The 144,179-nt window shown below is 41.9% G+C and overlaps 3 protein-coding genes across 5 annotated transcripts; 1 reads left to right on the top strand and 2 right to left on the bottom strand.

Moving 5' to 3' along the window:
• The first annotated feature begins 23,711 nt into the window (after positions 1–23,711).
• On the top strand, positions 23,712–94,673 carry LOC140064442 (vasoactive intestinal polypeptide receptor 1-like). Of its 3 annotated transcripts, none has more exons than XM_072111362.1 (13): positions 23,712–23,822; positions 36,400–36,514; positions 38,975–39,082; positions 47,106–47,206; positions 54,993–55,090; positions 64,033–64,165; positions 67,345–67,498; positions 69,158–69,218; positions 74,426–74,492; positions 76,929–77,020; positions 80,917–81,046; positions 86,736–86,878; positions 90,157–94,673. In XM_072111362.1, the coding sequence occupies exons 2-13, from the start codon at positions 36,472–36,474 to the stop codon at positions 90,227–90,229; spliced, it is 1,203 nt and encodes a 400-aa protein (XP_071967463.1). In that variant the 5' UTR covers positions 23,712–23,822; positions 36,400–36,471; the 3' UTR covers positions 90,230–94,673. The 3 variants fall into 3 exon arrangements, with proteins under 3 accessions (XP_071967463.1, XP_071967462.1, XP_071967461.1); XM_072111361.1 differs by lacking the exon at positions 23,712–23,822 and adding an exon at positions 32,348–32,487 and having other exon boundaries at positions 86,736–86,777; XM_072111360.1 differs by lacking the exon at positions 23,712–23,822 and adding an exon at positions 32,348–32,487.
• A 15,748-nt stretch (positions 94,674–110,421) lies between these two features.
• Positions 110,422–124,909, bottom strand: LOC140066092 (NXPE family member 2-like). Its single transcript, XM_072113640.1, has 4 exons — positions 124,228–124,909; positions 122,893–122,954; positions 120,233–120,451; positions 110,422–111,074 (listed from the first exon to the last, which is right to left on the bottom strand). The coding sequence occupies exons 1-4, from the start codon at positions 124,821–124,823 to the stop codon at positions 110,539–110,541; spliced, it is 1,413 nt and encodes a 470-aa protein (XP_071969741.1). The 5' UTR covers positions 124,824–124,909; the 3' UTR covers positions 110,422–110,538.
• Positions 124,910–129,584: 4,675 nt separating this feature from the next.
• Positions 129,585–142,688, bottom strand: LOC140065961 (NXPE family member 2-like). The gene is made up of 4 exons (XM_072113521.1): positions 141,961–142,688; positions 135,433–135,494; positions 134,565–134,783; positions 129,585–130,120 (listed from the first exon to the last, which is right to left on the bottom strand). The coding sequence occupies exons 1-4, from the start codon at positions 142,686–142,688 to the stop codon at positions 129,585–129,587; spliced, it is 1,545 nt and encodes a 514-aa protein (XP_071969622.1).
• Positions 142,689–144,179: the final 1,491 nt, after the last annotated feature.

Below are 144,179 nucleotides of genomic sequence, written 5' to 3'. Positions count from 1 at the left end.
CATTAGTGGAGATCTCACTCATTAATGGCACACGAGCTGGAAACAACAGATCATGGGTCCATTGTTTGTGGCCTTGTGACGCATATGTCTGTGTGTAGATAGCCTAAGGCTACTAACATGCATAAACTGAACTGAAACAGACAGTTATCGTGTCTTACCACTAGATTCCTTGGGCTGTTTGGTCAAATATGTCTCCTGCACCTGCAGTTGTCTGATATGAAGTAAGTTGATATAGTAGTTCACTGCCTTATGGCCACTACATTGTGTTAATAAGAGGTTTATATTCAAGATTCCCTGGAAGCTTCTTCATGTCTTCAGTGTCACCTTCTAGCGTTATACAGAGTATAGTTCTCATGGAATAGTAAAAACTGATAATGCTCTTTCAGGGGAATGTATTTGGCTTTTCTGAATCCAAAATGAATGTAATGGATGTGGTTCAGTTACACTGTCCTATATCTCTGTAGGTCGGAAATAACCTTATAATACCGGTCGTTATAAAGGCTGCCAGTGTATGTAGCTCCAATCTGCGTTCTATTATACAGTAAGAAGCGATTCACCCAGTTAAATTTCTTGGCACAGCACCTTAAGTTTCCTGGCACAGACTTTAATTTTTTAATATTTATGTATTCATTTCCTCATCGTGTAAGTCTCCTGTGTAATGCAGTCATAATGTCTTCAGTGAATTGATATAGTTGGTTTGGTCGTTGTGCATGCACGACAGTAGCTGAAAATCTGCTGCTTGTTACATTATGTCCCTAGGGAGGATGAAGCGGTGGAGATTATTTAAATGAAAGTTCTCATAGTCAACCTGAAATAGAAACAGAGACTTTATCAGGTGCACCGGCCGCAGCTTTTTAATAAGCAGTGAATGACATATTAGCTAAAACCTCATTATAGACTGTCAGGAACAAATGACATATGAAGATTTGAAAGTTGTCTCTTGCCTTAGAGGGCTTGTAAACATGAAACTGTGTGTGCTTGGAAGCTTTCAATCTATCCATTCAAACAGAATTTTCCCTCCCAACCATTATAGTGTTTAAAGGGAACCTGTCAGCAGAAAGGGACTTAATAAACCACTACCAGTATGTTGCCAAGCAGCTGAATGCCTTCCACATTGTATTTCCTTCATGACCCAGTATGGTGGAATCATCCAGATCAACTTTGAAGTGAGATGTAAATTGGTCATATAAAGTCAAGGAGGTGGAGATTTTAACACTGAAGTCAAGCTCTCTCTTCCTCAGAAAACCACTTCACTGTAATTGACAGTCCTGCATCCAGAGAAATGACTAACCAGATCTCCTGATGTTCAATGCATTGCAGCACATTTACAAAGGGTCCGTGGGACACAATGGGGCTCATTTACTAAGGGTCTAAAAGCCACACTTTCGTCGGGTTTCCCGAATATTTCTGATTTGCGCCGATTTGCCCGGGATTTTGCAGCACGTGATCGGATTGTGGCGCATCAGCGCCGGCTTTCACGTGTCAGAAATCGGGGGCGTGGCCGTCAGACAACCCGACGGATTCGGAAAAACCACAGTATTTAAAAAAGATTTTGTGTCGCAAGATCAGCACTTACATGCACCGGGACGAAGAAGGTGAACTCCGGCGGACCTCGGCACAGCAGCGACACCTGCTGGATATCGGGCGCACGACCATAGTGAATCCTGGCAGACCCGAATCAGCGTCGGACAACGAGCCGCGGGATTGCGACTGGACCGGGTAAGTAAATGTGCCCCATTTCCATCGGGTTTCCCAAATATTTCCGATTTGCCCTGAATTGCACAGGGGATTTTGACACACCGGCGCTGGCTTTCATGCAACACAAATCGGGGGCGTGGCCGCCGGACAACCCGACTGATTCGGACAAACCGCGGAATTTAAAATTCAAATTGTGTCGCAAGATCAGCACTCACATACACCGAGAAGAAGATGGTGAACTCCGGTGGACCTCAGCAGGGAAGCGACACATTCAAGAAATCAGGTGCATGCTGTAAGTGAATCGCGGCAGCTCTGAATCCTCGTCAGACATTCCAGATCGGCGGACGCAACAGGACGGATAAGTAAATGTGCCCCTATATGTCAGTCACAGAGGAGGAGGCGTTCAGAGCTCCTGAACTTGATTTCAATGTTAAACTCACAGCCACCTTGACTTTATACAATCAGTTTACATCTCACTTCAGAGTTGATTTTCTGGATGATGCCACCGCACAGGACAATGAAAGAAACAAAAACTAGAAGGTGTAGCGCTGTTCGACAATATGCTGGTAGTGCTTTATTAGGCCAATTGCTGTTCTCTTTAAATACTACTAGAATAGGTTGTACTTGCTGGGATTTGCTTCTAAAAGAGGGAAAAACAAGCCGCTCATTTACAGTCTTTACATAAAACTGTCTAGACTACTGTAGATATCATATATTGTAAATACTTCTAAATGAACACTGAGATTGGAAGAAATAGTTCCTATTCAAATTGTATCCAATCAGAGGGTTAAGATGAGACAAGCTATCTTGTCCTTATTCTGCTATCAGTTCAGTGCTTCTTTGATCTTCAGAATTAGACCTGATAGAGGGAGATTAGTTGTGGGGAACATGTTCTTGACAACTCCATTACAAGGATTGTTAGATAGTTTATTCTTAACAGCCAGATGTCATTTGATAAGTTGCATTGGTTGTCCTGGTAAATTTCTAGTGAAGTAAAAATCAGAATCTATTCTTTGTGGGTGCTGGGTGTGAAGCAGGCTACCACCGGTATCAGCTGTCATTGGGGATAACATCAATGGCAGCTGTTAACCACTTGGATGTATAGTGATTAGAGATGAGCGAACATGCTCGTCCGAGCTTGATGCTCGTTCGAGCATTAGCGTACTCGAAACTGCTCGTTGCTCGGACGAATACTTCGCCCGCTCGAGAAAATGGCAGCTCCCGCCGTTTTGCTTTTTGGCGGCCAGAAACAGAGCCAATCACAAGCCAGGAGACTCTGCACTCCACCCAGCATGACGTGGTACCCTTACACGTCGATAGCAGTGGTTGGCTGGCCAGATCAGGTGACCCTGGGATAGACTAGCCGCTGCCCGCGCTGCTCGGATCATTCTGTGTCTGGATGCCGCTAGGGAGAGAGCTGCTGCTGGTCAGGGAAAGCGTTAGGGTGTTCTATTAGCTTACTGTTAGGCAGGAGTGATTCTCCAAGAACCCAACAGCCCTTCTTAGGGCTACAATAACGTTCTACTTTTTTTTTTTTTTATTTGCATCTAGTACCATTTTGTGAGGAATTAGCAGGGGGACTTGCTACCGTTGTGTTTAGCTCTTAGTGGCACACATATCCACCTCAAACACCAAAGTGGGAAAATTTAGTAGGGGTTGGATTTCAATTAGGCACAGTCTGCCATTTTTCCTTTTTTATTTTACGTTTATTTTGTTTAATAACTCAGTGTCATCTCATCTGGCATAGTAGTGTGCTTTCATACTTGGCTAGAAAATAGCCATAGGAGAATCCAAACGGCTTACGCCTACAGTAGCGTTATATATTTGATTTCTGGTTGATCTGCTGGTGGCTGTACTTGCTGCAGTGCAACTACTAGCCAATTGTGAGCAATTTGTAGTGAGACTTGCGACCGCTGTGTTTTGCGCTTAGTGACGCACATATCCATTGCAAAGACCGAAGTGGGAAAATTTAGTAGGGGTTGGATTTCAATTAGGCACAGTCTGCCATTTGTCCTTTTTTATTTTACGTTTATTTTGTTTAATAACTCAGCGTCATCTCATCTGGCATAGTAGTGTGCTTTCATACTTGGCTAGAAAATAGCCATAGGAGAATCCAAACGGCTTACGCCTACAGTAGCGTTATATATTTGATTTCTGGTTGATCTGCTGGTGGCTGTACTTGCTGCAGTGCATCTACTAGCCAATTGTGAGCAATTTGTAGTGAGACTTGCGACCGCTGTGTTTTGCGCTTAGTGACGCACATATCCATTGCAAAGACCGAAGTGGGAAAATTTAGTAGGGGTTGGATTTCAATTAGGCACAGTCTGCCATTTGTCCTTTTTTATTTTACGTTTATTTTGTTTAATAACTCAGCGTCATCTCATCTGGCATAGTAGTGTGCTTTCATACTTGGCTAGAAAATAGCCATAGGAGAATCCAAACGGCTTACGCCTACAGTAGCGTTATATATTTGATTTCTGGTTGATCTGCTGGTGGCTGTACTTGCTGCAGTGCATCTACTAGCCAATTGTGAGCAATTTGTAGTGAGACTTGCGACCGCTGTGTTTTGCGCTTAGTGACGCACATATCCATTGCAAAGACCGAAGTGGGAAAATTTAGTAGGGGTTGGATTTCAATTAGGCACAGTCTGCCATTTGTCCTTTTTTATTTTACGTTTATTTTGTTTAATAACTCGGTGTCATCTCATCTGGCATAGTAGTGTGCTTTCATACTTGGCTAGAAAATAGCCATAGCAATAGGATAGCATTGTTTGGTTTTAAAAACTCAAAAACACAAAAAAAAAAAAAAACACAAAAAAAGTTAAAAAAAAATTAAAGCTATAACTCTCATTTTAAAAATGTTTAACCCGAGGGCTAGGGGTAGAGGACGAGGGCGGGGACGTGGGCGTCCAACTACTGCAGGGGTCAGAGGCCGTGGTCCTGGCCGGGGTGAGACACCACCTGCTTATGAGGGAGCAGGGGAACGCCGCAGAGCTACACTCCCTAGGTTCATGTCTGAAGTTACTGGGACTCGTGGTAGAGCACTGTTGAGGCCAGAACAGTGCGAACAGGTGATGTCGTGGATTGCTGACAATGCTTCGAGCAATTTGTCCACCAGTCAGTCTTCCACGCAGTCCACCCATGTCACCGAAATCGCCACTCCTCCAGCTCCTGCACCTCAGATCAGGATCTTCAGAAGTCTGGAGGTTCTTTAAGGAAACACCGGATGACCGACGGACTGTGGTGTGCAACATTTGCCAAACCAGGCTCAGCAGGGGTTCCACCACTACTAGCTTAACTACCACCAGTATGCGCAGGCATATGAATGCTAAACACCCCACTCAGTGGCAACAAGCCCGTTCACCTCCGGCCGTGCACACCACTGCTCCTTCCCCTGTGTCAGCTGATAGTCAGCCCCCTGCCCAGGACCCTGCCACAAAAACCCCATCGTCGCCTCCACGATCCTCCACAGCATCCACCAGCGTTCAGCTCTCCATACCCCAGACGCTGGAGCGGAAACGCAAATATAGTGCAACCCACCCGCACGCCCAAGCCCTTAATGTGCACATCTCCAGATTGCTTAGCCTGGAGATGCTGCCCTATAGGCTAGTAGAGACCGAGGCCTTTCGCAACCTCATGGCGGCGGCCGCCCCTCGGTATTCGGTCCCCAGCCGCCACTACTTTTCCCGATGTGCCGTCCCAGCCCTGCACCAGCACGTGTCAGACAACATAATCCGTGCCCTGACCAACGCCGTTTCTGACAAGGTCCACCTGACCACGGACACGTGGACGAGTGCTGCCGGGCAGGGCCACTATATATCGCTGACGGCACATTGGGTTAACTTGGTGGAGGCTGGGACCGAGTCTGACCCTGGGGCTGGTCATATACTGCCGACGCCGAGGATTGCGGGGCCTACCTCGGTCCAGGTGTTTCAGGCCTACTATGCCTCCTCCTCCTCCCACCCCTCCTCCACCTCCTCCTCCGAACTACCATCCGTGGGCACGGCGCCATCAGTCGGTAGCTCTAGGCACAGCAGCAGTGCCGTTGCTAAGCGACAGCAGGCGGTGCTCAAACTGCTGAGCCTAGGCGATAAAAGGCACACCGCCCAAGAGCTATTACAGGGCATCACGGCGCAGACTGATCTGTGGCTGGCACCGCTGAACCTGAAGCCAGGCATGGTTGTGTGTGACAACGGCCGTAACCTGGTGGCGGCTCTGCAACTCGGCAGACTGACACATGTGCCATGCCTGGCCCATGTGTTAAATCTGATAGTTCAGCGTTTCCTCAAGACATACCCCAATCTGTCAGATTTGCTCACGAAGGTGCGCCGCATCTGTGCGCATTTCAGGAAGTCCAGCACAGATGCTGCCACTCTCAGGGCAGCGCAGCGCCGCCTCCAACTGCCCGCTCACCGACTGTTGTGCGACGTGCCCACGAGGTGGAATTCAACACTGACCATGTTATCCAGAGTTTACCAGCAGCGCCGAGCCATTGTAGACTGCCAGATGTCAACTTCCACCAGAACTGGTAGTCAGGTCAGTCAGCTTCCTCAAGTCTACAATGAGGAGTGGACGTGGATGTCTGATATCTGTCAGGTGCTGAGTAACTTTGAGGAGTCAACACAGATGGTCAGTGGCGATGCCGCCATCATCAGCCTCACCATCCCGCTGCTTGGCCTGTTGAAAAACTCTCTGATCAGCATGAAGTCGGAAGCTTTGCGCTCGTCACAAGAGACGGGGGAAGAAGATTCCCTTGTTGATAGCCAAAGCACCCTTAGGTCTGTTTCTCAGCACATATCGGAGGAGGTGGAGGTGGAGGAGGATGAGGAGGAAGAGGAGGAGAATGTTGGCGAGACACAAGAGGGGACCATTGTTGAGTCCTTTACTGTTCAGCGTGTATGGGCAGAAGAAGAGGAGTTGGAGGAGTTGGAGGAGGAGGAAATGGACAGTCAGGCCAGTGAGGGGAGTGAATTCTTACGCGTTGGTACTCTGGCGCATATGGCAGATTTCATGCTAGGCTGCCTATCCCGTGACCCTCGCGTTCAAAGAATTTATTCCAGCACCGATTACTGGGTGTTCACTCTCCTGGACCCACGGTACAAGCAAAATCTTTCCACTCTCATCCCTGCAGAGGAAAGGAGTGTGAGAATGCATGAATACCAGCAGGCCCTGGTGCACAAGCTGAAACAGTATTTCCCTTCTGACAGCGCTAGCGGCAGAGTGCGTAGTTCTGCGGGACAAGTAGCGAGGGAGAGTAGGCGAGCAGGCAGCTTGTCCAGCACTGGCAAGGGTACGCTTTACAAGGCTTTTGCCAGCTTTATGTCACCCCAGCAAGACACTGTCACCTGTCCCCAGTCTCGGCAGAGTAGGGCTGATCTTTACAGAAAGATGGTGAGGGAGTACGTAGCTGACCATACCATCGTCCTAAATGATCACACAGCTCCCTACAACTACTGGGTTTCAAAGCTGGACATGTGGCACGAACTGGCGCTGTACGCCTTGGAGGTTCTTGCCTGCCCTGCCGCTAGCGTCTTGTCCGAGCGGGTTTTCAGTGCAGCTGGTGGCATCATCACCGATAAGCGTACACGCCTGTCGACTGACAGCGCTGACAGGCTGACGCTTATTAAGATGAATAAAGCCTGGATTTCTCATAATTTCCAATCTCCACCAGGTGAAGGAAGCTCAACCTGAATAATTGATCCACTCCTCCTCCTCCTCATTTTCCTCCTTCTCCTCCTCTTTGTACAGTAAAGCAGAGGAAACTGGCTATTTTTTGACAGGGCCCACTGGCTCTTGCTATAGTACTTTATGCATTTAATTTTTCTGGAGGGCCACCGACCCGGTCCTCTGTTTTAAACAATTTTTGGGAGTGCCACATACAGGCACTCAATCTATTCAATTTTTCTGGAGGGCCACCGACCCGTTCCTCTGTTTTAAACAATTTTTGGGAGTGCCACATACAGGCACTCAATCTATTCTATTTTTCTGGAGGGCCACCTACCTGCTCCTCTGGTTTGAAAACTTTTTGGGACTGCCACATACAGGCACTCAATCGATTCCATTTTTCTGGAGGGCCACCTACCTGCTCCTCTGGTTTGAAAACTTTTTGGGACTGCCACATACAGGCACTCAATCTATTCTATTTTTCTGGAGGGCCACCTACCTGCTCCTCTGGTTTGAAAACTTTTTGGGACTGCCACATACAGGCACTCAATCTATTCAATTTTTCTGGAGGGCCACCTACCTGCTCCTCTGGTTTGAAAACTTTTTGGGACTGCCACATACAGGCACTCAATCTATTCAATTTTTCTGGAGGGCCACCTACCTGCTCCTCTGGTTTGAAAACTTTTTGGGACTGCCACATACAGGCACTCAATCTATTAAATTTTTCTGAAGGGCCACCTACCTGCTCCTCTGGTTTGAAAACTTTTTGGGACTGCCACATACAGGCACTCAATCTATTCAATTTTTCTGGAGGGCCACCTACCTGCTCCTCTGGTTTGAAAACTTTTTGGGACTGCCACATACAGGCACTCAATCTATTCTATTTTTCTGGAGGGCCACCTACCTGCTCCTCTGGTTTGAAAAATTTTTGGGACTGCCACATACAGGCACTATCCAAATTAAATTGTCTCCATAGCAGCCTCCACACGTTTTCTCCATTGCTACCTCCAAAAGTCGTCCATATAGCTGCCTCCATACATCGTCCCTTTATCAAACGAGGTGTGTCAGGCAGAAATTTGGGTTGTTTTCATGGATTCCACATCAAAGTTGTTAACTTTGTCGCCACCCAGCTGTGTTATCCACAAAATATACTAATAAACTTTTATCATTTACCAATATTATTTCAGCGCTTCTTGCGCATCTGTTTACATTCCCCTCACCCGCCATATCCTAAACTTATAAGAACGCTACTACACTTGATCTTATACAAAAGGTTCTTAGAAGTGCTGTTTGGGGAGTAGCCTAGAGACAGGGGCTTGGATTGGCGAAAGCTCGCCTGGCAGCGGAGCGCCAACTCCATGCCAAGATCCAACTAACATAGTTTTAACTGCTGAACCTTTAATCTACTACTAGTTCACTGCCTCCATACATGGTCCCCTTATCAAACGAGCTGTGTCAGGCAGAATTTTGGGTTGTTTTCATGGCTTCCATGTTAACTTTGTCGCCACCCTGCTGTGTAATCCACAAAATATACTGGCAAACTTTTATCATGTACCGATATTATTTGAGCGCTTCTTGCTCACCTCCTTTGGTTCCTCTCTGCCACCCATTGGTTTGAAGCCTGAGTCCATTTAGGGTATGTCGCCATGCCACTCTCTAGCCTGCTGCCGCTGCCTCTGCATGCCGTCCCCTATAGTGTCAGGGTCAATTATTGCATGTTTTAGATGCTATCTAGCTTCATTCTGTCACTCTGTCATGGCCATGCTGTTGCCCATAATTTTGGCATAATGGTGCGATTAAGCAGCCTCAGAGGCATCCATGCATGCTGCCCCTGCTGTTTCCTGTCCATTTCCGTGGTGTTTCCATCCTTTTCTGAGGTTCCCAGGTGTTTGGCCAAGCTTCCCTGTGCAGAGCCTTGGTCCCCTTGAAAAATGCTCGAGTCTCCCATTGACTTCAATGGGGTTCGTTATTCGAGACGAGCACTCGAGCATCGGGAAAAGTTCGTCTCGAATAACGAGTACCCGAGCATTTTAGTGCTCGCTCATCTCTAATAGTGATATATTTATAACAATTGTCATTTCTTTTCCTGGTCAAAAATTATTTTTTTAAAAAGCCCCTAAACATTTCTTCAAAATAGAATAGATGAAAACTAGAACTTGCCCTGAGAAAATGACCCCTTACACAGCTTTATACATGAAAATATAGACTGATTCCAATTGTCACACTATGGTGAAAGTGTTAAAACATAAGATAAATGTTATATGTAGTATTATTGTAGTGTGATCATACTGCCCAACCAAATAAAGGTAACACATGATTTTTGCCTTAAAATAAATGCTACATCATGCTTTTTTTCTCCACCATATTGCCATTTATATATAGTATTCTCTTATGGTACATATGCATTGGGGCTTCAGGTAATTAGAATAATTAGTCATAAAAAATAAGATGGGAATTTTCTATTACAGATCACTGGAAAATAGTAGAGCTATGTCTGGAAATAATTTTTTTCTAATTGTTACCATTTTATTTTATTTCCAAAACGAATAATACAGTACATACAATTTTTTGAAAAATTTAGTTTGCAAGTCAAAAAAGATTAAGACCACCTTTTCCCTGATGTAAAGAATATAATGTGGGTGATTCAGGTGCCCATTGCCTCCCTATATGTTCACCAGGAAAATCTATTGTGTCTTTAAGACACACATGCGGTTGATATGTAGGGCGGTGCAGAATCTTTTGTCTGTGCTGCTCAGTAACTCTGGAGGTATCCCAATATGGGAGGTGAACTGGACATAATATAACTGGAGAGGGAGGCTGTATATGATATAATCAGATGCGGGCTTTATATAAAATAACTTGAGGTTGTATATCAATATAGGAGGGAATGTATATGATATATCTGTGCAGGGAAAGCTGTGTACAGTATAACCAGGAACGCTCTATATAATACAACTGGGGAGGGGCTACATACTAATATGGGTGGGGGAGCTGTATGTAATCTAACTTAAAGAGAACCCGTCATGCAAAATAACCCCCCTAAACTAAATATATTTTCATAAACTGCCATTAGAGAGCATTGCCTCTATCCCCTCATTGTCCCTCTCCATGCCTGTAAACGTAAGCAATGAGGTCCTAAAGCTGTATGCAAATGACCAGTGAAATGTCCAATGAAGCATTAGCATATTCAAGCTGTCCACCTTATTCATGAGTGGGAGGCACAGCCACACCCCCAGTGCACGACTGACAGCCTGTATAATGATGTGAGGCTGTATAATGATGTGCTTCCTGGTGGCCACACCCCCTGCAGCCTGTGTGTGCATGTGTGTGTGTTTAGGAGAGATACAGCAGCTCCAGGCAGCCATGTTACAGCAGAACATGTAGGATTCATGTGTAGCTGATGTCTGTGTCTCTCACCTGTATATTAGGAGGATGCAGCATGTCAGCAGATGCAGCACACACACTAGCAATGCTTTACTATACATTACACACAGACATGAGCAGGGGGAGGAGAGGGGAGGGGTAACAGGGGTGACATCCCTGCCTCTGACCATGTGACCAGCCTCATTTACATGATAAAAAATAGATGATTTTACAATGAATATTGTATGAAATAACTAGATAAAGGCTGGGATGGGATCCTTGTGAGCAACTCCAACAGGTAGAGGTGACAGGACTAGTGACACAGACCTGATGACAGGTGTCCTTTAAGAATAATGCTGTATATTATGGGAGGGGCTTTTTATAATATATCTGTGGAGAAAGAGCTGTATATAGTATAACCAGGAGGGTTGTATACAATATATCTGGGGGGGGGGGGGCTGGATATAAATCAGGGGAGGGGTCTGGATATTGTTTCACTTGAGGATAAGGCTTCTTATTAATATGGAGGGGGCTGTATATAATATATATATGTGCAGGGACAGCTGTATATAACTGGGCAGGGGCTGTATGTTATATAATTTGAGTTTGAGGCTTTATATGAATATGGGGGGTGTATATAATATAACTGTGGGAGAGAGAGTTGTATATACTATAAACAGGAAGGCTGTATATATTATATCTGTGGGGGAGAGCTGTACATAGTATAACCAAAAAGGCTGTATATAATATAATTGGGGGAGGCTGGATATAAATGGGGGGGGCGTTTATTGTATAACTGCGGAGAGAGAGTTGTATATACTATAAACAGGAAGGCTGTATATAATATATATCTGTGGGGGAGAGCTGTATATAGTATAAACAAGAAGGCTGTATATAATATGACCGGGGGGGGGGGGGCGGGCTGTATGTTATATAATTTGAGTTTGAGGCTTTATATGAATATGGGGGGGGGACTGTGTATAATATGCCTGTGGGAGAGAGAGTTGTATATACTATAACCAGGAAGGCTGTATATAATATATCTGTGGGGGGAGAGCTGTATATAGTATAACCAAAACGGCTGTATATAATATAATTGGGGGAGGCTGGATATAAATAGGGGGGGGGGCGTTTATTGTATAACTGCGGAGAGAGAGTTGTATATATTATAACCAGGAAGGCTGTATATAATATGATAATATATTCATATACGTTACTTTTTATTCATTAGTATGTATAAAATCCAAGAAAATTGTAACTCTTTCCAGAATATTGTGATTGTGGTTTATTAAAGCAGTATAGCAATCTAAAGTCAAAATAACATGTAATGTGTTGGGCCCCAACAAGTCCTTCCTTAGGCACTGATTGTGACAGAGAGATAGGATAGCACCCAAGTCACTATGGGGGGTGGCAGGATAGAAGAACAACGTATAGCCGGGTAAGATGTGGGCGCCTACATCTTACTTGGCTTTAGTTGACTAGTACACAGTAGGTGACTGTGAATTCAACAATGTTCGACCCTGGTAGGGAGAAGCCACAATGAACTCCTCTTCCTGAAGGAGCGTATTGTCACCTGTGGGTTGTAATCAGGTTGTAGATGCTTTTTAAAAATGTGTCTGTAAATTCATTGTGCTGAATATAGCAGGCAATCGGGTGTTATCTGGAGGGGGAGGGGGCATTTCAATTCTCACCTCAGGCAGCAATCTGAGTAAGATAGTAGGAGAGAATAAAGAAGGAAAAGAAAAACAGAAGCAAAAACAAGATTTTAGTTAGTTGTCAGTCTTTTAAAAAGAGTGCAATCCAGCCTCAGATCTGTCCGCCAGTCTCTCATAATTTCTCTTTGGGATCATTCTCATCCTTGCAATCATCTTTCCAATCGCTTCCCAGCCTGATATCTTCACATTGATGTTATTATTCAGTAAAATCCCATGCTCCCACATGGATTGTTCATGAGCAGAATTCGGCAGTCTTCCTTACAACATTTACAACTGTGGGATTTTGATTCTGTTTACCGTCCAATTATATTTTTTTGGAATCACACCAGGCAGGGCTGGTTTTAAATAAAGTTTGGTCTTGGGCAAAATTAAAAAGTGGGGGCCCCAATATAAAATTATTTTATGAGCAGTCACATTCAGTAATAGCCCTGCACAATAATAACACTTTGTAGTTACACACAGTAGTATGATGAGTATCTGTAATATTGGGCTGTAGGAGAATGTTATAGGAGATAGGGTAGGTTGATGATAGAAGATAAATATAAAAGATGATATAGATTTATAGATAGATGGATATATGCATAGATATAAAGTAGATTACATATTGATAGATGATAGAATGTCTATATATATATATTTACAGTAGAATGGAGATAGATGACCCAATTGATAGATAGGATAGATAGGTTGATAGAAGAAATATGGATAAATAGATAGACCAAAGGCTAGATAGATAAATGGTTAGACAGAAAGAAATATAGATAGAAAATAGACACATTATAGGAGATAGATAACTAGACAGATAGATGATAGATATACAGATAGAAGATAGGTGATAAGCATCTTCAACTGATCATTCAACCAAGGGGTTTTAAAAGAGTAATAAATCCTCTGCCCACAAACGTCCACACGCAAGGGGCCCCCTTAGGACAGGGGTCCATGGGCAAATGCCCAGTTTACCACTCCCTAACTCCAGCCCTGACACCAAGAAAGATGTTTAAAAGGGATAGTCCCATTCATTGTGAAATTGTTTAACAATAGGTCTTTAAAATCAATCCAATTTAATGTATTTTTAGGACACTTCCACCTTATATGTAAAAGATCAGCAGATATTTGATGAATCAGTGTAGTAGGCTAGTTCAGTCCCAGGTGCCATCTTACGTATTGATCTTCACTCTTTTTTTGTAAGGTAAAATATATACTTATGTGTCCTTCCCTGCTATGCCTAGAAATCTTATAAAGTGCCAAACACAACATAGTTTATACTTCTTGGTAAGTTGGTGGCCAATCTTTATGGTTCGATGACCTAAAGCTGCATCGCTTGAAGGAATATATTTCAAATGTCAAAATTTTACTAAGAAATTGTGGAAAAACCTTTACAGCGGGCCATCATTCCAAATCCTGGTTATTACTGGAAATTGAAGTTCAGTAGACGAAAACCATAGAGGCAGATTATGCTGACTGCTATATTTCCCCTGGAGAGTGAGGCCGCAGCCTTGACTCCGTTTCCAAGGAATATGAACCAAATCGAGAATCTAATCTAATCTAGAAGGCGAGACCGGAAATCATAATCGAAGCCCAGTTTGTTTTTTTGCTTTGATAGCCTACACCCTTCTTGTATGTACCCAAATGACAGAAAGTATGTCAGGGCTCTCAAAGCTTTATGCAGTATGGTATATAAGGACACATTTGTATACATTGCAGCAAGCTATAAGCAATCTGGCTGTTATAGTTTAGGGTTATCCCATTGACCTTGTAAGACCTAAATCCTAATGAAATTCACACACATTGCACACATAGGTGTTCCAGCATGGTATGCACATTCAAATTGTATACAATCTTCCTGTGGACAAAATCCACTAGGAACAAACTGCTTGTATCCTATGACTTCTAATCCTTCAGATAGCTGATATTATTTCATTTATAACCTGCACCTGGGAAATAGAGAAGTAAAATGACAGGGTTTACTCTAATCCTAGCAGGCAGGAAATATGTATGTATTTAACCCCCTAGTATACCTTCACAGGAACCTTCATTGTGGCCTATTTTTCATGTTTATACTGATGGAATGTGGAAGCGTTTAGGCCTTTTACTGTGGCAGGGCTATGGCCATGATTCCGTGTGACATTATAAAACGAAGATATCCTTCCCGAGTTTGCTAGAATATGTTTCCATATAAAACTAAAGACAAATATAAGAGGGTAGTGAGCGGGTTTGTCCATTTCTTAATCTAGTGAAAAGTTTGGTACCCGGAGAATTGACTGGTATTTGACATCAAATCTGACTCCTATATAAATCAACAGGGAAATTAATTTTACTACCCAAAATGGCTGTTCAATGGAGGTAGAAAGGGCTAGAGGTCTCAAAATGGGGGTAATATTAGGGCTGTAGCCCTGCTCAAAATTTGCTACATAAAGTACTGAAGTACATAAAATAATAACAGTTAAAAAATTAAATAAACTAAGAAATAATAATACTACATTTACTTACCCGGTCCTGTCGCGATCCCCGTGGTACGTTGTCCGACAAGGATGAGGTCCGGCGCGATTCTTCAATATTGTGCATCCATTCACCTTCTTCTTCCCGGTGCATGTCAGTGCATTGTCTGGCGACACAATTTGAATTGTAAATCCTGTGGTTTGTCCGAATCAGTCGGGTTGTCCGTTGGCCACGCCCCCTGATTTGTGTCGCATGCAAGTCGGCGCATTTGCGCCAATATCCTGTCGCAAACAAAGGGATAAGATATACTTAGGGCCACATGCGTGGTCTGGAAGTATAGTGTTACTATCAATTTACAAACTTTGCATTTCTGCAAACAAGGAGGTCCTTCGACCTATGTTAATGAGGATTCTGTTAAAATGTAACTTTTATTAATCATTTATTTAAACCATAAGGAATATTTTCCCAGTGTGTAGAAACAAACAAAAGAAATATTAAAAATAGGAATGGTGGGAAAAGAAGTAGATTTTTCCTTCGGAGCAAGGAGAGGAACGTGAGGCGTTTGAGATGAGATGATTGACCACATTTGCATCAGGGTGAGTATGGACTTTTAGGAGTGTAAATCCACACTCTCAGGCTACCCTCTCACTTCGGGGTGCTTTTACCATATAATTTCCCGGGCTGCAGTCACTTGCTATGTGTGCGCAGTGTTTTGTGGTGCTATCTTAACCAAATGTGATTACATGCGATACCCTCAAGGAGGATCTGTGCTAAACACTAGCTTTCTGTTTGTAGATACACATTGGGCCACATGTATCACTCGTTTTTTCTGTTGTTTTTGCGCCTTTTCATTCAGGTGCACCGTTTTTGCGCCATTTTTGCTATTAAACGCCAAACTAGCCGTGCAGCAAAAATAACCAGCTTTCCCTCATCTATCTTACCAATCCAGATGTTTTGCTGCGCCTAATGATATTCATCACTTTTCATTTAGGCGCAAAAACGGGCGCAAAAACACTCCAGCCCGAAGGTGGCGTTATTTGAGAAGAAAGCACTGAGCCCGTTTGCAGAACAGCTCATTTCTAGCAGCAAAGCTCAGCCAGACACTGGAACATATAATAGTTACATTAGATCAGTGGTTCTCAACCTGTGGGTCGTGACCCCAGCAGGGGTCGAACGACCAAAACACAGGGGTCGCCTAAAGCCTTTGGAGCCACGATTTTATTGTGTTTTTACTGCAAATCGCATGGTTTGGGGTCACTGCAACATGAGTAACTGTATTGCGGGGTCACAGCATTACAAAGGTTGAGAACCACTACATTAGATACTCTGCAGACAGGAGCTGCAGACTCTATTTACAGTTCATCACCTTCTATTTACAAAATATTCTGCAAAACGCTGAGCTCACAGCAAGAGAGCTAAGAACTTTGCACAAGTTTGCAGAACTTTGCAGAACTTTGCAGAATGTTGAAGATACTACATACAAGTGTCCCCCATGTAATTATGCACAGTATCACCAGTGTGTCTGAGGGGGATACAGTGCAGAATTACAGGGGTGCAGCAGGAGACTAGCACTGGGGGATCCCCTCCAGGAGAAGCCCCTGCTGAGGAGGTCACTGGGTGCAGGGTGTCACACACCTGGGTGCTGCTGTGAGTTTTATCTTCATTCTGGGATGTGGGAGAAGCAGAGAGGAGCTTGTACCAGGATCACATGTAAGTGCCTGAATCTAACATTGCGCCTAAACTGCGCCAAAATTGCGCCTAAACTGTTTTAAAGTAAAGTGATTAATAAGAGGCAGAAAATATACTTATCACAGATGGTTGTAGCTTGTGATAATTCTGGCAAAACAGTGCGCCCGAATTGAGGCGCAACTACTACACTTAGGCGCACAAAAGTGATAAATGTGGCCCATTGAGTTCGCTCCCTTGGATGTTTTTCCAGTTAGTCATGCATTCAAAAACTCAGTCACGCTCAAATTTCTCCTAATATTGCTACTATTCAATGCCGCGATTTTCTGGCATTGCTAACACTATCTAATCCATGAACACCACTCAATCTAAAATTAACACACATTCAAACAGCCCCCCCCCCCCCCCCCGACATGTTTCGCCATGAGATGGCATCTTCAGGTGGTAACGGGGCTGATCTGAGGCTGTCAGAATCGGAAATAGTTGGGAAACCCGACAAAAATACGCCGTGCGGACCCTTAGTAAATGTGCCCCATTGTCTCTGCAGTAAAAAAAAGAAAACCCCAAACCCTTCCTCTCACTGTGGTTAAAATATGGCTACTTTGCTATATGACTGTTCTGTTTTTTTTAACCATGACAAGTATATTTCATAAAAATACAAGGGTTCTAATAATCACTAACATATCGCAATTTATTGTGAAGTTTATCACATGCTCCGATATATCATAAAAAATACCATTTCCTTTATTGAAATTAAAATTGCAATGCGAACCACCCATTGTGCCTAATACCACAGTGAATGGAAGGGTTTATAGTTTTTCCATTGCCATTCAAATCCTCAAAATAAACAACTGGGTCTCAACACGCAGAGTACCTTTAACTCTGTGGCTTAATTTAAAATAATATTTTTATTGTTATTATAATTTTTAAGGTTATGTTATAATTTCAAGTACTTTCCCTAGCCCATTGTCCTGCCCTGTTATTCTCACCATTTTTCAGCCATCTAGGCCCTACTAGCCTTTTTTACAGAAATTTTGGGGTGTTAAAATCCAGATGCCCATTAACTTCAAAGGGGTTCATGTTCGTGCTGCATATATCTGCTCCTGTCTGAGAAGTTAATAAGAAAATTGATGTTTGTTTTAGTCATTTTGATTGTGAATACAAGTCTGTGAGAACAGTTTCAGTTTGAGCTGTCCATAATTATTTTTCCATAATGGAATGGAGCAAAAGATAGATAGATATGTTATCAATATATACAATAAAGATAGATACAATTTATTTATTTTTTTATGTGATGGGCATACTGGGGGCTGGCAGACTATATTCTCCAGGCTAGCTATATTTCCTACACGGGGTTGGCTAAATACTACATGGGGTTGGCTATATGCTCCAGGGGATTGGCTATATACTACAGGGGGTTGCCTATATACTACAGGGGGTTGGCTATATACTACAGGGTGCAGGGGCTGGCTATATACTACTGGGGTTTGGCTGGCTATATACTACTGGGGGCCCTGATGGGGGCAGCAGCCTGGGTGTGTATAATGTGGGTGATTTGGACCGCCCAAATCACCCACCATGAAATGAATTGCATTGTTTCTTTAAGAACACAGATGTGATTAACATACCGAGCGGCACAGGCCTGTTTGGCTGCACCGCTCTGTTGCCCTGGAGGACCCAGGCGGCATGTGATGACGACACGCCGCCTGCATCCTGGCACAAATAATTCAATGGATGTTGAATCCAAGAAGTGATGGGGATTCTTCAAGTATACTGGGGGAGGCTGTGTATACTTGGGGGTTGTGCATACTGGGGGTGGCTGTGCATATTGAGGGGGTGGCTGTGTATACTGGTGGGACTGTGCATACTTGGGGGTTGTGCATACTGGGGGTGGCTGTGCATATTGAGGGGGTGGCTGTGTATGCTGGGGGAAGTGGCTGAGCATACTGGTGGGGCTGTGCGTACTGGGGGGGACATGGCAGGGGGGCTGTGCATACTGGGAGGAGGCTGTGCATAATTGGGGTCTGTGCATCACTGATTGCAGAGTGCCGTCCATGAACGCCTGTAAATAGCAGTCATTATCAGACATTCAGTATTTTAGAAACCAGAAGATGGATTTTGCAGATATTCTGACTTAAGGGGTACACAAGGCATTATTGCACAGGGTCCCTTAGTTGTTGATGTCCACTCTTGTTGATGTCACATGAATGTAATGTATATTTCCCACTAGCCATGTGTTCTGTGATTCCAGCCTACCATACATCTATTTATCATACAAGGAATAAAGTCATCACCTTTTCTTTATTAGAATGTGGAATGCTTCCTGCTATTTAAATTCATATATACAGGAGGTCAAGCTGGAGACCTGCCGCCTTTTCAATCCTCCTTGTTAGGAGGATGCTAGTGATCGTCCGGGTGCTATCCCAAGGAGTAATGCAGAAATACTCTCTATTATGGAAGAAAGCAGGCAGCACTCCAATTGATGTTGTGAGACAAAGTGGCTTTATTCATCCATGCAGCTACGTTTCGGCTGTTCCAAACGGGCTATAAGCCAAAACGTAGCTGCATGAGTTAATAAAGCCCCTTTGTCTACAGATATATATTATATCTTCTATCTATCCTCAACCTCCTATCTATCCTTTACCTAAGGGCTGCATGTATGACTTTTTTTTGTTGTTTTTTTTTTAAATAACCATATTTTCCTCATTTACCCTATCTATCCAGATGTTTAGCTGCTCCTACTAATGATTCACCATTAGCGATTGTTTTTCATTTAGGTGCAATTTTGGCGTTAAAACACATAGACTGAGAAGCAACACTGGACACTTCTGCAGTGTCTGTAGTACAGCAGCAGAGCAGTGTATCCCCTGTATAGTACAGCAGCAGAGCAGTGTATCCCCTGTATAGTACAGCAGCAGAGCAGTGTATCCCCTGTATAGTACAGCAGCAGAGCAGTGTATCCCCTGTATAGTACAGCAGCAGAACAGTGTATCCCCTGTATAGTACAGCAGCAGAACAGACAGCAGCAGAGCAGTGTATCCCCTGTATAGTACAGCAGCAGGGCAGTGTATCCCCTGCATAGTACAGCAGCAGAGCAGTGTATCCCCTGTATAGTACAGCAGCAGAGCAGTGTATCCCCTGTATGGTACAGCAGCAGAGCAGTGTATCCCCCTGTATAGAACAGCAGCAGAGCAGTGTATCCCCTGTATAGTACAGCAGCAGAGCAATGTTTCCCCTGTATAGTACCGCAGCAGAGCAGTGTATCCCCTGTATAGTACAGCAGCAGAGCAGTGTATCCCCTGTATGGTACAGCAGCTGAGCAGTGTATCCCCTGTATAGTACAGGATCAGAGCAGTGTATCCCCTGTATAGTACAGCAGCAGAGCAGTGTATCCCCTGTATGGTACAGCAGCAGAGCAGTGTATCCCCTGTATAGTACAGCAGCAGGGCAGTGTATCCCCTGTATAGTACAGCAGCCGAGCTCAGGCAGTGTTTACACTACATGCAGCCTCTGTTTATAGACATGAGCTTCTTTTTACAAATAATCTGCAAAAGCAGCAGATCAGAGCAGGATAGGGGAGGATGTGGGGGAGAGACAGTACAGAGAAGTGTAGCAGTGTCTGTGGAGGAATACTGCCCAGAATTACTGGAGGGCAGTAGAAGATCAGAACCAGATGATCCCGTCCAGGAGAGGATAGAAGCCACTGCTGAGGAGATCACTGGATGCAGATTGCCAGACACCTGGGCTCTGCTGTGAGTGTTATTCTCATGCTGGGGTGTGGGAGAAAAGCAGAGGGGAGCTTGTAGGAGGGTCACAAGTAAATGCCTATATATAAGATTGCGCCTATATTGCACCTAAAGCCATCACAGATGGTTGTAGCTTGTGATAATTAAAGCGCAAAAACTGAACTAGAGCACCTCGCCTGTGATACATCTGCCCCTATTTTCTATATCGATGATATATCTAACATAAGTTACACCACAACTGACTAGTATGCTTGTAGGTTTCCCTTCTCTTACACAAAAAGCAAAATTAGTCCTGCTACCTTGTATGTTTGATATTAGAAATAATGCATTTTAGCAACAGACAACGTTATGGTAATTTGGAGTTGAGCTGCGTAGCATGCTACTGAAACAGCTGGATCCACCTACAGGAGTTACAATGCAAATGGGTGCCTAAGGCGGCATGAGTTGTGAGTAGAGCCCTGTTTGCATGCCACCTTTTTAGGCATACGGAGGCATAGTTTTCCTTACACAGAATCCCCAGTGGAGAATCTGCAACATCCCCCCACCAGGGCATAACCTTTTTGGGAATGTAGGTAGCTGGATTCCCTTACCTGAGTGGTTGGCTGGCATAGTGCTTGTCTGGGTCACGGTGTTGGGTACCTGAAGAACAGGTCTCGTCCACTCCAGGCAGTTATCCGGCAGGTAGAAGAGGGAGATGCTGCGGATGGATGATAGTTCTCCCTGAGGCACTCCCAAGGTAGTTGCAGGTATCGCTGGGTACATGGTAAGTGGGGTGCCTTTGATGTTAGTAGGTTTCAGGCAGGGATTCACAGAGAAAAGGGATGTAAACCATAAATGTATGCAACACCCCTGCCGATGCAAGGCAGAGGGGTTGTTGCGAATACGTCCCACCATGTAGCTTGCAGCCTGTGAAGGGTCTGATCAACCCCACAGCAGGTCACTACATAACACAGGGGAACACTGCAGTGGTAGAGTCTGCCTGGTAAGGCAGGAGGTAAGTCTTTATGTGATGTAATATGTGTCAACCAATCACATGTGTTATACCTTGTATCTGTAAGCTGGGATGCGATTGGAGGAGGAACCACCACCTGACCAGTGGGAGTAATAAAACCCCTGGTCAGGAAAGTTCTAGAGTCAGGCTTAGGCTAGAACTGACACGGCTCAGTACAGCTAAGCAAGTCAGTGCAGTCAGCACACCAGATTTGAACAGTTAGTCAGAGAGCAGGAGAGCTCAGCTGCCTACCTGAGTGGAGTGAGTTAGTTAGTGAGAGGAAAGGGGTATCATCCTACCTTCAAGGGTGATATCTGAAGCAACCCAGGATAATCTGAAGCATTCTACTAGGACACAGCTATCTCCCAGCCTGCCCTTTGCATCCAGGCTGGTGATCTACTCCTGTGGCTCCCTCCAACTGCATCTCCAGCATTCTACCATTTGTCAAGGCACGTTGCTACTGTTCCTGTTGGTTTCAATAAAGAACTGTAAGTTATTTTTGTTCAATGTCTGCCTCCGTCTGGTCCCTGCTACTACGGCTGTCACCATCACGGGCACCCTATCCACCATACAGAGACTCATACTCCAGACACCAAAGGATTGCCCAAGGGAGAACCGCTATAGCAGCCTCTCCCTCTATATTTCTTGCCAACACCACGCTGCTGGAGACCTGCCAGGCTGTAGGACAGCCCTCCGGTTCCCTATACCAAGCACCGTGACACTAGCGTGCCTAGGCCGCAACCGCCCGCCACTCAGGTACTGCGGGCCCTGGCTGTCTCCAGGCCCCAAGAAAAGGCTAGGCCCCGGTGGGGGGTGTTGCACTTACTGTTCCTTTATTCCAGAACACGGCAACAACAGCAGATAACGATTCAACTGGTAAAAGGTTGCTGTTGGATGGTGTTCTTCAAAGGTTTTTCATCGCCTGATATAGATAGCTTCTGGCTGGAGATTAGGAGCTCCAATGGCAATGCTCCAAGACAGGAACTGGTTTGGCTCAGAGCCCTGCCAGGGCCTGAAGTCTGCAGGCCATGTGGTGTTCCTCAGCACTCACAGAAAAGAGGCCAAAACTTTCCACCCCAAGGGTTTATATAATCTTGCCTTGGGAGTGTCCAGCTCAGGTGTTATCCAACCAGCACCTTTGTAACAGGTGATATACAGACATTCCATTGGTCAACATAAATAACAATCTTTCTAAGGCTACATTCACATGGACGTATAAAAACGGCCGTATACTTACCGTTTTTTTTAAGGGTTACATACGGCCACATTCATTTCAATGGACAATACGTCCAACCATTTATATTGCCGTTTTTGACACTGGAGTGTACCGTACCGTATACTAGCCGTATAAAAATATAGAGCATTCTCCCGTATTTCAGTTCCGTATGCCCTAGAAGTCTATGGGCAAGTATAAAATACGGGTTAAATACGTGCTGCATACGGATGAAAAGCGTCACGTATATACAGGCTCATACGGCCCGTAAATACAGGACTGGAGAAATCATACAGTCGTGTGAATGTAGCCTAAGGGAGATATTATACAGCTGCATTATCATTTATAGATACTAGATGGGTTACAAAGGTGTTCAGTCTCTATGATGCACATTACATTTAATAGAAGTTTAATTTCGTAACACACTGCATTGGCGACATATGTATGACACATAGGACTCTGTACACCTGCAAGTGAAATCTTCATAAGCAGGGCTGGCGCCATCACTGGGCGTACCCAAGCAATTGCAGAGGCCCAGGGCTCCTGGGGGGTCCACATAAGGCTGTACATAAGGAATCCATAGGGGTGAGGGGGGCTCCATAGGAGGTTAGGGGTGCTTTATATAAAATAACCTGCGGGGGCTGTTTGGTAAATAAAACTAAGGAACATTTTAGGGAATAGGAGGGAATAGGAGACAGTTTTAGTTTCTAATACTGCCACGTGAGTTCACTGCAATGGGGCCTACTAAGGCTCTGTGGCCCAGGGGCCTACTGAAACCAGTAGTCGATCATAAGGATAATAAATTGCCCATCTTGCGATATCAGGGCGCTCGACGTATAAAGCAAGCATCAGGAAATCTCCTGCTACCAATCTAGATAGGTACTACATTCTTTGGTGGAAGGTATATTGTACCTTTTTTTAGACATTAAGGGGCAACAGAATTTGGACAGAAAAAGAGTGTGAAATGGAGACTGTGGAGCGATCAACCCCTAAAACTTTGCCTTGCATGCCACAGCTGATACCACATGCTGGACCTTCCGATTGTCCCACAAGCAGTGTGCAAGATCAAAATCATCTATTCTGCATTTAAAGCAGGATGGTGAGGGTAACATGCCCATTTTATGACCCTGAATTGAGGAAATGTATGATATATGTAACATTCTTAGTGACATTTTCATATGTCTTGCAGGAGAGCAGTGTTTGTACTGAATATTCATGTAAATTGAGAAGGTTTTGAAGGGTAAAAAGGTCCCTGGACCGTGACACTATTCCTGCTTGTGTGGTATTATAGTCCCTATAAGGTGGCAGGTATGTATATAAAGTACATTCTGGAAAACCTAAATGCACATTCCTCACCTCCTCAGAATGACATGACATCCCCTTCCTTTAATGACCTAGAACTAGAGGACTCCACTAGCCTCTTGTAATCAATGAATTCCCCAGGGTAAGCTCTGGCTGGTCATACATTTCCCTTGCAGCAACGACTGCAGGGTAAATGTGGTATAAGCCTGGGGTCACTTGAAATCAATATCAATATATTCTGTTTGCAGTGTCTCTACATTCTGTCAAAGGGGTTTTCCCACGAAAGAAAATTCTCACATTTAAATCCCCTAGTGATGTTAACACAATAAAGATCATTTTAACCCCTTACTTTACAATTTTACTCAGTTTTATTGCTGTTTTAGCCCCTATCACACTCTAAGCTGCTCAGTGCAAAATCCCAGCGTGTGGGCAGGGACTCTCTAAACAGACACTTTGAGACTTATTTACTAAGGTTTAGAAAGTGAATCAGTAAGTGTCTCTGAGCTCGGTGCAGGGGGTGTGGCTACAGTACACACAGCAGACAGAAATCTCATCTGCATGCTGTCACACAGAAATCCAAGCTGGCGGCCACCCAACCCTAAGTCAGAAGTTACATGGTTGTGTCTAGAAGCAACTGAAATTGTGTACAGCAGGACTGATAGAGACAGGTTGGACTTAGATCTTTGAAATGCTGTATTTTTGTTAATAACAGTGAATTAGAGAATGTGTTATTTTGTTATCCTGAGTACATATAAGAAACTTGTCTTCATGGGAATACCCCTTTAAGTAGAAGACACTTTCCTGACAAATATCCAAATACAATTATACTTAAACAGGACGTATAGCCGATAGGACATATAGCTGGCATGATATATATTTCTTACTGAAAAATTGAAGCGCTAAAATGTAACCTTCATCTTTGATATTCAGAGTAATATAAGACCCATGAGGAGGCGACATTTGCTGAAACGCATTGGGTCATAATCAGGGTCTACAATTGGCAAAAACAACAACAAATTTCCATAGTTTCGCCCATTTTAAACATAAATCAGAAGGAAGTTTTTTAATGAAATTTTCGATTCTTTAGAGAGGCGTATACTTCATCAATTTTGTATCAGTGCAATACTGATATGATATATAGCCAATAGGACATATAACCGATACATATAGCTGACAGAACAACATTTTGTTTTGTTTTCTCTCTTTTTAGAATACATTGGGTGTCATAGGTTGGTTATTGCCCTTTTGTGATGATTAATGTGATCATCAATCATTTTGCAATTGATATGACATCTGTGTCCCTTTATTACACATGACTCAGCATCCAGTAGAGTCTGTGACTGTTATTATATTCTGTTCTAACCATCTCATTCTGGGCCTCTTTTGTTCCTCTGAAGAGAACCTGAGATTAATCAACAAATGTCAGAATGTAAAGGAGAGCTGACATGTCGTTCCGTAGTGAATTCACTGAATGATGATGTCTGCCAGCTAAAGCAGTAGAGGTGAAGTGAAGTTTTAGAACTACTGTAAATATATTTTTGAGGATTTTTTCCTTTTATCTGACAATACAAAAAAAAATAATAACCTGAATCTCACAAGATTAGAATAGGAAGACTTTATAGCAGGGAGGTCAGGTTGAGACTTGCTTACAGGTGAACGGGTGAATCCACTGGTCGGCCCCTGAGCTAGGTGGGTCCCAAGAAGTCATGGTACCTGGCATTCACTTTATTGCACATATGCCGCATACAGCGTCTCAACCATCCTTTTTAAACCTTTCAAGACCAAGAGTCTACTGTTCTACTCTTCTTCTTTGAATGCCAATATTCTTGGAACGGCTTTTTCTTATGATAACAATTTTATGTGACATTTTTGTGACATGTGACACTTTACTTGATAGAATAGTTTTATTTATTCCATGTCATTTTTGTTTATAGACAAATGACAAAAATGTGAAATCATTTTGGGGGGTTTATTTCTCCTATGAAAGTTGCTTTAACCCCTTAATGACCAGGTCCTTTTTTGCTTTTGAGTTTCATTTTTCACTCCCAATCATCAAAAATCTATAACTTTTTAATTGTCCTTTTGCAGGGTAAGAGCAATTTTTCAGTTGACTCCCTGTCTCACATAAGTGATAAAAGAAATCGGTTCTGTTCACTTCAGAGTGGTACCAATAAAACCGATTGCGTGTCCAGCAACGAGCAAGCCCTCATTTAGCTTTGTCAGCAGAAAACTGTTTCATGGGAAAATTTCTTTCAGCTTTGAACACTTTGATAAATCTGCTACAGCATATTACTGTCTAAATTGTATAACAAAGTATAACTTAACTATAAAATTCTCCATTGTACCCACAATACCCAAAACGTTGGATGTATCTAAAGAATTTTTAGAGTCCTTTAAGTTGTATGTATTTGGGAAACAGGGTTTATGTGTTGGCCAAATTTCCTGACCCGACTGCAGCATCTCTGATGTGACTGGTCCTTTAGATCTAGTTTGTACACTTTTACTGCTGTAGCTATTGTCAGTTTTTTGGTTGATGACACTTGTGTAGTACAATTTTGTAATAATACCACAGATTCACAGAGAAGAACAAGATTTAGACACACATTGGGGCAGATTTATCAAGCTGTCTGAAAGTTAGAATATTTCTAGTTGCCCATGGCAACCAATCACAGATCAGCTTTCATTTTACCATTTTGCTCATGAATATTTTAAATGGGAGCTGTGATTGGTTGCCATGGGCAACTAGAAATATTCTGACTTTCAGACAGCTTTATAAATCTGCCCCATTGTTTCTGTCTTTGTTCACTTTTTAAGAGGTTGAATAAAGAAAAAGAAATCTAAATGATCATAAAGTATTTATAGTTACTTTTTAATTCAATGGAATGTATAAAAAATGATAAAGTAAAATGTACAAAATGACTTGTGTTCCCTGGTGATGATCACATTATGCTTTGTTTATAATATTTATGTAGATGAGGCGTAAAAAAGATACCCTGGGCAATATGAAATTCATGCGCTGTTTTATTACATCTCCGGAAATAGTGATTAATTGCAATAGAGATTTTGGACGTTTCACTTAGTTTTAATAACACATTTCTCTTTTTTTATGGGTTTCCATCCTAAGTCCCAGACAGATCATAAAACATTCAATTATTAATTGCTTTGCTCAGTAGTTGTAAAATTCACAACTTTATGAGGTTGTAGTCACATCTCCAAGGGGGCTTCTGGCTTTCTGTAATGATATAGGAGAAGAGCAATGAAAAACAAAACTCCCAATGTGTCAAATGAGATACCAATGGCTCTTAAAAAGTATATACCGTATATATATATTTCTTACCTCTTAAAATATTATACCATATAAAACTAACCAAACTCTACATAAACTAAAGTTTCAAAAGCTGGGGCACCATTGCTCTAAACTCTATTTTTAATATCAAAGACATTGGGGCACATTTACTTACCCGGCCCATTCGCGATCCAGCGGCGCGTTCTCTGCACAGGATTCGGGTCCGGCTGGGATTTAAGAAGGTAGTTTCTCCGCCGTCCACCAGGTGGCGCTGCTGCGCCGAAAATAATCTTAACGCCCCGGAATGCACCATCCCATAGCAGGTGAAGGTGAGCGCTTCCCAAGCGACACATTTCGGTTTTTAAATGCGGCGGTTTTTCCGAATACGTCGGGTTTTCGTTCGGCCACGCCCCCCGATTTCTGTCGCGCGCATGCCGGCCACGATGCGCCACAATCCGATCGCGTGCGCCAAAAACCCGGGGCAATTCATGTACAAGCGGCGCAAATCGGAAATATTCGGGTAACACGTCGGGAAAACGCGAATCGGGCACTTAGTAAATGACCCCCATTATATTGCATTCATGTATGTTGTAATGGGAATTTTGCCTCCTGTTTCCCATATCTCAGTCCTCTAATGATCCTAAGGGTGGAAGCAGCAGAAGTTAGATTTTGATGGCATATGTGAATGAGGGTTGAAATGTAGGGGATGTGCTCTGTATTATATACCCTCTCTAAAACAGCCATAAATGGGAAGACCACTAATACAAAAGTTTAATAGGGTAAGTTCCAGACCCTAATAGGGTCATCCATATTAAACTTACACTGATAAACTTTCCCTGTGGTCTGCTGGAGCCCTGGGTCATGTGACCAACAGTCAGCAGGACTCAGTGGTTGGCGTGGCCTCCGGATGTCTTTGTTGTGTATGCAGTAATGTGTGCATGGCCTCCTTGATCCATAAGAACAATATGCAGAACAAGAGATGTCAAAAGAAGGCCTGAGGGTCATGTGACCCGGGGATCCTGCAGACTACACAGAACATTTACCAGGATGAGTACAATATTGGTGACATTATTAGGGTCTTATAATTACCCTGATAAACTTTATATTAGTGGCCAACCCCTAGGCGGCACAGGTACTATTAGAGGACTAGTTGTTACAATGTAAAAACAGGAGTTTTATAGCGCGCCGCCATCAGATTTCACTGCAGCTTCATGGCAACAGGGAACCTTTGAAGGGGTTTTATGGTTCATATCTAGCAATCATATACTAGTAAGTTAAGGGGGTTGTCCAGTAAAATAGTATCTATCCTTTGTACTGTGTTGTACTATGAATAAAAGTAAAAACTGATAAAGTAACAAAATGAATATATGTACTTATGACAGATGGTATCTACAAATGCCTCATGTGACCTGCGCTGTTGAAATACCAGGTCACAATCTGCTTTCTGATGCAGAATTTGACCGACATGGCCTATACTTTGAGTTGTGTCTGACTGGATTTTGTCTGAAATAAAGGACCTTTTTTTTCCCACCCAATAACTGGTGCCTTATAGTGAGACTGCACTGGATTGAAAGAAGTGCAACATGTACACTTGATGCAAGTTAATAACATTGGATTTTTTTTTAGCATATTTAATTTATTGGTTTTCATAAACAACAAATAGAGACAAAAACATTTTGGGGTGTGAAATTAAGCACTAAAACAAAAAGCATGGGTTGTAACAGTTACAGTAAATTAGCAAAGAGAGATGAAGGTAGGGAAAGAGGGGCAGAAAAGGAGGGTTGGGGGAGGCTGTCAGGTAGGCATCATGGAGGATTGGTGTGCCTATGGTGTGTCCATGGAGTTAAGAAGCTTGCTGGTAGACCTGGTAGAAGAGCTAAAGGAGACCCCCCAAGAGCAGAATGTATCAAATTCTCCATGATAAGTATTGAGTTAATTCACCCAGGGCCACATCTGCCATGAGGTGGGGAGAAGTCCCTGCATCAGGCAGCAGATTAAAGACCCTTTTAGAGGGGCATTTTGCCGTCGGTAGTACTGACAAAACTGAGGCAGTGTATACAGGGGGGAGAGGCTGTGTATAAAGGGGGGATAGGCTATGTATACAGGGGGGGCTGTGTATATACAGGGGGAAGAGACTGTGTATACAGGGGTGAGGAGGCTGTGTATACAGGGAGGGCTGAGGCTGTGTATACAGGGGTGAGGAGGCTGTGTATATAGGGGGAGGCTGTGTATACGGGATGGGAGGTGAGCCTGTGTATACAGGGGATGAGGCTGTGTATACAGGGGGCTGTCGGCTGTGTATACAGGGGGCTGTCGGCTGTGTATACAGGGGGCTGTCGGCTGTGTTTACAGGGGGCCGTCGGCTGTGTAGACAGGGGGTTGAGGCTGTGTATACAGGGGGGAGAGGATGTGTATATACAGTGGGCTGAGGCTGTGTATACAGGGGTGAGGAGGATGTGTATATAGGAGGTAGAGGCTGTTTATGCAGGGGGAGGCTAAATAAGGGAACCTAATAAATTGTGGGTGCTGTATATACTACAATTTATTTGGGTGACTATATAAAGAAAGTTTTATTTTGTGTGTTCAGTAATGTTGCGTGGATAATATAAACTAGGAACATTCTCCATTATAATGTAAGTGACTGTGGTATTTTTAGGGGTGCAGTGTGGAGCTCGGTGTACATACCTATACATATTATATAACAAAATAAACAAAACAAAATAGGGAATTCATTAATAATGTTCAATTTGAGTTACTTTAAAAATGTAAAAAATATGTACTATAAATTACAAAAAAGAGACTTTTTTCCACTTTTAACCCCAAATAAAAATAAAAATGAATAATAAGTTTAAACTTTTAATATGTTGTAACTAGCTCTATGTTTAAAAAAAAAAAACACTGTAAAAAATTTAAAGGTGGCATGCAAAACATCATTTACACCACGATCACTATGGGGAAGGGAGGAAAATAACCCATGCTATACACCAGTGATGGCGAATCTTTTAGGGACTGAGTGCTGAAACTACAAGCAAAAACCACATATTTTTCACAAAGTGCCAAATACCAATTTAAAGAAACTAAAGTAACTCACAGGTTTCAAATGTATTGCCATCCTGAGGACACCAATACAGTAGAAAGCAGGAGAAATTTGGATTATTATTTTAGTTTCCCTCTAAGGTTTCCTTGCTCCTCCTGCACTTCTAGTCACTTTAAAATAGAGCTGAATGTGGATCATACTGGGCTGCCTGTGACTGCAAGAGAAGGTATTGAGTCCTAAATGTTGACCTTTGTGCTGGGTGATGGCCTGGGTGCCCACAGAGAGGGCTCCAAATGCCACCTCTGGCACCCGTGCCATAGGTCCGCCACCACTGCTATATGCTATATAATTGAATAACCGACTGTATGTTCTTGGAAGACCTTGATGTACCTGGTTAAGTTTATTTAAGTTAAATGTATTTGTAAGTTATCTAGTTTGTACATAATAATGTCCTGAGAGATATAATGCCGTACATTATGAGAAATCTAAAAAACTGTAAAATGGAGATGTAGATATGCAAAGTCCATGATTGTAAACATTGTAAATCTTGTATCCATATTCTCCAATAAAATTTGGTCATAAAAAAAAAGGTAGCACACAAAAAAAAAGTGTAAAGGACCTTGAACCGCTGCTTGCGAAAATTCGGTAAAAATGCCCGGTCACTAGAGTCTTTTCAAGCCGCATTACTAAGGGGTTAAAGCATTGAGAAAGCAGGGACATAAATAGATAAATACCAATTGAAACGGAATCATTCCCCTCAAAAATATATCTCCTGCTCCGTAACATGTTGCTTTCCGATATGAAGGATGCATGCAAATAGGACACTATTTACAATCTGCTCAGCTCCACTTGCTCTATAACATGCTGCATTCAGACAGGGTGCTGTATATACTCAGCTCAGCTCCTCCAGCCCTATAACATGCTTCCTGCATATAGGACACTGGGGCACATTTACTTACCTGGTTGACGGAGTTCACCCGAAGTGCATTGTCCGACAAAAATGCACTGTGCCTCGATTCACAAAGATCATGCGCCCGATTTCCTGCATCTTTTGCTTCCCCGCTCAGGTCCGCCGGTGTTCACCATCCTCTTCCCGGTGTATGAGAGTGCATTGGTTGTGACACAATTTGTATATTAAATCCTGCGCTCAGTCTGAATCAGTCGGATCGTCCAACTGCCCGCCCCCCGGTTTCTGTTGCATGAAAGCCGACACAATCGCCTTCTAAATAGCTATCACAGCGGCGCAAATCCCAAAAATGTCCCAAATTCAACAAAAGTGCGTTTCGCGACACCTTAGTAAATAAGCCCCACTGTGTACAATATGCTCAGTCCCCTTGGCTATATAACTTGCTGCCTGTACATTCTACTCAGCTGCTTGTGCTCTATAACATGGATCCTGCATACAGGGCTCTATGTACAATTTTCCCAGCTCCTCCTGCTCTAGACCATGCTGCCTACCTTCTAAATTGACTGATAATTTCTTATACTATGTTTTGTGCAAGACTTGACAAATTGTTTTCCTAGATTTCTACAGCAACTAAAATATTAATATTTATTTCTATATACCCATGTACAGATCATAGCGGACATATACAAACAAAATAAAACATTACAAAGCAAAAACGTGGTCATATAAAAAATAGGAGTGAGGGCATTGCTCACAAGAGCTTACATTCTAAAAGATATTCAGGTGTCAGTGTTGATTAAACTGGAAAGGATGTGACACAGACATGATAATTTGGGAACAGACATTCAAAGTGACACTGCAGGCAACGCAGAAAATCCAGGCTCCTCAACTTCAAAGTGAGTGAATCATCTGAAGCTACATGTGGGCCAAGACTATTTAAGCAGTCAAATACATTGTATAACCTGAAATGGTAATAAGGATGCAGCCAGCAATCCGCACACCACATTCATGGGTAGGACACCACTAGGAAATCTCTCATCCTCTAAGCTCTTCAGTTCCCAGAAACATTGTGCTCAGATAAAGAGCCTAATGGGGAGCTCTGAGATGCTGTGACCAGAGGATACATACATTCAATTGAGAAGGATTAGGAAGGAGGAGAGAATCCTGCATCTGGGAGGAGGAGATAGTACTACCTGGGCTTCTGGGGTGACAGCTGTAGCATTCCAAGGAAGGACCAGGCACAGGAGAGAAGCACCTGAAGCATTCCTTCTCCCTTTGCGAAGACACTTGCAGCTACATTTAATAGATCTAGCTCCTCACAGGACCAACATCTGCAGAAGACACACATTGTCCTGATATGTTACATCCTGGACCATCAACCTTCTTTAGAGGAATCTGTGGAACTATGTATTTTCTTCTTCTCTTGCTCTTCCCTGAAGTGGTAAGCCTGTGAAACATTTCTTTGTATCAGTGTATTGTGTGTGTGTGGGTGTTCAGCGTCTTTTAACCCTTTTTTCATGAAAACATAAGACGTTACAATGAACTTGATCTGCTGATGTTGCTTTGGGGATGTGATAATGAACTTTCTGAACAATGTGAAAATCACTTGTAGAGGTTATCTCAGAGAAGAAAAACTTGACTCTGTTCTGTTGTTGAAAAACAGCATCACACCTGTAATTTGGTATTCGGTATTGTAGTTCAATAACTTTAAAGTAAATGGGCTTATGCTGGAATACTAACTGGAGAAGTTTGGTGCTGAACAATGCCTATAATTGTATAGAATTAAAAAAAAGTTTTTTTCTTCTTACAGAAATGATGCTATTCATGTCAATAGACTGTGTCTGGTATTGCAGCTTAGCCCTATGTGTTCATTCATATGAAACTTCAATCTTCTCCTTAGCTTGTTCTTGTTATTACAGCCATCACCATGTAAGTGAATGGAGCCCATCTGCGATACCATGCACCTTTCATGAGTAGGAGTGGCACTGTTTCTGAAAAGCAAAAAACAGTCATGTACTGTATCAGAAGCAAGCCCATAGCCCAGTGGTGCAATTTGTGGAAAATTACAGCTTCTATTTTGGGATCCTGGAAAACCCTTTTAACCCTCTGCTGTAATTTTCCATTTTCTTTTATTAAAGGGGTTGTCCCTTTCAGCAAATGATACCTATTGTTTGTGTTATGAAAAGTTATGCAATGTTACCATTTTACTTTTTGTATCAATTCCTCACTCTTTCTCTGCTTGTTGTCTTCCTGGTCCCTGGTCATGGGATGTCACACAGGTGCTCAACTTGTTAGTTTCAGAGAGAGTAATCAGAGATGTGTGTTATAACGAGCCCTGCACCTGTGTGACATCACATGACCAGGACCGGTTTCTATCCAAAGGAAGTAAACAATGAAGCTTCCTATAGAATGAAAGCAAGCAGAGATCTAGAAAACTGTATATTGGGAAATTATGTAACTTTATTACACAAACAATATAATTTATTTTCTGAAAGTAGACAACCCCTTTAACTTCTCAACTCACAACTTTTTTTTTTAATTTTCTGGTCCCATAGTTGTAAGAAGCTTCTATTTTGTGGAAATAATTGTACTTTTTCCAGCTGTGGCAAGTTTCATCAACTTAAAAAATCTGTGGAGAGGGAAGGGAATGAATGTGAAAAAGCTGAGAGATAAAGGCAGATACAGAGAAAAATAAACCTTGTAATGTCCTATATGACCCTAATGTTGCTCTCTAATGTAAGACATAAAGCAGATTCTCCTTTACTGTGTGCAGTGTGCAAGACACATGGAAGTAGCTATCCCCCATACACTTCAACTCATGGAGAACTGAAATTTAAAGAAATTAACCTAAAAACTCTAGAAAAGCAGTAGTAATAAAGAAAAATGGCATAAATTCTAATTCTTGAACCCAGGTGCAAAACTTGTAGCAGAAACACCGGGGGGCAGAAAAGAATTTGACCCCTGAATCAGTCTCCAAGTGGATCTTTAAGTGTCTCCCCTGTAGTGGTGGCATTTAGCTGTTTATGTTGCAACAACAGGTTTGTGAAACTGCAGAACCGGATCCCCTCATTTATCAGAACACTGATTAAATCTGAAGCTTATGGCCATGAGCCATTCAGAAAAGTGCTAAGACCCCGAGGGTCTTAGATCTTCTGCACATCAGATTTCACAGTGGCTTGGCAGCTTAACAAATATAGTTTTTTTTACAAAATATTTTTGTGACTTTTCAAACTAATTCCAATAGTAAATCTGGAGCCTATATCTAGAAGCAGACAAAATATAAAATTAAATAAGGAACTCAGGATGACCGGTTCATGGTGTGCGCATAAAAAAGTTACAGAAAGGTGCAAAAAAAAAAAAAATCAATGAACCTAAAAAAGCAGAAAGGGGCAACTAACTAACATATATCATACCTATCTGAACCTGATGTATGCCTGATGCCTCAGCTGTGCCACGTTAAATGGGTTGTTCACTTTCAGCAAATAATTGATATAGTTTTTGTAAGGAAAAGTTATACAATTTTCAGATATGCTATCCTCACAGATGAATATAAATCTCTGCTTGCTGTCATTCTATAGAAAGCTTCTATGTTCACTTCCAGTGGACAGAAATCAGCCCCTGGTCATGTGATGTCACACAGGTGCATGATTTGTTGTTATCACAGAGGCTAATCAAAGCCTGGTGCACCTGTGTGTCCATCACATGACCATGGACAGATTTCTATCCATTTGGAGTAAACAGAGAACCTTTCTATAAAATAACAGCGTAGATCTAGAAAACCAGGAATTGATACAATTTTTCAATATACTTTTTGTATTTTCTTTTCATTATAAAAACAATAATATGTATTTGCTGAAATGGGATAACCTCTTTTAAGCTTTTTATTAAGAATTTCATGTAACTAGTGAATACTTTACTTTTACCTCTGACCCCAGGGGAGTTCCAAAAAGACCTTTAAGTACATTTGGCATTTAATGGGTTAATTCCCATACTTTGAAATTTTTTAAAATTTTTGACAGCTGCTGTCATACTGCCATCAGACAAAAAGGCGGAAAGGACAAACCTGGAACAATCTGTCAGTGCTGGAGCTATAATTTTACGCGTTATGCTTATTTATGTATTGTCAGGCCCTATAATTAGTTCATCACAGTTTTCTTTCGTCTTAAGTGACTGCTCAATTGTCTTAATATACTCTATTCAGCATACCGCCCACACTATACAACAGGGCAAAATGTTAATTCCCTTTGAATTACTACAGATCAGACCTAAACAGGCACAACATGTCACCGTTCTCATACTACAACTCCCAGTTTGATAAGCAATACCCATGAGTTTATAATTGTGACTGTGTAAAAATTGGCAACTCCCACACAATATTGTCAATTAAAGGGTTTCGCCTATGAAAGAAAGTTCTCACATTTTAATCTTTTAGTGATGTTTACCATTTTTATCATTTTTAACCCCTGATTTGTAATTTTACTCAATTTTAGAGCTGTTTTAGGTCCTATCACCCAGTGGTGGTCATTGTAAGATTCAGTAGTGTGAGTAGTCACTAGCTGAGCAGACACCTCATGATTCCTTTGTGTTATGCGATGCTGTGTTTAGATTATCAAGGTACAGGGTTTACCTACACTTTGATGTAGCTTTTGAAGATTTTACTAGTATCTGACCCATGGAAAAAGAGATATGAGACAGAGCAGAGTCATAAGATGGATATAAGACACACTGGGGCAGATTTACTTACCCGGTCCATTCGCGATCCAGCGGCGTGTTCTCTGCGGTGGATTCGGGTTCCGCCAGGATTCACTAAGGTAGTTCCTCCATCCTCCACCAGGCGTCGCTGCTGCGCTGAAGAGCATCGGAACGCACTGGAGTTCACCGAGCCATCCTGGATGAAGGTAAGCGCGAGTCCAGCGACACTTTTTTTTTGTAAATGCGGCGGTTTTTCCGAATCACTGCTATGTCACCACTTAGCTTGTCTGTCTCTTCTACATGCTGCTTGCTGGACAGGAATTGTCTCTGTCTGTAATGCTCTCTGCCCCCTTCCCCTGCTGTACAAGAAAAGCTATCTGCCAAACATAGTCAGGAGTTTATGTCGTATCCAGGAACAACCAAAATGTAAACACCAGGACTGATATAGACAGGTTGTAATTATTACATTTTTGTGGGAATACCTCTTTAAGCTTTACAAACGTAAGGACACATTTTTATAATAAAGGGTTAATTCAATGGAAGTTTTCTTTTTACGGTATTCTGAGGCCATGATTTGAAGGAAAAACTTTGTTGCTCTTGATAGTATACAAACTTCTGAACGAATCATATTACATGTATGTTTTCTTCCTCTCTCCACTAGGTCGACTGTACTCACCCAGAATGTGACCTGGTGCTTCAAGTTCTAGCAGAAGAAGCTGAGTGTTATAAGAGGATGCGAGCAGAGAATGAGACATTATTCAGACATGGAAATGAAGGTAACAACCTTATGTTTCTGAAATCATCAACATTGAAAATCTATTGAGCAGTTCAAGCATTAAAAATAATGTTTGCTTTAAAGGAACTGTTCATTTTTGGATATTGCATTTTCAGTCAACTGCGCTGCAATTTTGTCTCCACTTTATTTTTTAACAACCTTGTATGTACAGCAACCTATAACCAAGCAACCTCTGTCACTAACCCACCCAGTGGGATAGAATACTGACTATTGTTTTCTCTTCTAGATACATATATATATATATATATATATATATATATATATATATATAAACAATCATATGGGTTCCAATGGTAATTTGTGGCAAATGGTAGTAAATTGTAAAATTAAAAAAACTCCTGACTGAGTTTTCCTAGTATGTAAAGAGCTGTAAGATTAGGGTACCTACTTTCCTTCCAAAGCCCAATGCACTTGCATACTAGTATCATGGCTGGGTTTTCTATTGCAGATCAGTAAACAGATCAGGTAACTGGTGACTGTGACGTTACCGGCCTGTGTTCACAGAAGATTGTGAGTACTGGATGTTGAACACATTTTGATATCGGTGACATATCCTAATACTGGGTCTCCAAAATTTCAGTAGGCACAAAAATGTTTTTAAAAGTCCACCTCTTTTAGACATGAGGCATTCTGCTTTCAATTCAATTTGTCTCAGTTTTTTGTTCTGAACAAATTCCTAACTTCTTGGCTGCAAATTAGGATGAGCGCCTTGGATAAAATTCAGGTTCTATGAGTTTTTCCGAATATTGAGCGGAAAATTGGTTTGGGAGTGAGAATTTGGTACATTCTTGATCCCAAACTCGAACCCGGTTAAAATCAGTGGGGACCCAAATTTTATTACCCCAAATAGCTGTAAAATAAGAGTTGTAAGGAGCTGAAAAATGGTGGAAGTAACAGGGCAGTTGGGCATATACATGTTGGGCTAGAAAAAGTACTTAAAATAAGAATAAAAAAAATGTAATTAAAAAAAGAAATAATAATAAAAAATTAGTTTTAAAAAAGGCTTTTAATGTCACAACGGTTAAAGGCGCTCTGGGTGTAGCTACTTACGTAGAAGCAAAAAAAGCAATGGAAAAACTACAAACCTTAAATTCAGGTACTGAGGAATTAGATAATTTCAAGTTAAAATTCGGTTAATGCACAATTTGACAATTTCAAGTTAAAGTGCAGTATTGCATTCTCTACCAATTTATTCTGACACTGGCACAACCAAGTTTCCATGCCATGTCACGCCTGGTTCCTTATTAATGAACATGAGGATGTCCACCTTGGCTGTGAATTAGGCGGATCCTCTTGTCAGTGAAAATACTTGAAAAAGTCGCACTGTAATGTAACAGTAATGCGAATAGGTCTAAGACTGTTATTTTAGCTTAACACTGTGTGAGGCTGGAACTGCAAACTATACTGAGTCTGTACCTTTAAGATTGACTGTAAAGGGGAGCAAATCTGGGTGAGTCCCTAGTTGAGAAGGACCTGGGGGTACTAGTAGATCATAAATTGATTAACAGCATCCAATGTAATTAGCTGCCTCTAAAGCCAGCAAGATCCTGTCATGTATCAAAAGTGGTATGGACTCTCGTGATAGGGCTGTAATATTACCACTGTACAAGGCACTGGTTCGTCTCATCTGGAATATGCCGTCCAGTTCTGGGCACCGGTCCATAAAAAGGATGCCCTGGAGAGGGTTCAACATAGAGCCACACAAATCATAAGGGGTATGGAGAGTCTCAGTTATTAGCAAAGATTAAAACAACTTGATTTATTTAGTCTGGAAAAGAGACGACTACGAGGGGACATAAATAATTTATATAAATATATGAATGGTCCATACAAAAAATATGGTGGTAAGTTGTTTCAGATTAAATAAAATCAAAAGAGGCGACAGGGGTTTTTTACTATGAGAACTGTCAATCTGTGGAATAGCCTGCCTCAGGGGCTGGTCACAGCAGGGACAGCAGAGAGCTTCAAGAAGGGTCTAGATGCCTTTTTACATGTAGATAACATTGATGGTTATATTATATAGAATTGCTTCCCCTAAATTCCTTCCTCATACAATCCCTTCCCTTCCTTGGTTGAACTTGATGGACAAGTGTCTTTTTTCAAACATATAAACTATGATACTATGACTGCTCAGTAGTCAATCAACCAACTTAGAGCATTTTCCGTGAACAAAAACCCAAAGCATGAAGAGCTGTGGCTGTCGAATATGCCAAATTTGGTACGGACCCAGGTTTGGCGGTTCCTGTGATCATCACTAATTGCTTCTGCTGTAGAGAAATTATAGGCTAGGGCTGTGTGCAGCTCATAGATGCTGGATCACAATTCAAGAAGTCTGATCTTTGTACAAGTCCCTACTACTTATTACCTATTCCAAACAATTGAGCAATACAGATTGTTGTGGCATTATCTCATCCAACAGAAGCTTCTTTTTCTGTTACAGGATGTTCGACCGAATGGGACGGTGTTAATTGTTGGAATGCAGCTTCAATTGGAGAAACGGTGACTGCCTATTGTCCTGAAAGTCTTCAGATATTTCTAAAGACAAAAGGTAGGAGGCCCATGTCAATGATAACTTTAGCGGTTAACTTTCTGTTGTCTGTTTTGATCTTTCAATTTCTAATAATTACGGCAAAATGCATAAAGGTTGTCAAACATCCAAAACATGCACACGGTAAAGTTCATGGCAACTGCTTAGATTAGAGGATAACTTAATTAGAATATGAACCATTTTTAAGTCCCTGAGATTTAAAATGTTATATTAGGTCATGCTGAGATTGTATGGACAGGGGTTGTATGGAGAGAGCTAACAGGCTGAGATCTTTTCACACAGGGCTAATGTCACCTGTATTATACAGCCGACACATGCCATTAACTACAATGATCAGTGCTGGCAGTTACCCACTTAACAGTGCCTTCAGTGGGTGCTGCCCTCCCCTGTGACCTAATCAGAGGGAGCTTCAGGGGTAATGGACCCACTGGAACACCGTTGACGATGATGTAAGCCGGCACCTGGGACCGGAATGTAAGTGGTACCCAGTTTTCACCAGAACCCGCCGTGCAACTTTTGTCCGTGGTGGCTGCCAAGGCGAAGTACAAAGACGTTGAGCAAAATCGTAGTCGGGGACAGGCAAGAGGTAGCTACAGGTCAAGGCAGGCAGCGGAAGAGCGTAGTAAGGAATGGAACCGGGGTCACAACGGGAAATCACAATAACAACAAAAGGCATGGAACACAGCATTCTCTAGGGCACAAGGCACGAAGATCCGGCAGGGGACACAGGAAGGGGTGGAATTTAAAGCCAGCGGCAATTATCGGCGCTCTGGGCCTTCAAATCTCAGGAAGCTGCCAGGCACACGCCCAGGGAGACTGGGATGTGCGCACGATCAACGCTGGATCGTGGCAAGGTAAGTGAGCCAGCGGGGGAGCAGAGCAGCGGAGAGGGGCAACGGTGCGCCTACGACACGATCCATTGCCATGACTGCCTGTTGGCTCCTAGTGACTGCTAAGCATGTCTAGAAGAGTATTCAGGTGGCAGACTGTTAGATATCAGTAGTAGATTTACAATATACTGCAATAAAGCAATATTGCAGTATATTGTATTTGTGATCAGACCCTCTAGGGTAAAAGTACCCTAGTGAACCTGAAATGCATCAGTTTAAATCAACCCTCCCTGTTTCCCTAAAACACATATAAAAAGAAAAAAAAACAGTAATAAACTTGTCCCAAAACGCTAAATCAAGACATAAAAATGATTATCCAGTACCGGGAATGCTGTGACAGAAAAAAGCTTTCAAATATCGTTGCTTTTTTGTTATTTTTCCATTCATAAAACTGAAAGGGATCAAAAGGTTACATAGATACCAAATTAATATAAGTGAAAACGTCACCTTGCAAAAAAAGACACCTTACACAGGTCCAAAGTATAAAAAAGATATTGGTATCTTTTCTCTCAAAAAGTTTTTTTATTTTTAATCTATTCAAACAAAATAAAGCCTACCGTATATAAATTTGATAACTTCAACATCGTACTGACCCAAAGAATGAATGGGAGCTGTCATTTGGAACGCACAGTAAAAACACATCCGTTCTAGGTAAAGGGGATGATTATAATTATAAATTGACGCTGGACAGTTGAGCATCAATTTCATACAAGCAAAAATGAGGCAGCACATACCAGTCCATTTAAGGAAAAAAAATTGTGTTGAGTTTCACCCATGCGCAATGTTTCATTGTGTTACCACCTTTTTAAAGCAAAGGATATGGCATTGCAACCAGATATTTAAAACAAGTGAATGTGTCACCTGACTTATTAGTATAAGAAGTAGTACATTACAAAATTCAAATATAAAGTACAAAAAAATTCATCATCTTAAGTGGCGGTGCATAATCTATATTGCCAGTTTATATATAGATGAATTACTATTGATATGTAATATGCACTGCCACTTTAGATTATTAATTCTCTGTATACATATATGAATTCTTATCTTCCTAGATAGATAAGAGATGGATAAATAGATAGATAGATAGATAGATAGAAAGACAGGAGTTGGATAACTGATGGATAACCTGCTCTTAGTGTTCGTGCTCCAGGTCTAAAGAGGAAAAGCATGGCCAGTCCTGTAGGAGCAAACTCAACCTCCCTCCCTGTTTGCTGGACTGCTCTCCCTCTGCACATTCAGCATAGTACCCTGCACCCCAGGAAAGAGGGGATAGCTTTCTGAGATCATGGGCCCATTATCCTCCTTGGGATGGTGGCCCTGCCTTAAGGACTTTATGAGTATCTGCAACACCCTCGCCGATGCAAGGCAGAGGAGTGGTTGCGAATACGTCCCACCATGTAGCTTGCAGCCTGTGTAGGGTCTGATTAGCCTCACAGCATGTCACTACATAACACAGATGAACTCTGCAGTGGTAGATCCTGCCTGGTAAGGCAGGAGTTAATTGCTTTATGTGATGTCATATGTGTCAGCCAATCACAGGTGTTATACTTTGTCTCTGTGAGCTGAGCTGTGAGCTGAGATGTAATTGGAGGAGTAGCCACCACCTGACCAGGGGAGTAACAAGATCCCTGGAAACTTCCAGAAGAAGTTAGTCCTCTCTCAGAAGAGAGTGCAGTGTGAGGAGAGAGTTCACTCTCTCAGATTAGAGACTCAGAGGAGTCTGTGCAGTCAGCACACCAGACCAAGAGCAGGTGAGCCTAGCCCCTGCCTGAAGAGTGAAGCTAATAGCTAGTATAGTGAGGAAAGGGGTATCATCCTACCTTTAAGGGTGATACCTGAAGCAATCCAGGATAAAGCTGAAGCATCCTATTAGGACACAGCTACCTCCCAGCCTGCCCTCTGCATCCAGGCTGAGAATCCCTCCTGTGGCTCCCTCCAACTTGCATCTCAGCACTCCACTACTCTGTTAAGGCACGTTGCTGCGGTTCCTGTCGGTTCCAATAAAGAACTGTAAGTTGTTTTTGTTCAACCTCTGCCTCCGTCTGGTCCCTGCTACTACAGCTGCCATCATCACAGGCACCCTGTCCACTACACAGAGACTCATACTCTAGATACCAAAGGGTTGCCCCAGGGAGATCCGCTATAGCCGCCTCTCTCTCATCATTTCTTGCCAACACCACCCTGCTGGAGACCTGCCAGGCTGTAGGACAGCCCTCCGGTTCCCCATACCAAGCACCGTGACACTAGCGTGCCTAGGCCGCAACCGCCAGCCACTCAGGTACTGCGGGCCCCGGCTGACTCCAGGCCCCGAGAAAAGGCTAGGCCCCGGTGGGGGATGTTGCATATCTTTTCGGAATAATATGCCGGAATCACATCTGAATGGGCCAAAATCACACCTGAGCAACTGTGCAACTAATTTCTGCAGTTAGTGTTGTGCAAAGTCTATCGAAAGGGTAGTGAGTAACAGGGGCGTAACTTGAAGCTGATGGGCCCCAGTGCAAAGTTTGTGCCAGGCCCCTGACTATAATGTATGGTTTATAGTGCGAGTCTTTTCATATGGGAAAGTGAGACCTTATGGGCCCCCTAAGCCTCTTGGGCCCAGGTGCGACCGCACCGTCTGCACCCCCCAAGTTACACCCCTGGTGAGTAACCTTTTACTTGGACAGGCAGTCAATGTGTAGGGATTTAAAAACACAAAATAATGAGACTTAGAGAAAGTTACTTTCATGGGATAACCCCTGCAATGCATTTCTCTGAGGCTAGCTTTTATTCTTTCATTAATGTGTCTCTTTGATGAAAATCTCAGACGCTGCACACTGCCCTGTCTCTGATGATGGAGTCTTTAATGCCCCTTAATTCACTTGTTGCACTCTTTCTTCTGACCTCTGGCACATCTATGTTCCAATGTCCTTGTTTCTGAAAAACAGCTCTTCTCTTTCCACAGTCTCCTTCTTTTTGAGATCTTAGTTTATATTGATGACTGCACAGGCCAGCAGGATTTCCAGAGACTGCAGCAGTCAATAATTATATAACTGGCCATTATATTACTGGTATTTTGCATTTTTAGCAGTTTTACCCTCTGCAGTTTATTTGCTTATAGTATTGATTTTTGTAAAGTTTGTTAAAAAGTTTGTGATCATTCAAAGGGAACCTTGCAAAAAAACTAACCTACACTAACTAAACATATATTTGAAAACTGCTGTCATAGAGCAGTACAACTATCCTCATATTGTTCTGCCCCATGCATATAAAGTTCCATAGTCCATTTGTAAAGTTGATTTACCATGTATTTTACGCTTCATCCAAGTGAATGTGGCTCTGCTAAAACATTTTTTCTGTTAGATCACTGGACACATTTAAACTAAATAATTGGCCTTGTAGGTGAAGTCTCCTGCATCATAAACATCCTTTCCTCAGAAAATCTGGTGCCGGAACGTAGAGAAATATTGTACTCTCTAGAAGTCAATGAGGGGTGTGACCTAGCCTAATACTGGGAGGCATTATGAGATCTATCTACTTAGTTAATTTTTCCATTTACTTTCAAATCTCCTTTTACTGCAGGGACCCTCCTATAACAGTTGCTGTGATACATAGCTGAAAGCAGCTTGTGGCCCAATAGAATCTTTACCAGACACCCCAACTATCATTTATCTTTTAAAGTTCAATATTACTCATATCCTAAAGTGAGCCGACAAATAATTCTAGACCAAGACAAAACTGGTGGGGTCACCTCCATTCATGATATTTATCAATGTTATTTTTATATTTGTATTTCTTTACTTTCTAAGTGAGCAGATGGTGTCAGAATTGTACTAAATGGTCACATAGCATGATACAGGGAACCAAGGGGGCATATAAGACAGCATAAAGGCGGGACTTGGTGGATATTTAATTGAGTGCAGGGAAATATTATCATGGCTAAGCACTAAGGGGGCATATTATAATGTTGGGGACAAAAATGAGTCATATTATAGTATGAAATGGGCACTAAGGAGATGTAATGGGGCACATGTACTTACCCATCCAGAGGAGTTCACCGAAGGTGAATTTTCCAGATGATCATATACTATGCCACGATTCACTTAGATCCTGCGCCAGATATCCTGCATGTGTCGCTTCTCCGCTCAGGTCCGCCGGAGTTCACTATCTTCTTCCTGGTGCATGTAAGTGCATTGTCTTGCAACACAATTTGAAAGTTAAATCCTGCGCTCAGTCCAAATCAGTCGGATCGTCTGATGGCACGCCACCCGGTTTCTGCAAGCGCAACCCCGCCAAAATCCGATCACGTGCGGCACAATCCACTGTTAAATACCTGTCACAGCCACGCAACGTCAGAAAGTCTGAAAGTCTGACGAAAGTGTGGCCACTGATCCTTTGTAAATAAGCCCCATTGTGGTTTGGAGTCATTATAGAGTGTGGGTATATAAAGAGGGCATATTATATTGTGGGGTCACTAGGGGAAGCATGATACCATGTAAGAGAACTAAAGCAATAGCATTACTGTATAGGGAAACAAAGGAAGATGCTATAACTGTGTGCATCAAGTAGGACTAGACAAAGAGTTGGCAGTTAGAGATGATGTCTACAGCAAAAAAAATTATTAAAATATGTGAAAATATCATATTTTGCCCATATACATTATAAACGCAGTCCTCATTTGCTTGAATTTTCTTCATTTTACCTTCAGTGGGGAAGGGAATGGAAATGACCATGAGCAGAAGTATAAGGCCACATGCATACGACTTTTATGGAGATTGTGATCTGGCCGTAATATTTGTGGCCAGATCACACCCTCTATAGAGTTCTATGGTAACCTGTCATGGCGCAGTGAGTCCGGCTTTCTATGGAGAGGGATGAGGAGCGCTTACCCCTCCTCCATCCTCCTCCTGATAATCTGCATTAGGACTAAGGGAGACATTGAGGGATATGGCAGTGGTCATTAATAAATGGTACAACATATTGTAGAGAAACCACTTGTTATCTAAGTTTTATTAAGTTATTTAAATTGTTCTTATTTGATTGGATAAGAAAGTTTTTACATTTTGCTAAGAAATATAATTGCAATGAGGGTTGAAACATTTTGATTGCAACAGAATATCAAACAGGAACCTTGAAGTGAACAGTTATTCTTTCCATCGTATCCTACAGTCTTAGAGAAAAGGTCACAGCTCGCGGATGGATTATTAAACCCAGCTGCGAAATGCATTGATCTTCTAAGTTATCTAAGAACATCTATACTGCTAAGGAAGAGTGGGTGTGAAGCACAGAGCAGGTTTTAATAACTTTTTAGAATTGTTACATGATCTAAGACTAGTGAGTCTGGAATATTTAATTTTAAAGACAAATTTCAGTGCTGTGATATATGGAGGCACCGAAGGGTAGGCTGGGGTTCAAACTTGATATGGAAGACTGTCAACAGTGGTGTTGGTGTGTAGATGGGTAAATCATATATGGGTGTCATATGTGCAAAGTATGTGTGACTAAGAAGTTAGGCTAGGGTATATATATCTTAGACACAAGGGTCACCGTGGGTTTCCGGTGCCTTACCCTAATGTGGCCCTAGATAGGCTGTGACCCTAGAATACCCTAAAAGCCTCAACTCTCAGTCACACCTCTAACCTGATGTGGACCCTGACCCTGGGATAAAACAGTCATTAATTATCCCTTGAGTGTATGCAGGATCTCAGAAAAATCATCAATTCATGTACAGCGAGTATAATTCATTTATTCAAAAGTAGGGAAGCTTTTGACTAAATGAGTTATACTCGCTGTGCATTATTCTTGGATCCGGCATACACCCAAGGACTAATGTAGGAACTGTTTTATCCTAGGCTCAGGTTCCAGATCTGAAGTTTTATGTTCTTAATACCATTTGTACTTCGAAATACAGATGTTGAACAGAGAGTAGGGGGCATATTCTATTCTGCCTCTATACAACCCAAAATAGCTCCAACCCTTACAAGAGCAGTCCACAGGTCTAACCCTGTAAACAAATGTGCCCCCTAAGAGCCCGTTGGAGCTCTTCAGCCCTGAGTACATCGATCTTCTTGATAATCGTAAGACTATTTTGGTTCATATACTTACCTCTACCACTCTATATATAAACGGGATACATGGACGATATTGGTATGATGCGTATGCCAATGCGGGAATAGGCTATAATTGGATTACATCTTAATGTGATATCGATACTTAATACGATAAACACTTGATCCCTTTATAAGTAATGTTGTAACTGTGTATGATGAAATGTATGCTTTAGATATTGTACCATCTAAATACTGCTGATCCATTCTTTTCCTTCATATGTTATAAATAAGAGAATGGTGGGGATTCTCATATACACTACTTAATAAGCTTCAGATGTCAAATCCCTCGGCCATGTGGCATGTTTCTTCTTAAATCTCATTCAAGTATTTGGGGATGAACTGCAATACCAAGCAAAGCCACTATACAATGTACATGATCTATGGGGTACCAGTTTACCAAGATTACCCCTTTACCAAGTCACTCAAGGAGCATGGCTATGTGGATCTGATGGTACCCACAAACCTTTCTACCACAAAAGAAAATACAGGTCTTATAAATGGCACATAGCAGGTGCAAGACCCTTTACAGATTTTGATATTTTCAAGAGATTCAGGTAATGCCTCTGAATACATCTTAGTCAGCTTGAGATATCAGAAAATAGTGAATGAAATAGTAGACATCTTTCTGGACTTCATATCCATCATCTCATCATTGCTATATGATCCTTTGTTAGAAAGGTGTTCACGTACCAAAAATACATACATCTGACAGCCGGCTGCGTCATCAGTGCAGAAAATGTACAAGTTTGTTGTAATATTGTGAAAACTTGGGACTTGTAGGACACGTCAGTAATAAAATCCAATGTCTCACCCTAGTGGTAACTATCAAATAGAATGGAATTACTTTTGCAGCATCTTTGGAGCCTATTATTATTTATGAATGTTAACCCACTAGGGATCTACTTGTACTCAAGCGAGCAAGTAAAACTGTAGGCCAAGGAGATCATAACAAAAACTCCTTTTAAAAAAACTCCTAATTTATAAAACTTTAAAAATGTTTTAATTATGCTCCAAAGCCAATCATAGAATTTCTATCTGCAGTTGGCATCACTAGGAATTGCACAGACAATGGCTGGACTTCTCACTCCCCTCCTTACCTAAAGGCCTGCTTCTTTAACATCAGCAATGAAACGGATGACAAGGTAAGTCAATGGCAGAACATTTTATTACAAATACAAATATTGATATAGATGGATACTATCTATGGTGGAGATATATTATTGGGTAGGTTCCTAGAGATAGTTCTATGTTGGCCTTTGGAGCGCCGCTGCTTTTCAGATTTATTAAAGTGGCATTGGCCCTTTGATTAAAATTTTTTTTAAATAATCGCAAGTAGAGTAAAATAGTTGCAACATAAACCAGGAAGGGAGTGACCTTGCAACTTTTTTTGTGATTATTTAAAAAAAATGTAAAATCTGGCTTTACACGCCATCGCACTTGCAGTGGTTCTTTGTTTAAGCCACTATTTCTGAGTGGGAGGAAAAGGCCCTTGCAATCTTTTGCCACTTTTTTGCGCCGAAAATTCTGTGATAAATCTCCCCCTATATGTCTATATATCTGTATGTGGTTGTAATCTCCCAACTACCAAGAGCGACTTGTTTTTTTTTGTTGTTTTTGCAACTTCATATTGTCACAGCGTTTTTGCGGCAGTTTTGCGCCTAAGCACCAAACTATCTGCGCATCAAAAATATCAATTTTTCCCTAATTTATCCTATTGATCGTATTGTCGCAGTGTTTTTGCACCAGTATGCAGCTAAACACAAACTAGCCGCACATTAAAACGAACAATTTTTTCCTCATTTATCCTATCAATCCAGATGTTTTGCTGCTCTATTAATGATTCATCATTAGCGACTTTTTCATTTAGGCGCAATTTTGGCACAAAAACACTCAAGTCTGAACGTGGTGTAGACTGAGAAGCAAGAACTAAGCTCTTGTGCAAAGCAGTCTATCCCCTGTTTAGTACAACAGCAGCAGAGCTCAGCCAGTGTTTACACTACCTGCAGCCTCTGTTTATAGTTCATGAGCTTCTGTTTACAAACAATCTGCAAAAGCAGCAGCTCAGAGCAGGATAGAAGATACAGAGAATTGCACCTGTTTAGCAGGATGTCCTCTCTAGTGTCTGAGGAGGAATAATGGCCAGAATTACATGGGGGCAGCAGAAGATCAGCACTGGATGATTCCCTCCAGGAGAAGCCACTGCTGAGGAGATGACTGGGTGCAGCTTGTTACACACCAGGGCTCTGCTGTGAGTGTCATTTTCATGCTGGTTTGTGGGAGAAAAGCAGAGAGGAGGTTGTAGGAGGATCGCATGTAAGTGGCCAAATCTAAGATTGCGTCTAATTCAGATAATTCAGGTGCAACAATGCTCTGCACTTAGGTGCAAAAAATAAACTAGTGATCATAGAAGTAGAAAACAGGACGTAAATCCGCGCTTCTCAGATTAAATGCTTTATTTCGGAGTTGGACTACGCGTTTCGGGGGCGTAACGCTCCCTTCTTCAGGTCCGTACAAATACACAGGATTCTGGTTAAAAATACATAATTGTAAAAAAATTTTTTTTTTTTGGGTCTCAGTGGGAAAGGATAAGTTCATATTATTATACCTGCATTTTAGCAAATATGATAGTGGATGAGAAGATAAAAGCTATTTTCTTTAAAACATATTACCGTATATACCGGCGTATAAGACGACTTTTGAAGACAGAAAAATCTTCTGTCTTCTCTGGGGTCGTCTTATACGCCGGTAATCGTCTTATACGGCGGGTCCCGGTGCATGGAGAGGGCTCACGGGCTGCATATTGCAGCAAAGGCTTACCGGTAACACCCGCGATCGGTGCTAGCACCGATCGCGGGTGTTTGCACAGCGATGGCTGCCGGCAGCCTCAAAAAGCTGCCGGCAGCCTCAAAAAGTCCGCACGGATCGTCTTCCGCGCAGTCTTCTTTCTTCTGCTGGGCGCCGCCATGCTTTTCCCCGGGGCGGCGCCTAGTATGACGTCAGCAGCGGCGCGTCATACTAAGCGCCGTCCAGGGGAGAACAATGGCGGCGCCCGGCACGAAGACAGAAGACGGGCACCGAAGCCAGAAGAGGACCCGCACGGACATCGGGGGAGCTGCGCTGCAGGTGAGTATATAAGTTTATTATTTTCTATTAATGCTGGGCTGTGCTGTATACTACTGGGGACAGTGCTGTATACTACTGGGGGCAGTGCTGTATACTACTGGGGGCAGTGCTGTATACTACTGGGGGCTGTGCTGTATACTACTGGGGGCTGTGCTGTATACTACTGGGGGCTGTGCTGTATACTACTGGGGGCAGGCTGTATACTACTGGGGGCTGTGCTGTATACTACTGGGGGCTGTGCTGAATACTACTGGGGGCTGTGCTGGATATTACTGGGGGCTGTGCTGTATACTACTGGGGGCTGTGCTGTATACTACTGGGGGCAGTGCTGTATACTACTGGGGCAGTGCTGTATACTACTGGAGGCTGTGCTGTATACTACTGGGGGCTGTGCTGTATACTACTGGGGGCTGTGCTGTATACTACTGGGGGCAGTGCTGTATACTACTGGGGCAGTGCTGTATACTACTGGTGGCTGTGCTGTAATGTTGTTGTTGTATGCCTTATGTTTATGAGCGACAGTTTTCCTGCTGTATACCTGCATGTCATAAGAATTTAAATTATAAAAAGGACCATGTTAAATTTTTAAATCTGTTTTTTTTTAATTTTTACCAGTGTTTTGTATGCGTTGGAAAAGGGGTAGTCTTATACGGCGAATATATCTTAAACTCTATATTTTAAACAGGAAAGTAGGGGGGTCGTCTTATACACCAGGTCGTCTTATACGCCGGAATATACGGTACTAGTCATAGTACATTACATCATGTAGTTAATATACATAGCCAAAAATGATGGTGTGATATTATAAAAATACAGAAAACATATACATATGTATAAACACCCATAGGAATAAAAGAATAAATCTAAAAAGAGATAAATGGTGTAAGGAGAAGAGGTTAAAAATCAATTAAATATATAGCACTGACCCTAGAGTGATCTTAGGCTCTCCTATGAAGATGTTAGGGGTATATGGTCCTCTTTAGTGATTGGCACTGTTATCTGGATATGGTAAAAAATAGTATAAGTCTATTTGCTGTGGCTAACCTGTAATAATATAAATGACCTGATGAATGGATAGCGCCGTAGATGTTAGTGGAGAGTTAGCCGAGGTTAATTAGGAGTAAGCCCGAAGGAGCAGTATACCTATGTAGAGAGGTAGTAGATTAGAACGGACTTACTGTTATGTAGTGCTGGACGGAGCTTCCACACTCACCTCAGGGAGCCAAGACAGTCGGGAGCGCTGTGTGATCGCGTCTCCCGCTGTCGGCTTTTTTATGCGCCAGAAAGAACGCGCATGCGCAGGAGAGTGACTCACCCTCGTATGTGCGTTATGTGATAGTGCAGAGTGATGGGACTTCACGCTTTAGCACATTGTTCAGGTAGAGCTGAGAATACTTATGTATTGGGGGAGTGGTGGGGACGTGAACTAGAGGGGAGCTGATAATTAATATGAAGGGAAATAATACTTATATAATGGAGGGGGGCTGGGGCTGGGGGGGACTGGTACTTGGTAATGGTGTAAAATGGGAAAAAGGGAGATGCTAGCTAAACCCTTTCTAGTGACTCATTTAATCCATATGGAGACATAGTGTTTAACTTGAATATCCAATAGTTCTCTCTATTGATCAGTTGTCTGTAACGGTCCGGATGATCTCACTAACATCTACGGTGCTATCCTTAACCCCTTCCCATCCAGGGTAGGTTCATTCATCAGGTCATTTATATTATTACAGGTTAGCCACAGCAAATAGACTTATACTATTTTTTACCATATCCAGATAACAGTGCCAATCACTGATGAGGACCATATACCCCTAACATTTCTATCATAGAATATTTCTTCATAGAAGAGCCTAAGATCACTCTAGGGTCAGTGCTATATATTTAATTGATTTTTAACCTCTTCTCCTTTTACACCATTTATCTGTTATTAGATTTATTCTTTTATTCCTATGGGTGTTTATACATATGTATATGTTTTCTGTATTTATATAATATCACACCATCATTTTTGGCTATGTATATTAACTATATGATGTAATGTACTATGACTAGTAATATGTTTTAAAGAAAATAGCTTTTATCTTCTCATCCACTATCATATTTGCTAAAATGCAGGTATAATAATGTGAACTTATCCTTTCCCACTGAGACCAAAAAAAAAAAAAAAATTTTACAATTATGTATTTTTAACCAGAATCCTGTGTATTTGTACGGACCTGAAGAAGGGAGCGTTACGCCCCCGAAACGCATAGTCCAACTCCGAAATAAAGCATTTAATCTGAGAAGCGCGGATTTACGTCCTGTTTTCTACTTCTATGATCACTAGCCATTTATCCCAGCTAAGCTATTGCCGAGATACCGGACGACGCAGCTCATTCTCAGTACTACCGACCACTTGGAATCCCTGGTGATACTATTCTGTAACTTTCCACTTTATTATTGATGCGCTGTGTTTTTTTGTCTTTTATGTAAAAATAAACTAGAGCACCTCCCCGTGATACATCTGGCCAGGGGCGTGACTAGGAGAGCTGGTGGCCCATAGGGGATTTCTGCATGGGGCCCCCCTTCCCCTTAAAAAAAAATGCATATATATTTGTACAGACACGATTATACAATCAAATACATTTGTACTCACTTTTATATATTCATACACACATGCAGACATGTATACATTTATACACATACATTTATGCACTCATTTATACACTAATACATACAGTATATATGCATAGTATACAGTATGTACACATCCATACATTTATACACACATACTGTATAGTACATACACATTATATACATACAAATAGTATATATACATCCTTTACTTATACATAAAGTATACACTCACCGTATATACGCATACATGCCGTAAAAACACACCATATGCACATACATATAGCAAATACGCACATACAAACATTATATACAGCATATACACGCATATATACAGCATATACATATACACCATATGCATTCATACACCGTTTACATAAAGACACATACAGCATATGAATATACAGTATTTATACACAGATACATAAAAATTTACTTCCTTTTTTTCATTGTCTGGGCAGTTAGTTGTGTTGGCAGGCAGGCGGCTGTACAGTCGGACTGCTGGGAGTTCAGACGGCTGTGCCGAAGGGTGGGCATTTGGAAGTCCGTGCCATCTGGCAGCTGTGTCGATTGGATCTGTCATCAGGTGGGTGGGAGTTCAGATGGTTGGACTGGGTGGTAGTTTGGGTGGCTCTGTACAGATCGCCGGACCTGGTCAGCACGGCAGGTGGGGCCCCGTTACATTGCTGGTAGCAGGGGCCCCTATTACTGTTGTTCTGTAGCCGTCAGCAGGGAGAGGGGGCCTGGGAATATGGTGCCATTAAATTTTGGTTCTGCCATCCATACTGGGCCCCTGAGCAGCCGTAACAGCTTTTGCTACACCACTAGTCAAAGCTGTGTGAATTTACAGAGACACCAAGGAACTCATGCTAGAGTTACAAATAGCAATTAATCAATTTCCTGTCCCACAGTTATAAATATGGAGCTCACTTCCTAACTCTAAATGTATGGCATGTAGAAACTGGATGACGAGGGTAATTACAGTGCATTCCCAATTGTGGAGATAGTTCTGTCTCTAAGTGATCATGCGAACAATACTGTGAACATCATGGGATTGATAGCAAAGAAAATGCACAGTATATATGAATCTACTGATGATTTATTTTATTTTTAAAAATAACCTGTGTATAACAGATGTATAGAAGAAAATAACTTATTATAACATTTTTATTAGTACACTTTCCAAGTTATTTTTATGATTCAGTTTACCTATAAAGGTTTATTGTACTGTCAATAGGATGTTTTTGATTGCATATAGTTTTCATATTTTTTCACATACCCTTTTGCATTTAATGTAAGATTGCTTTAAAGATAAATATGGCGGAACCACTGTGCCACCTGCAATAGAGAAATTTTATATATAGAACGTATATAATTATATATAATTTTATATATAACTTATACCCAAATCTTACCAGTACATTCACTCTCTGGTTACCATCCCCTATATAAATACGGACATGTAGCAGAAAAATATTGGTGGTACCTGAATACAATTTAACTTTTATTAAAGACTATAGTAAAATATACAACTATGTCTTGCATATTCTATTTATTCTATTGCAGTCATGCAGTGAAGGTCCCATAAAATATTGTACTCTACTCAATTCAAAAGATAAGGTGTAAGCATCACTTACCCCATATAAATTCAATCAAATAAACCGTAGTTAAACTAGAACTTATCAGAGGGAATTTGGTGCATGAGTCACTTCCAGCACTTTTCAATAAGACGTTACAGGAAGGTTTGGCGGTGGAGGAGCGCTATATTAGGATGTATCCAAGCCTGGTTTGTCTTATTTTCAAGGGAGGCCTTAGATTTCTAAGCTTGAAAAAAATTGTGCTTATTGCCAGTGGGTGTCTTATTTTTGCGGAAACAGGGTATATGTGTTGAGAGCTGGCACTCATCTATAACCATAGATCAGAGCAGTGCTAGTCACTGCATTCACTTCAGGTATACTTCACTTCAGAAATACAGATAGAGATAAAAGCTGGGGATTGGGCACTCCAAAGGGCCTGGAGCCACCTTAGCCTCCTGGTAGCTATGCCTCTGGTTCCAGGGCAGGGCCGGATTTAGTAGACTGCCATAGGCCCTGGGCTGTATGAATATTATAGCCCCAACAAGTCTGGAATCGATTCCAAGCTTCTTGGGGAATGGAAGATGCTTCCCTTTTGCCTGCTTTCAATCTGCGATTTGGAGTACCTTCCAAATGTGCATGTGTATTGAGAGCATGAACATATGTATAATGATTTAATGGGTTAAAGTCTTTCTCAGTCTGGTGGGTGGTTTAGGGCCCCCTAGAAGTCTTGGGACCTGGGCTACCGCCTCAATCGCCTACATTATAATCCACTACTGCTTCAGAGTCTACCCTCATGCAAAGAATTGTTCGGTATTGAAAATTAGATGTAAATCTTACTAGTGCCGCTTACAAGTTTGTATGTAAATTATGACAGTGACATTTGACTGCTCAACTGATGCCCACCTAAGATCTGAATGTTACACTAGGGAACTGCAGAAGTGAAAGGAGCAAAAGAAGCGAATAACTAAGTAAAATTGCAAGAGAAATGTTTTAAAGTTATCTTTATCATGCTAGAATCACTGGGGGATTCAGATTTCAGGTCAGAGAACTTTTTTTCATATTTTTGAATGCCATAAGACTTAAAGGAGACCCATACCTAATATACCTAATATACTTTATATCAGTATGTTGTGCAGCAGAATAACACTTTCCATACCATGTTTTTTTCATGGCCCAATGTGGTGACATCATCCACAGAATCAAATTTGAAATGAGATGTAAATGAGTTGTGTAAAGTCATGGAGGTGGAGAGTTTAATACTGAAGTCAAGCTCTCCTTGCCTCATCTCAAGTGATAGACATCATTCACCAGACATGTGGAGAGTCATTTGTGATGGTGACCTTTGATGCAAGACTGTCAATTACAGCGGAGGGGGCGTTCTGAGGTATTACTAAAAGACAGAGACATTATGTAGTTGTACTCTTAGCATTTGCCCTAAGGCTACATCAACATGTACAGTTGAAGCCTACACATACATCTGCAGGTGCCACCCACATATATTTCATATGTCACATGTGGTGTTGATGATTGAAGTCTCATGCTGGGGTCCACTCAAAAAAAGTGAGCCCATGTTTAACATGAAAGTGTCTAACTTTGTGATTTTATGTTCCAGAAAGGACATTTCTACGCAGTAAAGATCCTGTACACATGTGGGTATGCTGCCTCTTTACTGGCACTAGTGACTGCCATCAGCATCTTCTCCCTCTTTAGGTTGGTAGAAACAGATTATGTTGCATTCCTAATGATAACAAATATATGAAATAGAAATGGTCTACATACTATCTAACATTGACTTTTTGTTGTTATAAAGGCAAACAATTAATAATAAAAAATGAAAAGTCATTAACAGGCATGGTGATTATGTGGCAGCATTTTTTTTTTGGCAGACAGAGAGCTAATTTTATGACCCCATGATGCTGTTATATCATTGGTGGTGCCATATCTGTTGTTTATCATGTAGAAAGTGCTGCATTCTTCAATCTGTAGTCATGGTCTCTGGTTTAAGGCCAATGGACTGATCTGTCATATAGAGCTCCTTGAAATGTTTCAGGAGAGCAGAAAAGACATTCCAAACAAAAACAAAGCACCATAAAAAAAGAATTCTACCTAATTGGAAAGCCACAAATTGTAAAAACTAGGACAGGTATTCATGAGAGTCTCACTTTAGGGCTATTAACTTACCGCAGATGGTGTTTCTGGCAGTGACAATTTACAATTAAGGATAATTCCAGAGAAAGTGATAGTTTCTTATCATTCATTAAGGAATTGTTTGAGCTCTAATGAGCAAGCTATGGTATTTTAGAGAAGCTACTTAGCAACAGGTCTTATGCCCTGGGGTGACAATGCTGAATCCCTATGCTTAAAGGGAAACTTTCACCAGCTGCACGGCTGTTAAACCACCAAACATACTTTATAGGGTGTATTAATTGTTGTTGAAGGCCCTAATAATGATAATGAGCCGGCCTCACTCTGAAATATCAACTTATATTCACAACCAGGTAACAGTCAGGGGGGTGGGGTTTTGGGGTAGAGCATTCAAGAGCTCACCTACCCTTCAGGCTGCTGCGTCATGAAATTGCTTTTCAGCCAATACTTCCCTGCCTCCCGCACCTCCCCGTCCTCTTGCCCTTTTGTTTTAAATCTTGGACACTCGCAGTATTATCTTCTCTCCAGACTGGCGCTTGACTGCTGTACCCTGACCTCCATCCTCCCCCCCCCCCCCCAACATGACTGTTACCTGCCTGAGAATATACGTTGATATTTCAGCATGATGCTGGCTCAGAATCATTATTAATTAATTAATACACCCTATAAGGTCTGTTTGGGGGTTAAACAGCTGTGTGGCTGGTGACAGATTCCCTTTAAATGCATACATAAAATTGTCCCCTTCTGTTCTACAGGAGTGTTGAGGATTCTTTTTGTGTTGATGTAAAATTCCCTTCCATAATAATAAATGGATTGCCTTTTTTAGTTTCAGTAAGGTTTTATTGTTTGAAAAACATAGGAAAAGGCCTTACAATCGGGCAAGGCGAAATGTTTACCCCACGCAGGCATGTAGTATAGTGTAGAATATGGATAGACCAGGACTATGTGTGGAGAAGTGTTGGAGCCATGTTGATGCATATGGGACTGTTAGGGTGACAGAGATGGATCTCACGAGTGTGGGGGAGCCTTGTGAAGTGATCCACGGGTTCCAGATCCCTTCAAACTGTTGGAAGGTGTCTGTCCTTGTCGCCTCAATTATCTCAAACAGCATCGATTCTGTTCCTAATCGCAGTAAAAGATATGTTCAGGGATTTACATTTTGCTGTTGTTTAAATTCTCTAAAGTTATAAAGTGATGGGCTCAGTTTTTAACCTTTGCTGGTTTATCTCCTAGTAGAAGTAGTGCTGGGGTTACAGGTGTTGTGTTACCTAACAGAGAGCAGATGAGAGTTTACACACAGTTCCAGAGGGAGGCCACTATGGGGCAGTGCCACCATGTATGGGCCATATCATCCAGGGCATTGCAGCCTCCAAAGCAGCTGTTGGACAGATGGGGGTACATATTGGCAATAGTACATTCTGTGAAGTAACCTAAGAGAGGTCTCTGTTAACAAAAGTTGTTGGCTGCCTTTTGCTGAGAGTGGTACAACAGTGCCTCCACCTTGGCAAGGGATAACTTGCAACCAAAGTTAGAATCAACCTGTTCCATAAAATGTGACTTGATGTCCAGTGGGGGCACATAGAAAATGGAATATAACAGATAGATTATTTCTCTACTGAATGGGTCATTTATACAGTTATTTTCAAATAAGAGTTTGAGGATGTACCTTGGTTGAGTCTGAGGGGCGAACCTCTTATTTGGATACAACCTCGTTATGAGACAGCGGTTTACCTCCGGGCATCAGTTGCTGCAAATGGGTGATTCTAATCCAGGAGGAAAAGAGGGGTTATAAAATAGGGGTAACAAGGGAGAAGGGCTAGTTTGTAATTAATGTTGGAATCTAAGAAAGCGCCAAACTTTTAAGGAGTGAAGTGAGAAAGGGGAAAGGGTCTACAATAAAGTTGGCAATGGGCCTGTCATCCAGGCTTGTTAGTACGAATGGATGGGTTAGCTGGGATTCAAGCTACTAATGGATTGCTTTTTAAGCCATTTTACATCCCCAAAATAGCTTTATCTGATAAAGGTTTGAAGACCAATCAGTGTAAGACTACACTTGTGTAAGACTACTAACTTACTAAGCACAAGATGTACCCAATGTTCCCAATATACTTTGTCACAGTCCTATCTATTCATAGTTGTATCCTATATGACCCTGGCTTTGGTTATAAATGGAGGGTAAATATTTTTGTTAGTAATCCAAGAAAATAGCTAATGGTCATGGGAAAGGCAATATACAGAGTGTTTTTTATTACAAAAACTCCAGGACTGCCCACTTCTTGTTTAGATCTATACAGGTTATTACAGTCTATAGAAAATGGGGGTTAGGGACAACGTAAGTTGAGTTCTGCTTCTTGTAGCATCTTTTCTACAGAATGGGTCACAGACTACTTGAACTGTCTTTCTTACTGTAAATCTCTATTGAATATATTCTAAATAACATCAACATCTACATCTCATTTATAATCCAGGCCAAGTCATATTGTCCTTGTAATTATCAGTCATTTCAATCAGCAACCAATCAGCCAACATGCATTGTTATGTCCCAGTAGGCTCCTGGCACCAGTAGAAGCCAACTGATCTGTTGATGAGTTGTGTTATGAAGATTAGGTTGCTGTACAGGATTGTTATTTCTACAAAACCTTTTTCTTGCCCTCAGCATCTTAAGAACCATCTTAATAAATGGAGAAATATAAACCCTGATAAGAAAATAAGTATGCGTGACTGATTTGATCTTGAGAGTCGTTCCTTCCTGAGAGTATTTTTACTTTAATGTCACGGCTTCCCATCGGTATATAGTATTAAACGCCTGATTGACACTCACTCATGGTTTATAACCTTGCATTTCTTTGGTGTAATCTTCAAGGAATCACAGGTGTATTATGTAATGAACCGTGGGATAGGGCTATATGACCCGCTAAGCAGTAAGAACACCATGTTCCCCTTCTGGAAGTGTATAATGAAGTCAGGCAGCTCTTTACATGCAAATAGAGTCAAAGTCTTAATTCTTACCTTGGCAGCCAGACAGGAAAAATAATACATGATAATAAAGTGGTTAAGCCTCAATGGAGGGACAGAGGGACCAAACTGCAAAGTCATGTGTTATTCATTGGTAAATTGTCTTTTCCTGTCTAAGGCTTCTAGATCAGGGGTGACTGACAGCCACATAATTAGGCTTCTTCTACAGGTAATGCTATTGGTCTGGGATCTGGTGGTTAGGTCTAATCCTCCCAAAGGTTTTACTATTTAACTTAGTCAATATGAAGTCGTTATTTTCTGGGAGATGAGACAGTCTAGCTCTTGTGTTTATATACTGCATAAGTATCTGATTTTTTTAAATTTTAACATCTTTTTATTGGGTCCCCTGTATACATCTGCTTATACCAGAAACCAATTGCCCTTGCATTTCACAATGTGTTTATACTGTAATATGTATACATTAATACATTTAAGTAGATTGCCTTATCAAGCTAAACCCATCCTCTATGTTCTATTTGAGCATATAGATGTTACAGATATGGGATCCCCTGCTATTTATCTCCTTTAATAAGCCAAAGGAGAGAATCTCTAAGACTGAGTACACACCTTTAGCTGGACTTTATGGTACTCTTAAGGAAAGCGTAGCACAAACTGTGAAGAGAAGGTGAACGGTAGCTTATCCATTCACTTAACGTTCCCCACAGACTTTAATTGACCTTCTATTATCTTCTGTTAGTAATTGCAGGAAAAAGGAAGTGGGCTGTTATTTTCCGCTGTGTGGATATGTGAACATAGCATTAGCATTATAAGGAGGACTCTGGACTCAGGAAAGACAGACAGGACACTGAGTCCTAAACTGAACCCCCAAACTATCACCTGCCTACTTACTGGGCTTACTTACTGGGTCACTAACTAGTGACTAGTAAATGGACAACATTTCCTTCCTATGATAAAAGGAAGATATAAAAAAAAGGCTCAAACCAAAAACACAGAAGAATAACGGGCAGTCCGGATCACAACAGATATGGCATATAAGGCACAAAATCACAGATACAAAGGGATAGTCTCAGAACAATAGCCAAAAGTCAGAAAACCAGAAGTACAGAATTATAGAATGTACATCTAGGACAAACACTAACCAGGAAATATAACCTGTAGAAAACTTGCTGCGAATTGTATCCATATAGAAAGCCTAAGCCCCAGATGACTGGAGAGGTATGTCCATTACAGTAGGTTAAATGATGCTGGATCAGAGCAGATGAACTAGGTGTGGTGCAATTAGTCTCAATACAGCCAGCAACATAAACCACAGTTCACACTAGGAATGTCAAGCAAAACAGAAAGGGAAAATCAACGCTTCCGAAGGCGCACTCTGCAGACAAAGGAAGACGCTGGCACAAATGTTACACACAGTAAGGTCTGCCACATCCCGTTACATCTATAGCCTGGTCAGTGGTTATGAACGGCTTGAATGTGATACCCTACATTTTGCCTGCAGTGGTCACTGCAGTTTCTGCTAGTAGTAGCAGCTGATTGCCAAGGACTTTTTTGAGTGTGAGCTCAAACGTTGTATGTTAAAGGGGTTATCCTGGTTTTAAAAATTACTGAGGGCCAGGCTGGGGAGGGCTATTTAAAAATAATAAACATGTACTTACCTCGTCCGGCGCCGAAACTGGTCTTCTCTGTGTAAGCGAACAGGGGCACCGATCGAAGGGACCGCGGCGTGGGACATCGGCGCCGCCGGGGGAGGTAAGTACAAGTTTATTATGTTTAACTAGCCCACCCCAGCCCTACCCCAGTAATTTTTGAAACCTGGATGACCCCTTTAATACCTTAACGAGAGGGGGCTTTTTCAGCTTAAAGAAGGAGCCACATTTTCCAAATCTGACATGCATCACTTTATGTGTTAAGAACTTTTGAATGCTTCAACATACCCAAGTGATCTTGAGACTGTTTTTTGTTAAATATTTTACTTTACAATATAGATCATCAAAATGCAACAAAAGCTGGCTAATCATGATGAGTTATCTCGTTCTCTGTCTTCAATCAGTTAAAGCTGCGTGGTTTTAGGTGCAGTTTCTTATTTTAACAGATGGAAGACATTGGGGCACATTAATTTACCCATCCCCGCCCGATCCCCGAGGTGCAATCCCCGACGAGAATGCACAGCTGCCGCGATTCACTTACAGCCTGCGCCCAATTTCCTGCATGCGTTGCTTCCCCGCTCAGGTCCGCCGGAGTTCACCATCCTCTTCCCGGTGTAGGTAAGTGTACAATATACAATTTAAAGTTAAATCCCGCAATTTGTCCGAATCCGCCACCCCTCCCCCGATTTGTGTCGCATGAAAGCCTGCGCGATTGCGACACAATCTGATCATGTGAGACAAAAACCCCTGCTAAATGCAGCGCAAAATGGAAATCGTTAGGGAAACCTGACCTTTGTGCGGTCCTCGGACCCTTAGTAAATGTGCCCCATTAACTAGTGAATGACATTTGTTGAACAGGTTTCTCCCTTCAAAATGTAATTCACATAATCTCAACTTAAACCCCTTCAAAGCTGCTTGCAATGCAGTTTTGACTGCAACTTGTGAATGTGCTCTTAAACTGAACCACTGAGAACCAACTGCTATTTTATTAATAGGGGTTTCAAAAAGTTGAAGATTCAAAAAATTGCTGTGCAGATTTTTGTTCATTTAAATAAAGATGTATTTTTTTTATCATTTTTTAATTTGATTCTGTTCCTAGCACACATCCCTTGTTGTCCTTTGACTTTTTTGTTATTGGAACGTTTCTTCTCTGTATAAGTACAACTATACCTTCCTCTATAGGATTCTGTTCTCGGTACAGAAAGTATTTAGTACCAACTACAAATTGCTATCCTATTATCCTGCCCCCTCTACAGTTGATGTCCTTGGGACCAAACCTATGGAAGTTCCAGGAAACCAGCAATAGAAATGCTCATGCGTTAAAACAGGAAAGGGAAAACATGTTCGAAAACCCCTTTCTAACATTGATGCAAAATGTGTGAGTAACAAAATAAATAGAAATTCTAGTCAAAGAGCAGGAGATGTAATCCTACTTCTGATTGCCATTCTTTTCAATTGGGGGAAATCCCCATCCTTCTATATCCAATGAGTGAATGCACTGGCGTACAATTTGACATAGAATTACGCTTTTACCTCTTCCCATTCAGACCATTGGCGGAGGTTAGCATGGTAGCTCAGTGGTTGGCACTATAACCTTGCAGCGCCAGGGTCCTGGGTTCAAGTCCCATCCAGGTCAACATCTGCAAAGAGTTTGCATGAGTTTCCTCTGGGTTCTCCGATTTCCCTCCTCACTCCAAAACATACTGGTAGGTTGATTAGATTGTGAGCCCCATGGGGTCAAGTACTGATTTGGAAGGCTCTGTGCAGGGCTATAGAATATGTTGGTGCTATATAAATAAAGGAATTATTATAATTTTAAAGCAAGTGTTCAGGTGTGGGGCAGCAATGCCCCACACTGGCAAACTCCACCGGCAGGCCACCCTTTCCCCACGGCAGTATTCTGGGGTACAAGCCCTGAATTAATCGCAGTTCATTATTTTAATTATAATATTGTTTCCCCTTTATGGCACCTCTGTAGTAAGTGGGCGTGAAGGGGGAAATAATCGCAATTCCTGGCGCTTCTCAATTATTTGTAATTACATTAAGATTTGTACCCCAGAAGATTTTTGAACAAGATTGTCCCCCATAATGTCTGTAACTGCTTATGTTACTCATGGACATTGGAAATTATTATAAAATCTTTCTCTATCAGCAGTTAGCCAAAATAATGGCCTCCATCCATCATCTCGAATCTATTTACCTAGATACCTGAGCAATATGTTCTTATTGTGCTATGTTCGCTTTTTAGACTCCTTATCATGCTGTTACTTAGAATACTTTCCATATATCTATGCTATCTGTACAGGTTATTAATTGAAAGCGTGGTTATCACGAGAGACCGGAAAAGCCATCTTTCTCTGTAATTTCACTGTGGTTATTTATCGCTGAGATGTAAAACTTCAGACATGGATAAATGAGAACAATAAGAGCGCGCAGTATGATGTTATTGTAGAATAAGAATGAGAAGTGTTAATGAGCTGAATGTTTGATAACCAGAGGGAATAGGTAGAAAGTTGTTGCAGGAAATCATTAGAAGTGCTAAGTAATTTCATCAAAGTAAGGCAAAGAAGAAAAGTAGACAAATTATTGTTTTACTTTATTCAAAAAGTAAATTCAAGTAAATAGACAGATATGATATTGATGATAGATAAACAGACTGACAGATGAAAGATAATACACTAATGACAGATAAACAATAGAATATACGATATACTAGAGATATTAAATACACTGATATAAAGATATTATACATAGTTATTATACATGGGTTAGTTTGAATTAAATAGATACATAAGATATATAAAAGATGTATAGATACATAGATTTTTATATATATGTTTATACTTGCAGACATATTGGGGCTTATCTACTAAGGGTCCTGTGGCCGCACTTCCGTTGGGTTTTCTGACGTTTTTGAGGATCGTACTGCTGGGACAGGGATTTAGAAGGGGATTGTGTCACACATGATCAGATTTTGACATGTCGGTGTCGGCTTTCATGCAACAGAAATGGGGGGGGGGGGGGCGGCAGTCGGACGATCCGACGGATTTGGACAGAGCACAGGATTTAACTTGTGTCGCAAGCCATGCACTTACATGCACCGCGAGGAAGATGGTGAATTCCGGCAGACCTGAGCGGGAAGTGACACATGTAGGATATCAGGCGCACAATCTTCTTGAATTGCGGCACAGTGCATGATCGCCAGACAATGTACTTTCAGGATCTCCTCCAGACCGGGTAAGTAAATGTGCCCCATTAGCCTCTTGGGATAGGGCTATTAGTAGACTATTTGATCTCAAAAGGAGACAATGATAAGGGGCATGAATTATTTATATAGATATATATGGGCCATGCAAAAAACATGGTGGAAAGTTGTTCCAGGTTAAATCAAATCAAAAGACAAGGGGGCACTGTCTTTGTCTGGAGAAAACAAGGTTTATTCTCGAGAAGCTTCTTACAGAACTGTGAATCTGTGGAATAGCTTACTAAGCTGATCGGCAATGATACAATCTAGTCATAGGTACTTTGTAAAATCATAAAGAAAACATCTTTCAATAAGTTGCGCTCACATCATAATAAATTATTATTACTTTATTCATTTATAAAGCACCATTAATTCCCACAATTCTATACATTTAAAAAGGCGGTTACATATATTGCATAAAACAAGCACAAATATGTATAAAGGCAGAAAACTAGATTAAAAATCTATATGTAAACAGAACATTGCAGAATAAAGAACATTATCATTGCCAATTAATGATTAAAAGATAAAGAAAAAGCATAAATCAAGTCTGCACGAATGCTGTATATATAACAGAAAGATAGGTTTATAAGATAGATAAAACATAGATGATAAATGCAGGTTTATTGTTTTCCCTACAGGAAACTCCATTGCCCAAGAAATTATATCCACATGAACCTCTTTGTGTCTTTCATTATACGTGGAGCTTCCGTGTTCATCAAAGATGCCATTCTTTTTGCAGATGAGAATATTGATCATTGCACCATGTCTACGGTAAATATCTGCATGGGGAAGGGCCAATGCTGCACACACATACAGATTTATGATGTCTATTACAATACCTAAAACAGTAATAATACAGTCATATAAGCCAAAGAGTTGAACTACAGTACTTTAAAGAGCGTCTACCACTATGGAGGACTTACCCTTATATACTTATGTATAAGCTGAGTTTTTCAGCACAAAAAATGTGCTGAAAAAAACCCTACTTGGCTTATACACGAGTGTATAAAAAAATAAACTTACATACTTTCCTTCCGATGCTCCGCACAACTCTGCACAGCTCCCCATGGCTCCTCTTCCTGCTCCTCTTCACTTGTTACAGAGCGCTCACGGCGCACACTATGACATAAGCATCATAGTGTGTTTATAGTGCCACATCATAGTGTGTGCCACAGACAGAGTGCATGGACGCATCGGAAAGCATGGAAAGGGGAATATGTAAGTGTGTAAGTTTATTTGTAAGTCACTAACAAAATGCCCAGGCAGTCTCCCCCAGTAATTAAATACCCCATGCAGAATCCCCTAGTAATGAAATACAAGTTCCAACCTGTGCAGTGCTGCGTAATCTGTGTGCGCTATATAAATTAATAATTATTATTATTATTATACACTAAGGGGCTGCAGTGCATGGGGAGCCGGGCATTAAATTCTTAAGGGGGCTGCTGCAGGGCATTTCATTATTAGGGGGGCTGCTGCTGGGCATTTCATTATTAGAGGGGCTGCTGCAGGACATTTCATTATAGGGGGGTTGTTACAGGGCATTTATTTACAGGGGAGGGCTGCATGGGGCATTTCTTTACTGCATGAGGGCTGCATGGGGCATCTCATTACTAGGGGAGGGCTACATGGGGAATTTCATGACTCGGGGGGCTACATGGGGCATTTCATTACTAGGGGAGGGGCATGGGATATTTCATTACTGGGGAAGGTTGGAAGTTGCATTTCATTACTATGGAAGGCTGTATGGGGAATGTCATTACTAGGGCAGGTTGCATGGGGTATATGATTGATGGGGGAGGCTGCGTGGGGTATTTAATTACTAGGGGAGACTGCCTGGGCATTTTGTTAGATAAGGAAGGCTGCTTGACATTTCATTATTGAGGGAAGGCTGCTGGGCATGACTTTACTGGGGAAAGCTGTGACCAATGTTCTTAATAGGCTTCTTGCAGAGTAAAGAGGTTGTCTGAAAAAAAAAAGTCATCTAGAAAAGGTTCTGGAAAGATAGTCTATAAAAAGCTCAGGGGAAAAAAATTCCCTTACCACTCCACTTAGTGTGTGTGTTCCTCAATGGTAAGAACTTCCTGGTGCATCTCGATACACAGAAAGTAAGTGATTGCTCAACCACTTACTGCTTGCAATTGGAGGGAAATCTGGAGCCGTATAATATGAAAATGACAACAATGAACCATCCGACCATAGGCTGACGAGTGGTTTGATAAAAGACAAACAGTAGGCTCTGCTTTTGAAATATGAATGATATCTTGGAATGAAACTAAGGTAATGAGAACAAGTTCATATCCTTAAAGGGGTTGGAGACTTTACCAATGCACCACTTTTTGAAATGTAAAGCCCCTGGTTCAAAAAATGTCTCTATCTCATAAGCCAGACATTCTTGTGCATAAAGTGGCAGCAGATGGAGGGTTATGTTATCTCTCACTGTCCATGAGCAATCTCCCTACCAGGATTTTATGTTAGTATTCATGAATACGCGATTAAAGTCCTGGAAGGGCAATTGGTCATAGATACCGTAGATGTCCTTACACAGTTCTGTGTCATCGGAGGGTGCCGATCATAGCTGTCATTAAGCATTCTGTATTGCAGTCTGTCAGTGGCCCACTAATACAGAAACAATACATTCATAATATACTTCAATACAGTTGTATTGCAGTATATTGTATGAGTGACCGGACCTCTTAGGGTTAAAGTATCCTAGGGGGCCTGAAATAATAGTAAAAAATTTTTTTCATGATGTTAAAAAATATATACTAAAAATTCAAATACTCTCCCGTTTGAACACATAGAAAAATAAACATCTGTCCCAAAATGTAAAAATTATTATTTACAGTTGTAATGGAGAATAGCGGCCGAATAACCAAATTGCCAATTTTTTGACATTTTGCAATACGTAAAAACATAAACAAAAAGTAATTAAAAGGTTGTACAGACTACAAAATGGAATCAATGAAAACAGCAGCTTCTACCGCAAAAGATGACACCTTACACAGATAATAATAATAATAATTCCTTTATTTATATAGAACACACAGATTACGCAGCGCTGTAGAGAGTTTGCCACATTGGTACACATATCTGTACACCATAGTATGTAAAAGTTATTGGTGTCAGAATATGGCAAATATGGCAATTTTATTTATTGGACAAGAGATTAAAAAAAAAAATTAGCAATAAAACATAATAAAACCTATATAAATTTGGTATCTCGGTGATCGTACAGACCCAGTGAATAAAGGTGAGGTGCTATCTGGATTACACAGGAAAAGATATAAAAACAAAGCCCATAGAAATATGGTGCAAATGTGTTTTTTGACAATTCTACCACATTTGTGTCAGGGCTGTGAGTCTGTGGACCCTCTGGACCACCGTGGGATATGGTACTAGCCGGCACCTGGGACCGGAGTCTAGTCGGAACCTGGTCCTCACCAGAGCCCTCCACAAAGCGTGATGGTCTTACCGTCAGGTTGTTCCACAGGAGCGAATAGCCCGCGGTGGCAGATAAGGTAGTAATGCAGGAGTCTGTACCCGGGGAGACAGGAGAACAGCACAGCAAGGCACACTAGGACTCGCATCAGGAGCTGGCACACGGATCAGGAACACAACAACGGACTGACACGCCGATCAGGAGACAAGTTCCTTTGGGCTCCAGATTCACACGGAGGGACACGTTTGCGCCCGCGCTCCGAGACAGGGATCGCGGGAGCACCCGTGACAATTTGGAATTTTTTCCAGCTTTCCCTATACAATGAACAAAATATAAAATGGTGACACTAGAAAGTACAGCAGATAACCAGCAGATAACAAGATCACCAACATTTCTGTAAACCGAAATGGCTTGTGGAAAAAGGGACTAAAAAAATTAATCAATGGAGAAATGAAAAATTGCCTGGTTAAAATACAACAAAATTTCAATGGCTTGTTTCCTCTCCTTTCAGATAAGCTGTAAAGCAGCTGTGGTTTTCTTCCAGTACTCTATACTTGCAAACTTCTCCTGGCTCCTGGTGGAAGGAATGTTTCTACATACTCTGCTCACCCTCACATTTACCTCACAGAAGCGCTATTTTTGGTGGTATATCATCAGTGGTTGGGGTAAGTGTGGTCTCATACAGGGCTGGATTGTAGGAAGTGCAAAAGGGGCAGTTACCCAGAGACTGCCAGCTCACAGTTGCTTTCACAGAGATTTTTAGAAGAATAAAAATGTATTTAATTGTGACTAGGAATATGGTAGCAAAAAATTGGAATACATCATCCCTCACAATTACAAATGAAATAATTCACATGGTAAATAACAACTACTACAAAATGGAATACTTGATTGAATTTTGCAAAGATTCTATTAACCAATTCACTGATAAATGGCCAGATCATAAAAATAGCACCTGCTCTAAAGAATGGTAGAGGTAACATCTTAATATTTTTATATTAGTTTATTCTGTCCTCATCAGAGGAAGTTTTCTCTAACATTGGGAGCGGGGAATTGCTCCTGCACAGTGTAACAGACTGTGAATCTCTTCATGGATGGGCTCTGGTAACACCCCTCAGAGTCCTTCTGTGAGATTACATCAAGCAGAGAGAGGGGTAAGTGTCGATCAGGAACAGAGGGGATATTCTAACAGGATGGGCTCTGGTAACACCCCTCAGAGTCCTTCTGTGAGATTACATCAAGCAGAGAGAGGGGTAAGTGTCGATCACGAACAGAGTGGATATTCTAACAGCCTGTGAATCTGCAGCATGGAGGGGCCCTGTGAACCGCCCCAATAGCCTTTCAGGCTCGTTAGCATAATTTTACAAGTTGATTTTAGACCATGTGGTCATGGGTAAGAAATATAGGAAGGCTAACACAATCACAGTACCTGGATCTATAAGTAAGTGCCCTCGTTTTATCATGTTTGATTTTGGTGGTAGTTTTCCTTAAAGTTAAAGGAAGTTTACCACTAAAATAAAATAAAATTAAACTACACATACTCACCTACCATCCTCTTCTCCAGGATCCCGGTACTTGTCTTCTTTAATCTTGACACCCTGGGATCGCTGAAAAAAAGAGTTAGAGAAAGCAGCCCGGAGCACACCTCTCGCCACCTCCCTCTCCCATGCTGGAGAAGGAGGAGCCATCACACAAGGGGCGTGAATTATTAACAGTCCACAATGTCGGGACACAATGTCCCGGCGTCCCAGGCTGTTAATTATTCACGCCTCTCGTGTGGCGTCATGAATTATTAACTCACAGGACACCATGTCCCGATGCTCCGGACTGCCTTTTCTATCTCTATTTTTCAGCGATCCCAGCGTGTCGAGAAGACAAGTACCGAGATCCTGGAGAACAGGATGATAGGTGTGATTTCATTTTAGTTTATTTTATTGTGAGATTTCCATTAAACACTGTTCTTACATTGCATAAGCTAATATACACCATGTACCACTATAAAAAAAACTGTATTCCTCAGTGTGCATGTACTATACCAATAATTACTATGATCATTAGGTGATTGGGGTATAGGACATGTATGTCATGTAGGGTGGTAATAATAATAATCTTTATTAATATAGCACATTCACTAGCGCTTTACACATCATTCTCTCCTTAAGACCTGTTCCTATAAAGCTTCCTATAAAGCTTGTGACATAGGAGGACACAGTTTACATCTCAAATAATGGATTTTTTAAATGTGATATTTTAGAGCATTTCATTATATGGATTAAATGGTTTACTGGTTTACTTAATAACTTCATCTTGCTTATCTTCTTCAGGCTTCCCAGCGCTCACAATTGCTGTGTGGATCAAGACCAGGATCAGCTTTGATAACCATGGGTAAGACTCAATTTATATTTTGCACTGTATCTTTAAAGTAAAACTGAGTAGACTTAAAGAGAACCCGTCATGCAAAATAACCCTCCTAAACTAAATATATTTTCATAAACTGCCATTAGAGAGCATTGCCTCTATCCCTTCATTGTCCCTCTACATGCCTGTAAACCTAAGCAATGAGGTCCTAAAGCTGTATGCAAATGACCTGTGAAATGTCCAATGAAGCATTAGCATATTCAAGCTGTCCACTCTATTCATGAGTGGGAGGTACAGACACACCCCCAGTGCTTGACTGACAGCCTGTATAATGGTGTGAGCCTGTATAATGATGGTATGGCTCCATGTGCTTCCTGGTGCAGGTGGCCACGCCCCCTGCAGCCTGTGTGTGCATGTGTGTGTATATAGGAAAGATACAGCAGCTCCAGGCAGCCATGTTACAGCAGAACATGTCAGATTCATGTGTAGCTGATGTCTGGTCTCTCACCTGTATATTAGGAGGATGCAGCATGTCAGCAGATGCAGCACTCACACTAGCCATGCTTTACTATACATTACACACAGACATGAGCAGGGGGAGGAGAGGGGAGGGGTAACAGGGGTGACATCACTGCCTCTGACCATGTGACCAGCCTCATTTATATGATAAAGAAAAGATGATTTTATAATGATTAATGTATGAAATAACTAGATAAAGGCTGGGATAGGATCCTTGTGAGCTGCTCCAACAGGTAGAGGTGACAGGACTAGTGGCAGAGACCTGATGACAGGTGTCCTTTAAAGGTGTTGTTTACTTTCAGCAAATAAATGATATTGTTTGTGTAATGAAATATTATACAGTTTTCCAATAAGAACTTCAAATCTTAAAAACAGACATAGTAAAAGGTAGAATGGGAAATGAGAAGACATTAATTATAAGACACCAGGTATTAGAATAAGTAAACTACTGTTTACAGAGAGTATATGCGAAAATCTAAAAAAGGAGGGGGGGGGGGGGCGCATATCTGACAAGATGATCTTGCTGGCATTGCAATGAAATATACAAACATATGGCAAGTGGATAATTATATTGCAATCCACTTCGTTGTAGCATGGTTAGAAATACCCAAAAAGGACACATCATCCGAAAACATTATATTCCGAAGCAATGGTTAAATATAATAGTAGTAGCGGCTAAGCGGTACTGTATGTATACCCTATATGGCCTATGAAATATCCATTGAGGCAATAAAAAGAAAACACACATTGCAATTTTTTGGATAGCTCTACATAGTATAGTATAGCCCTACATGGCCTATGGAATATTCAATAAAGAGAAGAGAGAGAACAGCATAATTCATATCCATAACGATCCAACAGTAATATATGTGTGACTAATGATATCTTGGTGGGCGTGTTGTAGTCCGATCACGTGATCTTTGTCACGTGACCGTGACGTCACACGCCATTACCGGAGCGGGATCTTTAAATTGGCATTATATGTCTTTTGAGTTGTAGAGACCATGACTAAGCCCTGAGAGAGGGCGAAACGCGTTGGTCACCTTACCTGGGCCATCACACGATTGTAAGTTTGCCTATGGATTTTACTAAGATTTCAAAAATAAAGAATTGATTTTTACCTGCATATCCCTGAAGCGCGGACATCACTTTCTTTTTCCTGGAATATGTGCCTGTGGTGTATTTCGCGCTGGGAATCAGTGAAGTCAGAAGGTGAGCAGGAACTTTTTTGCACCGGTCTTATTTACAGTTTTCCAATATATTCTCTGTATCAATTCCTCACTGTTTTCTGTATCTCTGCTTGCTCTCATTCACTGCGAAGCCTCATTGTTTACTTCCTTTGGATAAACACAGGTCCATGTTCATGTGATGTCACACAGGTGCACAGCTTGTTAGAATTACAGCACAGTCATCAGAGATCCTGTGTGACATCACATGACCAGAGACCGTAAACAATAAATGAAAGCAAACAGTTCTAGAAAACAGTGAGGATCTGATACAGAAAGTATATTGGAAAATTGAATTTAATTACACAAACCTTATCAATTATTTGCTTAAAGTTGACAACCCCTTTAAGAAATGTATGCTCTAGCTTTGTGGCATGCACTTCACTTTAGAGTTTGGTATTAGGAGGATTTCCATTGTGGTGCAGGGTTTAACACAAGACCTTTATAGGGTTTGTTTTATCTCTCCATGGTCATTTCCACAAGCCTTGTTAGCACAGAATGCAATTTCTATGGTGATCACAGGTAAGAGCAAAGGAAGGACTAACCAGTGCTGGAGCCCTTCTCTTAACCCCCTAAAGACACATCCTTTTTTCACTTTTGCATATCCATCTTTCACTCCCCATCTTTCAATTATTTTTTCATTCTTTTCTGCAGGAGAAATTTCACTTCCTATTGTCCTAAATGTAGTACAATTTCCAAATAAACCCTTATAGGGTTTGTGTTTACGGCCTTTACTGTGCGCTCCAAACGACAACTCTCCTTTATTGTTTGGGTCAGTACCATCACAGAGATAACAAATTTATATAGTTTGTTTTAAAATTAAAATCTGCCAAAAGAAAAACTGTATCATTGTGTTTTGATAACAATAAATTTCAGTTATCTAGGCAAACTTATTGTGTTACAAGCTTATTTTTTTCATTCCTACCTTTTTGGGGTCTGTACAAACTTTTAATCGTTTTTTGTTAACATTTTTATGCTTGAAATGGCGAAAAAGTGGAGATTTAGACATATGGATGAGAGGGTGTAAGCCTCTCAAGGGGTTGACCACTAATAAGAAACTTTACCAGGTTAAGTATAAGCCCCTAATAAGGCCACCTATATCATACTTACACTGTAAAGTTTTTTGGAAGTCCACATGATGTGATGTACCATGGAGTCCTGCACATGAAGTGGGATGTGCAGACATCACAGAGGCAGCATGCATGCAGTAATGATTGCACATCCTTCTTCATCCGCAGGATGTCCTGTTGCTGTGCGGTCCTCTGGACTACTGTGAATCTTTACCAGGGTAAGTATGATATGGATGATCCTATTAAGTCTTATACCTGTCCTGGCAAAGTTTCAGTGGCCAACCTTTTTAACGACGCATAGTAATAGTATGATATTTCTGCATTTGCCATGAGCTGCCTCTGTGGTATGTACTCTAGAGTAGTGTTCCCCAACCTTTTTGTATCCAGGGACCGCCTCCAACCAAAATGATTTTTCGAGCAGGGTAACCATCTTCTGTGCCCCGCAAATACCCCCTATATAACCACAATATAATATAATATCTATATAATGTCCAATTTCCTTAAGCCGCTGGTCTAAAATGCATTATTTACTGGCCCCTTTTCTGTAGCACCCCTCTATAACGCCCCGCTTTCTGAAGTCCCAGCGCCCCAGCGTTGAAGACTGCTGCTGTACAGCATCATTCCATAACATGCACTAGTCCTAGATCCTTATTGATACTCCCTATGGCGTGTATAAAGCCTTCATTAGCTCAATGTAAAACTAAAAGCAATACTCTGTGGATTTGCTCGGAGGCTAATTGAAACTCCTTACAGTTTTATGAAATTTAGAAAAAGTGATGAGTGTATAATTAAAATGTTTCAGAGGTGATAATTTGTTTTGTAATGTTAGTGTAGGGTTATCATAAGGGACATCACATAGTAAAATGTACCTCTTTTATAGAATATAGTACCAAAGTCTGACAAATAAATCACTGATAGTACATATGATCCCCCTTTTCACATAATTACTTTTACTTCCTTAAAGTAATACAACGTCCAGACCTTAGCACCTAATACAGACCAAAAAGCCTAAGCAAATACCAGACAGTCTAAACCCTGTATACCTGAGAATTGAACAGACCATTGACCAGATTCCCTGAAATAATTCAATATATGAATTTATGAGAATTGTAATACTGTTCTTTCCCACATATGCAGGTTAATAGTAGTTGGTGTTTTCAGTGCCCATATGTAGTAGCAATGGGGCACATTTACTTACCAGTCCCATCGCGATCCCCTAGGTGCGTTGTCCGACGAGGATTCGGAGCTGCAGCGATTCACTAAGATCGTGCGTCCAATTTCCTGCATGTGTCGCTTCCCCACTCAGGTCTGCCGGAGTTCACCTTCTTCTTCCTGATGCATGTTATTGCATGGCTTGTGATAAAATTTTCATTGTTAAATCCCACGCTTAATCCGAATCAGTCGGCTTGTCCGACGGCCACGCCCCCAATTTGTGTCCCATGAAATCCGATTGCGTTCGCCAAAAACCCCAGTTAAATGCGGCATAAAAAGGGAAAAAGTTGGGAAACCCGACAAAAATCCGGTCCGCGGACCCTTAGTAAGCTAAAAATAGTTTCTCTCAGATCCTCATAAAATAAAACTTATAAAATTGCCGGCTGACATCATCACAGGTCCTTTAGGCTTCTTACATTAGCAAACTGTACTCCATGCATATATCTGACCACATTAAATCAAAGCATGCCTGCATGGATTTCTACTCCTCTCCATGTCTCCATTCAGGCTGCTGTGATTTCATGTGAACAGTTTTTAGCTAAAAGAATGGTATCAGTTAGTTACTAGGGCTCTATGGGAACCTGTCACTAGCTGAATTTGTGAAAAATGTGGTGACAGATTTTCTTTAAGTAAGTAATCAGACCTCTGAGACTACTGCATATATTAAACCAACCTCTGTAAGCAGTTCCCTGCCACCATTCTATCATATTCTAAAGAAAACTTAATGAATGAGGATATGTAGCTATATTTTAGAGGACACAAAGCATGTAGCTTGGCATGTTCTCTCATGTGTCTACGTCTCTCCTTTTATTTCTGGAAGATTTCAAACCATTCCAAAGCAGTTTGCAACCATATAATACGAGTAATGATATGTGTAAAATCCAGCAAACAAAGGCTAGAGCGAGTACGGAAGTGCGGGGCACACCCCCTCCACATTCTCTTGACACAGAGGGGAAAATAATCACTGCAAAGTACAGTGTACCTTCATAAACAATAACATAGCGCCATCATCTGGTGAAAACGGAAATACATTGGATTTAGTAAGAGAACATCCCCCTGTATAAATCCAGTACTCCAACCTTGTACTATCTATATACCTGATTATCTATCTATCTATCTATCTATCTATCTATCTATCTATCTATCTATCTATCTATCTCAAACTATATGAAATATCTACAAATATAAATCTTTCTCTATGGTGCAGGTGTTGGGATGATTATGATAACATTTACTGGTGGATTATCAAGACCCCAATCCTAGTTGCGATATTTGTAAGTAGAGGCTGGTAAGATTTTAGTATTGTTTATTATATAATGTATAGTATTAATTCCTTAATACTAACCCATTATCATTAGTTTACATTTACAAGTTGTCATTTTTGCAGCTTGGACCTTTTTGATCTATGCAGCTATTGACCATAATGTGATTAACCTTAGATGTTATACATTATTGTTCTCTCGTGCTCCTTACTGCACTATATATTTCTCCCACATTATATATTCACAGAACATGGGTTTCCTTGGTTTTCGAGTATGAATATAATTTTATATATTTTTCTTCCCTCTACAGAGCTCTGCCTCTGGCTATAAAATATACAGATTTATATATAAAAAAAAACATTTCCACTATAAAATATACTTAAAAGGACTGTTTTCATTACATTGTGCAGTTATATTCTATGGGTTTTTTATCTACCGTATATACTCGTGTATAAGCCGAGTTTTTCAGCACAAAAAAATGTGCTGAAAATCCTCAACTTGGCGTATACACAGGTTAATACACGAGCCCAGCACTTAAAAAAAAACAAAAAAAAAACTTATATACTCACCCTCCGGCGGCCCCGATGTCAGCGCGGCTCCTCTTCTGTCTTCCGCACCTGTCTTCTTTCCTCTTTAACAGCCTGCAGGGCATGGCCATGTTTCTTCCCGCCCGGCACATAGTATGACGTCAGCAGCGGCCGCATTATAGTGTGCACCTGCCAGCCAGGAGGACACATGGCCGCGCCCTGCAGGCTGTTACAGAAGAAAGAAGACAGAAGGGGAGCCGCGCTGACATCAGTGAACTGTGCTGCGCATCAGGGCCGATGGAGGGTTAGTATATAAGTTTTTTTTTTTTTAGTGCTGTGATGGCTGTATACTACTGGGGGCTGGCTGTATACTACAGGAGGCTGGCTGTATACTACAGGAGGCTGTCTGGGCTGGCTGTATACTACAGGGGGCTGGCTGGGCTGGCTATATACTACTGGGGGCAGGCTGGGCTGGCTGTATACTACTGGGGGCAGGCTGGGCTGGCTGTATAGTACAGTGGGTTGGCTGTATACTAAACGGGGCTGGCTGTATACTACAGGGGGCAGGCTGGCTGTATGCTATAGGGGGCTGGCTATATACTACTGGGGGTTGCTGGCTATACACTGGGGGGGGCTCTGTGACCAATGCATTTCCCACCCTTGGCTTATACTCAAGTCAATAGGTTTTCCCAGTTTTTGGTGGTAAAAATAGGGGTCTCGGCTTATACTCGAGTATATACGATACTCGGTACGTTTATTGCTAACTTTCAAATCTTTGTGGATGACATAGCTGTCCACTTCCAACCTGAAGTACATTTTCTGGAGAATCAAGTAGTTACATCCCATTAGTGGCCTTAAGGACACTGCACTCTTTTGGTTTTCTCTCTGACCACAAGTTCCGTGTCTCCTTTGCTGGATCTTACTCCCCTCTTCCTCACACTGTTGGGGTTTCTCAGGGCTCAGTCCTAGGTCCCCTTCTCTTTTCTCTCTATACTGCCCCCATCGGGAAAACCTTCAGCAGATTTGGTTTCCAATAACATCACTATGCCGATGATACCCAGCTACCCTTACTCCAGCACTCTAGTGATTGCCTCTCTACTAACCGACCCAATCATGAATTCTCAGTCTTCTCAGTCTGTGGTATCACAACAGGCCCGCTGTCTTTGGGTTGTGTTTGACTCTGACCTCTCGTTGGGCCGCACATTCATCTCCAGAATCCGCCCATTTCTTACAATAGAAACCTCTAAAATCCTAATTGTTGCTCTGATTCACTGTCAACTAGACTACTGTAACTCCAGACTAATTGGTCTTCCACTCACTAAACTCTATCCTCTGCAATCTATTCTTAATGCAGCAGCCAGGGTTGTCTTTCAGACCAAACGCTACACAGCTATAGAATAATAACCCTCATCCACAAAGCTCAGCATAGTGCTGCACCTTCCTACCTCTTTTCTCTCATCTCAGTCTTTTGCCCAACCCGTGTTCTTCGATCTGCCAGTGACGTTAGATTAATCTCTACCTTAATTTGAACCTCTTACTCATGGACTTCTCCAGGACTTCTCTTGAACTGCACCAATTTTCTGGAATGCCCTTCCCTGGACTATCAGACTAATATTCACCCTACAAAGTTTCAAATGTGCTCTTAAAACCAATCTCTTTAGGCAGCCTATTACACTTGCTAACTGCAAGCAATTTCAACTCTCTCTTTACTAACTTATCCTGTGTCCTCCTCCTGTTGGTTTTTTGGCAAACATCAGATATAAACCAAGCTCCAGGCTTCTCTGTAGTCCCATTGACCTTTGACTTTGTATATAAGATGGCAGCTGATGGCTGGTTCAAGTAGCAGCATTTTTATTTATGAAATTCCTGTCTCAGATAATGAGAACAACAGCATTGTCTTTCTTTCTGTGTTTTCTTTTAGTTGAATTTCATCATATTTTTAAATGTGATCCGAATTCTTCTGCAGAAAATACGATGTCCAGATATCAGTAAAAACTACAAGCAGCAGTACATGTGAGTAAAACTGAGATATTTTACAAGTTTTCAGTTTTGAACATTGCATGATTCTACATGTTTTCTGCTCCATGGTAGTGGATTTTAACAAACCAGTTTGTTATTTTGCTTCTATAATGAGGGGTAAAAGAGAGGGTTTATGTGATTCTACCTCATATCTATCTATAAGTCTCCTATCTATCTACCTATTATTCCTATCATTCTATTAAAATCCTTTTAAAGGGTAATTACCATGAAGACAAGATTCTTAAATATACTCAGGATAACAAAATAACACATTTTCTAGTTCACTGTTAACAACAAAAATACAGCATTTCATAGATATAATTCTAACCTGTCTCTATCAGTCCTGGTGTTTACAATTTTGGTTTCCCTAGATCCAACTGTATATACTATGGTCAGATTCTTCTCGTGAATAGCTTCTCTTGTCTCCACACTGCCATTCTTTCTGCCTCCTGCCCCTCCCCCTGCATTACAAGACTAGCTCAGACACAGGCACTTCCTAAGCATCATGCAGAGATTTACTCTACAAGCTGCAGACAAAATAAGGTCTGTAATGAAGGAGAGAGGAAGGCATAGAAGAGCTGACTCTGTGTATGTTATAGGTGAGTTAGCTGAGCTGAGAGTGTCATTGTGTGTTACATCCATCTCATGGATCTCATTGTCTCTCATCTCTAATCTGTCTCATCTCTCTTTTTCATGTGTCAGATACTAGTAGAATGTTCAAAAGCTAAATAAAAGTGTAGATATTCTAAGCACATTGTCAGCACACAGCATCTCACAGCATTAGAGGAATCATGTAGTGTCTGCTTAGAGAGTTCCTGCCCACACTATGGAATTTTACACTGACCGTCACTGAGTAATAGGAGCTAAAATAGCAATAAAACTGAGTGAAATTTTATGGTAAAGTAAGGGGATAAAATTATGTTTATTGTGTAAACATAACTAGGGTTTAAAATTTGAAAACTTTCTTTCATGAGCAAATCCGTTTAATACATTTTTGATATGTTTAGGGGTTTTCCCAAGTTAGGCCCTATTGACAGGATTGGACCTAACTTGCTGATTGGTGGGGGTCTCAGTGGCAATTTCCGTCAGCTCCAGTGAGACGTATGGAGCAGAATGGTCATGCGCAGCTGTCTGCTCCATTATTCTCATGGAGCGACGAGGGCTCTGAAGGAGGCACGTCGGACCCCATCGGACCCCTCGTTTTCATGTTCTGTGAGGGTATCCTCACGGAGGCCCCCACTGATCAACAAGTCCACAGGATAGGGCCTAACTTGTATTAGGAGTTTTCCCATGAAATAAAGTTCTAAAATTTTAATCCCCTATTGATGTTTACATAATAAAGATCATTTTTACCCCTTTACTTTACAATTTTAGTTTTACTGCGGTTTTTGCTCCTATAACTCTAAGTGATGGTCAGTGTGAGAATCCTGAGTGTGGTTGGGGACTCTCTAAGCAGATACTTAATCCCTCCAGTGCTGTGAGATGCTGTGTGCTGACAAAGTGGTTAGATTTCCAGGGTCCAGGTTTATATACACTTTCATTTAGCTTCCGAACATTTACTAGCATCTGACATATAGAAAAAGAAAGATGAGACAGAACAGAGATGGGAGATGATGAGATCCATGAGATGGATATAAAATACATTAATACACTTCAGCTCTGCTACATCTCTGCTACATCTGAACTATAAAACACACAGTCAGCTCTGCTAAAACTCCTTCACCTGCTCACTCCTTCTCACACTGCTGATAACAAAAAAACAACGAATACCTGATTTATCTATCCAAACTGAGCACTTGGGGGAAACAACTATAGCAAAATCCCAATAAAACCTACAAAAATAGCAGTTGAACTTCCAAAAAAAATGCACTAAAACCCTAAATATATATGTAACAAACATTAAATTCTTTATTATAGTCCATATTTAAAAATAATGAAAGGCAAAACACAAAATGAATGTTTGTATATATTCAAAGTAGACGAAACCAAAAAACGTGGATCCACTAGATGTCAGTGTTGTATTAGAAGTTTTATTTATAAAGTGGAAACTGCCTGTATAGAAGCTGAGGAAAGCATGCATGAACATAAAAACTAGCACAGTAATGAATGAAATAACAATGAAGAAAGTGCCACTGCAGGTATACACACCTTACCCAAAAATGTTTCTTATGTAGCCTAGATCCTCACCCCAACGCACATTTAGTATATTATGTCTCTTCAGGAGGCTGCTTGCTGGCAGGAAGTATGTGTGTGAGCTCGTCTTGGAATGAAGGGGAGCTGGGCTGGAGTGCAGAGAGACTGCAGCAAGCGGAAGAGAGAAGATATTCATCAGAAGGATTTGCCATGCCCGACCCTAAACCAGAAAATTTATGGTGGGATCCTGGGGCAACCAAAATTATATACACATGGACTGATATAGACAGGTTGGAATTATGTCAGTGAAATACTGTATTTTTGATAATAACAGTAGTTACAAAATGTGTTATTTTGTTATCCTGAGTATATTTAAGAATCTTGTCCTAGTGGGGGATACCCATTGAAATTGTACCCAGAAACTCCTAAGTATAAATGATGGCTGTCAAACACAAGGCTCATGGGCCACAGTACTTTGATACTCACCTTCTCCTGCTCCCTCAAAGAAGCAGCAGTCCTCTTTTTCTCTGTGTGAGCACAGTATGCATCTCTGAAGCCAACTGGCACAATGCGTACAACTACCCCACAAAGGAGATGTAAAGAGGACTGATTCTTCTTCAAGGGAGTGGAAAAATGCAGGAAAGGGGTTTCCATAAAAGGGCTTCCATAATGCCTCCTTTTCTGTGACCTGTACTTCCATGGATGGGGCTACAGAAAGTAATTCAACAATATGTTCAGCTTTGTAATGGTAATGCTATGTAAATGAAACTACTAAATAGTTAACTGTTAAAAAAGACACGTCCCCAGAATATTCCCTTCACACCAGTAATACCTACTGGTAAAGTTTTAAAAGTCCTCCCCATATCACCTTATCTGACATGCATAAGAGTAGACAAGAGTTAATTTTCTGAATAGAAGAGTCATCTTTTCTCCAGGCTGCCTGTAAACCACGCCTCCTTCTTTTTACTGACAGCTCAGTGTCTCTTCACAACTCTGCGTGAGCAGACAGGAAGTGCTTTTTGAGGTGTTTTTGGATGAATTTAGATTTAAGATTTAAAGGGATTTTCCCATTTTGTGTATTTAAGACATATCCACAGGATATATCATGAAGAAATAATATATGTCATGAATAATAATATATGAAAGTCCTACATCTGCGAGCCACAGCTATCTCAGGAACAGGGATCTGTTGACCCCCTAAAGAGTCTGCACACTTGGCAATTTAATCACTCTGAAACAGGGAACAGGATTTTAAAATTCAGGTTTGGCCAAACTCGTCCAAATCTGAATTTCCATGTGTCTGCTTATCAATAATCACAATTCATTTTAAAGATCTGTTCTAACAGTTCACCTGAAGTTTCTCCTGTCCATATAGTCCCCCATAAGGTAAATTATTGTGGTAAAACAATGCAGAAAATATTTTTATTGGTAGACCAATGGCTCCAAAGGTATTTTACTGGACCAGGCATGGCCACTGGATACTGGCAATGCAGTATTTACCAGGGTTGGGGGTTTTGGCAAATCCTTCTAAATATTTTACTTAATTTATTTAAGTAAAATATTTATTCATGAAAGTATTTCCAGGTTGTGGTAAAAACATGTTCTGATTATTTTTATCCAAAACCATAGTAAGTATAGTTAAAGTGATTATCAAAGCCATGCTACATCTTCTCCACTAGCTTGGAGCCTCTGGGTGGTGGGTCTCAGACTGCGTAGTGTTTGATACTTAAACTTTTTCTACTTGTTTTTCCTTAAAGGAGACTAGCCAAATCCACTCTTCTTCTGATCCCTCTATTTGGAATCCATTATGTCATTTTTGCCCTGTTTCCTGAGCACATTGGAGTTTGGGCCAGGTTATACTTTGAGCTTGTTCTTGGATCAAATCAGGTAATTCATTTATTTATTGCATTTATTGACATTTTGGCAATAAGTTATAGACTGGCGATGGCAGAAGGAGGGGCACTTGAGATGCACCTATGTTTGGTACTATAGTACCTACAGTAGAACCATGGTTTTTAAAGTCATATTAAATATAAGAATCTCATCTTTCAGAATACCTGAATACCAGAGGGCTTGTTCCTGAATGGCGTTAGTCTAGTGTTCCTGCCAATAAAAAAAATGATGTGTTCCTACATGTAGGAAATACTGAAAATACTCGTGTGCCACATAATAACCACACCACTATTTCTTAGACAGATTAATAGAAGCTTTATCCAATATTCAAATTAAACATGGACTTAAAAACAGACATAAAGGCTACATGTGGTTGTGGCCTAGAAATCCATGGTCCTAACAAGCATATCACAGATAATCACAGGTGTGTCCAAGTAAAGTCATGTAAGTGCAAAGTTATAAGCAAAGGTGGTCATACCATTAAGTTGTGCATAACTGGTCTCTCCAAGGAAGGTGGCTCGTGTTACCATTGGGACCTAAGTTTACACTAACCCTTCTTTGTGCAGATGACTCTGTTGTGTTCTGTTTAATTTTGTTTTGTTGTATCCTGCTTGGATACATTGGGGCACACGTATCATGTTTTTCTGTGCCAAATTTTTGAGACTTTTGGCAGCTAGTTTTTGCACCTTATGTATGATCCTGCCTTTTTACTTGTGATACATGTTTAGTTTTTCCTATCCTGGCAGGAGAAAATTTTGGCTTCTTTTTGAGACTTTTTGTTTCAAATGTCGCAAATCCACATTGACACAAGCCACGTGAGGAGGCTATATACAGGAGGGGACACTACTGATAATTTGGGATTTGAGGCCGTGTCCTGCATTTTTAAACACTCTAGTCACACCGCAGGGAGATGATGACATATGAGGCTCCAGTCACACGGGGTGTTAAGGGTGTGGTCACATAATGGGGCAGATTTACTTACCCAGTCCAGTCGCGATCCAGCGGCGTGTTCTCCGATGCTGATTCAGGTTCTGCCGGGATTCACTAAGGTCGTGCGCACGGTTTTTCCGAATCCATCTGGTTTTCCGATGGCTACGCCCCCGATTTCTGGCATATGAAAGCTGGCGCCGATGCACCACGATCCTATCACGTGTGCCAAAATCCCCGGGAAATTCAGTGCAAACTGGAAAAATTCGGGAAACCCAGCAGAAAACCGCAATTCGGACCCTTAGTAAATGTGCCCCATTGTGTTTTGATTGCGTTTTGAAACCTATTCCTATTCCAGCTGAGGAGAGGTAATTTGCCTGATTACATTACTGTTAACATTTGCATTTACAAAATGTATAGTAAAGGCAATTTAAACACATGCGATAAGGTCGCATTTTTATTGCATTTTGTAAAAGCAAATGTTAACAGTAATGTAATAAGGCAAATCACCTCTCCTCAGCTGTTCAGTACAGACATGTTAATGGTACCGACTCAATATATAGTTTTTGAAAAAATATCAGATATCTTTATTTAAATTCATGCTACAGACAAGTTAAAAACATTTAAAAGCACCAACATGTGCAAGTTCATGTCCTATGTAATCAATCAAATCTGTACAAAATGATGCAAGGATTACAATAGCAGCCACGTAGATATGTGCAAAAATAAGCAGTCGTTGCTGAAAAACCCTCACCCCTGTAATGCCTGCACAATGTAATTAGCTTCCTGGTATAATATCAAGCAATAGTAAATACAATCAAAGCTCTATATGCAATATAATGGGGAAATAAATGAAAAGATATCACCAGGATAACAGGAGGGGGGGGGGGGCTGGCTCTCCTCAGCTGTTGTAATTGGTTTCAAAATGCACCATTAGAGTGTAAAATGTAAAAAATGTAAAAATTTCTGAACTTGAAAAAAACAGGTTACTGTGCAAAATTTTAAACATTTAAAGTGTGTGAAATAATTCCAATTTACATGTTAAAATAGGGTCCATGAAAAAAAATCCTTCCTTTGCACCTACCCTGGCCAAAAAAGTGAGACATAAGTGAAAAGTCGCACGGACCATCTGGGAAACAATGATACATAAGGCACTGCACAAGGTGCAGACCAAGGTGTACTTGAAAAACGACAAAAGTTGCAAAAATGATGTGATAATAATGATACGTGTCCCCCATTGTGTTATACTTTTCCGGACCTTCTAGGGAGGATTGGTATAGTCCGGTTCACCTAAGGGTCCTTTTTACTCTGGTTATATTCTTTATTTTTAAGGTGGGACTTTTACTCCATGGTATGTGAATCTCTGAAATGCATAGTGGAACTCCACATGTACGACAAGACAATGGAACTGATATCCGCAAAAATATATACCATGGTCTACAATTATGTGTTTCATTAACAAAGAACAAGGAAAACAACAACAACACAACAACAATACACATAAACATATCTCCATATTAGTTTGAACATTAACTTAAATGAAAAAGATTGGCAGGGCCACCAGCATAATAAACCAAGTCCATAATAATCAGCAAGACCAAGGGATTCCTATTATATACCTTATGATTCTGCGAACATGGATGTTAATCATTTGTGACTTGCTGATTATGTCTCTGCCTCCTTTGTTATGCTATCTCACTGTTTGTTTTCTAAACTTCAATAAAAACTTGTGAAACTAAGTTGTGCATAACAGACAGTGTAACACAATACCAACCCAATTGGAAAAACATGGACCAGGGACCACCACAGCAACTCCATGCACTCAGCAGTCAGCTTCCTCACTGGGTACTTGTGGATTGGCACTTCCTTCTTTATATTTATTAGGACCAGATTACTTGGCCACCACCACATGGTGTTTGTATTTCTCTGGTTTTGATATGCTTGTGTGGTTATCCTATGTGTCATATGGGATTCTGATGCAATCTGAAAGATGAGATTCTTATCTTTAATGTGACACCAAAAGCATGGTTTTAAAGGTGACAAGATTTCAGAATTGACTTTTTTTGGGGATCATTATTGTTTTTTATTGGGATTTGTTATATAGAATATTAGAAAAACCCTATACCAGTGGTGGCGAACCTATGGCACGGGTGCCACAGGTGGCACTCAGAGCCCTTTTTGTGGGCACCCAGGCAATCACCTCAGCACACCAGGCAGGACTCAAAGAATCTTCCTGCAGTTCCAAGAAACTTAAAAGATGCTGCTTTCAGTCATGTTTTGATACTTACTTAGCTACTTGGGACTGTAGGAAGAATGAGAATTAGACAGGGTCAAATAATTTTTGGGAACCTCCTGCACAATTCTCTGTGTACAGAGGGAAACTGGAAAGAAGCTAAAATGATGAAAATTTTCCGTGCAAAATGATTGAAAGTTGTTGAACCGGGAGCAAAAAGTTACTGCTTTAATTTTTGGTTGCCATCTCGCGATAAATAAGCAGGGTTTTGGGTTGCAGTTTGGGCACTTGGCTGCTAAAAGGTTCACCATCACTGCCCTATACTATACATCACTCCATTTTCAGATCTGCACCCCTTGAGATCTTCATAGTAAACAAAATGGAGGTAAAAGTTAGAAAGGTTTGTGTCAGTAACATGTTCATTTAACCCTACATTCACAAAAGATAAAAAGAGAAAACCCATCTTAAAATTTGTTATGCAATTTCTCTTGAGTGCAGAGACACCCCTCTTGTTGTATGGGCGCTTTGCCCTATAGAATTTGGCTTTTAGTTGGTTCATAGGAGAACTTTTGTGAGCTATGAAATATATATATTTTTTTAATATTGCCATGTTAGGGGTTATTTTTTTTGCAGGATGAGATTTTTCAGTGGTACTATTTTGGAGTTGCTATGTCCTATTGCTTAAAATTTACTAAATATACACTAAAAAATGTTTTATATTCATTCTATGGGTCACATTATGGCGATACCAAATATCTATATTTTTTAATACGTTCTACTAATTTTGTAGAATAAAACCCAATGTGGGGAAAAAAATCTATAATTTTTGCATCCTCATTTTCAAGCAGCATAACTTTTTTGATTAATGGCCATATATGGTAAGCTCTGTGCACTAGTTTTCTGTCAGACTTGCATGTTCTTTCTAGTACAAACTCCTTGCACAGGTATCCGTGCCACATATGTGACGGACATGACCCTTTTGTGTAGTGGCTGCACTATTCTTCATGCAACACAAATCTCTGCAATGAAGGGGGCGTTCCGGTGCTCAGTCGGACTGTGCGCCACATTTAACATGCAAAGTCTGAGAGAAGTGTGTCGCATGCCCTATGTTAGGTGCACCAAAAAAAAAGTGGTGCCTTCTGTTGGGGCAGTGCTGTGGGCATCAGATTCATGCACTGTTCTGCCCCAATGTACTTTACAACAGTCCAATACAGCAAAAAGAAGCATGAGGCACATTTCATTTGAACTTTATGCATACTTTATGTATGTTATAAAGATGCTGTAAGATGTTTTGTTCACTATGTATAGACACTTTGATGTTCTTTCTGACTTTTTTGAATCAGAACATTTTCATTGTGGGTTTTTTTAACATTTTTACAAACTCAGTTACACAAAGAACAAAACAGCAAAAACATCCCAGTTCCACCTCCCTCTCCCCTACAGCAGACAGATAGGAGCCAGACCTTTCTGACTTTTTATAATCACACATGATGTCACATAGGAAATGATGTCCCTTTATTGAGACACTATGTATATGTTTATATTTGACCTCTCACACATGCTTGACAAAGATCGCTTGGCGATTGAAACGTTGCGCCTGGATGGAATAATGTACTCCTTGTCAGTTGACCTTCCCTTGTCTTGTACCACATCCTTCTTTTTGCTCTATTGAATTGATGGAGAACCCCAGACCAGGGTTGACAGTTTTGCTCCCAACCTCCATATAATTTTTGAAAACATTTTTTTACACGTTCATCATGCAGGTTTAATAGTGATTTTGTTTTATTCTACGGGTCATGACGGACATGGTGATACCTTAAATGTGGGGTTTGTATGTGATTTTGACTTTGTTAATAATGTATATTTGCTATATATAAAGGGGTTTTGCTGGCTTTTTTATTAATTTATTTGTTTATTTTTACTTGTCCCACTATTGGACATGAACAAGCAATCGTTCAATTGCTTGTTCAATATAATATCTGAAATACTGATGTGTTGCAGGGTATTAGAACTGTCAGCCTATTGCTGATGCATAGGCTCACACACTGCCTGTAAGGTCCTGTCAAGGACAGGACTTGACAGGCATCAACTATGGACAGCCCTGTAGTCTTAGCTCAGACCCCCGGATTGCCATAGCAAGGATTGTGCAAGACATCTCCCTGCAGGAATTTAAATGCAGCATTTAAAGGGTTACAAGCACTAAAAGATTAATGAAGTATATTACAAAGTTTACTATTATCACCTTCACTATTCATTGCTGCAATAAAAAATAACTTCAATAGCTTGTGGGATCTTTCTAATCTGCAGTCTTGATAGTAGAACAGTTTGTGAAATTATTATGCTTGTATAATAAATATGATCAGTTGTCCAAGTGTATTCCCTTCTATTCAGCTGTACCGATGCATTTTTTCATTTTTTTAAACCCATTCTAATATTTTTTAAATGACCAAGGAAAAGGTTGATCTTAGTAGGCATACATCGATGTTTCATTATTTATAACCATTCTGTTCTATCTACCCCTAGGGTTTTATTGTGGCCTTACTGTACTGCTTCCTTAATGGAGAGGTGAGAAAAGGCATTGCTAAATACTGTATACAGGCGGTCCCCTACTTAAGAACACCCGACTTACAGACAACCCCTAGTTACAAACGGACCTCTGGATTTTGGTAATTTACTGTACTTTAGCCCTAGGCTAAAATAAACAGCTGTAACAGTTATCACAGATGTCTGCCATTAAGGTTTATTGTTAATCCTGGTTCTGTTGGACAATCCAACATTTTTAAAATCCTATAGTCATAGAGACCCAAAAATTTTTGCTTGGAGCTACAATTATAAAGTATACAGTTCCAACTTACATACAAATTCAACTTGTACGTAACCCAGGGACCGCCTGTACTTCCTGTTTGGTTTGAAAATGTTGTGGAATTATGTGTTGTACTCTTATAATTCAGAGAATATAGTCTCTTAGGTCTAGATTTGGTATCTGTAAGAGTGGTCATCTCTAGATGTATACTTTTATGCTGCAGTGGCCACTACAGGGGAAATGTAGCATTACAAGTTGGCCTTTTAAATTAATTGGCCAAGTTTGCCTATGAGAAGCCATTTTAGAGATTAAAAACTTTGCTATGGATTAGTAAAATGTGTGCTTCTTAAAGTTTCTTATGGACCACAATGGCCCATATTTATTAAAGTGTTTGCACCAGTTTTCTGTCTGACTTTGCACTAAAAAGAACATGCAAACTGCTTACACATGTATTTATGAAGTGTTTGCACTGTGTCCGCTGCGTCACAAAATTCTGCACCCAAAAGGGGCGTTTTGGTACCATGCATCACATTTATTATAGCGTCTCCACAAAATTGTGTCTATGGAGCAGTGCAGGGGGTGCCAGATTAATGAAGTACGTGCCCCAGTATTCAATAATCTGGCGCACTCTGCATATTAGTGAAGCATATAGTACAGTTTGCACTACTTTTGATAAATCTGGGCCAATAACTTTATACATATGAACAATCTCTTTTAATTAACCACTTTTTCGTTATGGCAGTCTAAGAATTCCAGCATTCTCTTTAGGAACTAGTGCATTTACTGAAAACCTATAGCTGCCTATAGAAAAAAAGTTTCTGTTACTCAAATAAATTGGGCAAAACCAATTGACTACACAGCTTATACTGCATTCTCAGGTCCTGTATGGGTACATGAACTCTCTGAATTACTAAAGCTGCTGTGAATTTGGTGTGTAATATATGTGAATTGACCAGGATTTTGGCAGGAATTGGCTCACTGAAAAAAGAGCAATCCAATCCGCAGCATAAAAAATTGATATCACATATTTTAATATTTCAACGTGTGCAGGGGTATCAAATTGATTTCAAAGCTATTATAGTACAGAGGATTTTCTGAATCAACTCTGGAGGGACATTTATTATTCATTCCTTACTCACTTATAATCCGCACTCAAGATTTCTGGCTTCCAAAGTGTCAAGAGAGGACACTTGCAACATTTTAACATCACATATGCAAATATTTTGTGTCTTTGGAAAACCACTCCATTCACTCTACATGGGGTAGTGAGTGTGGTTAACCTGTTTAGCCTTAATAAACTAGAGAATCAATTAAGGATGCACTTACAGATGTGCCAATTTAAGCAACTGACATCAAGAACTCCTGTGATAATAAATTCCTCTCAAAAGTCTTACTTTGTCTTTATTAAGGTTAAGTAAGAAATTAAACTTCTTAAAGGGAACCTGTCACCACATGTTCCCATAGAGCCCTGTTAACTAGCTGACAACACGTCTTTTAGCTAAAAATTGTTTCCCTTACATCCCCATGAATCAACTTTATCTATTCCTCCCCATGTCCCATTCCTCTTCTCAGCATGTCATGTGACCTGGGTGATGTTATCTAACATCCTTTACCTAGTTACATGGATTTGCTTATTAAAGGAGCTTTGCAACTTGTGATATTTCTAGGTATCTTCTGGGAACCCCAGTTATCACAAGAATGCGGGCGATTAATAGCCTAAAAGTGTCTCATGCTCAACCAGCACTTTATTGACTTCTATTGGGTTGTGGGAGATAGCTGTCCCCAAAATTCAACAAAAGTAAATAAAGTTGTGTGTGTGTGCAAGTGCTCTATTCACTTGTGATCCATCATTCCTATGATTTCTGGAGTGATCGGACCCCAGTAATCATAGTCTATCAGAGTATGGTTTGAGTGTACATTGTGATACACGTCAGGAACTCCAACCTGCTAGAAGCCTTAAAGGAACAAGTCACAAGTGACCCAATCCCCCACAAAGCACACACAGTGGCCCAAATTAACTATTAATGAGGCAAACTGCACATAGTGCTAATGTGCAGCGCATTATAGATTCATGAAGCCCGGATCTCAGTCTTCATGAATGTGGCGCATGCTGTACGCGCCCCAAGTGTGTGCACTATGTGCAGCAGATTTTTCTCTGGTGCACTCAGTTCTATGGGCGTGCGCAACATTTCTTTCCGACTTGCCGACATAACTGTGGTGCGCGGTGCAAATGTGCACCAGAACGCATCATAAACGCATCATAAATACACGTGCAGCAAGTTTGCACATGTATTCATGTGCAAAGACCGACAAAAAGCTGCCGCTAGACAGTTAATAAATATGGGCCAGTACCTTTTAGATGTCTTTTTACATGTTTCACTGATGCTTTATACATGGGATTAGAGCCACTATCCTTCTTTTATCAATGCCCTAAAGATCCAATAATGGAAGCGGGGGGAGCTCTAGCATAGAGGCAAGCTACCCCCCCCCCCCCTCAGGAGGGCCAGGTTAGCAGTTTCAGTGTCAGTTAGGGGGTTATGCTGGAGTTCCCTTGTCTCCATTACTGGATTTTTAATAACAGAAGGCTTCAATAAAAGTAATTTAGATGAATGCTGGCTCTTATCCAATAAATAGAGTCATCAATGGAACACATATAAAGGCATTTAAAAGGTAATGGGGCTCATTTACTAAGGGCCGAGCTGCTCAATTTCATCAGACTGTGCACTTTTTTGGGGATTAGCAGCTTGCACAGGTATTTAAGAAGTGTCTGCGCTGGGATTTTGGCGCACGCGATCATTTTGTGGCGCAGCTGTGCTGGCTTCCATGAGAAACTGATTCGGACTGAGCGCGGGATTTAACTTTCAAATTGTGTAGCCCAAGCACTTAGATGCACCACTAAAAAGATGGTGAACTCTGTTGGACCTGAGCGGGGCAGCGATATCGGGCGCTCAATCGTAGTAGTAACCCTCAAGATCTCAGTTTTTGTCACTTAAACTGCTGTGTTAAAATGAAAACAGCATTCTAATTGTTGCTTTAGCCAATAAAAATAGATATATTTGCCCTTGTATGTATTCTGTTAATTCATAAGATCTTCATAAACCTTTTTCTATCTTTATCCTTTTTAATTCACGTTGCCTCCAGGTACAGGCGGAGATCCAGCGACATTGGGGCAAGTGGCAAACTTCACTGGAGAGTAATGTTTTTAATCTTGTAACACAGGACTTCACAGCTTAACATATACAAGGTGGACATCTTCCATATTCAAGTCCTGACAATATCTCGAATTTCTGATTGCGAACAATAGATCTGTGTGTCGTGAAGTCATACAATTTATATTCAGAAAATTTTATATATATAGATATACATGCCATGAACAGAAAATGTAAAAAATAATTATACATAAATATATTACATGTATGTTGTGGTAATAACCAGAAGAACGGTTCAATGGTTTCAATAAAATCAGTGACCAAGTGTATTCTTAAAATGTGGTGTAGATTGCGCAATAACATTACATTATTTCAGGTTTTACATCTATCCTCTATCCACATTTATCTACTAAACACACGTATGATTTCATGTACAATTGCAGGGATCTGACTGCGTAGACCCGCTGAAATCTGCCAAAAGTCTTAGGAGGAGGAAGAAGCTTCTGCCCACCTTTTACTCCTTGTGTATAGTATAAAATCCCAAGTGTATATTCACTCAAAAAATTTGGCGCTCTTTGTAGGATAAAAATGATTCTTTTATTTATAAAAATATTAGGTATATAAAATAATAATAATCTTTATATAGCGCCATCATATTTCTTAGCGCTTTACAAATCATAGGGGACAAAAATAATATTACATTACAGAATACACGGTCATATGGAATAATGGCAGTGAGGGCCCTCTTTTACAAGAGGTAAAAAAGCTTGTATAATGGTCCAGCCATTATTTATAAGGGAACGGAATAAAATAATTACATTTTAAAAAATTCTGCTGCTTGAACCAGCCATCAGCCGCCATCTTATATACAGGGTCCAAGGTGAAAGTGACTGCAGAGAAGCCTGGAGCTTGGTATATATCTGGTGTTTGCTGGATAACAGAAGGGAGGAGGACATAGGATGCGTTAGTAATGAGAGTTGACATTTCATGCGGTTATGGAGGGTGATAGGCTGCCTAAAGAGATGGTTTTTAAGAGCACATTTGAAACTTTGGAGGTTGGGTATTAGTCTCATAGTCGGGGGAAGGTCATTCCAGAGAACTGGTGCAGGAGAATTGCAAAGGAGGTTCAAATTAAGGTAAAGATTAATCTAACGTCATTGGCAGATCGAAGAGCACGGATTGGTCGATAGGGAGGTGCAGCATTATGCAGAGATTTGTGGTTAAGGGTGATTTTTTACATACAAGGAAGGAGACAGGCAATGGGGGCAGTGACCAGCACAGACTGGAGGCATCCGTGTAGCGTTTGGTCTGAAAGACAAGCCTGGCGATTGCATTAAGAATAGATCGTAGAGAAGAAGGTTCAGTGAGTGGAAGACCGGGAGTCACAGTAGTGTAGTCAAGAATGAATCAGATCAGCACGATCCCGGCGCAACAATCGGGACTACGGAGACTTGAGTTTCAGGAAGGGGGGAGGCATGATGAATGGGAGAAACTGTTGGTAGTTAGTAGTACTGGATGGGTCCAGGGAAAGTTTCTTTAGTAATTGGATAACAACCGTTTGCTTCAAAGAAGAGGGAACTACACCAGAAGAGAGAGATGTTGAAGATATTAGTGAGGTGAGAAGTGGTTGCTGTACTGTACGAGGTGTGAGGTGATGGGGTCACTGATGGAGGTAGTGGGGCGAGCAGAGGAGAGGAGCCTGGACACTTCTTCCTCTGTGACTGGCTCAAAGGAAGAGTGCAAACAAGATAAGGTACTGGAGGGAAGGGGATTAGTGGGGTGAGTGGATTGAGAAATTATTTCCTGGCGGATACAATCAATTTTATCTTTAAAGTAGGTGGCCAGATCTTCAGCCCCAATATCTGTGATTGGTGGCTGCACCTCTGGTGTTAATAAGGAATGAAGAGTATGGAAGAGCCTTTTGGAAGTGTTAGAGAGAGAGGATATTCAATTAGGAAAACTAGGTTCCGGTATGAATGATGGGTGGATGGATTCTGAGAAAGTGAAGGATTATTGAAAGTAAAAGAAAGGGGGTTATGGCCTGAAAGTGGAAAGCAATAATTGGTAAAATCAGATATTGAAGAAAGGTGGGAGAAGACCAACTCGAGGATGTTTCCCTCATTATGAGTGGGGGAATCGCAGAGTTGTGAAAGACCTAGAGAAGTAGTTAGTGCTAAGAGCTAAGAGGAAGGAGGGGGAATGGGAGTGATAATAGGGATGTTAAAGTCTCCCATGATGATGGTTGGAATCTCACTGGATAGAAATTAAGGGAGCCAAGAGGCAAAATGGTCAAGAAACTAGTAGGGTGAGCCGGGAGGACGATATATTACAGCCACACAAAGAGAGAATGGTCAAAAAAGTCTGCTGAGGGGGTGGACCTCAAAAGATGGAAAAGTGAGAGAAAGTACAGGAGAAATTACCTGGAAGGTGCAACGTGGAAAGAGTAGTATGCCTACACCTCCTCCCTGCCTATTCTCAGGTCCGGAGCAGTGAGAAAAGTGTAAGCCGCCATAAGACAAAGCTGCGAGGGAGGCAGTGTCATCCTGCTGGATCCATGTTGCAGTGATGGCCAGAAGGTCAAAGGACTTAGAAAGAAACAGGTCATGAACAAATTCAAGTTTATTACACACAGAGCGGGCATTCCATAGAGAACATTTAAAAGGGGTTGTGGATGGAGTAGATGGAGAAGAGGGGATACAATGAATCTTAATAAGGTTAGCAGCTTTTTTGTATGAAATGTTAAAATAAGCAGAATGTGGGCCTGGGTTAGGAGAGATATCCCCCGCAGCAAGCAGGAGGAGAAAGAAGGGAGACAGAAGATTCTTTAGAGATTTATAAGAAGTTAGTTCTTGCTTCACAATATAACACTGTAATAAGTTAGCATGGTGACATAAAGTAAAATATGTCAGTGGTGTACAAAGGTGAGTGAAGAATTCACAGGCATTGGTGTGGATAGTTGGTAATGGTGGAATAGATGGACGGCCATAGCAAACAGAGAGAAAACAGAAAAGATTTTTAGACAAACCTAATTGTTAGTTTTTCTCTACCATCGTATCTGTCTCCTGTCCTGTCTAACTGCAACGTATAACTGCAGCATGTTTGGCAGAATATTATGCTGCAATGTGAACCTGCAGCATGGTTGTAAGAATATTATACTGCAATGTGTACCTGCAGCACACTTGTCAGAATATTGTACCAGTACATGCCCCCAGTAGATAGGTAGCCACATCTCATGGTCCCCAGTAAATAGGTAGCCCCAGTATATTCCCCCCAGTAGATAGGTAGCCCCAGTACATGCCCCCAGTAGATAGGTAGCCCCGGCACATGCCCCCAGTACATATGTAGCTACAGCACATGCACCCAAATAGACAGGAAGCTCCAGCACATGCCCCGCAGTAAATTGGTAACCACGGCACGTTCCCCCCAGTAGATAGGTAGCACCAGCACATTCCTTCTAGTAAATAGGTAGCCAAAGCACATGCCCCCCAGTAAATAGTTAGCCCCAGCATATGCCTCAGTAGATAGATAGCCCCAGCACATGCCCTCAGTAGAAAGGTAGCCCAGGCACATGCCCTTAGTAGATAGGTAGCCACAGCACATGACCCCCCAGTAGATAGGTAGCTACAGCACATGCTCCCCAGTAGATAGGTAGCCACATCACATGCCTCCAGGCCCCAGTAGATAGATAGCCACAAAACATGCCTCCCAGTAGATAGGTAGCCGCAGCAAATACCTCCCAGTAGACAGGTAGCCCCTTCACATGCCTCCAGGCCCCAGTAGATAGGTAGTCACACAACATGCTTCCCAGTAGATAGGTAGTGCCAGAACATACTTGCCCCCAGTAGATAGGTAGCGCCAGCACATGCCCCCAGTAGATAGGTAGTCACAGCAAAAAAAGGGGAATACTCACCTACCTGCTCTCCCTTCAGTGCTTCTCATCACTCCCCTACTCTTTTCTGCCATTGTTGCTTAGGCAATGGTGTCTGGGTCATAGATGCTGCTCTACTCTATGACACAGACGCTGTCACCTAAGCAACGGTGCGGAGATGGCACCTTGGTCAGACAATGGACGCAGCCAGCGGTCATCGCTGTGCGTGTCTTAGATGTACACACTGCCGACCGCTTTTAATCAATGATTTGTCTGAGAGCCAAATTCAGCCATCAAAAAAGCCACATCTGGCTCCCAAGCCATAGGTATCCTTCCCCCGCTGTAAATGAACTGCGAGGCAGATTATGTGGTTGAAAGATACCTTCAGCAATAAAGCACTTACATTAAAAAATTACCACGCTCTAATGTACATTTGTTATTATGAGACACATTTCGAGTCCTGAGGTGAGCTGGTCTTCAGTCAATAAGATAAAGCATACACTTGCATACACCTTTTTGGCGCGAAAAAAGATGCACACACACGGATGAGTCAGATGCAGGTCAAACAATCTTGATTTACATTCAATCTTCTTAATTGTTATTTATGTCTAAGACAAATGAAGACAGCGGGAGAGCAGCACTCCGTGGTGGTTAATGTTTATTCAAACACCAGTGGTAATAAGGCACAACGTTTCGGCTAACTCCATGTAGCCATTTTCAAGCTTGAAAATGGCTACATGGAGTTAGCCGAAACGTTGTGCCTTATTACCACTGGTGTTTGAATAAACATTAACCACCACGGAGTGCTGCTCTCCCGCTGTCTTCATTTGGATTTTCTGGAGCCTTGAGTCGGGCTCCTGGAGCTTGCACCCACCTGGATTTTAATCCGTTTGCTTTGCTGTGCCGCCCTCACCTCCCTTTTGTGTTATGTCTAAGACATATTTAATTAATTATCATGGATTAAAAGCCTTTGACTTTTCATAAACAGATTAGCCAACAAGGTTTCACTTTGTAATAATGTCCTGCTGTTGTAGTATCCATATTGGACACCAGATGGCAGCAGTGTCTGGATAAAATATCGCTTACTAGTCTAAGTATTACCTATTTACAACCAGCAGGTGGCGTGGACGTTCTTTTTTAAAAATATATTCCCCCTATGTAAATGATCTTAACTACAGAAGCCTGGAGAGTCCAAAAAGGAGTTTTTCTTTATGTGACTAAACAATTTTTTTTCTGTGATTAAAAGTTAAGGACATTAAATGACATTTAATAAATAACATTTGTCTTGCCTGGTAATCATGACAATGTATATTTTTCATTGATTTATTTAATAAAAATGATGCTGTTAAACATCATTGGATTGAACTTTTGTGGGTATACTATAGTGACATAGAATAAAGTGTATTGGGACCATTATGGGCAGAGTATATCTGTTAATAAATAGTGATGTTATTTTGTATCATAGATGTCTGGCTTATTGCTTTATTTCACCACTACATGTGGTGTGTGATAACATTCTGATAGATAACAAATGTATTTTAATTATCCACCACTAGATGGTGCAGTAGTTACTAAAAACTCACTATCATTTTCATAGGAAAGTCTGCTCTTCCACAAATGGGATTTGAGGAACAGACCTCATTGATGAGGTAAGTATCCAGGGCCGGATCATAGGCGGGGCTCCCGGGGCGCGAGCCCCGGGGCCCCCACCACTTAGCCCTTTAAAGGGGCCCCCACCAAATGTGGGCGATTCGGGCGGTCACACGACGATCGCATATAAACAAAGATGGCGGCCCCCTGCCGCTAGCGGCGCAGTGCGTGACGTCTCAGCGTGTGACGTCACGGCGCCGCGACAACGCCGCACTGCCTGTAGCAGGGCGCCGCCATCTTTGTTTACATCCGACACCGAGAAGGAAGATGATGACGGCGCGCATCGGGGGAATGCTGGAAGGTGAGAACAATTTTAGTTTATCTGTGACTGTATATAGTTAATTATAGGGGGATTGTCTGTATATATTTATTATGTGGGGAGGGTGTTGTATATAGTTGTTATGGGGGATTGTATGTAGTTAGTTATTATAGGGGGTCGGTATTTAGTTATAGGGGTTGTATATAGTTTAAGGGGGGTGTATAGTTATTATAGGAGGACTGTATACAGTTATAGGAGTGTATAGTTATTATAGGGAGACTGTATATTGTTATAGGGGGACAGTATATAGTAATTATAGGGGGTGTATATAGTTATAGGGGTATATAGTTACTATAGGGGGCTGTATATAGTTATAGGGGTCTATAGTTATTATAGGGGACTGTATATAGTTATAGGGGGACAGTATATAGTTATTATAGGGGGACAGTATATAGGGGGAACTGTATATAGCGGTTGCTTGGGGAGCTGTATACAGTGATTGCTGGGGGAGCTGTATACAGTGGTTGCTGGGGGAGCTGTATATAGTGATTGCTGGGGGAGCTGTATATAGTTATTGCTGGGGGAGCTATATATAGTGATTATTGGGGAGCTGTATATAGTGATTGCTGGGGGAGCTGTATATAGTGGTTGCTGGAGGAGCTGTATATAGTGATTACTGGGGGAGCTGTATACAGTGATTGCTGGGGAGCTGTATATAATGGTTGCTGGGGGAGCAGTATATAGTGATTGCTGAGGGCTGTATATAGTGATTGCTGGGGGCTGTATATAGTGATTGCTGGGGAGCTGTATACAGTGATTGCTGGGGAGCTGTATATAGTGGTTGCTGGGGGAGCTGTACACAGTGATTGCTGGGGAGCAGTATATAGTGATTGCTGGGGGAGCTGTATATAGTGATTGCTGGGGAGCTGTATATAGTGATTGCTGGGGGCTGTATATAGTGATTGCTGGGGAGCTGTATATAGTGATTGCTGGGGGAGCTGGATACAGCGGTTGCTGGGGGAGCTGGATACAGCGGTTGCTGGGGGAGCTGGATACAACGGTTGCTGGGGAGTGGTATGTAGCAATTGCTGTTCCTTGTCTGGACTACATTCGATGGGGGCCCCCACCATATTTTGCGCCCAGGGGCCCCCACCAATTTTGATCCAGCCCTGTAAGTATCAGTGGGGTAACTAGGAGTGGCAGGGCCCCATAGCAGGCTTTGGCATCGGGCCCCCCTTCCCACTTCAAAATTGTATATATTTGTATACTCAAACATGCAAGTTACAATCACACATTTATACACTTATGCACTCATATAGAGCATATACACACATACAGTGACATATGCAAACACACAGCACATATACACACATACAGTATATGCAGACCAGGGCCGCATCTGCCATGAGGCGAGATGAAAATCTCGCTTCAGGCGGCAGATTGCGGGTCCCTGTAAAGGGCGGCGATAGTCGCCGCTCTAATGTGGCTGATTCGGGCGCCCGCTGCCGCCCGAATTGCCCACCAACTAAATAAAACGCGCCTGTCTCTTTAAGAGACAGGCGCGATTTATTAGCGGAGCGACGCAGCGCCTTTCCGGCAGCTGCGTCGCTCCGTTCTAAGCAGAGACACAGGCGGCGGATGATGATGTCACCCGCCTGTGTCTCTGATCAGAGACGCGGCTGACAGGAGAGCCGCGAGAAGATGGGAGCTGCGCTCCGTGGAAGCACCCTGCCGGAGGTAAGTATAAGTTTTATTTTTTTTTTATGTCCCGCTACTAATTAAATGTGGCCAATAAGGGGGATATAGGATTATATAGTTAATATAGCTGTGTAGGGGTGGGGAGGGTTTTCTATATATTTATAAATATCGCCCCATATTCCTTTTATCTGGGGGGGGGGAGCTGTTCATTTTATATGGGGCCATTAGCCTTTTATCTGGGGGGGGGGATGCTATTAATATTATATGGGGCCATAATCCTTTTATCTTGGAAAGGGTGGGGGGGGGGGGTGCTGTGCATTTTATATGGGGCCATAATCCTTTTATCTGGGGGGGATGCTATTAATATTATATGGGGCCATAATCCTTTTATCTGGGGGGGATGCTATTAATATTATATGGGGCCATAATACTTTTATCTGGGGGGGATGCTATTAATATTATATGGGGCCATAATACTTTTATCTGGGGGGGGATGCTATTAATATTATATGGGGCCATAATCCTTTTATCTGGGGGGGGATGCTATTAATATTATATGGGGCCATAATACTTTTATCTGGGGGGGGATGCTATTAATATTATATGGGGCCATAATACTTTTATCTGGGGGGGGGATGCTATTAATATTATATGGGGCCATAATCCTTTTATCTGGGGGGGGGGATGCTATTAATATTATATGGGGCCATAATACTTTTATCTGGGGGGGGGATGCTATTAATATTATATGGGGCCATAATCCTTTTATCTGGGAAGGGGGGGGGGGGGGTGCTGTGCATTTTATATGGGGCCATAATCCTTTTATCTGGGGGGGGGATGCTATTAATATTATATGGGGCCATAATACTTTTATCTGGGGGGGGGATGCTATTAATATTATATGGGGCCATAATCCTTTTATCTGGGAAGGGGGGGGGGTGCTGTGCATTAAAATATATATAAAATCTTATGTAAAAGGGTGGGATATTTTAGTTATAGGATACAATAGGATACAACTTTGCATCGTGAAAACCAAATGTTGGGGGGTCTGTATTAATAAATTGGGGGTGTTGTATATTGATTGCTGCTGTGCATGCTATAATTCCAGTAGAATATATATATATATTATAGTGAAGGGATGTTTTATATGTGGGGAGAGTGACGTCCATTGCGTTGTGAGGGGTATATATTATTTAGGAGCACAGTGTTGTTATCCAGGAGACTTTATACTGTAAGTGACTGTGGTATTTTTAGGGACGCCGGGTGGAGATGCTGCACGGAGCTGAAGATATCCGGCTGTGACCTCAGCAGTGATACGTCATGGATTGGAGAACCTGGAATAAAGTCCTCCTGATGGAAGAGATTGTCATCTATAAGGTACTAGATGCCACTAATGACTCCCAGAACCTGTAGTCAGTCACACAGTGTCAGGGAGCTGTCTGTAGGGTTGTTAATTGTTAGTAAAGTTTTCAGTATTTACTGAACAGGGAGCAGCGGGGGGAGGGGGGGGGGCAGCATTTTAATATTCGCCTCAGGCAGCAAATATGCTAGAATCGGCCCTGATGCAGACGCCATACACCGTATACACATACAACATATACACATCACAGATGCAGCATATATACATCACATATATGTTATATACATATTATGCAGTGCAATGTGCAGCATAATATGGATATAATGATGCACATCCTCCACTCTTTAGTGTGTCAGGTCGGATGATGGGGCCCCCTGACACTATGGGACCCATAGCGGTTGCTATGGCTTCTACCACTGTAGTTATGCCCTTGGAAAATATTCTATATTTCCATCTATAAGGATTATCATAAACAGTTACTAAAGATACAGATTATGATCTTGATGTAATAAGGATTATTGTAAGTCCTCCAGGGTCCAAGGTGCTAAGTATAGGAATCCAAAAGATTGCTTTTTTTTAGCACCTCAAACCTATTTAAAGTGTAACTATAATGTTCTTACTGTTATGTTTGGTGGGATAGTGTCTAGATAAGCCATTAACCCCTTAAGGACACAGCCTTTTTGTACATTAAGGCTCAGTCTTTTTTATTTGAGCAGTGTCTCCTCCTGTGGTAATAATTTTCAACACTTTAAGATATCCATGTGATTTTGAGACTGTTTCCTCGTGAGACTTTGAAGTTTATGTTAGTGGTATCATTTCGCTGATCAGTTTCTTTTTTTAGGCAAAAAGTTAGAACACAATTTTTTGGGGTAGAAACCTTTTGCCATTGGTCTTTTTTATTTCCAGAAATTGTTTTATGTTTCCTTTTTTTTTTACGCATGTGTGAAGTTTTAGTAGCAACTTCTCAGATTTTCAAGAGATTTGTATCATTTTGGAAACTACACTCCTGAAAGTATTTCTCTGGGGTTATGGTGGACAAAAACGTATCCAAAGAAAATGGTGCAGAGTAAAAATTGCATTTTGATCTCAAAAATGTAATTTTAGTACCTAATATATTGTGCCCAACCCATGCCACTTTAGCTTTTGGAGCATCCTTTTCACTAGACTGGTGTTGGGTGCCCCTGAGGTACCAGTACAATAGAAACCCCCAAGTAGTGACCCCATTTTAGGAAAGAGCACCCCTCAAAGAATTTATTTAGGGTTGTAAAGCATTTCTATCCCTAAGATCCTGGCTCAAATGTAATACAAATTGAATGGTGTAGAGTAAAATTTGCATTGCAATTTTTGTAGTGTCAAAAGTATTTTGCCCAATTCATGCCACTGGAGACAAACACCCAAAAAATCATCATGCAGGTTCTTCCAGGTACCCCATTTGTGGCAATAATCTACAGGATGGAGTCATTTGGTAATCATAAAACATTTGTAGATGCCCTTAGGGATCAGTACAGTAGAAACCCCTGAGAACTGACCCTGAGAACTACACCCCTCCATGAATTAATCTAGGGGTGTAGTGAGTATTTTAACCTCACAGGTGGACCCCAAGGGGGATGCATAATGGATGGTGCCTATTGATATGTGTCTCTCTGGAGTATACACTTCCATAAATTGGGCACTCAGATGGGACGGATCTTATATCATCTATCATATCTGGGGTCATCTCTGGGTGGGCACTGTGAATTATCGGCAAAAAGCATAAACTTAAGGATGGCTTCAAAGTGCATCCTACTCATCGCCGTGCGGAACATCGGGGTGTGGTACAGGATGTCTATCCTCCAATAGTCCCTGATTGTGGGCTTTTTTACTAGTCCCATAAGAAGTATTATGCCCCAATATTTCTCAATCTCTGCTGCACTAACAGGGGTCCACCTGTGGGGTTGTGCATAAAAAGAAGTGGGATTTTGGGCAATCTGCTGTGCAGCGTAGAGAATGGTCTGGGATACAATCAGACCAATTGGGTCCTCACTAAAAAAGAACTTAAAAAAGGCCACTGGTATGAGCCCTGCTATGTCTCTGCGTATCCCAGGACTGGCCGTTAAATCAGGGACCTGAGTGGCATAGTTACTGGGGGGTCACCCATGTGGGGTCAGAAGTCCCAGGCACTTCACCAGAAGCCCAAAGCACTTTAGCGCTACTCCGAAAACGCCTTCCCAGGGGTTCCTTAGAGTCGCTTTGGGAGGATGAGGTGGACAAATAAAACGGACACTCGTGTCCACTAGCAGACTCTGTATTGGAGGTCATATAATTATATTCCTCCAAGTCAGTGTATGTCTTCTGTGACATGATAGGCAGGATAGTACACAACCTACACAGAATAATGCCTGACCTCCACAGAACAACACCCACTCCTCCACAGAACACCTACTCCTCCACGCTACTACTACTCCTCCATGCTACTTCTACTCCTCGACAGAACAACTACTCCTCCAGAGAATGCCTACTCCTCCACAAAACGCCTACTCCTCCACAGAATGCCTACTCCTCCACAGGACTCCTACTCCTCCACAAAACGCTACTCCTCCACAGAATGCCTACTCCTCCACAGGACTCCTACTCCTCCACAAAACGCTACTCCTCCACAGAACAACTACTCCTCCACAGAACAACTACTCCTCCACAGAACAACTACTCCTCCACAGAACGCCTGCTCCACCACAGAACGCCTACTCCTCCACAGAATTCCTACTCCTCCACAGGACTCCTACTCCTCCACAAAACGCTACTCCTCCACAGAACACCTACTCCTCCAGAGAATTCCTACTCCTCCACAGGGCTCCTACTCCTCCACAAAACGCTACTCCTCCACCGCACGCCTGCTCCTCCACAGAACGCCTACTCCTCCACAGAACGCCTGCTCCTCCACAGAACGCCTGCTCCTCCACAGAACGCCTGCTCCTCCACAGAACACCTACTCCTCCACAGAACATCTACTCCTCCACAGAACACCTACTCCTCCAGAGAACACCTACTTCACCACGCTACTACTACTCCTCCACAAGATGCCTAATCCTCCACAGAACGCATACTACTCCACGCTACTAGTCCTTCTCCACACTACTACTACTCCTCCATGCTACTCCTCCTCCTCCACAGAACAACTCCTCCACAGAACGACTACTCCTCCATGCTTAAAGTACTCCTCCACGCTACTACTACTACTACTCCTAACAGATCACACTTAAAAGTGTTGTTGTGGGGGATAGGGAAAACGGACAATAAGGGGGGGGGGGGGTAATTGTGTGTTTTAGGATACAGTAAAGGGACAAATCACTCGCACAACTCTCTCCAACAGCACCAAACACAAAATGGCGATGTTGGTGAGCAAGGGGATAGTAAGATCTGCCTCCCAGCGTCACCGATCGCTGTCATTGGCCAGTCTGTATTGACTGGCCAATGGCAACGATCAACATCACAGGACCAATCAGATAGAATAATAGAATAATAACTCTACTATCCCCATAGGGCAAAATATTTAGTCACTGAGAAAGACCACCGTCATGTTTCAGTGGAAGTGACGTGCAGCTGGAACACCAGCGCATACAGAACTCTAGTTCTAACCCGACTCTAGTTTAGATCGGTCCTGTTATGTCAACAAAGGGGCGTCGGCTGGTGAGTCACTGCTCTCAGTGCCTGATATATCAGACGTGGAGTGTGAACAGGTTAATCTAGTGGAGGTAATAATAGTAATCTTTATTTATATAGTGCCATCAAATTCCATAGCGCTTTACAAATCATAGGGGACATATAGAAATATAATATTACATTACAGAAAACACAGTCATATGGAACAATAGGAGTGAGGGCCCTGCTCACAAGAGCTTACAGTCTATGAGGATGAGGGGGCGACACAAGAGCTTACAGTCTATGAGGATGTGGGGGTGACGCAAGAGCTTACAGACTATGAGGATGAGGGGGTGACACAAGAGCTTACAGTCTATGAGGATGAGGGGTGACACAAGAGCTTACAGTCTATGAGGATGAGCAGGGCCGGATTATAGGCGGAGCTCACGGGGCTCTAGCCCCGGGGCCCCCACCATCTTGCCCCCCCAGGGGGCCCCCACCAGTTTGCACCCCCGCGGCTCAACTCCTGTGCCGCCACCTCCCTGAAGCCCGGCTGCCCCCCGCCACAGGTGACTTCCAACTGCCCGCCTCCAGAGCATAGGTCACCTCCTCCCCACCCGCCTCCATGTCCGAGCCTACCGCCCCCCGTCCATCCCCCTGCAAGGCCGAGCTGCACGCCCACTGCACAGTCGACCGCCAACACGCCTGCCCATCCACCTGCGCTACAATGCTAGTACTCCCGCCGACCCCCGCCCAAAAAGCGCCCTCCGCAACTCCCTCCGTCACAAAATCCCCCCCCCCCCGCTGGAAAAAGCACCAGCCCTCCGCAATTCTCTCCGTCCGACCACCCCCCCACCCCCCCCCCTGGCTGGAAAAGGCACCTGCGCGAACACTGCCGCCCCACCTCCGCCGAACAAGCAACCCTGCCGCCCCTCGCCCGAAAGAGCACCCGCCCTCCCCAGCTTCCCCCGTCTGAAAAATGCACCCCCCCCCCCCCCGGCCGAACAAGCACCTGCAAGACCCCCCACCGGCTCGAACACCCGCCTGACGCCGTGGCCAGTAACCCTTAAAGGTAAGTATATAAATATGTATTTGTGTGTATATATGATGTATATTATGTGTATATATGCATTTACTGTATATATGATGTATATTATGTGTATATATGCATCTACTGAATATATGTGTATATACTGTGTATATATGCATCTACTATATATATGTGTATATACTGTGTATATATGCATCTACTGTATATACGTGTATATACTGTGTAAATGTGTGTATATGTGTATGTATGCATCGACTGTATATACGTGTATATACTGTGTAAATGTGTGTATATGTGTATGTATGCATCGACTGTATATACGTGTATATACTGTGTAAATGTGTGTATGTGTATGTATGCATCGACTGTATATACGGGTATATACTGTGTAAATGTGTGTATGTATGCATCGACTGTATATACGGGTATATACTGTTTAAATGTGTGTAAATGTGTATGCATGCATTGACTGTATATACGTGTCTATACTGTGTAAATGTGTCTATGTATGCATCGATTGTATATACGGGTATATACTGTGTAAATGTGTGTATGTATGCATCGACTGTATATACGTGTATATACTGTGTAAATGTGTGTATATGTGTATGTATGCATCGACTGTATATACGTGTATATACTGTGTAAATGTGTGTATATGTGTATGTATGCATCGACTGTATATACGTGTATATACTGTGTAAATGTGTGTATATGTGTATGTATGCATCGACTGTATATACGTGTATATACTGTGTAAATGTGTGTATATGTGTATGTATGCATCGACTGTATATACGTGTATATACTGTGTAAATGTGTGTATATGTGTATGTATGCATCGACTGTATATACGTGTATATATGTGTATATACTGTGTAAATGTGTGTATTTGTGTATGTATGCATCGACTATATACGTGTATATACTGTGTAAATGTGTGTGTATTTGTATGTATGCATCTACTGTATATACGTGTATATACTGTGTAAATGTGTATATACTGTGTATCTACTGTGTATGGGTATATTCACACGAGGTATGCCCAACATGCGGGAACCGCCATGTGCTGGAGAGGAGGAGGAGGTGATCCTTCCTCTCTTCATAGAAAACAGCGTTGAGCGGCCGCACACACGCAAAAAGAAAGAGCATGCTCTATCTTTCTGCAATGTATGGCACGGACTGTACCGCTGCCGGGCCGCCATTGCCCTCTATGGGGACGTTTATGAGGCCGCAAATTTGTGGCCGCATGTACGTCCCCCCAGACGGCCGTGTGAATGAGCCCTAAATATGTATATACTGTGTATATATGTGTATATATGCATCTACTGTGTATATATGTATATACTGTGCATATATGTTTATACTGTGTATATATGTATATGCTGTGGATATATGAATAGATGCATATACAGGCAGTCCCCAAGTTACATACAAGATAGGGTCTGTAGGTTTGTTCTTAAGTTGCGTTTGTATGTAAGTCGGAACTGTATACTTTATCATTGTAATCCCAGCCAGAACTTTTTTGGTCTCTGTGACAATTGCATTTTAAAAATGTTGGGTTGTCATAAGAACCAGGATTATCAATAAAGCTTCATTACAGACACCAGTGATAACTGTTACAGCTGATTATTGTAGGCCAGGACTAAAGTACAATAAATTACCAATATCCAGAGGTCCGTTTGTAACTAGGAGTCGTATGTAAGTCGAGTGTTCTTAAGTAGGGGACCGTCTGTACTGTATTTATACACACATAAATTTATATGCACATATATAGGTGCACCTTTAAATATATGTATATATGATGTGTGTTTTTATATATGCTATGTATATGCTCTTTATAGTGAATGTGTGTGTGTGTTGCTGTGCGGGCTGAGGTGTATGTTACATAGGACTGCATATCTGGTAGCGGTGAAGGTAGATATAAAGATGTGTTACAGGGGGGCGAGGCGGCTGTATGTAGCTGTGTTACTGGGGATGAGGCGGCTGTATGTAGCTGTGTTACTGGGGAGGAGGCGGCTATATGTAGCTGTGTTACTGGGGATGAGGCGGCTGTATGTAGCTGTGTTACTGGGGATGAGGCGGCTGTATGTAGCTGTGTTACTGGGGAGGAGGCGGCTATATGTAGCTGTGTTACTGGGGATGAGGCGGCTATATGTAGCTGTTTTACTGGGGATGAGGCGGCTGTATGTAGCTGTGTTACTGGGGATGAGGCGGCTGTATGTGGCTGTGTTACTGGGGATGAGGCGGCTGTATGTAGCTGTGTTACTGGGGGTGAGGCGGGTGTATGTGGCTGTGTTACTGGGGGTGAGGCGGCTGTATGTAGCTGTGTTACTGGGGATGAGGCGGCCGTATGTAGCTGTGTTACTGGGGGGCGAGGTGGCTGTATGTAGCTGTGTTACTGGGGATGAAGCGGCTGTATGCAGCTATGTTACTGGGGGTGAGGCGGCTGTATGTAGCTGTGTTATTGGGGATGAGGCGGCCGTATGTAGCTGTGTTACTGGGGGGCGAGGTGGCTGTATGTAGCTGTGTTACTGGGGATGAAGCGGCTGTATGCAGCTGTGTTACTAGGGGTGAGGCGGCTGTATGTAGCTGTGTTATTGGGGATGAGGCGGCTGTATGTAGCTGTGTTACTGGGGACGAGGCGGCTGTATGTAGCTGTGTTACTGGGGGCGAGGCGGCTGTATGTAGCTGTGTTACTGGGGATGAGGCGGCTGTATGTAGCTGTGTTACTGGGGATGAGGCGGCTGTATGTAGCTGTGTTACTGGGGATGAGGCGGCTGTATGTAGCTGTGTTACTGGGGATGAGGCGGCTGTATGTAGCTGTGTTACTGGGGGATGAGGCGGCTGTATGTGGCTGTGTTACTGGGGATGAGGCGGCTGTATGTAGCTGTGTTACTGGGGGTGAGGCGGCTGTATGTAGCTGTGTTACTGGGGATGAGGCAGCTGTATGTAGCTGTGTTACTGGGAGTGAGGCGGCTGTATGTAGCTGTGTTACTGGGAGTGAGGCGGCTGTATGTAGCTGTGTTATTGGGGATGAGGCGTCTGTATGTAGATGTGTTACTGGGGATGAGGCGGCTGTATGTAGCTGTGTTACTGGGGTGAGGCAGCTGTATGTAGCTGTGTTACTGGGGGCGAGACGGCTGTATGTAGCTGTGTTACTGGGGATGAGGCGGCTGTATGTAGCTGTGTTACTGGGGATGAGGCGTCTGTATGTAGCTGTGTTACTGGGGATGAGGCGGCTGTGTGTAGCTGTGTTACTGGGGGTGAGGTGGCTGTATGTAGCTGTGTTACTGGGGACGAGGCGGGTGTATGTAGCTGTGTTACTGGGGGCGAGGCAGCTGTATGTAGCTGTGTTACTGGGAGTGAGGCGGCTGTATGTAGCTGTGTTACTGGGAGTGAGGCGGCTGTATGTAGCTGTGTTACTGGGGGTGAGGCGGCTGTATGTAGCTGTGTTACTGGGGACGAGGCGGGTGTATGTAGCTGTGTTACTGGAGGCGAGGCAGCTGTATGTAGCGGTGTTACTGCGGGGATAGTGGATAGTGAGCAGGAGGACGTGTGTGCACGCTACAATCAGTGGGGGCCTCCACCAGATTTTGCGCCCAGGGGCCCCCACCAACCTTAATCCGGCCCTGAGGATGAGGGGGTGACACAAGAGCTTACAGCCTATGAGGATGAGGGGGTGACACAAGAGCTTACAGTCTATGAGGATGAGGGGTGACACAAGAGCTTACAGTCTATGAGGATGAGGAGTTGACACAAGAGCTTACAGTCTATGAGGATGAGGGGGTGACACAAGAGCTTACAGTCTATGAGTAAGAGGGGGTGACACAAGAGCTTACAGTCTATAAGGATGAGGGGTGACAGAAGAGCTTACAGTCTATGAGGATGAGGGGGGCACAAGAGCTTACAGTCTATGAGGATGAGGGGTGACACAAGAGCTTACAGTCTATGAGGATGAGGGGGTGACACAAGAGCTTACAGTCTATAAGGATGAGGGGTGACACAAGAGCTTACAGTCTATGATGATGAGGGGGTGACCCAAGAGCTTACAGTCTATGAGGATGAGGGGGTGACACAAGAGCTTACAGTCTATGAGTAAGAGGGGATGACACAAGAGCTTACAGTCTATAAGGAAGAGGGGTGACAGAAGAGCTTACAGTCTATGAGGATGAGGGGGGGCACAAGAACTTACAGTCTATGAGGATGAGGGGTGACACAAGAGCTTACAGTCTATGAGGATGAGGGGGTGACACAAGAGCTTACAGTCTATAAGGATGAGGGGTGACAGAAGAGCTTACAGTCTATGATGATGAGGGGGTGACCCAAGAGCTTACAGTCTATGAGGATGAGGGGGTGACACAAGAGCTTACAGTCTATGAGTAAGAGGGGGTGACACAAGAGCTTACAGTCTATAAGGATGAGGGGTGACAGAAGAGCTTACAGTCTTTGAGGATGGGGGGGGGACACAAGAGCTTACAGACTATGATGATGAGGGGGTGACACAAGAGCTTACAGTCTATGAGGATGAGGGGTGACACAAGAGCTTACAGTTTATGAGGATGAGGGGTGACACAAGAGCTTACAGTCTATGAGGATGAGGGGGTGACACAAGAGCTTACAGACTATGAGGATGAGGGGGTGACACAAGAGCTTACAGTTTATGAGGATGAGGGGTGACACAAGAGCTTACAGTGTATGAGGATGAGGGGGTGACACAAGAGTTTACAGTCTCTGAGGATGAGGGGGTGACACAAGAGCTTCCAGTCCATGAGGATGAGGGGGGTGACACAAGAGCTTACAGTCTATGAGAATGAGTGGGTGACACAAGAGCTTACAGTCTATGAGGATGAGGGTTGACTTAAGAGCTTACAGTCTATCAGGATGAGGGGGTGACACAAGAGCTTACAGTCTAGGCGGATGAAGGGGTGACTCAAGAGCTTACAGTCTATGAGAATGAGGGGGGGGGCACAAGAGGTACAATAGATTGTATAATGGTCCAGCCATTCTTTATAAGGGGAAAGTATAAAATAAATTAATAAATAAAAATTCTGCTGCTTGAACCAGCCATCAGCCGCCATCTTATATACAAGGTTCAAGGTGAAAGTGACTGCAGAGAAGCCTTGAGCTTGGTATATATCCAGTGTTTGCCGGATAACAGATGGGAGATAGGACACAGGATGGATTAGTAAATAGAGTTGGCGTTTCATGCAGTTAGCGAGTGTGAGAGGCTGCCTAAAGAGAAGAGTTTTAAGAGCATGCTTGAAACTTTGGAGATTGGGTATTAGTCGGAGAGTCCCAGGTACATTATGTCCATGCCCCCTATTACTTCTATAGGTATTCACTCTTCTGTAGTTGCAAAAGTTATAATATTAAACTTTTCTTGTCATTGAATAAACCTTCACATTTTCACTTTTGTATATTATTCATCCTCTTAGCTACAAGCTCCACACTTGGCTGTGTGGTTGTCTCTAAGGTGCACAAGTTATGGTCTCATTGGTCAGCAGCACTTGAGATGATGTCACAGGCGGCAGGTTCAGCCCCTCAATCTCACTGATTATAGTTCTTTTTAGAGCTGGAAACTTTGTTTACTGTGGGGCAAAAAATTTACTAAATGGGGACTGAGGATCAAAATACTTTGAAGAATGATTTCCAGGGACACCTGGAGCAGAATTTTGGTCTTTTGTTTGTTTTTCTCAGAATGACGGTTACCCTTTAAAGCAGTGATGGCGAACCTTTTAGAGACCAAGTGCCCAAGCTACAACCAAAATCCACTTATTTACTGTGAAGTGACAACATGGCTTTTTAAGCAGTAACTTGCTGCTACCTGTTCTTCAGCATCTATCAATCGTATCAGCCACCAATACAGTGGAGAAAAGGAGGGCAAATTCAGACTCTCATTGTAGGGTCTTTCTGTAGAGGAAGAATGAAGGGTCCAGTAGGATGAGCTTAGGATAATCCAGTCCTTTCCACATCTTCTCACTTTTCCCACAGTTCCAAACAGCCAATGACGTGTCACTTTAAAATAGCACTAAGAGCAGCATCTCTTAAGTTTCCCGGGACTGCAGGTAGATTTGATGGATTTGTTCCTGTCTGGTGAACTCTGTCCAGGGGTGATAACCTGAGTGCCCACAGAAATGGCTCTGAGTGCCACCTCTGGCACCCGTGCCATAGGTTCGCCACCACTGCTTTAAAGCATACAGCTTCAACCAGCAATGCAAAACCCCCACTAGGGGTTCACAAAGCTTGAAATCCAAAACCGTTGAATGTACTTGAAAGCATGGAGAGCACTCAACGCTCACTGGGCACTTCCAGGATTTCTGCAAAATCAGTTGTCCTTAGTCCGATATGTAAAATATACCGAAAACAGGATACATTAAAAGATCAACACATTTTGACGCTTCGTATCTTAATCATGATCCTATACACAAAATGACTCTACACACATTTAAAGTTTATCTTTAAACAAATTTATTGTGTTTACATTGTCTCTTATATAAAATACAAGAACAAACATGACCATCCAGGTAAAATAAGAATCTATATAAAAAAGGATAAATCAGTATTCATAATTGATTATTCCCATATACACCTAACAAACATGGCTTCTTTACGTGTAGTAAATGGTAAGAAACAATTCAGATTTTTTTTTAGGGTAATGTTAAAAAATAATTCTCCCATATTTGGAGGGGCATTTCTCTTCTGGGGTGGTGTATGGGTTCATACTCTACACTGACTATACATTATTTCTTGCTTGTGTGGCCCTTTGAGACATGTAGGTCTTATTTTTCACATAGAAAGCAGAGAATGTCAACCTGAGGTAGACATACACATTTTACTGTGTAAAAAAAAAGCCGTTGCCTCATAAAATTAACAAATATATGTTAAAAACATATCTATTTGGCTCTTGACCACATGATTTGGAGGATGAACATCAAGCGTATTGTAAGCAATAGTCATGTCCCAAGCATCAACAACAGCAACGGGAAGATTTCTGAAGACATCTCTCATGATCATGTTATGGATATAGCCATAGAAGTTACTAAATCTTTCAGCATCATGACTATCATCCCTAGTATTTTCAGTTTTGATGATGACCTTGGTATCAGGACTTCTTAAGAACAGACGATTCAAAGCTTTGTGTACATTAATAATTCTCCTAATAAAAACTTGGATTGGAAAAAGCCTAAAGTGTTGACCCAAACAGATGACAATGACATAATGGGAGCCCCCGGCTAGTTGATCTATCTGCTCATGGACATAAGCATCATCTTTAACCATGTACAGACGACTTGCAACAATTGGATGGCTGTGCTTTTTCCACTGTATTTTAACATTCCTTTCTTGATCTATTGCCACCATCAAAGTCTCCAGTCCAACTCTATGTAGATCAAACATCTTTAGACCTGTTGAAAACAACAGAGAACGGAAAGGTTACTTGATATCAGTTGAAAATACAAAGGATCTAATGTTGGTGTGATAGAAACCGGACAACTAATTCAAGATTTCTGTATAGCAACGAATTCACGGTTATTGTGAAAAAGGGATTGGAAGAACAGAGTGTCATTTACTAAGGGCCCGAATCGCGTTTTTCCGTTGGGTTACCCGAATATTCCCGTTTTGCGCCGATTATCCCTGTATTGCCCCAGGTTTTTGGCGCACACGATCGGATTATGGCACCGGCGCCGGCATGCATGCAACGGAAATGGGGGGGCATGGCCATAGGAAAACCCGATGGATTCGGAAAAACCGCCGTACTTTTTTTAAAAAAGTGTCGCTTGACACCCGCTTACCTGCACCCAGCAACAGATCGTGAACTCCAGTGAACTCCGACGGACTTCAGCGCAGCAGCGACACCTGGTGGACATCGGGCTCACTACCTTAGTGAATCGCTGGAAGACCTGAATCCTCCACAGAGAACGCGCCGTTGGATCGCGACAGGACCGGGTAAGTAAATCTGCCCCAATGATCGCACAAGTCAGGCGTCCCATTGACGCCGCCGATCCTAAATGTCCTACGAGGATTCGGGTCTGCCGCGATTCACTAAGATCGTGCGACCGATATCCTGCATGTGTCGGTTCCCTACTGAGGTCCGCCGGAGTTCACCTTCTTCTTCCCGGTGCATGTGAGTGCTGACCTTGCAACACAATTTGGTTTTTAAATTCTGCGGTTTGTCCGAATCAGTCTGGTTGTCCGACGTCCACGCCCCCCGATTTGTGACGCAGGCAAGCCAGCGCCGAAGCGCCACAATCTGATCGCGTGCGCCAACACGCCAAACGGTAAAATGTCGGGAAACCCGACGAAAATGCAGTGTTCGGACTCTTCGTAAATGTGCCCCAATATCTTGGGAAACTGGAAACTGGGCTCAGGAGGAGGCAGTTTCCATAATGCTGAGCACTTGATCTGTACATGTGGTTTACATCTTTGCCTGCGGCAAAGTATAAGCAAGTGAAAAAGCATCAACTGATGGCTAACCTTTTGAGCTCAGTGGGGCACATTTACTAAGGGTCCGCACACCGCATTTCCGCCGGGTTTCCTGACCAGTTCCGATTTTTGCCACATTTAACAAGGGTTTTTGGCACACGCGATCGGATTTTGGTGCAGTCGCGCCGACTTTCATGTGACACAAGGCCGTCAGACAACCTGACTAATTAGGACTAAGCGCGGGATTTAAAATTCAAATTGTTGCGCAAGACATGCACTTACATACACCGGGAAGAAGAAGGTGAACTCCGGCCGACCTCAGCGGGGAAGCAACACATGCAGGATATTGGACGCATGATCTTAGTGAATCGCGCTGGACTTCATCCTCGTCGGACAATGCACCTAGGGGATCGCAACAGGACCGGGTAAGTAAATGTGCCCCAGTGTGTCAAAATTCTGAAAAAAATGCTGACAGGGCAGCTGTGGGACACAGTTCTAGTGTTCACAGCTGTCTGGGTACAAGTCCGCAATAGATTTAGTGCAGGTTGGAGCTGTGGCTTCACTGCCTTTCAAGCTGCCTTCACAAATTTTTTTAGTGGGATCCAATATATATAATAAATGGGGTGCTATACATACTATAATTTATTTAGGGGGAATATGGTATATATTTCAATAAACAATAAAGGGCCACATAGTAGATTCTATATCCACTCCGATGGGTGCACAGAGGTCCATTGTGTCATGTGAGGTATATATGAATTAGGGACACTCTAATTTAGTTGACTTTATACTGTAAGTGACTATGGTTTTTTTTATGGGCGCAGTGCAGAGATGTGGTGCTGGGAGCTGAAGATATCTGTTGGAGTATTCAACAGTCCTGGGTGGGAGAAGTTGTAATGAAGTCCTCTTTCTAGTGGAGCAGATCAACACCTTTTGTGAAGTACTACATGCCACTATTGTCTGTCTTACTGACTGACCTACTAGCTGTTAGCCTAAGTTTTTTTTTTATAACTGAGTATAAGCTGAGTAGAATTATACTCGAGAATATACGGTATCCAAAAATAGTGTCAAATTTAACAAATATTACAAATGTTATGTTATTTGCCCTCAAAAGTACTACTATCTTGCCCAAAGTATCCGAGCCCCAAAACCTAAGTAAAGCAAGAGTCACACAGGCCACAGCAGCCAAGAGTCATTTAGCCCCCAGTTTGCAAGTCATGCAGCCCCAAGTAGTCAATAGTCAGACAGCACATGTAAATTCAGTTTTTCTCATACAAGACATGACATTTATAACAATCATTTCAAAATCAGAACATTTTAAAATGTTTCTTATCTAGCACACTGAACACCAAAGAAAATAAACATTTGAAGACTTTTAATCAACAAATAGATACAATAGTTAGATATATGTGAAAATACTGGAAAGACATTTAAAATAATAATTAATAATTTAAAATCTAAGAATGCAAACACATGGTCAGGATTCGGGATGAGAGGATCCTCTGGACCACCGCGGGAGGTGGTACTAGCCGACACCTGGGACCGGAGTCTAAGTGGCACCTGGTCTTCACCAGAGCCCGCCGCAAAGCAGCATGGTCTTGTTGCGGCAGGGTACCACCAGATCGTTCCACAGGTGTGACTAGCCAGCGGTGGCAGCTGAGGTCGAGGTACCTTAGTGGATGACAGTCTCGTGGTCAGGTCAAGGAACAGTATCAGGGCAGGCGGCAGTAATGCAACGTCAAGTCCAATCCGTGGTCAGAACCGGGAGGTCTAGGCAGATGGGAATACAAGCACACGGAACAGAGGAACGCAGGACACGGGAATTCAGAAGCAGGAACTCACGGGAGCAGGAATGCAGGATACACGGGAACACACAGGAAAGCAGCAGACAAAGGAAAGCAGAAGACACAGGAACGCAGGAGACACAGGAGCGTAGGAGACACAGGTACTCAGGTTTATCGCTGGGAAGCTTTTTCTAAGGCTTTGAGGCACAAAGATCTGGCGAGGAATGCAGGAAGTGGTGGGCTTTTATAAAATTCCTGGAAATGGCCGGCACCAATTAGCGGTGTGTTAGCCCTTTAAATCTTCGAGCGCTGCCACGAGCATCCCCGCCACCTAGGGCATGTGCTGCCAAATCCGGAGCGGGAACGTAGAGAGGTAAGGCAGTACGGGGGGACGATGGGGGCCGCGGAGGTCCCGAGGACCGGAGCGAGACACGGGTTTTCCCGCAACTCGAGACGTGGGTCGCGGGGACACCCATGACAGTTCCCCCCCCTCCCCCCCCTTTGATCTCCCCCTCTTTTTGGTTTGGAAGAACCTCTGTAGGAGGCCACGGTCCAAGATATTGCCCTCGGGCTCCCAAGATCTCTCTTCAGGTCCGAACCCCTTCCAGTCTGCAAGGAAGAACTGCTTCCCTCTCACTGTCTTCATGTCCAGAACCTCCCTCACCTCAAAGACATCAGAGGAGTCCACCTCAGGAGCCAGAGGAGGAGATTGCCGAGAGAAGCGGTTCAAGATGACAGGCTTCAGGAGAGAGATGTGGAAGGAGTTCGGGATACGCAAAGTGGGAGGAAGGCGGAGTTTCTAAGCCATGGGATTTATGCGTTTTATCACATCGAATGGACCCAGAAAATGTGGACCAAGTTTGTAGCTGGGAATCTTTAAACGGACGTATTTGGATGATAACCATACCTTGTCAACCGTAGAGAAAACTGGAGGAGGGCTGCGCTTCCTATCAGTTTGGCTCTTGGTGCTGACTGACACCTGAAGCAGAGACTGACTTGTCTGTTCCCAGATCAATTTGAGGTCCTGCACCAATTCTTCCACCACAGGAATTCGTCCAAAGACAATACAGAATGGGGCAGCGCCAGCAGACTCAGAATCCAAAGAATTGTGGGATAACTCTGCCCACGGTAAGAGGGAGGACCAGTCGTCTTGACGAGCAGAGACAAAGTGACGAAGGTAACAGCCCAGAGTTTGGTTGACTCTCTCTACTTGCCGGGGGGGGGGGGGGGGGTTATGAGGAGGAGAAGTCCAGCTTGACCTGCAGTTGATTGCAGAGGGAACGCCAGAATCTGAAAACAAACTGGACCCCACGGTCCGAGACAATGTGCAGAGGGAGTTCATGTAACTGGAAGTCATGGAGGACGAACAGACTAGCCAGACGAGGAGCTGATGGCAGACCTGGCAGCAGAACAAAATGAGACTTCTTCAAGAACCTGTCAGTTACCACCCAAATGACGGAATTTTCACAGGAAGATGGAAGATCCAGGTATGGAGAAGCTTTACTCTCACTAGGGATGCTCCTCCTAGGAACCCTAGGTGTGAATGACTTCCTAGACGCTGTGGATGCACTGGACACGACTGGAGGAAATGTTCTGGGCTGGCTCAGTAGATGCAGAGATTTCCCTGTCTACCGTCTGTAGTGCTCTTGGGGTGTTATCTGGGTTTCACCCACCTGCAAGGACTTTTCGGTAGCGGATGTAGGAGACGGCAGAGGAGATTTCTGGAAAACCGGTGCCAGATGAGAAAAACATTGGACTCTGGGTTGTGCTAGTTCAACTCGCTGTTTCTCCTTGGGTTCAGAGAAGCAAACGTCTATCCGAGTAGCCAAGTAAATTAGACAATTCAAGGTAGACGTAAGGACTCGTGCAGACAGGACGTCTTTGATCTGACTAGATAGTCCTTTTTTAAAGGTAGCGATCAAGGCTGCTTTATTCCAGAAAAGTTCTGAAGCCAGAATACGGAATTGCACCTCATAGTCTCCCACGGAGGAGTCCCCTTGGCACAAGTTCTGAAGGGCAGTTTTGGCAGAAAACGCCCGGGCTGGTTCCTCAAAGACGGTATGTAGTTCAGCAAAGAAAGCGGTAATGTCTGCTGTAACTGGGTCTCCCTTGTCCCAGAGGGGTGTGGCCCAGGCAAGGGCTCTTCCAGAGAGAAGACTGATCACGAAAGCCACTCTCGACCGTTCAGTTACGAGCTGTGTAGGCATTAGTTATAAAGCCTTTGTACAGCTTCGCATCCCCATCATAATTGGAAGGCATAGAGAGCCTCAGCATAGGTTCTGTGGAAGGTAGACAAATGGAGCAGATGGAACCACAGGAACTTGACGTGATTGCTGGGAGTACAATAGCCTCTGTAGAATGGTGATGGCTTCTCCCAGCTGCTGACTTTGTACGACAATACGCTGGGAATGTGGGGTCACGATGTCAGGGAGATCAGCAAGATGGACGGATCTTACTGTCAGGATCCGAGATGAGTGGATCCTCTGAACCACCGTGGGAGGTGGTATTAGCCGACACCTGGAACAGGAGTCTAAGTGGCACCTGGTCTTCACCAGAGCCCTCCGCAAAGCAAGATGGTCTTGCTGCGGCAGGGTACCACCAGGTCGTTCCACAGCTGCGACTAGCCCACGGTGGCAGCTGAGGTCGAGGTACCTTAGCGGAAGACTATCTCGTGGTCAGGTCCAGGCACTGGGTCAGGGCAGGTGGCAGAGATGTAACGTCATGTCCAATCTGGGGTCAGTAACGGGAGGTCCAGGCAGATGGGAAGGTGAAGACAGGCACACGGGACACAAGAACACAGGAATGCAGGACACAGGAACTCAGGAGCAGGAACACACGGGAGCAGGAGAGCAGGATACACGGGAACAAACAGGAACGCAGGAGACACAGGAACGCCGGAGACACAGGAACACATGGGGGATCGTGGGGAGCTTTTTCTAAGGCTGTTAGGCACAAAGATCCAGCGGGGAATGCAGGAAGTGGCTGGCTTTTATAAAATTCCTGGAAATGGCCAGCACCAATTAGCAATGTGCTGGCCCTTTGAATCTGCCGAGTGCTGCCGAATCCTGAGAGGGAGCATGGAAAGGTAAGGCAGTACGGGGGAACGATGGGGGCCGCGGAGGTGCCAGGGACCAGAGCGAGACACAGGTGTGGATGTTGAGAAGTTTTCAGCTACAGCTGGGTATCACTAGCCTTAGGGTTCACTGGCCATCTCTTTCCTTTCGTTTTCCATTTTATTGTACATTCCCAAACAGCAGGTATAAAGAACCTGTCCAGCAACAGTGCAAATACAACCATTTATATAGAGCACACAGAATATACAGCGCTACAGAGCTTGCCAAATCAGTCCCTGTCCCCAATGGGGCTCACAATCTAAACAACCTACCAGTATGTTTTGGAGTGTGGGAGGAAACCGGAGGACCTGGAGTAAACCCATGCAAACACAGAGAGAACATAAGTGTAGCGAACTCACCCTGTGACGTCCCTGCAGGCTATGGCCCTGCGTGCAGCAGATAAGCCGCCCTGACAAGGGCAAACCCACTATCAGGCACCTAACTCACTGTCCTTGAATGACCCTTACAAGGTGAGAGTGAAGACTTACCTCGTCTGGCAGCTGCTGGATCGTAAAGAGCGAACAGGTAACAGAAATTCGGATATTGACCAGTGTTCACATTGGTACACAGAAAACCAACACAAGTCAGAGGCAGGGAAAACGGGGGCACAACGGGATACACAACACTGGTACAGAATTGTATAGCAATAGAATGGTTGGCAGGCAAAGCAGAAGTCAAGTACACAGGATAGCAAAAAACAAGATAGCAAGAACACTAGATAGAAGAGATCAGAATGAATAACCAGACACCCTCTGAAGGAACTCCAGAATATTAAAGGAGCAATGGACACGGCCTCTAGCACAGACTGTTTCAGCCGTCCATCACTCAAAGCACAGCTGCAGACAAAACTAGCTCAAACACACAACCAGCTTTCCCAAGGAAAGATCAAAAAGGGGCCTGTCATGCACAGGTAGCTCTGGGTGTGGTTTTCAAGCACAGAAGCCTGAAATCTCATCCCATTCAGAACTATTTGTGAGTTCTGACAGCAGCATTACATGTGGTTTTGACAGAACTAATAAGAAAGATGACCCCAAAAGACAAGCTAGAGATAAGCTGACCCGGTTGGCTTCGGCATTCGGGTTCAGCCACCTGACCAAGAAATATTGCCAGCCGAACCGCTAATTTGGCAAATAGATGCAACTAGCCATGGCTATAATTGGCTACGGACACCAATTTACAGGTTGGCTGTCCGGCTGACAATCTGGTAATATGTTTGGGTCAGGTGGCCCAACGCTGAACCTAAACCCAACCATTAGGTCTGCTCATCTCTAACAGTGACTAAAAGGGAATATGACCTCCTCAAGATATTATTCAAATGTCAATTTAACCCCATTAACATACAGCAGTAGATTTCACAAGGTGATCCTCACAAGATATTCAGATGTCAATAGCACCCAATAAGATATAGCCATGGATTTCACAGTAACTAATGGGGAAGGTGACCCCAATAGATATTAAAATTGAATAGGGGAATAATAAAAAGGGAAATAACTAAAGCGGGATAATAGTTTTCAAATAACAATTATACCAAGCATGTGCACCCAGGTAGATACAGTGTATTTCACAATAATTAAAGGGCAGTTGACTCTAAATTATTATTTTCCATGAGCAATTGCACTCAATGTACAAAATATTTGTTAGGTGCCGGTTGAAAGAAATGCACCAGGCACGTGCCACAAAACTCAGCTCAACCAAGCAGGGTATATAGAATCTAAAATTTATAGGCAGCAGCTTCTGCAGCAGCAGGAATTAACAGTCAGTCTTGACCCACAAAGTGATCCATTACACCCATTCCTGTAAGCCACAAGGCCAACCCTTCCTATTCCTCCACTGTCCATACAGCCTGCTCTGCCCTTGCTCATGGTATCTCTCCCCATTCAGTAAGCAGATGTCGGAAATTGTGTGGTATCTGGCATTTATAGTTGCTGTGACATCACATGTAGTGAGTAGCTCCTGATTGACTATCTGCACGTCCTGACACCATTTTAAGGAAAGCTTTCTTAACACCAATCACTATGAAATTGGAATTTGTGAAAAGCTGATGCTTTCCTGAAGTTCGGATCGTATTCAACTTCATATGAATCACTTCATTCATATATAATGTAAGGTATTCAAGATGAGGGCTGTCCTCTATTCGTTAAAGGATGAGTTTTATCAATGGAGGATTGTAACTATATATTGAAATCAATAGAATCCTAAAATGTGAGTTATGTTTAACAATGCATAAAACAGTAGGCAATTAGATGCTGTCAGTTGAAAAGTATGGGAGCCAAATATATCTATGTAAGTATATAAAAAAAGGAGCTGTGCATTTCATGTCAAAAATGTACTTTAGGAACCTAAAGAGGAAGCCAGACTCACTCTTCAATGCATAGTACAAACTTTTAGTGACCCTTTTTCAAAACTGGACGGTGACTGCACCCATTTAATTCCCGAACTGTAGCTGTTGGATGGTTCCTCAGATTCCTTACAACAAACTTATTTGCCCCTCCTTTTATGTCCTCACCTAGAAAGCCTGCAATTTTTAGCAGATTCATGAAATAATGAAGTGCTTTCTATTTTTGTTGTTTAGGTTGTTAGTTGTGTTAATGGTGAAATGTATATTCGATAACCATAGCGGGTGTCCTTGGGATAACAATCAATAGGAACATGAAGGAGCTAGGGGCCTTGTTTTCACCATATTTGAGAGAACAGCTGGGTTGAACACCTTTTTTTTCAATATTTCGTATTGGCACAATAGAGAACATGTGAAAAGGGCCTTTATTCGCCATGTAGCAATGGGGCATATTTATCATACGCCGACGAACAAGTATGATTGCCCCTCCGTTGCATTTTCACAGAGCGATACATCAAGAGGCTTCCGCCGCCTGAAGTATCAGGGCAGGTGGCTGAGTAGCATTTATTCTACGCCAGGCATGGCTTGGTGTAGAAAAAACGCAGCTGGCGACTTTTCACATATGAAAAGTCGCCGGCAGCTGCGAGTGCGCCGGTGCTGGGACAGTAACACCACAAGCCGGCCCACTCCCGGTTGGCCGGCAGAGCCCACCCCCTCACACCCCTTCACGCCCCACTGCTGGAGATGGCAAAACAATCGCAAGTGCTAGCAATAAGCTAGCGCAGAGGCCCTGATAAATATGCCCCTATGTGTCCATGTATTTCGTATGAAAATAAGTTATAGATTCTATAAACTGTAACAATTTTGTCTACTATACAAACCCACTGAGTTATTTTCAACTACTTTACCTTTAAATGTCTGTACTAGATATGTAAGCCATTGTCGTACAGTTGAGTCTCCCATGAAGTAGATCATTTTGTCACTTAAACAACTGTACATTTGCTCTTGGGTAGTAAAGTTTGAGATCCTACAAAATGAAGGTTTCCAACTATTTTGTAACACAAAACCACTGGGAATTGGTGAATCTATTCCAATCTTGCATAGTTCCAGAGTCGATGGAGAAGAATCTGAGAGAATTACAAAGAGCAAAATTATCAAGATGCAAACACTACTACAAATCTAGTACTTCCTTTGTTGTAGATTGACTATTAACCCTTCTATGCAGATTCCAGGAGGATGAAAAAAAAATTTGTATTAGGAACTCTTTTTGTATTTTTATGTAAAAAGATCGAAAGTGTTCCAGGAGATTTCTCCAGGGGTCCAGCAGTTTTATTTTTTACAGGTAAAGTAGCAGAGCTCCTAATATACATATATTTCTTATCATACTGCTGGGATCCATCCAGGGGTTGTCCGGGATTAAATTTTTTTTCAAATATGAATTGGGGAAAGTGGGGAGGTGAACATAATTAAACGGCTAATACCCAACTCTCTCAGTCCACCATTCAGCCACAGCGTCGCCCATCACTGCAATTCTTGGTTTGTATACAGAGGTTGGTTGTGATGCGGTTTCAACCTCTAAATGCCAATGTAGCTGTGTGTGCACTGTTGATGTGATGTCACTGCTGGCCTTTTGCACTGACTCCCTCTTTCCATGGCATATATATAAAAAACAACCATTTTAAATTAGGAGACTCACATGGATGCAGATGCTGTCACCCTGTGATCAAAAGAAGGAGCATAGCAGTCAGGCTCCCACTCTAATACATGGGATCAGTATCACTTCTAACTCCTTAGATATTGTGGTCAATTGATAGACAGGGTATAAATTAAGAAATGAATTTTTGTAAAGTCTAAGAGAAAACCTAACCTAAACAAAGAAAGTTTATCACAAAAAATTGATTATTTTTTATAATTTGCTTTACAATTTTAATTATAGAAACTGACATATACAATCAAATTGATCCAGATCCCTACAAACTGAAAAATGAATAAAATAAATTTTAGCTAAATTGTAGCTTTTCCGATGCTTGGATATAGCTAAAAGGACATCTACCACCAGAATGAAAGACTGTATGCAAATGAGCCTTAAGGACTCCAGGCTCTTCAACACCTATGGAGCCTGGAGCCCATCAGGCTCATTTGCATACAGTCCTTCATCCAGCTACTAGATGCCCTTTAAGGCCTCTAAGGGCATTTCGGCAGGACATCAAGCAGGAGATTCTTTTGCTTTCTGTAGCTCACCAAACACAGAAAACTGTTTGTGACAAAATTCTGTTGCAATTTTCACCAAAATTAAACACAACCTTGCACCACAAAAACTTGCACCATAAAAACTTCCACCTTTATTTAATCCCGTTTAAAAGTTCAGCTAAGGGGAGATGGTGCAGGAGGAGAGGAATCCACACAAGCGACAGCTGTTTCGCATACACTGCTCTTTCTCTGGCTGAGCGCCATCTCCCAATAGCTGCAATGGACTTTTAAAGAGCACTAAATAAAGGTGAACATTTTTATGGTGAGTGCTGCTGTTTTTCTCATACTAATGGGATTATCAGTTTACAATACTAATTGTCACGGGTGCCCCCGCGTTCTATGTCTCGTATTGCGGGCACACCCGTGCCCCTCTCTGTGGCGTGGCTACCCCCACTCCAAACTTACCTCTCCACGATCCTGCTCTTCTCCAGACTAGGCCGCGCACACGCCAGCACTCGGAAATTTAAAGGGCCAGTGCACCACTGATTGGCGCTGGCCACTTCTGGGTTTGCTATAGAATCCAGTGGTTCCCATCACTCCCCACCAGATCTTCAGGCCTTTTCCTGTGAAATGAAAGCCCCTCTGTGTTCCTGCGTTCCCGTTCCTGCTTCAGCATTCCTGTGTTCCTGTGTTCAGCATTCCTGTAGTAAATTCCTGTGTTCCTGTTCCCGTGTTCCCTTGTTACAATCCTTTCCTGTTCCGGTGGCTCTGTCCGTTACTGTGTTCCCGTTCCCATCGGCCTGGCATTGCTGACCCCGGATTTGGACTCTGACTTCTGCATCTCTACTGCCTGCCCTGACTGCCCGTTTAGCCAGACTATGAGACTGTCACCACCTAAGGTACCTTAACCTTGGCTGTCACCGGGGCTAGTCGCACCTATGAAACGACCTGGTGGCACCCCGCCGTAGCAAGACCATCCAGTTGAACCATTATTCTGATGGATCAATAATGGAACATGTATTTTTATCTTCTCTTCCACTCTTTTCTGACTTCAATTTTGTTGCACTAGATGTAAAAATGTCCAAAAAAAGTCTTAAATTTTATTTTACTTTAATATCTGTGCCTTTTTAGACTTCAGCTCTGTGTGGAAAGTATAAATGAGGATCCGTTGATGAGTGTGATTTTGTTCCATTCTGTTCTCACTTCTCTGAACACTGATTTAGTACTTTCCTTATATGTCTGTATTATACAGTCTTTGTCTCAGCATAATTAGTTTGGTGCATGTTCGCTTAGGGTAGGTTGGGCAAATAGGTGTATGTGTGTGTGTGTCCCTTGTGTTTTAAACTAGAAACAGAAATCAACAATGCTAAATACTTACTGGTACATTTCTGCACATCAATATATTCATGGTGTTTGGGAATTTCAACTGCAATGTTGTCACTGGGAATATAATAAAATATATAGTTAAAAAGTAATTGCTTAAGTAAACCTCCATTGGGTTATATAGAGTGGACTATTAATAAATTTCAAAGAGAACTTTAAGTGTAACTCAACCTTTGAAGCACATTAAAATAAAACAGTACTAAACAGTGCAGATTAAATAGTAAACTTTGCAATATATTTTATGATGGAAAAAGGTTTTCTGTCTGTTTTTGTGCTCCTTTCTTCTCATGCACTGAGCATTGTTTCTAAAAGACTTCTCAAGTCTTTTGGTGTGAGTATGAGGGTAGCTGATTATTAAAAACTGCTTAAAGCATGGAAAATACAGGGCAAATAAATATTTTTCCTAAAAAAGTACATTAAAAAGTTTACTTTTATCTGTGCTGTTGATTCATCCAACCTGGCTTAAAAGTGTAGTTCTGCTTTAAATAATCAGTCAGGAAGTAAGAGTTCTCCTTATGGAGAGATTGCCAATTGAGGTTGCCTTATAGGCGTGTGCAGACTTACAGCCATTGATGCTCCACTTGGGAATTCTGTGAAATAAGCAAATACATTTTCCAAGGTGTGAAATGGAAAACAATACCTCCTTTTGCTACCTTGGGAAGCAGCTCCTTAACACCAAGTATGACCTACAAGAAGTCTAATGACATGATGTGGGATTAAGCCAAACCAGTATATCTATTCCAGAAGGAACAGATTCCCAACTGTAGACAGCAATGTTTTGACCTGGTTGGGTCTCCTCAGTACATTGTAGGGAACTGGTTTGGCTGAGTGAGAGGCTATTGACTAGGGTCAGGTAGATGGTTATAAAGCAGCCTCAATTGACAATCTCTCCATAAGGAGAACTTTTACTTCCCGACCCTTGTCAAGGGGACTGCCTTTCAAGTTAGCAAGGAGGCATTGTTTTCCATTTCTCACCTTGGAAAACATATTTGCATATTTCCCTTAAATAATCAGTGTTAGGTAGCTGCGAACAAAGTGCATAACATCAAATTCCTTGATGTTCACAATGAAATCTTGTTTACATGGGAAACTATATCGTTTCTCTATAGGTGTGTGGTATTTATTTAAAATAAAAACTAAAACTTCAGCATATTTTTTACATTGTTGCTTTGTATTCTAATTCTGCATCAAATTTTCTATGGGTGGCCCAGACCCACTATGGCTCTCAGGATATTACTGATCTGTCTTAGGATTACCCATCAATATCAGATTTGTGGGAGGTCTTAAAGTTTCTAGTAATAGAAAATAGAGCAGGAAGTGAATAAGTTACCTGTTGAAAAGCATTTTTTCAGATGGATTAAGGAATGAGACATCCCTATTGAAGGACTGAAGATAAACCAATGAGCCACACCTCAGGGTATCTGGTTTGTAGCAGTAAAATGCCTCATGGTCTTCTTCATTTTTATATTCACATATGTTTTTCTCAGAGTTCAGCTGGAATCCACATTCAGATTTGACTTGTTGGCCTCTATCCACAAAGGTTCCTATGAAGTACACAAGACCAAAGTCCTTGTTCCTTGCTCTCCATAGAGCTGCAACTGCTTCACTTGAGTGTAAAAGTACAATAGAAATATAAACACGGCCCTCCCAAAACAAAGAAAAATGGATATGATAAGTTCCATTGTTAAAATCCTCAACTCTTCCTGATGCTGCAGCTTGAAGTTTTGGTGTGTGGATTCTTGCTTTTATGAAATCTCCTCCATATGTTTTCATGTTATCCAAATTGTCAAACATGTTAATTTGGACAATTAACTTGTCCCCCACACAGTACTTCACATTTGGATGGACTATGGTGGCTTTGCTCCTCCTGGCACTGGATGCTTTATTAGGGTCATTCAAGGTAAGGTTATGGATCAAAGCAGACATTCTGGTAAAGATTTCTGTAGCTTGACAGTCATCTTCTGATGGAGTTGGATATGTAACAGTAACATTTTTAAGTCCATGGCTTTTAGATTTGTGTTCTTGAGAAAATGTTTGTTTAAGCTGAAAAACATCAATGGCCAAGTTATTAAAAAAGACATGTGTGGTATATACAATGCCATTCAGACTTGGAATACGTATCTACACAAGTTGTACAGTGGATACTTCAGCCACTGGCAATTATTGAGCCTGTATAAGATTGTGTCATGTTACTTCATGTGTCCTGAAAGGAATGTTTTCCAGAAGCAAAAGAGTCTTGTGGACTGCAATTTACCACATTACCTGCATAGCCTGCAGGCTGCTTAAGCCGGGGGGCACCTGGACGTGGCCCCTCCTGCTCGCCCCTTCACCTGGCTTCACGTGGCCAGCTGAATTTAGGCTGTAGGTTGCCCAGGATATTTATTCTGGGGAGCTAGCCCAGCCTCTTTGGACTGCTCCGCGCTCAAGAAATTACCACCTGCCCTCCCTAATTTTTGTATCTCCTATTTTGTATTACTTAATTTGTAATTCTAATTTTCTATTACCTAACTTTGATCTGTTTTTAGTTGTATTCGATGCAATGTTGTTGCTGGTAGTCACAGTTTGGCCTGTGGTGAAATCTTTGACCCTCCCAGCTTTTAGTCCAAATCACCTGACGGACCAACTAAGACATGCCACCACGGAGGCGGGGCCTGGCATGCAAGGTGAAGTTTAGGGAAAAGGGTCTGGGTTCCCACAGGCCTGTTATATTATGTATATTGTTAAGAATAAAGCTGTGGCCAACCCCCACCTTTTTTTTCCCAAACAATGGTTTGTTTTGTTTTTGTGTCAGGTGTATGGCTGTTTTTTGTGTGAATCATTAGTACGGTAAGTCTTGTTATAAAACAATAGTTTTATAACGATTTTTATAAATAGTTATATATACTTTTTAACTATTTTTAAACAATTTAAAAATAAGGAATATCTGACCACAGGAAAATAATAATACCTGCAGGGATCACACAGCATTTAAAAAGCCTTATACATAGATAGTTCCTATAAAAAAGTGACGTTAAAATATCAAACATTTACAACTCAAACATATGGATAGTTCATATTTTAAATTCATTTATTAATTGAATCTTGAAAATGTAGTATGATTAGGGATTAGTGGATTCATACAGTTTCAGCAAACTCAGTTGAACCTTGAAAAAATGTCTAGTTTGGGTATCTGAACTCGTACAGATAGATCACATCTGCAATTGGTACTAGGGCCGATAACGGGTGTTCATCCTTTAAAAGCTATTTAGAAAGCCATTTAAAAATGTGCTGAATTTTCCCTATGGTTGTCTGTCTTAGATGACATTGTAGGGGAGTGATAGTCCTAGGAGAAATGATTGCAATGGGTGTTTGAAGAGGGCTCAGCCCATGAGCACCTTCAAATATTATTAAGCTTTTCCGGGTTGAGCACAAACCCAAACTTCTGACTGAAGTCCAGACATGGGGAACCTGGACTTCGACGAAGATGAAGTCCGGCGCGATTCACCAAGATCGTGCGCCCGATATCCTGCATGTGTCGCTTCCCCGCTGAGGTGTGACTGAGTTCACCTTCTACTTCCTGGTGTATGTAAGTGCTTTGTCTTGTGACACAATTTAAATGTTAAATCTCGCGCTCAGTCCAATTCCGTCGATGTCCGACAGCCCACCCCCAAATTTGTGTCACGTGAAAGCCAGCGCCAAGGCGCCAAAATCCGATCGCATGCGCCACAATCCCCTTTTAAATGCGATGCAAAATGGTAGTCGTCAGAATATCCAACGTTTGTGCGGTCTGCAAACCCTTAGTAAATGAGCCCTATAATCTTTGATGAGAAATAATACGAAAAGCACGTCGGCCGCTTATACAGATAAAATAGGGTAAGCACTGGGAGCCACATCCTTAAAGTTGCTACTTTTTCAAAAAGTTGCAAAAGGTCTCCAAAAGTGGCAATCAGTTCCAAGCTAATTTCTATGCCTAGGCTGGGGCATCTATAAATTTGAGCCAAAATTTGTGACTTTTTGCATGCCAGCTCACGTGCAAATAGATGTGACAAGCTTTTTTAGCTGTACTTCAGGCACGCTCTATATTTGGCATACAATATTACTGCAGTAACGTTGCCATTGCGCCTTGTGTTGTGACATACTCACTACAAACACACAATATACTGTCAGGTTGTGTTTCTCCAGTTGGCGTCATAGCAATGTTTCTGACTTGCAACATGTCACAATAATGATACAGTTACCACTGTTCTACTAACATGGATAAAGATTGCAATAAGATACACGCTTAATATTGCTAGAGCGCCTCTTCTCAACAATAGTCCTGTGTACAATATGACTTCAGGTATATATATTTCTATACAGGAGGATCTATTACTATTTGTATCAGGGGACGATCCTGCTGTACCCTTCCTAGAGGCAAATTTATAATATGTTTTTAATTTCTTTTTTGCATAACGCAATGTGGCAAACTATTTTTAATAATTGATTAATAAAAATTATTTTTTACATTTCTTTCCCTATTATACCCCTGACACCTACTGTTGAGAAACTGGCACATGTGTGATACAATGAACCGTTGAGAGGCTGCAAATGGTGAATGATATACACTGCATCACAGTATAAAGATCTTATGAACAAATAAGTCAAGGTGTGAATAGAGGGGGCCAAGACCAGACCGTGACACTGCTGTCATGTGGCCGGCCACATCAATAAATTAATTGTGATGATAATTCATATAAAAAAAAAATGTTTGTGACATTTTAATGTACAGTTAAAGAAAATCTATCATCTGCTTTTATGCATTATGAACCTAACATACCTTGGGAACTGAGCGGTTTTGCAGGCAGAAGTAATCAATTGCTGCCCCATCCCCCAACTGCTATGTCATCCAACTTAGGTTTATTAGCCCTGTCTGGACAGTTTATGAAGGTCCTGTGTATGTGGAAGTAATGGGGCAGATTTACTTACCCGGTCCATTCGCGATCCAGCGGCGCGTTCTCTGCGGTGGATTCGGGTCCGGCCGGGATTCACTAAGGTAGTTCCTCCGACATCCACCAGGTGTCGCTGCTGCTCTGAAGTCCGCTGAGGCCCGCCGGAATACCCTGAAGTTCACCGGCCTATTCCTGGTGAAGGTAAGCACGGGTCCCGCAACACTTTTTTTTTAAATGCGGCGGTTTTTCCGAATCAGTTGGATTTTCGTTCGGCTACGCCCCCCCCGATTTTCGTCGCGTGCATGCCAGCGCCGATGCACCACAATCTGATAGCTTGCGCCAAAATCCTGGGGCTATACAGGGAAAATCGGTGCAGAACGGAAATATTCGGGTAACATGTCGGGAAAATGCGAATAGGGCCCTTAGTAAATGACCCCCAATGTGTTTATATAGGGCAGCCAGGGCACCTAGCTTTTCCAAGGTCCTGAATTTTATAATTGTTTTTTGAGCAAAACCACTCAGCTCAGGGATTAAACAAGGTATGTTTCTGCATCAGGGTAGGTACAGCATGCTCATGGTATGTTTGGTTCACAATGCATAAAAACAAATGGTAGATTTCCTTTAGCAGAAAACGGTCACAAAATCAATGCATAATGATCATTTTTTTTAGATATAATGAAATATCTTGATATTGGGACTTATTATTATCGGACTTTTTCTATTTATGGTCTATATATGGCTAATATGGATAAAGGATCTGGATTGTATTGCATTGCATTAATAGGTCTGCTTCAGAAAATATAAGGTGAGATGCAGCCATAACAATAAAGTGAAATACAGACATAACTATATTCCTAGGCCTAGTATTGTCTAATTTTTGTTTTCAAACTATTGTAAAGTTATTGTAAAGAAATTATCTGTAGCCTATTACAGTCTTTTGTGACTAGTACTCCTTTTGCCACATACATTTAAAACACTTTTTTTTTATTCCTGCTGTTGTTGTAAATCTTTCTGCAAGAATTTGCAGTGCAGCCGCTTGTCTCACTCATGTTGACTGTGCAGTGTGATCTCAATGGGGGCTCTGAGCTAGCTGCTGTTTTTTTAGACCTTCCTAATTTATGGTGCATGTAGACTTACTGATCTTGTACAGGCTAAGGCTACATTCACATTGATGTGTGCCCTCTGTACCCTAGCACAGCGGGCACATGTCGGCGCCGGGTGGAGGAGGAGCGTTCACCCACACTGCACACCTCCGCCATTCTCCATAGGTGAACATTGCGCACGGTGCCGTATTCCGAGAAAAGATAAAACATGTCCTGTCTTTTCACAGGGTACGGAACGGTACGGTGCAGCACAAGTGCGCCATGCGCCTATTGCCAGCTATTGGGGGCGTATATACGCCATATATACATCGGCCGTAAATACGTCGGCCATATCTATGTCTCCCATACGTGTGTGTGAATGCAGCCTAAGGCTGCATTCACACGACTGTTTGAGGGATGTATATACGGCCGCAAATTTGTGGCTGGATATAAGTCCCCCATAAATGGCTATGACGCCCGGAATCGAATGGGTAGCACAATGCTGTAACTATGGTTACAGTTAATATTACAGTTAACAATAATCGATATAAGAAGCAGGTCAAAACTGTAGTGCCTTAAACAAGAACTTTAAATGCTTATCATAACCTAAAAATGTTATTATAATTAATTATGTAACCCTAAAGAATATTTGTTTAAATAAAATCACAAAAATCATCCATCTACATGTATAAAGAAAATTAACAAATTAGCGAAAGGAACAGGTTGATCTGATTCTTAATGACTATTTCTGGTGGATGGACATGATATGATCCATAGGCTGTGGTCATGTCCCAAGCATCAATCACACCAACATTAAGTCCTCTGAAGATCTCCTTTACCAAGAGATATTGAATGTATCCATGGAAATCACTGAATCGTTCAACATCTGGGTTCAGTTCTCTGGTGTTTTCTGATTTTATGATGACTTTCGTGTCCGGGCTCCTTAAAAACAACTTTTCAATGGCTTTCCGAATATTGAGAACTCTTCTCATAAACAGTTTAAAGGGAAATGGTCGAAAATGCTGTCCTACTCCGATCACAACGATGGTGTTAGCACCTCCGCCAAGTTGGTCAATTTCATTAGTGATATAGGCATGATCCTTCACACCAAATAAGCTCTGAGTTACAAATGGGTGTCCATGCTTCTTCCATTGAATTTGGATATTATTTGTTAAATCATATGCTAAATATGTCCTGTGCCAGCCATGTCCGTGATTATTAAAAAACTTTAGAGCTGCAAGACAGAGGGAAATGACAAATTGATTTTCCATGGCAATGTAAAAGGTTTTAACTATTTTTATTAGATTAAGTACATTTTCGTAAATTTCTTAAAAGTATTATCCTTGTCAAAAATGGAAACATTCTCAGCGATGGCCTTTTTAATTTTTAGTTGCCATTTTTTGCTCCCCTTCTTTAAAAATGCATAACTTTTTTTATTTTTCCATGTACAGAGCTTTATAAGGTCTTGTTTTCGGTTTAACAGACTGTCATTTTCATTGGCAGCATTTAATGTTCCAGGAAAAAAATTCCAAATGCAATGAACAATGAATAATGCCTTTTGCAGCATTTTCTTGTGGGATATGTTTTTACAGCTTTCCCTGTGTACTCCAAATGAAACCTCTTATTTATTCTCTGGTTTGGTGCGATTACAGAGATACCAAATTTATATACCGTATATACTCGTGTATAAGCCGAGTTTTTCAACACAAAAATGTGCTGAAAAACTCCCCTCGGCTTATACACGAGTCAAGTAAAAAATAAAAAAACTTAATACTCACCATCCAGTGTCCGGATCGTTGGCGCGGGTCCCGATGTTCAGCGTGCGGCTCCCGATCTTCGGCGCGGGTCCCGACGGCTCCTCTTCTTTCTTCTCTGCTCTCTCGCCGGCAGAGTTGCATCCATGCGATCTGTGGCGGGCGCACACTATGATGCGGCGGTGTTGCCGCTGATGACGTCGCATCATAGTGTACTTAATGGATGCGACTCTGCCGGTGAGAGAGCAGTGAAGAAAGAAGAGTGAAGAGGAGCCGCCAGGACCCGCGCCGAAGATCGGGAGCCACGCACTGAACATCGGGACCCGCGCAAACTATCCGGACACCGGAGGGTGAGTATTGAGTTTTTTTTTTTTTTTTTGGCAGGGGGCTGCCTGTATACTACATTGGGGGGGCTGTCTGGCTGTATACAACATTGGGGGGGGGGGGCTGCCTGGCTGTATACTATATTGGGGGGCTGCCTGGCTGTATACTACATTGGGGGGGGGCTGCCTGGCTGTATACTACATTGGGGGGGGGCTGCCTGGCTGTATACTATATTGGGGGGGCTGCCTGGCTGTATACTACATTGGGGGGGCTGCCTGGCTGTATACTACATTGGGGGGGGGGCTACCTGGCTGTATACTACATTGGGGGGCTGCCTGGCTGTATACTATTTTGGAGGGGCTGGCTGGCTGTATGCTACATTGGGGGGGGCTGGCTGGCTGTATGCTACATGGGGCTGGCTGGCTGTATACTACACCCTCGGCTTATACTCAAGTCAATAGGTTTTCCCAGTTTTTGGTGGTAAAATTAGGGGTCTCGGCTTATACTCGGATCGGCTTATACTCGAGTATATACAGTAGATTTTGTTAGGTTTTAATAGGTTCTAAAAATTAAAACAGTTTGCATGAATAAAAATGTCTTAATTTTGCCATATTCTGATGCTTACAACTTTCTCATACTTTGGCATATGGAGCTGTGTATGGTGTCATTTTTTAATGGCATTTATATTGATACCATGTGAAAGACAACTTTTTGGCCCGCTGTTTAGGGGTTGTGCTGGACTCTGACCTCTCATTTTCACCATATATTCAATCTCTTGGTAGCTCTTGCCGGATGCTTATCAGAAACATCTCCAGAATCCGACCGTTTCTGACAATTGAAACCTGTAAAATGCTACTTATTGCACTTATTCACTGTCGACTAGACTACTGTAACTGGCTACTAATTGGTCTTCCACTCACTAAACTCTCTCCTCTTCAATCGATTCTTATTGCAGCAGCCAGGCTCGTCTTTCAGACCAAACGCTACAAGGATACCTCCAGTTTGTGCCAACCACTGAACTGGCTGCCCGTCTCCTTCCGTATTCACTTTAAAATAATCATCCACAAAGCTCTGAATAATGCTGCACCTTCTTATGTCTCTTTTCTCGACTCAGTCTATTGCCCTTCTCGTCCTCTTCGATCTGCCAGTGACATTAGATTAATCTCTACCTTAATTTGGACCTCTCATGCACATCTCCAGGACTTTTCCCGAGGTGCTCCAATTCCCTGGAATGCCCTTCCCCGGACTCTCAGACTAATACTCACCCTCCAAAGCTTCAAACGTGGTCTTAAAACCTCTTTAGGCAAACCTATCACACTCGCTAACTGCATGAAACGTCAACTCTCCCTTTACTAATCCAACCTATATCCCATATCCCGTCTGTTATTCGGCAAACAGCAGATATATACCAAGTTCCAGGCTTCTCTGCAGTCACTTTCACCTTGGACTCTGTATATAAGATGCGGCTGATGGCAGGTTCAAGCAGCAGAATTTTTATTTATTAAACTATTTATTCAATTATTTTATTGTTTTATTGTTCCCTTATAAAGAATGGCTGGACCATTCTACAACCTCTTGTGTCACCCCCTCATCCTCATAGACTGTAAGCTCTTGTGAGCAGGGCCCTCACTCCTATTGTTCCATATGACTGTTTGTACTCTGCAATGTAATATTATATTTGTGTATGTCCCCTATGATTTGTAAAGCACTACGGAATTTGGTGGTGCTATATAAATAAAGATAATTATTATTATTTGATCACTTTTTATTAACATTTTTATGTGTTGAAAAATGACAAAAAGGTGGTGTTTCTGTGCTCCAGTGTTCCATACGGGGTTCACTGCTGGGAATAAAAGTTTTTACATTTTGATTGGGACCTTTGCAGCCTCTGTGACTATTGGAGGCTGCATGACTATTGGCTACTGATTGGGGGCAGTGTTATTGTTGGCTACTGTCAGTAACATGACTATTGTCTACTGGGGGCTCTGTGACTGTTTCACTGCTAGAAATTCACTCATAATCTCTCCCAGTGCTTTAAAATAGATCCAATTTTTTTTTAAATTACACTCATCATTATTAACCCTTTCATAAGCATCCAATGTAAATATACGTTGGGCGTTCATGAAGGGGTGTATGGAGAGCACTAATGGATCGTGCTATATCATACAGTTGACACCTGTCAGGAACTGCCGCAGTCAGTGCTGGCATCGATCAGGGCAGTAAACCTGGTGCAGGTTCGCCTAGGCACCTACCAGGTCTGCTGCTGGGTGCTTTCATTCTTGAATGCGGTCGAGTCCTCAGTGATGTCATCAGAGGGCGCTGATTGGCAAAATGACAGCTGTGGATCTATTAAAGGTTTGCATAGCTGTCATTAAGATTTCTATATTACAGTCTATAAAGTATCACCGTGCCCCAAAATTGATCTATTAAAATACAAAAATAATTATTCCCTCCAATGAACCCTATGGGTGATCAAAATATCATACAGTTTTCAAGATGGTATCAATGAAAATGTCATCCCATCCCACCAACAATGACACCTTACACAGCTCCCGATACTGAATAAGGAGACACAAATCATTATTTTTTATTTTTGTTTTTTGATTTTCTTTAATGGTATTATGACATAACTAAACGAAATAAATTTAGTATCTCTGTGATTGTACTGATCCAAGGAATAAAGGAGAGGTGTCAGAACAAACACACAGCGAAAACCGCAAAAATAAAGCCCATGAGAATATGGTGCAACTGCGTTTTTTTAACCACATTTGAAATTTTTCTCCAGCTTCCCAGTACATGACACAGAATATTTAAAGGTGCCACTAGAAAATGAAATTTGTCTTGAATATAACAAGCCCTCACATAGCTTTGTAAACCAAAAAAAATGTATAAGTTACATTTGTAAGGAATTTTCTCCTGTGCACATGAGTAAACCATCATGCGCACAACTGTGTGCATCGAAGGTGAGTTACATGGGCAAACTTCAGCTAAATTCCATTTAGGGCACAGTCACACATTCAGCTTTTCAGATATAGTTTTTTATGTCAAACCAGGAGTGGTAAAAATTAGCAGGAATACTGTCACTCAATGGTATGTTCTTACCCATTATCATCCACTTCTGATTTTTGCATCTGAAATACTGAACATATAAACACGCCGTTAAGAAGAACTTGTCACGAGGGAACCTCCCCACAAAAGTGGCCCAGATTTATTATAGGTCCTGCACATGTTTTCTGGTGCAGTTTGGGGCAATAAGACCTGTCAATCAGGAACGAGGAGGCAGGGCAGTGCAGCAAACTGGATATGCAAGATCCCATTACTATCATTGTGGGTTGCATATAAGTTTACAAAATGATTTTATAACATTGCAGCCATGGAAAATTAATAGATAAGGGATAAGGGCAAATAAAAAGTATTTATTTTGGTTGGGTTTATTTGCATGGCAGGTTCTCTTAAAATTTTGTCTTGATACTACATTTTACTACAATACTGCATAGAAAATACGCTTGTGTACCCAGCTGTAAGATATATCCAAGTAACTTGGATCAAAGGTATATGAAGGATAAACAAGAGATTAAAAAACAATCATCCCATACATACTCTTAATAACTTTTGGAATGTACTCAATCCACTGACGAATAGTTGAATCTCCCATCAGGTATATCATTTTCTGAGCCAGACAAGATTGGATGTGATTAAAGGGATCATATGTTGATAAGTCACAATATATAGGGAACCATTGGTTTTTTAGGAAATATCCACTAGGAAAAGGAGGAGACATCCCAATTTGGCACTTTGTTAATGCTTTTTTGGAGCAGTCTGTAAAATAAATATTCCAGCATAAATAAGGATTATTATTGTTTTCTAATTGCCACTCTCAGATATGCATTAATGCCTGTGTTTTGTAAATGCATTGTTCACAGCAATGTAATTAGGCAAATCTCCTCTTCTCAGCTGTTCTGATGCATTTGAAAACGCATATGTTAACGCAAACATAATGCAATGGTTGACTGCCGCCCACGGCTTCTTGAAAACAGCCATGTGCTCATCAGGGTTGTAAACCAAGTGTAGTACACAGTCCTATGGAGGAAGGATGGCCGTTGAGCACTCCTCACTCCTCCCTCCTTAAACAAGAGGCCGCTGGGTCACACTCTGTGCTCACCTCACTGTTATCAGGTGCCACAGATCTCTATGGGGGTCGTGATCTGGCCACAAATTGTTTGGCCAGGTTACTTCTCCCATTATGGTCCTGTGCATGAAGCCTAAGGCAAATCATATGGGAAAAGCTGACAATATAGTCCATTTTTTTCTTCCAGATTTTGACTAAGTTGTCTAGTCGAAGTTATTACATTAGCAATGGTTAAGATATCACTTAGGCAATGCCTGCAGGAGTCCAAACTCCTGTGGTATGTAGAGTCAAATAATTCTTAGATAATGTTTTATATATAAAATAGTTTGAAGCACTTACTTGAACAATTAAGAACTTTAACACTTTCAAGAGACTTGGGGATTTCAGCTCCAAAATTAGACCTTTAATAAAGGAGAAATATGGAACAACAATTTAGTATATATTCCACTGGGGAAAATTTTTAATAAATATACAGGGGCGTAACTACAGGAGTAGCAGCCATAGCAGCTGCTATGGGACCCACAGCGTCAGGGGGCCCCAGCATCTGGAGTATACAATGTGAATATGCTATTTGTGTGTATTTGTAATGTGTATATCCAGTGTGTCTGTGTATATGATGCATGGGTGTACATGATACTGTACTATATGTATGTATATATATTGTTTATATACTGTATGTATAGTAATTGTGGCCCAATTCAGGAGTTTGCAATGGGGCCCTGCCTCCTCTAGTTACGCTACTGCAACTATAAATCGGTAAACAACTATAAATCTCAATATGTAAATTAACCTCTTTGTGCTGAGTGGTGCTTTAAAGCACCATGCTGTAGTATACTGTCCTGGAAATTGCATAGGCTCAGAAACAGAGGTGCAGTGGCCACGGTCGGTGTACTCACCAATTGTAGCCATTTAAGCCCTTAAGATATTGGCACTCCATCAGAGGGTGACAATGCCTTGCCATGGCAGCCAGGTGCCTAGTGAAGGGCCTCTTGGCTACCTTTATGCTCACAGCCAGTACACACGGCAATACTATGGTATGGCAGTAAATTGAAGATGTGATCAGGGTATCACACCTTCTAGTCCCCTCCTGGGACAAAATAGAAAAGTAAAAAAAGTGTAAGAAAAAAGCCCCTTTATTCCATATAATCAATATTATTATAATAAAAAATGTAAATGTTTACTAAAATCTCCCCATATTTGTTTGCATTAATATCAATGCGATCTATAAATATAATCTATTCTTTTACACGTTTAATAAGCTCTGTGGAAAAAATCCCTGACAAGTTGCATAAAAATAGTGTTTTTGTCACATGGTTTTAAAAAAAAAAGTTACAAAAGGTGCTCCAAAAGTCGCACAAACCCCCGAATGGTACCAAGGAAAATTACAGCTAAGGAAGCAAAAAAAATTAAAAATCCCTCAACTAGCTCTGTAAAGTTTTTCCAAGTTACGACTTTAGGAAGATGATGATGAAAATACAAATCATTTTTATTGAATAGAGTTCTTATAATATAACATGAGAAAAACAAAAACAATATATATATATATATATATATATATATATATATATAGACAAACAAAAATTGCAAAGCAGCACAGCCTTCAGGAAAAAAAGGGTTCAGACGGGTGCTATCCCAATACTCTTACCCAAAGAGTGTAGATATAGAAGCAAAAAAGTGGCAGCACTCCAAGGAATCGTGGAAAAAAATGTGAGGTTTATTCCATCTCTAGCAACGTTTCAGCTGTTAATCAGCCTTTGTCAAGCAATTGCTGATTAACAGCTGAAACTTTGCTAGAGATGGAATAAACCTCACATTTTTTTCCACGATTCCTTGGAGTGCTGCCACTTTTTTGCTTCTATATATATATATAAAAATTAGGCAACTTCCAAATCATAATGACATGCAGAATAAAGATAACATGTTACTTTTGCCGTTTGTTAAATGACGTAACATTTTTAATGAAATTGTACACACCAAAATTACTTTTCTCTTCCTCTGTCTAAAAAGTAAATAAAATTCAATCAATAAATTATAGGCACCCCAAATGAACACCACCAAAAATTCCAAGTTGTTTCACAAAAAAACAAGCCTTCAACCAACGGCATATGCAGCGAAAAAGTGAAAAAGTTATGGCTTTTTGAGTTCAATGTAATAAAAAAGGAGTCCTGAAGGGGTTAATGGTCTATAATACATTATGAAGTGTTTAAAAATATTTAACCACAGCCAATCTCATGAATATAGCTGGTCAAGCTAGCCCAAAGATGATGATGTTCATTTGTCCTACAATTACTGAATGATGGGGTACAACGCTGATTTACAATTACTCTCAGACTGTCCAGAGAACTTTAGAATAGCTTCACTTAGGTTAATATTGCTGTGCTGCTGTTATCTGCACAACAAGAACTATATTAAGCATTGCAGCCACTAGATTTTGAGGAAACAAATGTTTGGATATTTCTGTGGTTGCCATAACATTTATTGATAGGATAACTCTGAATAGAATACAGTGAGTACGGAAAGTATTTAGACCCCTTTACATTTTACACTCTTGGTTTGCCAATTGGTAAGATCAAAAACATTTTTTTCCACTCATGAATGTCTACTCTACACCCCATCTTGATACAAAATAAACAGAAATGTAGATATATTAAAGGAAACGTACCATGACTCCTCCTGCCTGCCTCTGCCTTAACTGTAAGTTAATAATCGTGGAATCTAATATAACTTGTTTAAAGCTTTATTTTAGTAATGTGTAAATTAACTGTAGATGCTACCAGGGCATGTACTAGCCTGGACAGGCACTGGGAGCTAAGGCTACTCCAAGCCCCAGGAGCCTCTGCAGTTAATTTACATACAAATTACTGATATAAAGTTTTTAACAAGTTAGGTTAGGTTCCAGGGTTATTAAATCACAGATTAGGGCAGAGGCAGGAAAGTGGAATCTACCATCAGATCGACTTCTAATGGTAGATTCCTCGTGGTAGGTTTCATAAGTATTCAGACCCTTTGCTGTGATACTCATATTTAATTCATATGCTTTCCATTTCCTTCTGATCCTTATTAAGATGTTTTTTCTCCTTCATTTGAATCCAGCTGTGTTTAGTTAAATTGATTGGTGTTGATTAGGAAAGGCACATGCCTCTATATAAAACCTCACAGCTCACAGTGCATGTCAGAGCACATGAGAATCATGCGGTCTAAGGAACTGCCCAAGGAGCTCAGAGACATAACCGTGGAAAGGCACAGATCTAGCCAAGGTTATAAAAGAATTTATGCAGCACTCAAGGTTTCCAAAATCGCAGTGACCTCCATAATCCTTATATAAAAGACGTTTGGCATGACCAAAACTCTTCCTCGACCTGGCCGTCAAGCCAAACTAAGCAGCCATGGAAGAAGAGCCTTGGTGAGAGAGGTAAAGGAGAACCCCAAGTTTACTGTGGCTGAACTCCAGAGATGCAGTAGGGAGATGGGAAAAGGTTCCACAAAGTCAACTATCCCTCCACTAGTCGGGGCTTTATGGCAGAGTATGCCGATAGAAGCCTCCCCTCAGTGTAAGACGTAGGAAAGCCGCATACAGTTCGAAAAAAAATCAAATGAAGGACTCCTAGACTATGAGAAATAAGATTCTCTGGTCTGATGAAACAAAAATTTAACTTTTTTGTGTTAATTCTAAGCTGTATTTGTGGAGAAAACTCAACACTGCTCATCACCTGCCAAATACAATCCCAACAGTGAAACATGGTGGTTGCAGTATGGAAGCAGGAAAGATGAATGCAACCAAGTACAGAGATCCTCTTCCAGAGTGCTCTGGACCTCAGACTGGGCCGAAAGTTCACCTTCCAACAAGACAATGACCCTAAGCACACAGCTACAATAACAAAGCAGTGGCTTCTGAACAACTCTGTAACCATTCTTGACTGGCCCACCCAGAGTACTGACCTAAACCCAAGTGATCTCTGGAGAGACTTGAAAATGGCTTCCATCAACATTCACCATCCAACCTGAGGGTACTGCAGAGGATCTGCAAGGAAGAGGCAGAGGATCCCAAAATCCAGGTATGAGAAACAAAGTCAATATTGCCTAGAAAATGAACCTTTTCCCCCAAAACACATTTCAACTTCATTGCAGGCCTGCCTTAGAAGGATCAGCTCACATCGTTTCAGTGATTGCTCCATCAACACAGGTGTGGGTGCTGATGAGGACAGGGCTGGAGATCAATCTGTCATGATTAAGTAAGAATCACACCACTGGACACTTTAAAAGGAGGCTGGTGCTTGGCAACATTATTTCTCTTCTGTTAACCATGGTTATCTCTAAAGAAACACATGCAGTCATCGTTGCAATGCACAAAACTGGTCTAACAGGGAAGAGTATCGCAGCTAGAAAGATTGCACCTCAGTCAACAATCTATCGCAAGGAATTCAATCATCAAGGAATTCAAGGAGAGAGGTTCCATTGTTACCAAAAAGGCTCCAGGGCGCCCAAGAAGGACCAGCAAGCACCAGGACTGTCTCTTAAAAGTGTTTCAGCTTCGGGATCGGGCTACCAGCAGTGCAGAGCTTGTTTAGGAATGGCAGCAGGCAGGTGTGAGTGCATCTGCACGCACTGTGAGGTGGAGACTCTTGGAGCACGGCCTGGTGTCAAGGAGGGCATCAAAGAAGCCACTTCTCTAAAGAAAAAACATCAGGGACAGACTGATATTCTGCAAAATGTACAGGGAGTGGACTGCTGATGACTGGGGTAAAGTCATTTTCTCTGATGAATCCCCTTTCTAATTATTTGGAACATCTGGAAGACAGCTTGTTCAGAGAAGACAAGGTGAGCGATACCACCATTCTTGTCTCATGCCACCTGTAAAGCATCCTGCAACCATTCATGTGAGGGGCGGCTTCTCAGCCAAGGGAATCGGTTCTCTCACAGTCTTGCCTAAAACACATCCATGAATAAAGAATGGTACCAGAATGTCCTCCAAGAGCAACTTCTCCCAACCGTCCAAGAGCAGTTTGGTGATCAACAATGCCTTTTCCAGCATGATGGAGCACCTTGCCATAAAGCAAAGGTGATAACTAAATGGCTCAGGGAACAAAATATAGAGATTTTGGGTCCATGGCCTGGAAACTCCCCAGATCTTAATCCCATTGGGAACTTGTGGTCAATCATCAAGAGACAGATGGACAAACAAAAACCAACAAATTGTGACAAAATGCAAGCATTGATTGTGCAAGAATGGACTGCTATCAGTCAGGATTTGGTCCAGAAGTTGATTGAAAGCTGCTAGGGAGAATTGCAGAGGTCCTGAAGAAGAAGGGTCAACACTGCAAATATTGACTTGCTGCAGTAACTCATTCTAACTGTTAATAAAAGCTTTTGTTACTCATAATATGATTGCACTTGTATTTCTGTATGTGATAAAAACATCTGACAAACCAGAGGGCAACAGATCATGTGAAAATATAATATATGTGTCATTCTCAAAACTTATGGCCATGACGGTACTAGCTGAAAAGGTGCTTCTTCTCAATACTGAGCAACAAGGCTGAATACTTATGATCATGTGATATTTCAGTTTTTCTTCTACATATCTACATTTCTGTTGATGGAGGCAGAGTAAAATGAAGCAAAGATTGAAACATTTAAAGGGGTCTGAATTCAGTGTTTGTTTTAGATTCCAGGAGGAGATAGGGAAAGGATAATCACAACAGCTTCCCAGCAGGACAGAGTCGGTACAATCAACTGTGATGTAGTGCTGAGGCATCATGAAAATGATAAATTGGCGCAAAGATGTAAACGTGTTCCAAATTAGATCTAAGAAGAACCTCATTTATTAGTTTTGATACATGCTAAAGACATTTATTTATTTCTAAAAATACAAACATGATGTCTATTGATTTGAATGAGAGTGATCTGCAATACCATATACCAGAGATTTTCAACCTTTTTTGAGCCGCGGCACACTTTTTATACTTAGAAAATCCTGGGGAACACCACCAACCAAAATGACACTAAAACAGTCATATTATACATATAGTTAATAATATAGATTCTAAATTCATTTTACTCACTCAGTGTGAAACCTGGGCCTGTTTCGATAAACACAAAAGGGATATCCTGGCAGGAATGGTGGAAAGACACACACAAAGCTCTTCCTCAGCAGTTCTCAGTTTCTCCCTGGTTTTAGTATATGGTGCTGATTATTATGTGGCTCATATACTGCAAAATAAATGGGTACAATGAGAAGTACTATGACCATGAGGGCAGAGTACAAGTGCCAGCTCATATACTCAGCATAGGAGCTGGTACTTGTAGTACTCCAGCCTCATGACTATAGTATTTCTCATTTTACATTTCTCATTGTTATATGCAGTATACTGCTGGAGTACTAAAAGTACCAGCTCATATGCTGAGTATTCTGCCAACAGTTCATATACTCAGGCAAAAGCTCATATAGTCAGCATTATTGGTGGGCATTACCTTGGCGGTGGGTAAATGCAAGAGTCTCTCCGCTCTCAGGATGATGAGCCGGCCTCGGTGAGGTCATTTTGTTGCGCGAGGTTCAAAGCTTGCGCATGTGTTATTGTACACGTCTCCTACATTGTAAGAAGCCGTGACTGCGCATCGCTGCGCATTGCCGGGAAACAAAACACAGGGGACACCATAGTTTGGGGAAATTTCCCCGCGGCACACCTGACCATGTGTCGCGGCACACTAGTGTGCCACGGCACACAGGTTGAAAATCACTGCCATATACAACCAGTATGGCAATATTTTTGTAAACATTTTGCATTTGTGGTCTTACACTAACCCCTTTAATTCAAGTAAATGGTTACATTAAATGTTCTACTTCATAAAATTGAAACAGACATTTACCTTGTGAAGAGCGTCTTCTGATCATTGGACAGATAGGTGTAAGGTCTGTTTCTACTCTGCAGTAATATGAAGGCTTCACAAGCTACACCAGGAGGTTTAATACAGTAGAAAGATTCTCCATATCTTTTATCTACATATTCACATTCCTCTTTTTTTGTATCCAAAGAAAATCCACATTCTGTTGGAACCTCTTGGCTTTGGTTGAGGAATTTACCATTATAAATTATATATTTGTATCCATGGTTCCTGGATCTCCATAAAACAGATACGCCTTCACTGGGATGCATCAAGTAAATAGAAATCTTCATTTCACCTTCCCAAAATAGAGTAAAATACACATTGTAGGTCCCATTGTTAAAATCTTTTATATCCCCAGAAGCTCCGGCTCCAAGGTTTGGAGAAAAAATCCGAGCTCGTAGGAAGTCTCCTCCATAGGTCTTTCTTTCACCTAAGTAGTTATACATTTCCACTCGCACTGTTATGGTGTCTCCTATACAGTATGTAGATTTATAGTCCATGATGGTTGCGGTGCTATTTTTGACACTGGTTGTTAAATTTAAATATACAAAGTCCACATTTGGAACAGTACGATTTACTAGAGTCATCAGCTCATCTATTTGCATCTCATCTATGCTGCGAGATGTGGTTGAGGTTTCAGCATGTTGCCAAGCAGAGAACATTTTATATTGGTTTTGTAGGATTTTAAGCTCAATAGGCTGATGAGACATTAGCAATATTTCATTTGTTACACATACTGAAATATTTATAAAAAAGCATGTTCTTTTATGTCAATGAAAACCCTTACCCTAAGATGAATGATGATGCTAAGCAAGAATATGAGGAGTATTGTAATACTCAAAATGATCTTAAACCGTATTTTGGCAGATTTGAACATTCTATTGATTTTCCTAAAATCGAAGAAGACACATAATTAGTTATTTAGCCCAGACACATACATGAAACAGATTGTGACAAAGTTTACATGAATGTGGTTTCTGTATACTTTGGCCTCTGCAGATATGTGTTTTGTATTCTCAAATGACTGCAATCATTGGACAAAGAATGAATCTACTACATCAGGCACTAGAAAGAAGAGCTTATAGTGAAGGGGCCTACATGTGGCTTCTGCTAAATGTAAGTACAAATAAGTAACCTATTCAGTATTTCTCCATCCCAAGTCCTTACCAAATTAAAGGAAAGTAGTACATTAAAGGGGTTGTCATACAATCACTGTCCATGAGCAGTTGCCCTGCCAAGTTCCTGGCATGGCTGTTATTTACATTTTTACCAAATTTGTAAAACATTTTTTCACAGTTTTTAGGCATTTGAAAACTAGGTGGTCTGATCCCTTAATTGGTATATCATTTACAGATCCTGTTCAGTAAGGATACCCAGCTGACATAGCAACTGGTTGTTGCCCTCTGGTGATGTCACCCAGCCCAGCACTAATTGTGGGCATTAGCTGCATAATACAGCTAACACCTGCCATGTAAGAAGGGCATACTTGAGCCACACTGGAGAAGAGGAGGGGTGACCGTCGAAAGTAATGCTGTAAAAACGGCTGAAGATATCATTTTTTGCAACAGTATGGTGTGCACAAGTTGTGCTCACCAGACCGTTCCTTGCCGCTATTGCTGTCTATGGGAAACGTATGTACATAAGTCCCACTCACATTCATGTAAATGCAGCCTTTCTCATAGATCCAGACACTGTGACTATGGTAATCTTACATTTGTTTTCCATGCCCTCCTTCCTTTCTAAAATCCACTTGAAAATTATGCAATGAGCAAGAACTCCACTGTGTACCTCACACTCCTTTCATCTCCCTCAGGACTTCCCCCCACCCTTTGGCTGCTATAATCTTAGTGGGAGGAGAAATGCTCCTGCACAGTGTAACAATCTGTAAAGCTACAGCACAGAGGGATTACACATCCCCTCCCACGGCAATTCTGGATCATTAGCAAATTTTTAAGTTGATTTTAGAGGGATGGAGGCCATGGATAACAAATATAAGAAGATTACCACAGTCACTGTGCCTGGATCTATGAGTAAGTGCCCCTGGTTTATCATGCTTGATTGTGATGGTAGATGTGCTTTGTATAAATGATTATAAAAAAAAGGTCCACACACAAATAAGGGTGCATTCACACGCGGTATGCCCGCCATGCAAGCATACCACGTGTGCTGGAGAAGAGGAGGAGGTGACCCCTCTATCTTTT

Source organism: Engystomops pustulosus, chromosome 6 (genome assembly GCF_040894005.1).
Source record: "Engystomops pustulosus chromosome 6, aEngPut4.maternal, whole genome shotgun sequence".
NCBI lineage: Eukaryota > Metazoa > Chordata > Amphibia > Anura > Leptodactylidae > Engystomops > Engystomops pustulosus.
Note: the sequence above shows the minus strand (reverse complement) of the source record. Positions and strands in the feature narration are given on the sequence as shown.

Coding starts and splice junctions, on each gene's coding strand:
- LOC140064442 (XM_072111360.1), top strand. CDS start 32,404: ATGTTACATCCTGGACCATCAACCTTCTTTAGAGGAATCTGTGGAACT. Junction 47,207..54,992: donor GCAATGAAACGGATGACAAG/GTAAGTCAATGG, acceptor TTTATGTTCCAG/AAAGGACATTTCTACGCAGT. Junction 74,493..76,928: donor CAATCCTAGTTGCGATATTT/GTAAGTAGAGGC, acceptor GTTTTCTTTTAG/TTGAATTTCATCATATTTTT.
- LOC140066092 (XM_072113640.1), bottom strand. CDS start 124,823: ATGTCTGCTTTGATCCATAACCTTACCTTGAATGACCCTAATAAAGCA. Junction 122,955..124,227: donor GAAAAAATGCTTTTCAACAG/GTAACTTATTCA, acceptor TTATATTCCCAG/TGACAACATTGCAGTTGAAA. Junction 111,075..120,232: donor TCTAGTACAGACATTTAAAG/GTAAAGTAGTTG, acceptor TGTTTTCAACAG/GTCTAAAGATGTTTGATCTA.
- LOC140065961 (XM_072113521.1), bottom strand. CDS start 142,688: ATGTCTCATCAGCCTATTGAGCTTAAAATCCTACAAAACCAATATAAA. Junction 134,784..135,432: donor TAAAGTTCTTAATTGTTCAA/GTAAGTGCTTCA, acceptor TTTATTTTACAG/ACTGCTCCAAAAAAGCATTA. Junction 130,121..134,564: donor CATTCCAAAAGTTATTAAGA/GTATGTATGGGA, acceptor TCTGTCTTGCAG/CTCTAAAGTTTTTTAATAAT.